Source organism: Chiloscyllium plagiosum, unplaced genomic scaffold (assembly GCF_037043375.1).
Source record: "Chiloscyllium plagiosum isolate Xiang-an unplaced genomic scaffold, Cpla_swu_hap1 HiC_scaffold_6, whole genome shotgun sequence".
NCBI lineage: Eukaryota > Metazoa > Chordata > Chondrichthyes > Orectolobiformes > Hemiscylliidae > Chiloscyllium > Chiloscyllium plagiosum.
In genome coordinates this window covers 85259994-85404172 of record NW_028270144.1, presented here as the reverse complement: position 1 = coordinate 85404172, position 144179 = coordinate 85259994, and the positions used below count along the sequence as shown (strand labels likewise).

Here is a 144179-nt window from a genome sequence, read left to right as displayed (position 1 = left end):
CCAATGTTGCAACTATCCCTTTTATTCTCGAAGATTTAACTTTTCTGGCAAGACGATCATCTGACCCTTTATCAAATGCCTTTTTGAAGTTCTTAAACACTGCTTCAAGTCTTTACTTTCATTTAAAAAAAAACTCCATCAAGTTGGTTAAACATGATTTACCATTAAGTTTGTGCTGGATTTCCTTAATGATTGCACACTAAGTTAACTGCATACAATTATTGACCTTTCAAAACTTTTCTTCTATCAAGGTTTAACTGGCCTATAGCTACTGGTTTACCCTTGCTCAGTTGTCTGAGCCAAAGGGTAACATTTGAAATCCTCAAGTACGCTGGTACCCCAGTATTCAATAAATATCACCACTACTACTCCTCACTCACTTATTGAATGCAGTCAACCTGTCTAATATCTCTTTATCAATGTTTACCTCAAAACAGTAGCTCAATTATCTGCTTGTTCACTATGAATATGACAGCAATTTCCAAAGTTCTGACCTCTGCAAACTTGTGGCATGGGCAGCATATGTATGGAAGCACCACAACTGCAGGTTTCCCTCCAAACAGCACATGAACCTGACTTGGAGCAATTGCTATTCTTTTGCTCGGTCAAAATACCGAGAGCTCCTTCCGAACAACAATGTGGTTGTACCTACACTAGATGGACTGCACTGGTTCAAAAAGGCAGCTCACCAGCACTTTCTGAAACGGGCTGGAAATGTGTTGCTGGAAAAGCGCAGCAGGTCAGGCAGCATCCAGGGAACAGGAGAATCGACGTTTCGGGCATTCCTGAAGAAGGGCTTATGCCCGAAACGTCGATTCTCCTGTTCCCTGGATGCTGCCTGACCTGCTGCGCTTTTCCAGCAACACATTTCCAGCTCTGATCTCCAGCATTTGCAGACCTCACTTTCTCCTCAGCACTTTCTGAAAGGCAAATAAGGATGGATTCGACAAGGTCCCAAATGCCAGTCTAAACAGGAAAAAAAAAAGCTGGCCTAGTCAGTCGTGTACATATCCCAAGAGCCAATAAATGAATCAAAGTACCTTATTCTTTGGTAAAGACAGATGCAAAGTCCTCACTACTTCAGCCAAGCTCACTTCGTCCCTGCATATATCTCCTTTTTAGAAGCATAACTTCATTTTTAAAAAAGTTGCATCATAGAAAGAAGCCATTTGTGTCTCGCTGGCTGGATAAACTTTATCCTACTTTTCAACTCCTAGTCCAAACCCTTGCAGATTGTGCTTCAGGTGCAGATTCAGGTTCCTTTTATATTAGTTGAAGATTTTCAATTCAACCACCAAATTGGGTAGTGAATTCCAGTCACCCAACACACTGAGTGAAATTGTTTTTCTCATGACCCCTCTAATCCATCTACCAGTCATCTGAAATCTGTGACTCAAATCATCTCCACTAGAGGAAATGAGTCTTCTCAGTCCATTCTATCTAAGCTCCTCATTATTCTGTCGACTTCTTGCAAATCTCTGTATCTCTCTCTAGCGCAGTTATCTTCTTTCTATAATGTTGTGAGCTAAAGTGTTTTAAAACACCAACTCTGGCTTAATATGTGTCTGATATAGTCCCAGCATTACATACCTTTTTTTGTATTCAGTATTTCATTTAGTGAAGGGAAGCATTCCGTATAGCCTCTTTTCCACTTAATCTACCTGTACTGCCACCTTCAGGGACCTTTAGACATGCAGTCCAAGGTCTCCCGCCAGCTCGAGCCTTACTAATGCCCTCACATTTATTATTGATTTGTCACTGGGGAGGATTTGTTTCCTCTCCCAAAATGCATGACTTCTCACTTCTTCAGACCAAATTTGTCACCACTTGCCTGCCCAATTATCCAAACCATTGATGTCATCCTGTAGTTGGCAACCATTCTCTTTAATCTCAATTACCTGGCCAACTTTTATATCATCTGTAAATTTTCAAATCTCTCACACAACAGTTAAGTCCACACCATACCACATTGATATATACTATAAACAACAAGGAGCCCAACACTCTGCCTTCTAGAATACCACTGGCAACCACTTTCAAATACAGAAACATTACCTTTATTTTCTGTAACTGAGCCAATTTTGGGTTTAACTTACCACATTACCATGGGCTACTTTTGCTGACTAGATTGGCAATTAGACCTTGTCAAATGCCCTGCTAAAATCCATGTAGATGACGTTCGTTGCTTTATCTTCATTATCACAAGTACCAAATATTTCTTTTTGTTTGTTATGTCTTACATTGTGATTACTTTTAGGATGCCTGTAGATCACCCATTCTAGTGATTTTGTTCCTTTACTACTCCTCATCTCCATTCAAACTAATTCTACATCTTGATCTCCTGACCCAGGGTTATTCATAACTATTGCACCAATGCCAACCTTGGTCAACAGTGTTTCCCTTCCATCTTTACCTAGCTTCCTATTCTCCTTGTCATGACACAGTCATATTTCAATTATTTACTTCAGTATGTGATATCACTTTGTTTACTTTATGAATACTACACACTTTCAGATACAGAGCCTTTCGTCTTTTTGTTACCTTTGTAACACCCAGATGTCATAGAATCCCTACTGTGTGGAAACAGGCTATTTGGCCCAACAAGTCCATACCGACCCTCCGAAGAGTAACCCACCCAGACCCATTCCCACTATCCTATATTTACCTATGCACCTAACCCACACATACCTGAACACTATGGTCAATTTAACATGGCCAGTTCACCTAACCTGCACATCTTTGGACTGTGGGTGCAAACCAGAGCACCTGGAGGAAACCCACACAGACACAGGGAGAATGTGCACACTCCACACAGACAGTTGCTCAAGCTTGGAATCAAACCCAGGTCCCTGGCACTGTGAGGCAGCAGTGCTGACCACTGAGCCATTGTGTCGCCCGCTGTGACTGTTGGATAGGACAGGGATAATAAACCTACCGTCTTATCACTTTGTATTTGGGAAATTGTGTCTCACTAACTTGGAGTTTTTTGAAGAGATGACAAATAAGATTGAAGGTAGAGAGGTAGGCATTGCCTATATGGATTTCAGCAAAGCGTTCAACAAGGTATTGTTAGACTGGTTAGTAAGGTTAGAGCACATGGGATCTAGAGGGAGCTAGCAAATTGGATACAAAAGTACCTTGAAGGTAGGAGACAGAGCATGGTGGTAGAGAATTGCTTTTTGGACTGGAGGCCTGCGACAAACTGTGTGCCCCAAGGATCGGTGCTGGGTCCACTGCTTTTCGTCATTTTGTATTGATGATTTGGGTGTGAATATAGGAGATATGGTTAGTAAGTTTGCTGATGACACTAAAATAGTTGGTGTAGTAGACAGTGAAGATGATTATCACAGTACAACGGGACCCTGATCAGAAGGCCAGTGGGTTGAGGAGTGGCAGACAAGAGTTTAATTTAGATAAATGTGAGGTGTTGCATTTTGAAAAGGCAAACAAGGGCAGAACTTACACAGTTAATGGTAAGACCCCAAAGAGTGTTGCCAAATAAAGATACTGAGGGATACAGGTGCATAGTCCCTTGAAAGTGAAGTTGCAGTTTGACAGGGTATTGAAGGACACGTTTGGCATTCTTGCCTTCATTGATCAGAACATTGAGTATAGATATTGGGATGTCATGTTGTGCTTGTACAGGACAATGGTGAGGTATCTTCTAGAGTACTGCGTACAATTCTGGTGTCTCTGTTATAGGAAGGATGTTGTTAAACTTGAGCGGGTGCAGAAAAGATTTATAAGGATGCTGCCGGCACTGGAGGATTTGAGTTATTGGGAGAGGCTGAATAGACTGGGGCTTGTTTCCCTGGACATCTGATGCTAAGGAATGACCTTTTCGAGGTTAGCAAATTGACAGTGGCACAGATAGGGTGAATAGATTTAGATTAGATTAGATTAAATTCCCTACAGTGTGGAAACAGGCCCTGAGGTCCAATAAGTCCACACTGACCCTCCGAAGAGCAACCCACCCAGACACATTCCCCTACGTTCACCCCTGACTAATGCACCTAACATTAAGGGCAATTTAGCATGGCCAATTCACCTAACCTGCACATCTTTGGACTGTGGGAGGAAACCGGAGCACCTGGAGGAAACCCACGCAGACCCAGGGAGAATGTGCAAACTCACCACAGACAGTTGCCGGAGGTGGGAATTGAACCCGGGTCCCTGGCGCTGCGAGGCAGCAGTGCTAACCACTGAACCACCGTGCTGTCCTTACCAAGGTCTTTTTCCTGAGTAGGAGGAGTTTAAAGTGAGAGGGTGAGGGGTAATGCTTTCACAAACAGGATGAAATGTGTATGGATCAAGCTGCCAAAGGAAGTGGTGGAGATGGGTACAGTTACAACATTGAAAAGCCATCTGGCTAGATAGAAGAATAAGAAGGAATATGGCCTAAATACTGGCAAATGGGACGAGATCAGATTGGGATGTCTGGTCAGCATGCATGAGTTGGACCAAAGGTTATGTTTCTGTGCTGTGCTGTATGTCTGTGTGACTCTGTGATCTTCATTTCCACATTATTATTTGACTCCTGTCTTGACTGTACCCTTTGATTTCCTATATTGACCCAAGCATGATCTCTCTCCACTACTCTTTAGATTAAAGTCTTCTCCTCTTCCTGAGCTATAGTGATTTGGGCCAAATACTGGCAAATGAGACTAGTTCAGAATGGGATGTCTGGTTGTTGAGGAAGAGTTAGACCGAAAGGTTTGTTTCCATGCAGTATGACTGTACATGGTTTGCTAGAACACTGGTTACAAACCATTTCAATGGTACAACCCATTAAATTAATGCCAGTATTCCATGAACTGGAACTCATTTCTCCCACACCAGTCTTTAATCTGGTAAAGTAATTTTGCTAATCTAATTAGTCCTTTGTAAATTGACACATGGCTCTGGTTATTATCTTTTAGGTTTTGCTGTTTAATTTGATGCCTCGCTCTTCAAACTATTGAAGTAGAAACTCTTTCCTTGCCCTGCCTATGTTATTCGTACACACCTAAATGAACCACAAAACTGAATTCTCTCCATCCAGCTTATTGTCCAGCCCCGGCCAGATACCCCAAATGCTTGCACCAGGTAGACAACATACTTGTGCTTTTGCCTACACAGAACCATGCATATGCTCCCCGATATACTATCCTCTAGTATCATTACATTTACTTTGCAGCCTTCTCTCTCATTCAAATGAGGCAGAAAGAACCTCAAATATGTTGGACAATTGCAAAGACTGAGGCTTCTACACTCCTGTCCTCTAGGTCCCATTATCCTTCTCACTCAGTTATGCCTCCCCTTCCCCTGACCAAATCAGAAGACTTTATCTAAAGAGGTGTGATTTCCTTCTGGAACAAAATATCCAGGCAACTTCCCCCTCCCCCCGGTACATTGGTGTTTACAACTTGAACTCAGTTGCAGCTGCTTGAGCTTTTAAATATTTTACTATAGAAATATTTGCGCTGTATCAAACTGATATCCACAAGCCCCCATGTGGCAGCTGTGACACATCATCTGTTCTGCCATCCATTAATTTTTTTTAAAATTAACAATTTGAATGATTTTTACAACTATGTTTAATTTTTAAATATTTTTTAACCTTACTACCATTTGCTGTATTAATTTAATCCTTAGAAATAAAATACACCTTGACGACTTAATCACCAAAAAACTAGTTTCTTCCCGACAGTAGAGTAGGCTTCGATTTCGAACTGCCAGCCCTCTGCACCCGGATGTTCCTTTCACTCACTCTTCAAACTGATGCTGACCACCTCTGGTCTTTTTGCTTTAAAAAAATGTGGAGTAAAATGGGAAAACAAATTAAAATGAAATACCTCTTTTAGAAAAAATGTGTTTGTAAAAATGGTCTCATTGCCATTCCTATACATTTCATTAATACTTAATCGTCTGGCCTATTCCGGTTCCATATTCCTGGCAATCAGCCCCTTGAGCCTGTTCCACCATTTCAGAACATGACTGATCAATGACCTCACTGCCACATTCCTGTAATATTTCCATATTTCTTGACTGCATTAATAACTACACTATTAATTTCTGTCTTGAACTATTTAGTGACTGAACCTCCACAGCCTCCTTGTGTCACGAATTCCAAAGGTACACCAACCCTTTCACCTTGGGCCTAATTGGCTTGCCTTTAATACTATTTCATACTTTCATTTCTGTCTGCTGGTTCTGGATCCATAGTGTCATAGAGTTATACAGCATGGACACAGACCCTTCTGTCCAACTCATCCATGCTGACCTAGAAATCCTAAATTAATCTAGTTCCATTTGTGAGCACTTGTCTCATATCCCTCTAAACCTTTCCATACTCTCACACCCATCCAGCAGACTTTTAAATGTTGTAATTGTGCCAGCTTCCACCAGTTACTCTGCTTGCTCCATACACGCACCACCCTTTGCGTGAAAAAGTTGCCCCTTAGGCCCCTTTTAAATCTTTCTCTTCTCATCCTAAACCTATGCCCACTAGTTCTGGACTCCCACAACCCAGAGAAAAAAGACTTTGTCTATTTTACCTATCCATGCTGCGCATGATTTTATAAACCTCTGTAAGGACAGCCCTCAGCCTCTTGACGCTCCCAGAGAAAACAGTCCCAGGTTATTTAGCCTCTCCCTGTAGCTCAAACCCTCCAATCCTGGCAACATCCTTGTAAATCTTTTCTGAACCCTTTCAAGCTGCACAACATCCTTCCTATAGGAGGAAGACGAGAAATGTACACAATATTCCAAAAGTGGCCTGACAGATGTCCTGTACAGCTGCAACATGACCTCCCAACTCCTATGCTCAGTGCTCTGACCAGTAAAGGAATGCATACTAAAAGCCGCCTTCACTATCATATCGACCTGAGACTCCACTTTCAAGGAACTATGAAACTGCACTCCAAGGTCTCAGCAACATTCCCCAGGACCTTACCATTAAGTGTATAAGTCCTGTTTTGATTTGCCTTTTCAAAATACAGCACCTCACATTTGTCTAAATTAACCTCCATCTGCCACTCTTTGACCCATTGGCCCATCTGATCAAGATCCCGTTTTAATCTGAGGTAACTTTCTTCACTGTCCACTACACCTCCAATTTTTGTCATCTGTAAACTTACAAATTATACCTCCTATGTTCACATCCAAATCATGTATATAAGTGATGAAAAACAGTGGACCCAGCACCAATCCTTGTGGCACACCACTGGTCACAGGCTTCCAGTCTGAAAAGGGCAATCCTCCTCCACCACCCTCTGTCTTCTACCTTTGAGCCAGTTCTGTATCCAAATGGCTAGTTCTCCCTGTAGTCCATGTGATCTAACCTTGCTAACCAGTCTTCCATGAGGAACCTTGTTGAACGCCTTACTGAAGTCCATGTAGATCACATCCACTGTTCTGCCCTCATCAATCCTCTTCGTTACTACTTCAAAAAAAACTCAATCAAGTTTGTGAGACATGATTTCCCTTGGATAAAACCAGGTTGACTATTCCTAATCAATCCTTGCCTATCCAAATACATATACATCCTGTTCCTCAGGATTCCTTCCAACAACTTGCCCAGCACCAATGTCACACTCACCGGTCTCTAGTTCCCTGGCTTTTCCTTAACATCTTTATTAAATAGTGGCACCACAATAGCCAATCTCCTGTCGTCCGGCACTTCATTTGTGACTATTGATGATCCACATATCTCAGCAAAGGTCCCAGCATTCACTTCCCTAGCTTCCCACAGAGTTTGAAGGTACATCTAATCGGGTCCTGAGGATTTATCCTCCTTTGTGTTTTAAGACATCCAGCACCACATTTTTCAAGAAGTCACCATCTATTTCCTCACATTCTGTTATCTTCCATGTCCTTCTCCACAGTAAACACTGATGCAAAATACTTGTTTAGTATCTCTCCCATCTCCTGTAGCTTCACACAAAGGCTACCTTGCTGATTTTTGAGAGGTCCTGTTCTCTCCATAGTTACCATTTTGTCCTTAATATATTTATAAAATCCCTTTGGATTCTTCTTAATCCTATTTGCCAAAGCTATCTCATGAACCCTTTTTGCCCTCCCAATTTCCCTCCTAAGTTTACTCCTACTGCCTTTATCCTCATCTAAGGATTCACTCAATTTCTGCTATTTATATGTGACATATCCTGCTTTCTTTTTCTTGACCAGAACTTCAATTTCTCTAGCCATCCAGCATTCCCTACACCTACTAGCCTTGCCTTTCATCCTAACAGGAACATACTGTCTCTGTATTCTCATTATCTCATTCGTGAACATAGAACAATACAGTGCAGAACAGGCCCTTCAGCCCTTGATTTTGTGCCCACCTGTAAATTAATCTAAGCCCATCCCCCTATGCTAGCCCATCATCATCCATATGTTTATCCAAAGACTGTTTAAATGCCCCTAATGTGGCTGAGTTAACTACATTGACAGACAGGGCATTCCACACCCTTACCACTCTCCGAATAACGAACCTGCCTCTGACATGTGTCTTAAATGTATCACCCCTCAATTTGCAGCTATGCCCCCTCATATAAGCTGACGTCACCATCCTAGGAAAAAGACTCTCAATATCCATCCTATCTAGTCCTCTGATCATCTTCTATGCCGCTATTAAATCCCCTCTTAGCTGCCTTCTCTCCAATGAGAACAGACCCAAGTCCCTAAGCCTTGCCTCATAAGACCTTTGCTCCAGACCAGGCAACATCCTGGTAAATCTCCTCTGCACCTTTTCCAATGCTTCCACATCCTTCCTGTAATGGGGGCAGCCAGAATTGCACACAATATTCCAAGTGAGGCCACACTAGTGTTATGTACAGGTGCAGCATGGCATCACGGCTCCGGAACTCAATCCCTCTACCAATAAAACCTAACACACCGTATGCCGCCTTAACAGCATTATCAACCTGGGTGGCAACTTTCAGGGATCTATGAACATGGACTCCAAGATCCCTCTGCACATCCACACTGCCAAGAATCTTTCCATTGACCCAGTATTCTGCTTTCCTGTTATTCTTCCCAAAGTGAATCACCTCACATTTATCAGCATTGAACTTCATTTTCCACCTCTCGGCGTAATTCTGCCATTTATCCAAATCTCCCTGCAACCTTCAATGTTCTTCCAAACTGTCCACCACTCCACCGACTTTAGTGTCATCTACAAAGTTGCTAACCCATCCACCTATATCTGCGTCCAAGTCATTTATAAAAATGACAAACAGCAGTGGTCCCAAAACAGATCCTTGTGGCATACCACTAGTAACCAGACTTAAGGCTGAATATTTTGTATCAACCCACCACTCGTTGCCTTCTTACAGAAAGCCAGTTTCTAATCCAAACTGCTAAAATCGTTTTCAATCCCTTGCCTCCACATTTTCTCCAATAGCCTACCATGTGGCACCTTACCAAAGGCTTTACTGAAGTCCATGTACACCACGTCAACTGTCATACCCTCATCCACATGCTTGGTCGCCATCTCAAAAAACTCACATGAGACACGACCTGCCCTTGATGAAACCATGTTGACTAAGTCCAATCAGATAGTTGCTTGCTAGATGATTATAAATCCTATCTCTTATAATCCTTTCCAAAACTTTTCCTACAACAGACATAAGACTCACTGGTCTATAATTACCTGGGTCATCTCTGCTGCCTTTCTTAAACAAGGGCACAACATTTGCAATCCTCCAGTCCTGTGGTACTGAACCTGTAGACAATGACGACGCAAAGATCAAGGACAAAGACGCTGCTATCTCCTCCCTAGCTTTCCAGAGAATCCTTGGATAAATCCCATCCCGCCGAGGGGACTTATAAATTCTCGAATGTGTGAAAGCAGATAACTCCTCCTTACTAACTTCAATCCTTTCTAGTGTAATAGCCCGTATCTCAGTCTTCTCGTGTACAATATTCTGCTTCCCAGCATCCCAATTTTGCAGCTGTCCCTTTACCTATGAACATCTACACCCAATCAATAGCACTATCAACCTGGGTGGCAACCATCAAAATTGGCCTTCCTCCAATTTAGAACTTGAACTTTTCGATTCTGTCTATCCTTTTCCATCACTATTTTAAAACTAACAGAATTATGGTCACTGGCAGCAAAGTACTTCCCTACTTGCCCTGCCTTATTTGCCTAAAGTAGGTCAAGGTTTGCGCCTTTTGTAGTCAGTACAACCACATACTGAATCAGAAGATTTTCTTGTACAGACAATAAATTCCTCTCCATCTAAATCCTTAACACTATGGTTATGTTTGGAAAGTTAAAATCCCCTACCATTACCACTGCTCAGCGAATGTCTTTTCGGCACTGTTCTGTCATTAAGAATTTTGAAAATTTCTATAGATTGTCTCTCGTTCATATAAACTCCAGAGAATACCATCACAGTATCATTAATCTCTGCTCATAGAAATTAGAATCCCCACAATGTGGAAACAGACCATTTGGCCCAACAAGTCCACACTGAATCCCACCACCCCCCCAAAGAGTAACACACCCAGACTCATTGCCCTATCCTATAACTCTGCATTCCCATGACTAATGCACCTAACCTACACATCCCAAAACACTATGGGGAATTTGGCATGGCTAATTCACCTGACCTGCACATTTTTGAACTGTGGGAGCATACCAGAACACTCAGAGGAAACCCACACAGACTGTGGGAGAACGTGCAAACTGCACACAGGCAGTAGCCCGAGACTGAAATCAAACCCGAGTCCCTGCTGCTATTAGGCAGCAGTGCTAACCACTGGGCCACCGTCCCACTACCCCATGTATCAGACTGGTAAATGTCTGATGCGTTTCTTCTATGATAAGTGTTTCCTTCCTTATGCAAAATGACTAGAACTGCGTAGACCAAGTGCAATCTCATCAATGTTCAATACAACTAAAATGCAACTTCTTTGCTCCTGCATTAAAATCCTATTGCAATAAAGGTTAACATGCCATTCACCTTCTGAATTGCTTGCAGCAACTGCATGCTTGGTTTCAGTGACTTCTAAATGATGATTCCAAGATCCCTTTGGACAACACTTCCAACTTTAAGAAACACTGCACCTTTGCTTCCTCTTCCAAAGTAGATAACCCTACGTGTATCCACATTATATTCCATCAGTCATGCTCCTATCTGCTCACTCAGCGTCTCTAAATCTTGAAGCATCTTTGCATTCTAAGCAATGACTTTTCCAACAAGTTTTGTATAATCTGTAAACTTGGAAATATTACAAATGGTTCCCACTACCAAATTGTTGATAAAGATTGTGAACAGCTGAGGTACACACAATGAATTTTTCAGTATCCCACTGGTCTCAGCCTGCAAACTCAAGCATGACCTATTGTGTTCAGAGATTATAGTATGAATTAATGTAAACTATTTAGACCTGTGGTAATTTATTATTGTAATATTTTGTAGTAAACTGATGAAGGTAAGCACTCTGTATGACCTAATAACAAGCAAATGTTTCCTTTTAGGGTGAATAATTGTGTGGGATTTTCGAACTACAAATATTTTATGCTTTTTTTGGCATATTCTTTGTTATATTGTTTATTCATTGCGGCAACTGTGCTACAGTACTTCATCAAGTTTTGGACAGTAAGTTCATTTTTATTTTGATATTGCATGTTCTGTAGAAGATAGATATTTGAAGGTTGTTTTTTATATCCAAAAAACTTTGAAATCTTGATAAGCTGTAATTGGAACCCCAGTTATCCATAGTAACAGAGAATGCCCTTCCCTAAATTAAGATTAGTAAGTAATCAAAAGTCCTAAATTGTATTATCGATTGTTTTACCTCTTGCATTCTCTCCAGCAATATTTACCTTAGCTCTCTCTAGCAATAGACACTTTGTTTAACTTGCTGACATGTTCATCTTGCCTTGCAAGTTGTCAACGAAGACCCAAGATAGGGGCAAATTATTAAAGATGTTGGAATCTGTACTGAAAACAAAAAATGCTGGAGATCACAGCAGGTCAGACAGCATTTGTGGAGAGAAAACAAGCTAACGTTTCAAGTCTAGATGTCTCATCTGAGCTGTGATCTCCAGCATTTTTCATTTTCAGAAAGTTAGTTTATTAAATTTGATTCTAGTGCCAACTGTTGATTTTTGGACAACAGAAATGTTTGTTGAATGTAGTTTATTGTCACACAATTCAATTTTTTATATTTGTTCATGAAATGTGGGCGTGGTTGGCTAGGCCAGTATTTATTGCCCAGAATGCAGTTAAAACTCAAGCAAGTTGTTGTAGGTCTTATAGTCACTTGTAAACCAAACCAGATAAGGACAGCAGTTTATTTCCTTAAAGGACATTAACGAACCAGATGAGTTTTTCTTGACAATCAATAATGGCTTCATGGTCATCATTATACTCAATTCTAAATTTCTGTTGAATTTAAACTTCTGCCATGGTGGGATTTGAACCCATGACCCCAGAAGATTACCTGGGACTCCGAGTTTAGTGATGGGTCAAATCTACAATCAGCAGCCTATAATGTTCAAAAAGCAACAGTCAAATTTAAAATGTAAACAGCCTTACTGTTTAACCATGCAACTTGCTGGTGTTTAAACAGGCTACATAAAGTCAGCAATTCTGCTGAAATAAGTGCTGTGGAGACTGTTAATGGAATTGTTAGATTGGATGTGAATATGTAGAACCAATACCAGACATGGTTGGGTGGGGGGTATAGAAATTTCATAAACAGCCTGTTCAGGTGTGTTACGATACATGATCTGAAGCAGATGGGACTTGGACCAGGGTCTTCGGGCTCAAAGGCAGGAACACCACCACTGTGTCACCAGAGCCCAGTTTGGTGGGTATACTGTTGCAACATTGATCAGGTCCAGCTGTTTCATTTGGAGATTGGGAGCTTAAAACTGAACACCACCTCTCAGAACAAATGTAGTTGAATGCAGCTGCAAACTTATGTAAGACTTTTCCTGCAGCTAGTGGCAACATGGATATTTAAGGTTCTGTTGTGTTTGCAAAATTGATTGAATCAGCTCAGTTAGTGAGTTTGAGAAGATTTGTAGCTCAGGTTGAGGTTCTGGATGTCGGTTTGCTCACTGAGCTGGAAGGTTCATTTTCAGACGTTTCATCACCATACTAAGTAACATTATCAGTAAGCCTCCGGATGAAGCACTGGTGGCATGGCCCACTTTCTATTTATATGTTTAAGTTTCCTTGGATTGGTGATGCCATTTCCTGTCATGGCAAGATTTCCTGTTCTTTTTCTCAGGAGGTGGTAAATGAGATTCAAGTCAATGTGTTTATTGATAGAGTTCCAGTTGGAATGCCATGCGTCTAGGAATTCTTGTGCATGTCTCTGTTTGGCTTGCAAGGTAATGGATACCTTGCAAGAATGCAAGGTAATGGATACCTTGCAAGAACTGTAACAAACACTACATTGGACAAACGAGTAGAGAACTAGCCACCAGGATACATGAACATCAACTAGCCACAAAAGGACACGACCTAGTCTCACTAGTATCCTTACGTACAGGTGAGGAAGGACGTCACATCAACTGGGACAACACATCCATCCTAGGACAAGCCAAACAGAGACATGCAATGAGAAATGGGCCATGCTATCAGTGCTTCATCCAAAGGCTCACTGATGATGTTACCTAGTATGGTGATGAAACGTCTGAAAATGAACCTTTCAGCTCAGCGAGCAAACAAGCATCCACAATCAGTTCAGTATTTAAAATTTTATTGCCGTTTTCCAAATGCTAATTTGCTTAATTACTTTGTATATTTTAGCATAATTTTAAAACTATAGCTCAAGTATTGATTTCTTTCATGATTGCACAGTTCAACCTGATAAACGCATAACCTATTAACGGATTAACATAGCTAATTGGCAAATATTTCTCATTTAACCCATTTAATTATGTAGAAGTTGTGCAGATACAACATGTGCTAAAAGTATATTTAACATAAATTCTTCTCCTGATGTTTACTGCTGGCCCTGAATTTACTGTATTTAATATAATTAATCAACTGGATAAGTAATAGTTTGCATTGGTTTAGTCATGGATCAATCTGAACCATACTGATCAATTTTAATGTTCACCAAGATGATGTTGATTGTAAAAACACTTCTTTTATACTTTTATATTTTATACTTTTAGGCATTCCAACGTCTTGCATAGAATGTATTTAAATCTCTCCTCTCCAACAATTTATCTTGATCCAAATTAATGAGCACCATAATATGCTAGTATGATCGTTTTGATGTATTAATCATACTTAAAATTGGATATTGCCACTGAATTTTGGATTGTTTTAGTTTCCAGTGGGAATTGAAGTAAACTGTTACTGCATTTTATTTGGAATCAGCAGAAAGATCTTCATCCCATAACATGCATCTGGATACGGACCCAGTCCTAAAGATAAGCAGGTGCTAACTCACTCCTGCATTTAACCTTTTTGAATCAAGCATTTCAAACAATGGAACAAATTGGAACTGCACATGGTTCTAGATTAGTTGATTAGGTATGCGTTTATCTGATGTTGCCTGTATTTAAATGAAAGATTTTGTAAATCTTGGTGTATAAATTGTTTGACTTACATTTGGTCCTCTAAATATAGTGAGTGAGCAAGATTTTAGTACCTAATTGCCATTCATGCACTTTAAAATGTTTTTTAAATTTTGAAATGTCTGAATTGTTAGGAGAATCTCATTTATATCACTTTCTGGGAAGATTTTTACAAGTCACTGTTGTTTACTGAAATATTTGGGACGCTGCTTTATGGGATTCGTATAAAAGTTTGACACAATTCCTAGCAAGTATTGGTTACCTCAGGTTTTTCCAAAATAGAAAATTGCCTGCAAAATTGTGGAGTGTTTCGGGCCATTTTTCCATTATTATTTCTCCTGTTCACATATTTGAATGAAATAGCACTGAGCTGCATGTAGTGCTTAGCCTAGAATCTCTACAGTGTGAAAGCAGGCCATTCAGTCCTGTAGGGGTACTTCTCCGCTCAGGTCTGCCTTCTGTACACCTGTGCTGGATAATTCGATTTATTTTATTATTTTTGGTATTTTCTCTGCTACATCAAATTTTAAATTTGACTGGGTTACTGTGGACATGAGGCAAAAGCCAGGACTGCAAATGCTGGAAATCAGAGTCTAAATTAGAGTGGCGGTGGAAAAGCACAGCAGGTCAGGCAGCATCCGAGGAGCAGGAAAATCAACGTTTCGGGCAAAAGCCCTACTGTGGAGATGATGTGGTGTTGAATTTCACAATCCTGTAATCCAGCTGAATTATTCACTTGTGAGAAGAGGGCCATCCCTGTACATCACAATCTCAGGAATGCCATAATCCCAATGGTTATCATTAAAATCAGTTGATTTACCTCCCAGTAGTCAAAATGATAGTCTACAATGAAAAGGTAATCATTTCTCTTCAAAACCACTCGACATGCTGACTTGGAAATATCTTGCTGTTAGGTCAAAATCCTGGAATTCCTTTCTTAACAGCCTCTGGCTTATAGCAATTCATAGAACATAGAAAAGTACAGCACAGAACAGGCCCTTTGACCCACAATATTGTGCCACACATTAATCCTAATGTAAAATAAAATAACTTAACCTGCGCACCCCTGAATTCACTGCTATCCATGTGCATGTCCAGCATTTGCTTAAATATCCCTAATGACTCTGCTTCCACCACCACCACCACCACTGGCAATGCATTCCATGTATTCACAACTTGCTGCATAAAGAACCTTCCTCTGATGTCCCCTCTATATCTTTCTCTTAAATCTTAAAGCTATGACCCCTCGTGGCAGTCAATCCTGCTCTGGGGAAAAGTCTCTGGCTATTGACTCTATCCATGCCTCTCATTACTTTATTACCTCGATCAGGCCGCCCCTCTTCCTCCTCTCCAGAGAAAAAAAGTCCAAGCTTGGTCAACCTCTCTTCGTAAGACAAGCCCTCCATTCCAGGCAGCATCCTGGTGAACCTTCTTTGCACCCTCTCCAAAGCCTCCGTATCTTTCCTATAATAGGGCGACCAGAACTGGACACAATATTCCAAGTGTGGTCTCGCCAGGGACTTGTAGAGCTGCAACGAAACCTTGCAGCTCTTAAACTCGATCCCCCTGTTAAAGAAAGCCAAAGCACCATACGCTTTCTTAATAACCTTATCCTCCTGGATGGCAACTTTGAGGGATCTATGTACATGAATGCCAAGATCCCTTTGTTCCTCCACACTGGCAAGAATCCTGTCTTTAATCCTATATTCAGCATTCGAGTTCGACCTTCCAACATGCATCACTTCGCATTTATTCAAGTTGAACTCTATCTGCCATTTCTCAGCTCAGCTCTGCCTCCTGTCTATGTTGCGGTCCAGCCTGCAATAGCCCTCGATATTATCAACGGCACCATCAACCTTTGTGTCATCTGCAAATTTACTAACCCACCCCTCAACGTCCTCATCCAAGTCATTTATAAAAGTGACAAAGAGCAGAGGCCCAAGAACAGAGCCCTGCGGGACCCCACTCAACACTGACCTCCAGGCAGAATACTTTCATCGGCACGGTGGCACAGTGGTTAGCACTGCTGCCTCACAGCGCCCGAGATCTGGGTTCAATTCCTGCCTCAGGCGACTGACTGTATGGAGTTTGCACATTCTCCCCGTGTCTGCGTGGGTTTCCTCCAGGTGCTCCGGCTTCCTCCCACAGTCCAAAGATGTGCAGGTCAGGTGAATTGGCCATGCTAAATTGCCCGTAGTGTTAGGTAAGGGGTAAATGTAGGGGTATGGGTGGGTTGCGCTTCGGCGGGTCGGTGTGGACTTGTTGGGCCGAAGGGCCTGTTTCCACGCTGTAATGTAATCTAATCAAAAAAAAAACCTACCCTCTGCCTTCTGTCAGCCAACCAATTCTGAATTCAGACAGCCAAATCTCCCTGTATCCCATACCTCCTGACTTTATGAAGGAGCCTACCATTATCAAATGCCTTGCTGGAGTTAATATACACCACCTCCACTGCTCGACCTTCGTCGACCTGTCTTGTCACCACCTCAAAGAACTCATTAAGATTTGTGAGGCACGACCTGCCCCTCACAAAGCTATGTTGACTGCCTTTAATCACACTGTGCTTTCCAATAGTCATAAACCCTATCCCTCAGAATTCTTTCCAAAACCTTGCTGACCACAAACGTAAGGCTGACTGGTCTGTAATTGCCAGGGGTTTCCCTATTGCTCTTCTTGAAAAGAGGAAGAGCATTTGCCTCCTTCCAATCTTCCGATACGACTCCCGTGGAGAGTGAGGAAGCAAAGATCTTCGCTTAGCAACCTTTTTCCTTGCTTCCCGGAGCAGCCAAGGATAAATCTGGTCTGGCCCTGGGGACTTGTCAATCTTAATGTTTGCCAAAATTTCCAGCTCATCAACTTCATCAGTCTTGATCTGTTCAAGCCTATAACCCATCTCAAGGTTCTCATTCACAACAAGGACCCTTTCCTTCGTGAAAACCAAAACAAAAAACTCATTCAGGCTTCTCCTATCTGCTCAGACTCCACACATAAGTTCCCTACGTTATTCCTGATTGGCCCTACCTTCTCCCTGATCATTCTCTTATTCCTCACATATGAGTAAAATGCTTTTGGGTTCTCCCTAATCCTTCCTGCCAAGCCATTTTTGTGCCCCCTTCTGGCTCTCCTCAGTCCATTTCTGAGCTCCTTTCTAGCAAGCCTGTAATACTCTAATAATGTGCTGGATCCTTGCTTCCTCCATCTTACGTAAGCTGCCTCTTCCTTTTGACAAGAAGCTCCTCTATTCTCGTTATCCAAGGCTCCTTAATCTTACCTCCTCTTACTGGTTTCAGAGGAACAAATTCATGCATCATTCGCAACAACTCTTCTTTAAACAGTCTCCACATATCTGCTGTACCTGTGGAACGATTGCTCCCAGTCTGTGGTTCCCAATTCCTGTCTGATAGCATCATAATTTCCTTTTCCCAATAAAATATCTTCCCTTGGTAACTGTTCCTTTCCCTCTCCAAGGCTATGGTAAATGAGGCAGTTGTGGTCGCTGTCACCAAAGTTTTCTCCCACCGCGAGATCTGACATCTGTCCTGGCTCATTGCCGAGCACCAAATCCAAAATGGCCTCTCCCCTCGTCAGCCTGTCTACATATGCCACCAAAATTGGAGGTGTAGTGGACAGCGAAGAGGGTTACCTCAGATTACAACAGGATCTTGACCAGATGGGCCAATGGGCTGAGAAGTGACAGATGGGGTTTAATTCAGATAAATGTGAGATGCTGCATTTTGGGAAAGCAAATCTTAGCAAGACTTATACACTTAATGATAAGGTCCTAGGGAGTGTTGTTGAACAAAGAGACCTTGGAGTGCAGGTTCATAACTCCTTGAAAGTGGAGTCACAAGGAGATAGGATAGTGAAGAAGGCATTCCTTTATTGGTCAGAGCATTGAGTACAGGAGTTGGGAGGTCATGTTGCGGCTGTACAGGACATTGGTTAGGCCACTGTTGGAATATCATGTGCAATTCTGGTCTCCTTCCTATTGGAAAGATGTTGTGAAACTTGAATGGGTTCAGAAAAGATTTACAAGGATGGTGCCAGGGTTGGAGGATCTGAGCTACAGGGAGAGGCTGAACAGGCTGGGGCTGTTTTCCCTGGAGTGTCGGAGGCTGAGGGTTGACCTTATAGAGGTTTACAAAATTATGAGGGGCATGGATAGGATAAATAGGCAAAGTCTTTTCCCTGGGGTCGGGGCGTCCAGAACTGGAGGGCGTAGGTTTAGGGTGAGAGGGGAAAGATATAAAAGAGACCTAAGGAGCAACGTTTTCATGCAGAGGGTAGTACTTGTATGGAATGAACTGCCAGAGGATGTGGTGGAGGCTGGTACAATTGCAACATTTAAGAGGCATTTGGATGGGTACATGAATAGGAAGGATTTGGAGGAATATGGGCCAGGTGCTGGGAGGTGGGACTAGATTGGGTTGGAATATCTAGTTGGCAAGGACAGGTTGGACCGAAGGGTCTGTTTCCATGCTGTACATTTCTATGATTCTGTGTTCAGCTGCATTCACTGACTGTTACTCATCTCACTATATCATGTCACTGGTAGCAAACCTGAGATCACTACTCTACTCGTCCTGCTCTTCAGCTTCCAAACTAGCTCTCTGTAGTCACTTTTCAGATCCTCAATCTCTGCTGTCTCTCCTTGCCGCTCTGTTCAAAAAAATTTGTTTTTTACTCACCTTCCCAGCAGTCCTCCGCTCATCCCTCGCATCTCTCGATAAATGGAGGCCCCGATGCCTGAGGTAAGTATTTTAAACAGTTTTGCACACCTTCCCAGCAGTCCTCCACTCCTCCCTCGCACTTCTCCACAAAATTTCAAGAAGACACTTCACCACTGTCTTCGCAAGGGCGGCTCAGGATCGGCAATAAATGCTGGTCCAGCCAGCTATATCCACGTTTCATGATTTTTTTTGTAAACAATTCCTGTAAGATTAAAGGGATCAACTCCTCCTCCTGGAATGCCATGTGTCATTGGTTGCTCTGTAGTTTACTTAGCTTTGTACTCCTTACAAACACGGCACTGGCTGACAGTGTTTGATTTAATTGTTTATGTTTGGCCAGTAAAGTAATTCTACTGCCTTCCTCAAACTTAACTAAATGTCTTGGTGGCTTGTATGGTTACACTTTGATATCTCTACACTCAGCTCCTTAGAGATCATGACTAATTTCCTTTGTACAATATACAACCTGAGGATATCAGTTCATCTCTGTATGCCCAGTATGCCCATTTCATCTCTGTATGACTAAGGGAGTGCCATTGGCTTTTAGGCTGTCCTTTCATCACTACTACTTGCACGACCTGGAGAGTTGCATCTTGTTGGGTGGGCTGTTAATTTAGCAAGGCGGTTGTTATATTTGATGCCTGTACTGGGCTGATGACTTCTAGAATATTTCAAGCTGCGGCTCCTTATTCGACCTGGAGGATTGTACACTAAACACCCGGTTTTCTTTTTAGGGAGTGTTGATTTCGACAGTGTGTCTGTAATGTACATCTGTTTCCTTGCTGGTATCTCTGTAACCAGAGTAACATTCTTTGCAGACAAATACTTTGCTGTGGCTTTGTATCACTGTCTCTCCCAAGTAGTATTGATTTGAAAATGGTCATAAGCAAAGACAGTGGCCAGGTACTCTTTCCCAGTCAGATCATAGCGTTGTTCTGTTTGTATTAATGCCGTGAATGCAAATGCAATCAGTTTTCCATGCTGTGTTCCATTGATCCAAGTCCTGTCTCATGCTGCAAACTGACTTCTATCAAGGGATTTCAGCACTTGCTTTGTCACCCTCGTTACTTGATTTTAGTGAATGTTGTTTCAGGTTTCATGTCCAGAGTATATGCTTGACAGTGAGTTGGTGTATTGATTCGCACCCTGAAAACAAATTAGGGGCAACACCTTTGCTAATTACTTTGCTGAATGAATCCAGCAAATTGATGCACTACTTTTACATCTCTTAGCTCTACCAGCAATCTGTGAACCATCACTTTTTCATGATTTGTTTGAAGATCTTTTGGTGTCAGTACAGGACCGATGTACTTAACTTTGGGCATCTTTAATTGAATTTTTTTTATTCAGCCATTTTCACATGCTGAGCTCTGGCTAGCAGTCACACTAGATTTTGATCGTGGTCGGCAATGGCGGCTTCTGCTGAATTTCTGCATTCATGTGCGAGCTGATCATGCATATAGATTCCACTCCAGAAAGATCACTCACTGTCACGTTGTCTTTGTGAATACTCTTTTGGACATGTGGAAGTGCCAAGCAGCATGTGCAACAATCTTTACGTCCCAAATGATGTCCAGCAAGCAGTGAGAAAACTGCTGCTGTCATCCAACTTCACTTGCCAGAAACCAATCTTCACATCTCATGTTGAGTGAAGTTGTGGCATAATTCCTTCAATGGCTGCTATGAAGTAGTGAGTTCTCGTCAGAGATTCATTTCGATCCTTTGGGTCAGTGCATGATCTCAGCTTTCCAGGCTATTTCACTACCACCATGCTGTTAATCAATTCTGTCAAAGTTGTCACTTCTTTGATTACTCCTTTCTTTTCCAGCTGTTATTTTATCTCTAAGGCTGACCTTGACGGCAGCTGGAATTTTCCTTGCCAGATGCTGATTTGGTGTCTCACTCTCATCTACTTCGAAGAGATGATCTTCTTCAGGAAGACTTCCTAAACCTGTAAGCACATCACATTTCTGTAAGATCTGTTCTACAGTCAGTGGTCTAATGTACTGCAACACATTGAAAATCTCTTCTGGCATATTGAAAGTTTCCAATCCATGATTTGGACTTGCTCCAGCTGAGACGAATGGCTTTTGCTTGACATCTATGATATAAAACTCCTTGTCATTGCTTTGGGTACGCAGAGTAATCTGTCATCTGGTGCCATAACATAGGAGCAGGAGTAAGCCATTCAACCCCTTGAGCCTGTTAAACTATCCAATGAGCTGATCTGTTGTTGTAATCCAAAGACAGAGGGTGGTGGTGGAGGGTTGGTTTTCAGACTGGAGACCCGTGACCAGTGGAGTGCCACAAGGACCGGTGCTGGGCCCTCTACTTTTTGTCATTTACATAAATGATTTGGATGCGAGCATAAGAGGTACAGTTAGTAGGTTTGCAAATGACACCAAAATTGAAGGTGTAGTGGACAGCGAAGAGGGTTACCTCAGATTACAACAGGATCTGGACCAGATGGGCCAATGGGCTGAGAAGTGGCAGATGGAGTTTAATTCATCTAAATGCGAGGTGCAGCATTTTGGGAAAGCAAATCTTAGCAGGACTTATACACTTAATGGTAAGGTCCTAGGGAGTGTTGCTGAACAAAGAGACCTTGGAGTGCAGGTTCATAGCTCCTTGAAAGTGGAGTCGCAGGTAGGTAGGATAGTGAAGAAGGCGTTTGATATGCTTTCCTTTATTGGTCAGAGTATTGAGTACAGGAGTTGGGAGGTCATGTTGCAGCTGTACAGGACATTGGTTAGGCCATTGTTGGAATATTGCGTGCAATTCTGGTCTCCTTCCTATCGGAAAGATGTTATGAAACTTGAATGGGTTCAGAAAAGATTTACGAGGATGTTGTCAGGGTTGGAGGATCTGAGCTATAGGGAGAGGCTGAACAGGCTGGGGCTGTTTTCCCTGGAGCATCGGAGGCTGAGGCGTGACCTTATAGAGGTTTACAAAATTATGAGGGGCATGGATAGGATAAATCAACAAAGTATTTTCCCTGGGGCCAGGAAGTCCAGAACTAGAGGGGATAGGTTTAGGGTGAGAGGGGAAAGATGTAAAAGAGACCTAAGGGGCAACCTTTTCACGCAGAGGGTGTTATGTGTATGGAATGAGCTGCCAGAGGAAGTGGTGGAGGCTGGTACAATTGCAGCATTTAAAAGGCATTTGGATGGGTGTATGAATAGGAAGGGTTTGGAGGGATATGGGCTGGGTGCTGGCAGATGGGACTAGATTGGGTTGGGATATCTGGTCGGCATGGACGGGTTGGACCGAAGGGTCTGTTTTCATGCTGTACATCTCTATGACTCTGTGACCTGCCTTTGGCCCCATATCCCTTCATACCTTGAAAAAACTTAGCAAGTCTGGCAGCATCTATAGAGGGAAAGCAGAGTTAATGTCTCTGATCAAGTGACCCTTCTTCAGAACTGATTGTATCTAGGAAAATGTTGATACATAAGCTGAAGTTGGGGACGTGGGTGGTAAGAATAAACAGTCGATGGAGATGGACCACAGAGAAGGAGAACAATGGGTGCGCACACAAAGGAATGAGTAAGGGTCAACCTGGGAGAATAAATAGCTGCTAATGGGGACCGTTAGTGCTCGGCAACGGGTCGGTAGTGGTAGCAGTGCTGGAAAAGTACAGCTGGTCAGGCAGCGCCCAAGGAGCAGGAGAGTCGAAGTTTCGAGCATGAGCTCTTCATCAGGATTTCCTGACTGGCTATGCTTTTCCAGCACCACACTTTTTGACTCTGACCTCCAGCATCTGCAGTCCTCACTTTCTCCTGGTAGTGGTAGCAGTCCATATGATGGCAAAACCTGGTGTATAGGGTAAGGCCATGGAAAGGCTGCTCACTTCCTAATGTTATTTAATTTGATATTGAATCCTGAAGGCTGTAGGGTCGGCCAGCACAAAATGAGATTCAGCTCTTGCAGCTTGTGTTGTATTTTACTGGAGCACTTTAGCAATCCTGAGACAGAGTAGTTGGTCAGGGAACACAGTGCCATATTACCTTTGCCTTTTTGATGTCCTCTCAGTATTTGAATCCTGTCCTTATTGTTCTGCCCTTTATCTATTGGCATAATATAAAGTCTCATCTGTTCTGTTATGGATATACTCTTGCTGCTGATTGACACCCTCAGCATTTCTCCACATCAATTACTTTTCTGAATGTAAGCTTCACCTCTCAGGAGAAATGTTCCGACTGCAAGACCTCTTACGACTAATGTAATCTTGTCTTTCTTTAAATAGTCTTTTAGTTAATCAAATTCAAAGGTTTCTGTGAGTTGTATTAACGCAGTGACATTGATCATTGGCCTCTTTTTCACCTTGGACTGTAATATTGAATGCTACTGGTTGTAAGTTACATTAATTTGGGTTCAGAGGCCTTCAGGATTTCTGCATTTTTTTTTTCTGTGCTTCAGAGAGATTTAAGGATAGGATACATTTTTGTGAGAGCCTCTCCTGAATAGTGATCAGAGTTGTCACTATTCTAGCTGCTCTGTTAAAATTTGGTAATTTTGCCACTGCATGGAAAAACTACCAGTACTGTTTCATATCGGCTTGAAGAGGAACAATTGCAGTCACTGTGCTTCATTTGTTGTCTGCTGCTTTGTTCCTTTTCGATGTCTTTTAGTGGCAGTTTTCACAGCTCTGAACATTCCTGCATTTCTCTGTCTGGAGTGCAGCGCTTCAACATTCAATCTCTGCTTCATCTGAAACACCATGTCGGGAGTTCAGAGCAGTGCCATGTTGTCTGTACTGTCTCTTATTGAATTGACTGCGGGATACCAGCTACCAGTTGAGGTGACATGACTGCAGCATGACGGAAGGCACAGTAATATTATATTGCACTTCTATCCCAAACAGGTACCTCCTTGGTTGCAGTTCGCAACTTTGTTTTTAAAACGCTCCAGTAAAAATATCATTTTGAGAATTATTATTTTTAATTGTTTAAATTACATATTTCAAATTGGTTTCTTAGCCATTCAGCATATCAGCCAGATAAGATGTATAAGATCTGATTTTAGCTGTGTTCCTTTTATTTGCTATGAAATTAACATGACAGTGTTCAGGTGGTCAGTCGATTTGTTTTCTGAAGAGCTTGTTTTTGATTGTAAGTTGACATTTTATTTTGCTCTTTGTTCCAGCTAAATGTTACTCTGCAGAATGTTTCTTTATTTCAGTAGTAATTGCTGTTCCAGCATTTCGTGGCGTTTCATTTCTGTTGGGATTCACTGAAAGAAGTGTTGTAGCGTAGGTCACATGTAGAACATTTCATACATTCTATCATTGTCTGTGACCAAGACATCAATGTTCTGAGGAGTGGTTTTGCTTTTTGTTTAAAAAGGCATGTGTAAAGGTATCCTTCACTTATCCAATCATTCTTAAACTTGTTTTCTGAATTGTTTTAAGAATTTGTATTTTGTTTTCTTGTATCTGAGGAGTTGAAGCTGGTATCAGCAAAATTGGATGCTTTGATTTGGCTGGCATTTATTGTTAGGTTTATCAATGTATTTCTTATTAAAATGCATGAAAAAGTTTATTCATATTACGATATCTCAAGCATATATTTTAACTTAAATAGCAGGTTACCAATACTGATTTCTAGATATTTACTAATTAACCTGTTCAGAGGTATTATTGCACGCTCCTGGGCGAGGTGAACTTGAACACCGGGCTTCTGGCTCAGAACCGCTCCCATTGTGCCACGAGTCCTAACATTGCATCTATCGACTTTTTTTCTGTTTCCAGTATAAAGATCTGTGAATTCTTGTGTTCCTTTCTTTAAAGTGCTTTATTTGAGATTATCCCTACATGTTTAATGACACTATCTATTAAGTGGAAATTTAAATTTAAAATATTATTTAAATATTGATGTATTGCTTTTGGCCATTAGGTACTAGCTAATTCCTTTATTGTATGAAGTCTGTATCAACCTTTCCATTGCCATCTTCATTGTTGTTCTCCTGACCTGTCATTCTAACAGGGTTACTGCAATATTATCCTTGTGCAAATTTGCAATGTTCAAATATATTACAAATACCCTTGCATTTAAGCAAAATCCACATTCCATAGGTGAATTAAAAGAAGAACCACATGACAAATTTTGCATTGAAAGTTAACTAAAGTCCCAGACAGACATAATGATTAAAAAGCAGGAATGAGCAAATGGAAAGATTGATTTAATAATGTGTTCCAAATCTAATGGTGATTTTTTTTTAAAACAGGTAAATAATCACCCTTACCTTTCCTATTTAGAGGAAGTCTTATCAGTACTTGTGAGAAATTCTAAACCTGCGCAAAGAATATATATTAAGCAAATTTATTTAATCATGACTTAGTTGGAGTCCTTTGCACCCATTAACTGTTGGAGAAAAGTAAACTGAGATGGAGGAATTGCTAACTTAAGTACTCTGAATTAAATGTATCAAGTGTAATCAGTAACCAAGAACACAGGATCATTAATTTATCCATTGAACTAAGGATATGCCAGTTCCATGACTAGCAAGATTGAGCATTAATTCCTCCTTCCTAACATTCCCACTATAATAGTTCTTCCATTTAAATTAGACATTTTGACATGAAGTACTGAAATATTGATATATTTACAGGTATGTGCGATTCTCAACGTATCTTTAAAAATGAGACCATAGAATGTGTTCAGAGGAGGTGGTGCGCCTGTTATCTCAAAGGTCAATGGTTTCCTATTTTGTGCAAAAATTGCCATTTTACATTTTTCAATTTGATAATGAAGATTATATTTTTCGGTCAGATATTGGAATCATGCCAGCGAAATATTTGAGGAATACTCTTTTTTTTATAAATGTTTCAGTTTGACAAGAATTGTTGATGGTGGGCAGTTCCTTAATCTTAATCAGTCTGCAGTATTAGGTAGAATTATCCCACTGAAATTCCTTAATAGTCTTTTGAACCAGAATTACAATCAAAGAAAATCATAAAAGCCTTAATATAAAATATTCAAATATGTTAGAACAGCTTCATAGAGAAAATATGTACAGCCTATTTTTAATTTAGCCACTTTATTAAAAGTCTTCTCACCTAGCATTCAGGATACCACTCCTGAGTACTAGTAAGGTGTATGAAGTGAGTTTCAGGCAGATCTTTAACAAACCAGGCATCGCCTCATTCAGAATTAATCAGAAGCCTCAAAAAGTCATTCACTGGAATACCTTAATTTTTTTAGTGTGTAATACAAATATTGTCAACAGGAGAGGACTATAGGCTTACAGAAGTAGACATGGCTAACATTGATTTACGTAAAAACCCAAAGAACTGCGAACGCTGGAAATCAGAAACAAAAGCTCAGCAGTTCTGGCAGCATCTGTGGAGAGAAATGAGAGTTAATGTTTTGGAGCCAGTCACCCTTCCTCAGAACCTTGATTTCTCTATACAGATGCTGCCTGACCTACTGACCTTTTCCCGCAAACTCCAATTTTCTTGTTTATTATTAGTATACATTTTTAATTTACCTAAGTAACACTCAAGTCAATCGTTTTCCATTTCTCACTTGTAAATGCTGTATGTCATTATATTTGTTTAGCTAAGATTATTTTTAAATGATCCCAGATGACTCAGTAAGTAAATACATTGCATAATTTGGTACTAAATCTTAAGGATTAGAAAGGTACCAGCCTATAGTAGTGTTATTTCTTATTTCAAGTGTGACAACAGGGCAATAATAATGTCCTCTGTATCCCTGGGGAAATGATGCTTTTTGATCAAAGATTCCTGCTGGAAGTCTACATATGTGATTATCAAGAAAATAGAGATTAAACATAACTCTAATTTCTCATGTCATTGAATAGCCCTTCTGCTTAGCATTGGTTCAGACAAATGATAAATAACCAGTTGTTTTAGAAATCAGTGTGCTTGTATCCTTGGAATCATATACTGTACTATTATGTCATTATGTTCAGTAGAAGGGAGGGAAAGATGGTAAACATTCACTGAGATGTCATTTTATTTAGTTCTGAAGACTAATTGAAGAAGTCATTTGGAGAAATAGTGAAAACTACATTCTACTTGTGATGGCTCTTCATCTGGTTCCATCAAGAGTTTTCAATCCTTTATTTTATATATCATGTTACTGTACAACTAATGTTTCCTTCATTACTCCCAAAAAGGATGTAAAATTTATTCTGCAATCCTCATTATCACCATTACATGACTTCAGCTTATTTGCCGTGTGTTCCTATAGAATTGTGCATCAGCTATTAGTCCTCAGTCACGTAGCAGCGAAAATTGTGAGTGTCACCTGTTTGATTTATACTTAGTAATCAGAATTACTTAGATATAGTAAGGTTTTGCATTTCAATATATTTTCACAGTGCTAAATGTTGATTTTTTTTAATAGACCAAGATTAGCAATCTTAAATGCAAAATGCTAAATTAAATGCTAAATTCTTGAAAATTGAACTCATTTCAGTTAGTTAATGGAGCACTATTGCATTTCTACTGATGCCCACTGTTTTGTACAGAACACCCCTTCATACAACTGATATTTTTCATTGGTCACAAAATGAAAGCAAAATCACCTATTGGCAATGATGTGAATCTAATTCAAAGTACATGGAACATAACTGAATTTACGTAGATTATTTTTAAAGGAATTAGATGAATTTATGCCGCTAATATCAGCAGTTGTGTCTTGTTTTATTTTCTATGTTGTGGCATGTCTCCAGAAACCTGTTTTATTGCTGTAACCACTAAATCCTATTGGCAGTGAACTGGTAAAGAAAAAATATCAAAAGAAGTGTATAGGTGAGACAAATCTTGGAAATATAGTAAACAGTGTGGAGAATATTAGCATTCTTCTTTTGGATATAGACACTTGGCAGATTAAATCAAAGGCCAAGAAGAATGAAGTGGTGCTTTTTGGTAATTAAAATAATGAGTGAAGGACCAGTTTTATAGAGATACAGAAATAGCAACGAGAGGATGTATTTACGCAAGTCTTTGAAGGTGACACAACAAGCAACCTTTTTAAAGAAAAGTGTAGAAAATGACTGGTTAGACTTTACCCAGAGTATTGTGTTCCATTCTAAGCATCACACGTTAGCAAAGCCTTGGAGAGGATGCAGAGATTTATTAGAATTGTATTAGAAGTGAGGTGTTTCAGACTGGCAAGTCTGGGATTGTGCACCTAACAATAGCTCCTAGAAACTAAAGAGAGATTTAATAGAGGTTTCAGAATTGTGTGGTGTGGGTACCATAGAATGCCATACCTTGCACTTGCAGGAGGTTTGATATTTGGAGTATCTTGGTTTCAAATACTTTGTAAAATAATAGACCAGGATGAAGTATGTTCCTTTTACTCAGTAACATATGATCTGAAATGCATTATTTGAATGGATAATTCGATATTTTCTTCTAAAAGAAATTAGATGACATCTAAGAAAGGAAATAAACATGCAACTATGAGGAAAGAGTAGGAAAGTGAGACTAATTGGTATATGTTTGAGAAGTGACACAGTCATAGTGGGCTGAATGGCCTCTTGCACTGTATAATTGTGAAGTGTTTATTGATTCAGCAAGTTGCAACATTGTTCGCAAGGTCACTGTCCTATAAGAATGGATTAAGATAGTTTTGTCATGAAAGCTTTACAGAACAATTGTATATTTATTGTTGATTTTAAATTAGAGATTAAGTTATCTTCAAACATTCAGGAAATAACATTAAAAATACTTCATAAAAATGTCAACTTGTGTTTCACCAAATAGTTCCATTAACAGATTTTAATGAAACAACCTGTTTGTAGTATATTCTCTGTAGATTTAAGACAGATCAGAATCCTTGCGGTATTATCAACTTCAAACACTTAAATATCAGTTTTCAAAATAATTTCTCGGTATTCACATTCATTTAATTGCTGTATAAATGAATTATAAGCTTAAATGCATCTCACAATTCAAGCAAAGACAAGGTACTGTTGCTCAATATGAAAACATTACTTCAAAGTTACTCTTTCTAACTATTGAATTTCTAACTTTGATGATACTAGAGACATCCTGAGTGCTAGCTGCTATTTTAGTGGGAGAGATGATCAGTTCAAAAATCATGTTACTGTGACTGTCCTTGTGTTCATTCCAAAGTTGCAGTTAATAAAAAAATTGACAAAAATTTGGAACAATGCTAATTGTTGATGTTGTCAAATATGTACTGATTAGAAGAGAAACAGAAAATTAAAAGTTTGTAGATCACATTCCAAGAGCATCACGAGTAAATATACCATATGATGTGATACTTATCTATATTTTTCAGCTGGAAGAACCTGTTCTTTACTTTCATCCAGTTTCAGTCATGGTGATGGTAGAAGAACAGTATGATTGGTCTCTGTGCTCCTGGGCTAGCAATTAGTAAGTTGTTGTGCTCCATCACTCTGGCAGCACCTGACATTGTCAGCTGAGTGTACAGCCAGTTGAAGTGCATAAAATGTTGCATATTTCAGTGCAATACTAATCAAGTGCCAAAGCTGCTGTTCTTCAGTTGAACTGTTAATGTACTGTCAAAATTATTCTTAAGTTCCAACAGTCATCTCAGCTATTAATGCTGTAAAGAGAAGACCATAGAAAAAAGTTCATTGTACTAATCAACAACAGCATTTAAAACAGATTAAACTGGACATTAATCCAATTTATTACATGTTGGACTTTGTGGCAACAGTTTACTGTTCAGAAAAAAAATTAGGTTTGGTGCTGTTAGGGTTTATCATATGATGGTAGGAATGCAGCATTGCCTGAAGCTGAAGCCTGCAACTCCCTCAGTAATACTGTCACATGATAGTAGATATACAGTTTTAGCTTACAGTCCTTATTGTTGATGATGAAAGTTCCTTCATACATGTAGGCACAAAAAAGTCCTACCTCCAAAAACAGGTGACACGATAGGTTGTACAATTTTCAAATGGCTTTGTATATACAAATATTAGACAAATTCATGATTCTCCTCTTCCCTTCCCATCCCATCCCATCCCATCCATGCCTCTTTGCATGGCAGATGAATCAATTAATTGATCTGGTTTTCATCAAAATGTCTTTATTTGCATATAGCTTTGTCGCAGGAAATCATCAGTGAATTGCCCAAAGGTAAAATGCCATTGCATTCCTTATTTGGTGCACTTTGGTATTGCAAATGATAGAATTGAAGTTGTACATTGCATGTGAATTTTAGTAAATTACTGTCGAAACAATGAACAGTTGTCTGACTTTCAGAATGTTCTCTCTTCTGCAATCTTAGGTTTTATTTTTGCAAAATTTATTCGTTTTCAATGTGTAACTGAATAATCTTAAATAAATGCATGGACCAGGAGTTTCCTCTTTCAGCACAGTCAGATTTTTGACCAAAATATGTCAAATGTATTCTCCATTTTTATAATGTCAAGATGTGTCCAAGAATCTTGCTATTCTCATTTGAGTAAACTTAAGCTTAAACTGGGCATAAAAAAATAAACTTAGTCACACCAATATATATTTTATTTGAGTCTTAATATTTAATTTTTAATTCATTTAGCCATCATTGATGTAAATCATGGAGTTATTTAAGAACCTTCAATCGAGGAAGTATTTAAATGTTTGACCTGATTTGTCTTTTTAATGGCATAAATTTAAGGAAACAAAGTACAGAACCTGTCTTGGCAATATGATGTTTTTCAAAATGGTCAAATTTTTAACCAAAAGACCAGAAAAATAACATTATTTCTTGTCATGCTTAGTACTGCACAGTACCTTAAACAAGAGAATACTCTTGATCAAGAGTGTGGAGTGTGATCGGTTTTGTGTGGAAACAGAGCATTTGATGGGTGGATGCAAAATATCGAGGAAACCCGGATACTCTATAGTTACGCTCAAAACAACTTTTGTACTGATAAATCCTTTAAACCCTGTTCCTTTAGAATCACTTGATCAAATTCCTGAAGCTCCCTTCCTAACGGTATTGCGGATGTACCACACTAAATGGAGTGAAGTGGTTTACGGAGGCAGATTACTGTCACACTCTCAAGGGCAGTGAGGGATGAGTAATAAATGCTGGCCCAGCTGGCCATGACAACTTCCCATGAATTTTTTTAAAATTGTATGCAGTGTGATTACAGATAAATCAGCATAACTATGAAGGAATAGTCATGATCTTTCAAGTCACAACACTGATAGTTGGATTTCTATGCCCCCCTCCTCCCCAATCCCCTTGAATCAATACTGCTGTATATTTCTTCCCAAGACCAGCTTTCATAGAAATGTGTTGCAAACATCAGAGTATTCTTGGAATGGAGTAGTCAGGGAAAAAGCAGACATTCCCCCTTTTACTGACGCTAGATACTATACGGTAAGTTTACAGGTCCAGTCTGAATGTTGGTGAATGGAGGAGCAGATGAATGGGTGGTTGGGAATGTGGGCTGTGTTGAGATCATGATGAGTGGGTGAATGAGGTAAATTTGCATTTTGAGGTATGTGGTCAGGTCACAGGTTAGTTAGGTGATCTAGGGCATTGAGGCAGGTCAGAGATGGCATAGAATGCTGGGTGATTGTGGAATCGAGGCAATGATGGAGGTCAGTTATGTAATTACCCAGATGCAGGACTAGGTTTTAATTTGCCTCATATTTCTTTGCTTACCACCAGGTAAGTACCAGATGTCTACAACTCTGGTTAGAATTAGGAACATTTGAGTGTTTTTTCTGGGAGCAGGTTATATGCCTGTCAGAAGTTTCAAGCCCAGAAAGGTTTAGCCCAATGTTTTTAACCTAAGCAAGCCTTCAGAGTTTTTGTTGAATATGGTTTGAGTAATGGCAAACAATTAATTGTTAAAAATTCTTCAAGGAGATCTACCAAAACTAGAGTCAATGGGAATCAGCAAAAACTTTGTACAAATGGCGTCTTCGGCCTGACATCTTCAATTGCTTCTTGAATGACTTTTGCTCCACCACAATGTCAGCAGCAGTGATGTTCATTGCTGGCACAATGTTCAGTGCCATGCACTGTAGATTCTCAGGCATGTCCATGAACGCCTGTAAGAAAGACCTGAACAACAGGTAGATTTTGCCTGATAAGTGGCCAGCAACATTTGCGCCTGGTGTTGACCATCTCCAACAAGAGAAAAATTAACTATGGTCCCTTGACATTTAATGGCACTAACATTGTTGAATCCCTCACTTTTAAGTCCTCGGGATTACATTGTGCAGAAACTAGACCGATCCATATAAATTCTGCAGTTAGAAGAGCAATTTAGAGGTGAGGAATTCTGCAGCGAGTAAGTCACTACCTGCTCCCAATGCTTGTCCATCATTTACAAGTCAGGGGCATGATTGAATGTTATCAACATCCCTGAATGGGTGTAGAGCCAACAACATTGAAGAAGCTCAACACTATTCAAGACAGAGTACTTGATTGGCACTCCATCCACCACTTTCAACATTCATTCCCTTCACCAGTAATGTGTACTATTGAAGAGGCTCTGCAGTTATTTACTAAGCCTCCTTAAGACAGCATCTTCCAAACCAGCAACCTCTAACAGGTAGAAAGATAAGGGCAACAGATACATCGAAAAACCACCACCTGCAAGTTTCCCTTCTAACAACAGTCCCAGACTTTGAAACAGCAATGATAAAATGATATCACTGTCATTGGGTTAGAATCTTGAAACTCACTTCCTAACATCAATGTAGGCGTCCCTAATTCCAAGGATTGTAGCAGTTCAAGAAGGCAACTCACCATCATCACCTCCAGGCCAATTGGAGATGATCCAGCAAAGCCCACACCCCAGGGATGATTCGAAAATAAATTTGCAAAATAAGAGGAAATATTATTTCTGTAAAATTTCTATTTTTTTTAATGAATGCATGTAGTGACAGCACTTGCCAGCTAGAACACTTATGTATACAATTTGAATTCTCCAACTAAACTCAATCCACTGAATTTTCTGACAGAAATAATGCTGCTTTTATCAAGAGATGTTTCTAATTTCTTTCATGTATTCTGTTTGGCATTGTTCAAAGACTATTTGCTTTAAGTCTTGTCCTCTTCCAGCTCATTGTTTGGAATGGTAGTGACGTTATGCATTTGTTTAAAATTAAAGCTGTTTGTGAGAACAATTTGCATTTCTAGGCAAGTTTTATTTTATGTTCTGTAATTGTTTTATTCTTTCACGGATGAGGGTGCCACTGGCTAGACCAGCAATTACTGCCAGCTTTGATTGTCTTTGAGAAGCTGGTGGTTGGCTATAACCTTGAATCTCTGCAGTCAATGTGGGGCAGATATGCCAAAATGTTGTTAAGAATAGACTCCCAAGACCGAGATCCAGCAATAGTGAAGAAATGGCCATATAGCTCCAAGTTAGGATAGGATGTGACTTGGATGGTGGACCTTGCTCCTATGCATCGACTTCCTTTCTCATTCAGTTCATTGTGGTTTGTAAGTATTAAGCTGAGGAAAGAGGTAGATTGAAGTAAGAGTTTAGAGAGAGAGAATGCTGTTCTTTTTACTTTAATTTCAAAAATGTAACCAGTTGAGGCCAATTAATAAATTTTAGGCTCTATTTCATCAAGTAGTGCGAATTGTGCATGCTTGAGAAACGCTAATTCCAATTTCAAAGGAGAGAGAGGGGAATGGCCATTTTCTTTCCTTGTTCTAATTAGATATTTTTACAAAGTGAGCTTTGAATACAAATAATTTAGAGACTTGTTTTTATTAATTCTTGGGATGTGGGCATTGCTCACTGCCTATCCCTAGTTGCCCATGAGAAAATGATGTGAGCTGTAGTCCATGTCTGTAGATAGACCCACAATGCTGTTAGGAAGGGAGTTCCAGCACTTTGACTTGATACTGAAGGAACATTTGTATCTTTGCACATCAGATGGTGAGAAGTTTGAATGGGAACTTGCTTCTGGTGTTGTACCTATGTATCTGCTGCCCTTTTCTTTCTAGATAGAAGTAGCTGAAGGTTTGGAAAGTGCTAGCAAAGGAGCCTTAGTGAATTTCTGCAATGCATCTTGTAAATGGTACACAATGCTTCTACCGAGCATTGGTGTTAGAGGGAATGGATGTTTGTGGACATGGTGCCAGTCAAGTGGCGTCGTCATCCTGGATGATGTTAAGCTTCTTGAGTGTTATTGGAATAGCACTTATTCAGGCAAGTGGGGAGTATTCCATCACACTCCTGATTTGTCCCTTGTGGATGTTGGGCAGGCATTAGGATTCAGGCTGTCAGTTACTCAGGACAGGATTCTCAGCCTCTGACCTGTTCTTGGAGCCACAATATTTATATGGCTAATACAGTTCAATTCCTGGTCAATGATAACCCCCAGATGTTGAGAGCAGGGGAATTCAGTGATGATAACACCACTGAATGAGAAGAGATGATGGGTTAAATATGTTTACTGACTGACTTAACATTTAGCCAGGAAAATCTAAAGGAATTAAAATCTGCTGCACCATCCCAGAAAGCACAGTGAAACAAATGAAAGTAAATGGTAGGTTAAAGATGATGGGTGAATAAATTAAGAAAGAGGGCTGTAGGAGTTGAGTTGGTAGTATGTTGCAAGAAGTAAAGGAATGAAGGTATCATCGAAGTAAGTATTGGGAAAGTGAAGGAGTAGGAGCTGTGCAGTGATGGAGGAGAGGAAGACACCTTCTTCAAGTCTTTTATTCTGCAAGTTGTTACATGTTAGTTCACTTTACCTCACATAGACAAATCAGCTCTGGTTTCCAACTCTGACATGAAATTAAAAGACAAGCAGCTGAGAACAAAGTAAAGCAACAACAGTCCATGGGAGTCATGTAATAGAGAAGACAGTGTAAGCAGAAGAGGAGAGACAGAAAGAATGAAATAAAGACATCAGAGACTGATAAGTGTTACATAGTCTTGCTGGGGCATGTAATCCTTTGGAACATTTCAGAAGTCCTGATACACTAACTACTTGGTAATTGCCACAAAGGTGAAACTTCTGATGGTGTCCATAGCCCTCCAAAAAAATCCTAAATCTGAATTAGAGTCCGACACTTCAGGTAGTTCAATTTTATTTACTACAGTACTCAGCCAAGAAAATCTAGAGGAATTAAAACTTGCTGTAACCCCTGGCATTACTATAAAATTGAACTCCAATCGCTCCGTGACTTTGCCTCTCCCCACACTGACAACCAACACCAATCGTCAAACTCCCTCCCTCCCAAGAGTTTGCCTGGTGGCCTTGGGAAACTCAAGCCACTTACATGTAATCCCTAAATCATGTTAAGTTTTGGCAGGCTAAGGAATAATTGATGCCAGTTGGTTCATGAATGAGCCTAACTAACAATCTGTTGTGAGCAAGCTGATTTCCTCCTTGGGTTTCTTCCATCAACTTAACGTAAACATTCCTGACGAAGAGCTTATGCTCAAAACATTGATTCTCCTTGGATGCTGCCTGATCAGCTACGCTTTTCCAGCACCCCACTCTTCGACTCCAATTCCAGCATCTGCAGTGCGCACTTTCTCCCAGTAAGTCATTTACAGCCAAGACACAGACGTGGAGCCCTCACACGATCAAGTGGGTCCAGCCACCATGCTTCCAGTCATGACAGACTGCATTAAATCCATTTCCATCATGTTTTTCCTTTGCTGTTCCTTAACCAGTTGGATAAAATTCTGTTTTCTCCTTGTTCGGCTGATCTGTATACTCTATAACTTAACCCACAGTCTTATCACACACCATTACCAGTAACTCGGAAATATGGAAAATAAAGCCATTGTTTTGTTCCCTCCCACGCTCCACTGTTGCTGGATAAACCAAGTGTTTACTTTTCTGTGTAATATTTTTCTACTATATTTTAAGTTACAATGTCTAAAAATTGTGTTTAAATTCTAGATGTTATGATAGATAACTTAGAGTGCAGTTATGATGTAGTTTGGATTGGAAACTACTAAAGTATCTTTTGAGGTGGAGCCAAATGCATGGCAGCAATTTCCCCATGGTTGAGAGAGAAACTGAAAGATCTTCTGAACAAAACTATTCCTGCACCTATAGAGAGGCCAGATCAAGAGTGGTGTAGACTGATAGATGAGTTGCATGCCTTTTGGCTGCAGTGGTACATCACCTGAGGAAAATGAACAAATTGGGAGAAGGTAATTTGAAAAATTAGGTACATGTGCAATGAGTGACCATTTTTTGTTTTTAGATAGTGTCTTAATTATGATACATTGTATAAATATGATGTGATTTGACAAATGTCAGCTTTGGTCCAGGAAAAACCATGAATGGCACAAATCACTGGTATTGTGTTTAATTAATTGGTTTTTATGAATAAATGCAACTTGATACATTACTGAACAACTAAAAGTATCAAAAACGTTTTAGTCAAATGTAGTTCAGTTACAGATTAATTTTCTGTAAACAGTAGTAGAGATCTGAAATAGATATGTTGATATAATACCTGACTGTCAGGTGTCAGGCTCACATCTATGTAGCTGGATCTTTTTTTTTGCTTCTTATAGGGTGATCTTCCTGACACACATGCAAAGTTCCATGTCTTGTTTCTTTTCTTTGTGGCGGCCATGTTCTTCATCAGTCTACTATCGCTCTTCAGTTATCACTGCTGGCTAGTCAGCAAAAATAGGTCAACAATAGGTAAGATGCTCTTTAACTGCTTACAAATTTATTCTGATAATTGGAATAAAGTTAAAGTAGTGGTTTTTGCAACTGCAATGCTTACAGTGATTCTGAAGTAAAAAATGATTTTTCTTCTTAATAGAAAGACTTTTTATATCTATTTTGGTATATTTGTATTACTACTTTGACGAAAACATTGTTATACTGTTAACCGAATACTTTTTCACTCTAGAGGCTTTTCGTGCACCAGTGTTCCGAAATGGACCTGACAAAAATGGATTTAGCTTGGGATTTACCAAAAATTTAAAACAAGTGTATGGAGATGAAGGGAAGTACTGGCTTCTTCCGATTTTTACAAGGTACGTTTTGTTGTGCTAAATTGCTGTCTGTCTGGAATCGTTTGAAGGTCGAGATGCCCTTCCCTGGGACATTAGTGAATCAGATCGGTTATTATGACCATCTTGTAGTTCTGTGATCATTACTGAGGACAGCATTTTATTTGATTTATTTATTCACCCTTCTGTCCCAGATCACTGGTCCAGTAATATTACCATTGTGCTAATATCCCCAAAGTCATTACACTGTTGTGAACATGGTTGTAGGTTAACTGCTTAAAAGTTAAGCATTTGTTAGCAGTCACCTTTTATATAAAAGCATAACCTAATCCATACATGAAAATGTCCTAATGCTGTCTTAACAAATATAAGCAATTAATGTAAACAAAGAATTGTGGATGCTGAAGATTTGAAATGGAAACAAATTGCTGGAGAAATTTGGATAGTCTTTTCTCTTGTATAACACTAAAAGGGTCCCCCGGTCCTCACTTTCCAACCACTAGCATTTGTGCCTAAAGGATTATAAATCATATTTTCTGCTACTTCCAGCAGGTGCCACCACCAGACTCGTGTTCCCCTCCCCTCCATTGTCAACATTTTGCAGAGACCGTTCCCTGAGACACTTTGATCCACTCATCCAAAACTCCCAACACCTCTCTACATCCCACAGCACTTTCCCATGTATTTGCAAAAGGTGCAATACTTGCCCATTTACCTCCTTCCTCCCCACTATCTAATGCTGCACACTTGCCAAGTGAAATAGTGATTTACCTGCACGTCACTCAATCTATTCAAATGTGTTCGCTGCTCATAATGTGGTTGTCTCAACATTGGGGAGACTAAATACAGACTGGGTGACTGCTTTATGACCCTAAGCTTCCAGTTACCTGCCACTTCAACATATCACCGTCCAAGCCTTCTGCAGTTCTCCAGCAAGACCCAGTTCAAGCTGGAAGCACAGCATTTCATTTTTCACTTGGAGATCCTACAGCCTTATGAGTCAATATCACCTCCAACAACACTTTCAATATTCTGACCTCGTCCTCTATGTTCTTATCCCACCCCAACACCTCCAGACCCTGTCATGACCTGCACCGTTTTCAGCACTGCCAACCCATTTTCACTTAGTTATGGTCCCCATTATCAGCTTTTCACCTTCCCTGGCTTGCTATCAACCATCCTTGTGTCTGCCTACCTTTCTTTCTCTCTGGGCTCCATCTCCATCTGTTCACTTACTCTGCCCACCCACTCTCCAATGTCATCAGAATAAATGCCGTATTTCCTTGTTACAATTAGTTCTGAAGCGGATCTGTGGACTTGAAACATTAACTTATAGAACATAGAACAGTACAGCACAGAACAGGCCCTTCAGCCCACGATGTTGTGCCGACCATTGATCCTCATGTGAGGTAAACCTAATGTACGAACTCTCAAATTTCTGTGACCATATGTATGTCCAGCATTCTCCTAAATATCCCCAATGACCTCGCTTCCACAACTGCTGCTGGCAACACATTCCATGCTCTCAAAACTCTCTGCGTAAAGAACCCGCCTCTGACATCTCCTCTATACTTTCCGCCAAACAGCTTAAAACTATGACCCCTCGTGTTAACAATTTCTGCTCTGGGAAAAAGTCTCTGGCTATCAACTCTATCTATGCCTCTCATTATCTTGTACACCTCAATTAGGTCTCCTCTCTTCCTTCTTTTTTCCAATGATAAAAGTCCGAGCTCAGTCAACCCCTCTTCATAAGATAAGCCTTCCATTCCAGGCAGCATCCTGGTAAACCTCCTCTGAACCCTCTCCAAAGCATCCACATCTTTCCTATAATATGGCAACCAGAACTGGACACAGTATTCCAAGTGCGGTCTAACCAAAGTTTTATAGAGCTGCAACAAGATCTCACGGCTCTTAAACTCAATCCCCCTGTTAATGAAAGCTTTCTTAACAACCTTGTCCACTTGGGTGGCAATTTTAAGGGATCTATGTGCCTGCACTCCAAGATCCTGCTGTTCCTCCACACTGCCAAGAATCCTGTCTTTAATCCTGTACTCAACTTTCAAGTTCGACCTTCCAAAATGCATCACTTTGCATTTATCCAGGTTGAACTCCATCTGCCACCTCTCAGCCCATCTCTGCATCCTGTCAATGTCACGCTGCAGCCTACAACAGTCCTCTATACTGTCAACGACACCTCCAACCTTTGTGTCGTCTGCAAACTTGCTAACCCATCCTTCAATCTCCTCATCCAAGTCATTAATAAAAATTACAAAGAGTAGAATCCCAAGAACAGAGCCACTGACCACTCACCACTGACTTCCAGGCAGAATATTTTCCTTCCACTACCACTCGCTGTCTTCTGCCAACCAGCCAATTCTGTATCCAGACAGCTAAATTTCCCTGTATCCCATTCCTCCTGATCTTCTGAACGAGTCTACCATGGGGAACCTTATCAAATGCCTTACTGAACTCCATATACACAACATCCACCGCTCGACCCTCATCAACTTGTCTAGTAACATTCTCAAAAAACTCTATAAGTTTTGAGGCATGACCTGCCCCTCTCAAAGCCGTGCTGACTGCCTTTAATCAAGCCATGCTCTTCCAGATGGGCATAAATCCTATCCCTCAGAATCCTTTCTAACACCTTGCAGACGACAGACGTGAGGTTGACTGGTCTGTAATTGCCAGGGATTTCCCTATTTCCTTTCTTGAAGAGAGGAATTACATTTACCTCCCTCCAGTCCTCAGGTACGACTCCAGTGGAGAGCGAGGCAAAGCACATTTCTCGCTTCCCAAAGCAGCCGAGGACAAATCTGGTCTGGCCCTGGCGATTTGTCAATCTTAATGTTTGTCAAAACTTTCAACACATCAGCTTCCTCAACCTCTATCTGTTCCAGCATGCTTACCTGCTCCTCAATGGTTTCATTCACTATAAGGTCCTTTTCTTTCGTAAAGACAGAAGCAAAAAACTCATTTAGGGCTTCCCTACCTCCTCAGACTCTATACACAAGTTCCCTATGCTATCCCTGATCAGCCCTACTCTTTCTTTGATCATTCTCTTATTCCTCACAAAAGTGTAAAATGCCTTTGGATTCTCCCTAATCCTTCCTGCCAAGCCTTTTTCGTGCCCCCTCCTGGCTCTCCTCAGACCTTTTTGAGCACCTTCCTCACCTGCGTGTAATCCTCTAGAGCTGAGCAAGACCCTTGCTTCCTCCTCCTTATGTAAGCTGCCTTCTTTCTTTTGATGAGAAGCTCCTCCGCTCTCGTCTTCCAAGATTCCTTTATCTTACCCATTCTTGCCTGTTCCTGAAACAGTCTCCACATGTCTATAGTGCCCTTTCCATGGAACAACTGCTCCCAGTCCATGCTTCCCAACTCACGTCTGATAGTATCATAGTTTCCTTTTCCCCAATTAGATATCCTCCCATTGTGCCTGCTTCTCTCCTTCTCCATAGCTATGTAGAATGTGAGGCAGTTGTGGTCACTATCACCAAAATGCACTCCCACCGCAAGATCTGACACCTGCCCCGGCTCATTGCCGAGCACCAAATCCAAAATGGCCTCTCCCCTCGTCGGCCTGTCAACGTACTGAGTTAGGAAACCCTCCTGAACACACCTTACAAAAACAGCTCCTTCCAAACCATCTGCTCGAAGGAGGTTCCAATCAATATTGGGAAAGTTAAAGTCACCCATTACAACAACCCTACTACATTCACACTTTTCCAAAATCTGCCGACCTATACTTTCTTCAATCTCCCTGCAGCTATTGGGGGGCCCTGTAGTCAACCCCTAATGAGGTGACTGCTCCCTTACTGTTCCTAATTTCCACCCATACTGACTCAGTAGGCAGACCCTCCTTGACAATGGTAACTTCTGTAGCTGTGATACCCTCTCTGATTAGCAGTGTTACACCCCCTCCTCTTTTTCCCCCCTCCCTATTCTTTATAAATGTTCTAAACCCTGGAACATCCAGCAACCATTCCTGCCCCTGAGAAACCCACGTCTCTGTTATGGCCACAACATCATAGCACCAGGTACTGATCCATGCTCTAAGCTCATCACTTTTATTCCTGATACTCCTTGCATTAAAACAAACACACTTTAACCGATCCCTTGGTTCTTTCCCAGGAAATTCCTTCCCACTGGCTGTGCTACCTCTTGCTATTGCCTCATCTCCATCAACTTTCACCACTGGTATATCGCTCAGGTTCCCACCCCCTGCCATACTAGTTTAAACCCTCCTGAACAACTCGAGCAAACCTTCCACCCAGGACTTTGGTCCCTTTCCAGTTCAGGTGCAACCTGTCCTTCATATACAGGTCCCACCTTCCCCAGAAGGCATCCCAATTATCTACATATCTGAAGCCCTCCCTCCCACACCAACTGTGCAGCCATGTATTAAGCTGCGTCTGCTCCCTGTTCCTCGCCTCGCTATCTCGTGGCACTGGTAGTAAACCCGAGAACACTACTCTGTTCGTCCTGCTCTGCAGCTTCCACCCTAACTCCCTGAAATCACTTTTTATATCCTCGATCCTTTTCCTGGCTATATCATTGGTGCCAATATGTAACACGATTTCTGGCTGTTCACCCTCCCCTTTTAGAATCTTATACACCCGATCGGAGACGTCCTGGACCCTGGCACCAGGGAGGCAACAAACCTTCTGGGAATCCCGATCCTGACCACAAAATCTCCTGTCAATTTTCCTAACGATCGAGTCTCCTACCACTTGCGCTTTTCTGTTCTGCCCCCTTCCCTTCTGGGCCACAGTGTCAGGCTCAGTGCCAGAGAACTATGGCTTTCCTTTGATAGGTCATTCCCCCCAGCAGTATCCAAAACGATATACTTATTGCTGAGGGGAATGTCCACAGGGGATCCCTGCACTGTCTGTCTTTCCTCCCCCTGACTGTAACCCATCTATCCTTATCCTGAGCCTCAGGAGTGACCAACTGCCGGTAGCTCCTCTCAGTTACCCCCTCTGCCTCCTGAATGATCCGCAGTTCATCCAGCTCCAGCTCCAATTCCCTAACATGGTTTTCAAGGAGCTGGAGTTGGGTGCACTTCCCTCAGATGTAGCCAGCGGAGACTATACAGATACTGGCAGACCTGAGTTTCTCCAGTAGTTTTTATACAATATTAATATGCATTGTATCCATAAGAATATCCATTGCTGGTGGTGATATGTATGGTGTTCTTGTATTTTGTTTTTCAGCCTTGGTGATGGGTGTTCTTATCCAACCCGTCTGGTCAGTCAAGATCCAGAGCAGCCCAACTCAATCAACCACACTGAACCTGCCAAAAAGTATATTTATTATCTTTGTTTCTAAATATCTTTTAATTTAATATGTCCTTTAATTAACTCTGCTGCCTATTGAATAGCTTTTCCATTAGTAAATTATTCAAACATCGCTCCAAGGAAAACAATCCCAAGGTGTCTTTCCTCACAGCTCAAACCCTCCAGCCCAGGCAGCATTCTAGTAAATCTCTTGTGCACCCCATCTTGTGCAACTGCAGATTCCCATAATTTAGCAACCAGAACTACATGCAGTACTGCAGATGTGATGTGACCAGCATTTAATATGTTCTTGCATAACCTCCTATATTCTATGCCTTAGCTAATAAAGGATCCCATATGCTTCTTGACCATCTTATCTAACTACTACCTTCAGATTCATTTTTGTTTTTAAACTGTTATTTCCCCTCTGGCAAATCTATGCCCCTCTGGCAATTAGAAGAAGGCAAAGATAGCTTGGGGAGATGTGTTTTTACAGATCTGTTTGTGGACAGGAGGAACGAGAGTGCAGTCCCCTGATTATCCTCCCCTTCCCATCCAGTACTCAACCTAAAGCTCCCCAGGCTTAAGGATTGGATATAACTGACCCTCTGAGCTACAACAGAGTTCTCCCTCAATCAAGTTGACTTCTTGATGGAGGACCTGTCACAGAGAACAGGTGCACGATATGCAATTAAAACACCACAGCATTCAGGAAAATCCAGTTTTCTGTCCCCAGCTGCTATTAACTTCCAAACCATTGTGACTAAGCGGTGGACATAAAAAAGTCCAAATGTTATAAGCAGCAGTCACCGGCAGATAAAAACACTGCACGTAATTTCACTCATCATGGCCGAGCTTCATGTTTTTCTCCAGGACCTCTGATCCTAGCTTCTCCATATCTGCAGAGCATGTTGTAAAATAACCAGCTTTTTCTAATACTATATTGTCAGTGGATGACAACGCCCACCTCCTTTACAAAACACCAGCTGCTATATTCTGGTGAAGGTTACTAACAGACTGAAAAACTTTGGCTCATTAAAACAGCTTTTCATTATGTTCATAAATTCATGAGGTGTTGGGTTGTCTAATATGGTTTTTCACGTCATAAAATTGTGTATGAATTATATGGCAATGCTATATGACAGTTACTATAGTAATGCTGAGTTTACATTAGATATTTACTTTTAAAGCTATGACACTTTTAAATTCAATTTATATTACACTATTCAACATAAGATGTCAGTGCTGAGAGTGGCAGATTTCAGTCTTGGTCAACTTGTATCATCATCAAATACTGTGGTCAGGTCTTCGTCAAATATTGTGCAGGTTAAAGCCTATTCTGAACTTTATGAATTGGCTGCTATATTTCTTAGTTTACATCAATGCCTACACTTAAAATATTCATTGGACTTCTCAAAGAATTCTATAGCCAGTCATTATGAATAAACACAAGCCTTTCTCTGTTTTCTTGAAATGTTTTACTATGCTGACCCCTCTGTATTGATAAAAGTTGTTGTTTTAATTGATACTCTTCCTTTCCCCCGCAGTAGTGCAGATGGACAGTCACTTCCTCCGAGACCATTAAGCGAATCTCAAAACCGATTGTTAGGAGGCACTGATCAGCACTGGATATCTGAAGAATCAGATGAAGAAAGTTCCAAAGGTAGTAATATTTTCCACAGTGCTTTGATTGTTAGCTATTTAGATTGATGAATAATTAAATTCTTCAATTAAGACATTTTTACTTAACCAGGGACAGAATCGTTATAAACAAACCACTTAAAGATGCACATTCACCATTATTTTATAAATGTTTAATTTTGGAATTAATTTTGTTTTCAATCCCTGCTTGGTTTGCCCCCCCTCCATCCTTCATAACCTGACCCCTTCATAGCTCTAATCTTCTCCAAATCTCCAAGAACACTGCACTTATCTAGTTCCAAACTGTAGCTGAAGGAATTAGAATACTATTGTAATAAAAGCTGACTTTTGATGAGGAACCTGTGGATGGCTACTCCTTTGATGTTGTAAGGAAATATTGTGTGTGGCATATGACATTCCTATGGCAGGATATGTGGAAATATGAAAAATACAACCATCAATAAACAGATAGCTATGATAACCATACCAGTTTTTCAAGAACCATTTCGTCAAGTGTTAGTATATTGTAGGGATTATCAAAGACAAAAGGAGGACAGTAGTACGATATGACAAACTGATTTCTAGAGCTATTCATTTAAGGACCGTTACACCTAAGGTATTAATGAAAAAAATCAACATTGTTTTTAACTCATTGTAGGCTACCAATTGAGAGACAATCTGATCAAAAGTGTTCCAGAACATCATCAATTTGGGTATAAAATAGTTGAAGTATTTGCACAGAATATGCAGTTGACTGGTAGCTTTGGAGAGATAGCATTACACTCTTAAACCCATTATGTAGCGTACTGTCATGAATTCTCAGGATTGTTACAAACAATTACATTTCTTACCATCTGCAACCACAGATTCCCAAAATGCATCTACCGAGTTTATTCCATTTGAATTAACTTATGGTCATACGTGTGCATTAAAATTGATTAGGGAAATCTCTGAAGATGTAAAGGTGAATTATTAGTGTTGGATTATATGTCCACCTTTCTAGAAAGATTCACAGGAACACGTAAGTGTAGAGACTCACTCTATTTATTTTATTTTTCTCAATTTTTTGGTAGAACTGTTAGGGTTAGGCTGTGTGATTTTAAAGAAACCAAATGCAGATGTTTGCTATCGGTCACTGGCCTTGAGGATAATGCAGCTTAATTATTAATCCAAGGCATCTTGTGGATGATTCAACGGGGAGAGTATTGGTATGCTCAAGGCTGGCAGCTGGTTGGATGTTGAGTTGGTCAGTCAAGGGGAAGGATCGGTGTTAACCAGCCAACTACAGAGAATTCCTTTTTTGTTTAAGAAGGAAGGAAGTAATAAAAGCACATTTGGAAAACTGAAATCTAATCAAGCAGAGTCAACTAGCTTCAGGCAAAGGAAATCATGTCTGACTAATTTATTATATATGAGCAAGTCTTGCCCTAGAGTGGATAGAGGGACACCAATAAATCTGTTGTGTTAGACTTGCGAAGATCATTTGACAAGGTACCTGACAAAACATTATGTCATAGACGCTCATAGTGTTGGAGGCACGGACAGAGATTTAGCTAATGGACAGTAAACAGCAAATGGGATAAGAGATTCGTTCTTGTTTTAGGTCCCACCTGTAATCTGTGGGTTTCACAAATAATAGTGCTGCGATCGCAACTCTTTATAATATATAAATGAAGCAAATGTGTTATAGCCAAATTTGCAGATGATGCAAATATATATTGGAAAAGTAAGTTGCAAGAAGGATGCAAACAGTTTACAGAGAGACAAAACAGAAATAGCTGAAGAAACCCAGCCACACCTGCTTTTTCCAACACCTGCAGTTATTTGTTTTTAGTTTACAGAGGGATATTGATAGATTAAGTGAGTGGGCAAAATGTTGGTAAGTGTGAGAAAGTGTGAAGGTCTTCATTTTGGAAGGAAGAACAAAAGAACAGGATTATTTAAGTGGAGAAAAACTGCAAAATCTGCAACACAACAGGATTTGGATATTTGTACATGAAACACAAAGCGAGCACACAGATGAGGCAAGTAATCAGGAAGGTTAACAAAATATTATTTCTTATATGGAATGTTTATTTCAAGGATGTTGGAATGTAAAACTACGGAAGTATTACTGAAATTGTGCAAGGTGCTGATGGGACCATATTTGGAATACTCTGAGTGGTTTTGGTCCCCTTATTTAAGGTTAATGAGGTTGACACTACTCATTTGAATTTAAAAGAATAATAGGTGATCTCATTGAAACATATAGGATTCTTAAAGGTATTGACAGGATAAATGCTGAGAGGATGTATCCCCTCATGAGACAGTATAGGACCAGCGAGCTTGGTCTCAGATTAAAGGGGCACCAATTGAAGACTGAAATGAGGAATTTCTTCTGAGGATCTTTGGATCTCTTTCCCACAGAGAACTCGGGGGAAGAATCCTTCTGCATATTTATAGCTGAGATAGCTCGATTCATGCGCAGTAGAGTAATCAAGGTTTATGGGGAAAGGGCAAGAAAGTGGATATGCGGAATATCGGATCAGTCATGATCCTCTTTAATGACGGAGCAGACTCAACATCCAAACGGCCTACTCAGTTCGTATTTCTTATGGTTTTAAAACTAGTTCTGATTGGTTTTGGCAGATGCTGAGTGATTTTTGGAAACTTTGGGACTGGCTGCTGTGATTTTACTCTCTCTGGTTTTCTATCCTGTTAAAGAATTATTGAATGTTCTGAGAAAAGAAACCTAGTCTGTAAGAAATAAGTAAATAATTCTGGAAGTCTACCAAAATAGTTTGCATTCACCGATGACTTTGAAATTAGGTATACAATTACATGCCTGAGAACAAACTCCTTTTCCAAGGTTTACATGAAGCCTTGTTATCCAACGTTTGAAGCTATTTAATTGAGCTACCAAATTACAATCTTTGTATTGTCTTTCTAATTTATCCCTGAACTCTGTCTGTCTGTGAGGGGATTATGCTCAAAGAAGATTGGGTTAAATCATTGATATTAATTAGATTAAGGTACAGTATTAAATTATTTTTTAAATCATAAACTTGGTGACTAAGATCTGTTATTTGTAAAGTCTAATTTGAAACAATTAAACAATTTTGATGGTCATTGAATATTTTAATTTCACAGTGTTGCACATTAGTGATAGTAAGGCTGATTTTGTTTTCCCTATAGCATGCATAATGTAGCACAAGAACATTTAAAAGTTTCACAAGTGAAAGTGAAATTGACAGAAATATTCTATAATTAGAAGATTTCAAACTGGAGCACGAAATATTGATCTTGTTTTTACAAGGTGAATGTTTGAATATGAAGTTTAGAGATCTGTACGAGGTGGCTGTGGTTAGTCAAAAAACTTGGTTTCGATATACTCCTGGTCATAGGAAAAACCATTGGTTATGTCATGTTAGCATATTGAAACAGTATTTTGCGGGCATGATGAGAAGGATCAAGTGTGTCAGGTGGTAAGGATTGTAGGGGTTAGCAGACAGTAGTTGAGGTACACAATTCTCAAAACAAACCACCTACAAATCAATTCACCAACACACATGGTGAGGCAATTTGACAATTCTCCAATATGGGGTAAGGACAATGGGAGAGTCTTGTAAAAACTATTGAGGAAGTATCGGGTAATCTGGAGAGATACAACTGGACATACTGGGTATTAGACGTAATGTGGACATGGTAGAATCGGAACTGATGAAACAATAACCTTATTGGTTGAGCCAAGTGCACGCACTCAGTAGAAGCAGCGATTAAATATATGCTGGATAATTACTGGATTGAACTCAGCTGAAGCTGTTGGAGTTCACTGGTGGTGTCAATTTCTAGACTGGATGGATCAACTAGTACTAATCCAGTACACTGTATAGATTCTGTATAGACTATAGGAAATTAAATGCAGTCACCAAAACAGACTTGTACCTAATTCCACAATTAGGACTGTATTTGTAGGGTTGGTAGTAACTCATTCCTTTCTAAGATTGATGAACTGAAGAGATACTGGCAAGTTCCATTAACATCAAAAGCTAAAAAGGTGTTCACTTTTGTCCTGCTAATTAGGTTACACCAATGTTGAGTAATGCCATATGGTTAACACCTTAGCTACATTCCAAAGACTTATGAATCAAGTCATAGCTGCATTATGTAACTGTGTAGTTTATTTAGATGACATCACAATATTTAGTAACTCATCGGAAGTACGAGGTGCTGAATTTTGGAAAAGCAAGTCAGAGCAGGACTGAAACACTTAATGGTAAGGTCCTGGGAAGTATTGCAGGTTCATAGTTCCTTGAAAGTAGAGTTTCAGGTGGATAGGATAGTGAAAAAGGCGTTTGGTATGCTTTCTTTACTAGTCAGAGCATTGAGTATAGGAGTTGGGAGGTAATATTGAAGCTGTACAGGATATTGGTTAGGCCACTTTTGGAATATTTCATGCAGTTTTGGTCTCCTTCCTATCAGAAGGATGTTGTGAAACTTGAAAGGGTTCAGAAAAGATTTACAAGAATGTTGCCAGGGTTGGAGCATTTGAGCTGTAGGGAGAAGCTGAATAGGCCTGGGGCTGTTTTCCCTGGAATGTCAGAGGCTGAAGGTTGACCTTTATAGAGGTTTATAAAATCATGAGGGGCATGAATAGGCTAAATAGATAAGGTTTTTTTCCCCTGGGTTAGTGGAGTCCAGAACTAGTGGGCATAGGTTTAGGGTTAGAGGAGAAAGATATAAAAGCGACGTAAGGGGCAACTTTTTCATGCAGAAGGTGGTATGTGTATGGAATGAGCTGCCAGAGGAAGTGGTGGAGACTGGTACAATTACAGCATTTTAAAAGGCATCTGGATAGGTATATGAATCGGAAGGCTTTCGAGGGATATGGGCCAAGTGCTGGCAAATGGGACTAGATTAGGTTAGGATTTCTCGTCAGTATGGACGAGTTGGACCAAAGGGTCTATTTCCGTGCTGTACGTCATAGACCTGTTTAAGCAATTACAGTTGGCTAATCTAATAATAAATTTAACATAGAGCGAATTCACCAAAGCGGGAATGACTTACCTCACACTCATTGTAGGACAAGGATGGGTGTTGCCAAATACAGTGAGCGTGAAGACTGGGCGCCACAATGGCTCAGTGGTTAGCACTGCTGCCCCACAGCAACTGGGTCCCAGGTTCGATTCCAGCCTCGGGCGACTGTGTGTGTGGAGTTTGCACATTCTCCCCGTGTCTGCGTGGGTTTCCTCCAGGTGCTCCAGTTTCCTCCCACAGTCCAAAGAAGTGCCGGTTAGGTGAATTAGCAATGCTAGGTTGCCCATAGTGTTAGGTGCATTAGTCAGAGGGAAATGGATTTGGATGGGTTACTGTTCGGAAGGTCGGTATGGACTGGTTGGGCCGAAGGGCCTGTTTCTGCACTGTAGGGAATCTAATCTAATCTCAAATAATTTCCTGTCCTAAAATTAAACAAGAAATCATAAGATTTATTAAATGTCTGGCTTTCACCAGAAGTTTGTATATGATTTCAGCACAATAGCTATTCCATTAATGAATTTAAGGAAATGAACAAAAGTAGGTATGTACAGCAGAATGCCAGTCAGCCTTTGAGAAGCTGAAGGCAATACTAATAATGACACTAATGTTTGTCACCCCAGAATTCTCCAGACCTTTCAAAGTGGCTATTTACACTAGTGACTTGAGATAGTTGCAGTCTTGTTACAGGATGATGAGTCATGAATAGAGAAGCCAGTGAGGTACTTCTGTGAGGAACTAAAACAATAACAGAGGAAGTACATTACCATATTAAAGGAGACTTTAGGATTATCATTGGCGCTTCAGTGTCTTCATGTCTATGCCTGACACTATTACAAAGAAAATTAATTGTCAACATCTATCTGTTATAATGAACAATGATCCATTGGTATTCATTGAAAAGTTTAAACTCAATGCAAGTCTGTGCAGCGAGAGCCTGTCATTTCAAATATATCATATAAAGGTTATTCACATTGCTGGAAAAGATAACATGATTGCAGGAAGATTGGTTCAAGTATAAAATGACGGAATAATTGAAAGATTGTATAAAGAGGGAGAGAGGAAGAATGAATGCATGTGAGGCTCTTGTTAGCTGTTCATCTCTCTCTAGTTCTAAAGTCTTGAGGCCTGTGATTTTTCCTCTTCCTGATCATCTTTGGCCGCTTCTGAGGCCATTGATCCAAAATTCTTCCACCTAATTGTGACATTTCCCTTCACACTACTTCATCCTATCTCTTGAAGCTTTCCATTATTCTTTGTGCTATTATAGTGCTTGCTTTCTTCCCAGAGAACGCCTTCCCACAATGGCAGTTGCTTGATAAGGTCAGAGGCGCTCAATACTTAGGGTTCTTGAGGCCTCTTTCTTTGTAGATGGGACAATTTCTGGACACTGTCAATTTAAGTTTAAGTGTTTAATTTACAAGATTCCAACTAAGAAAAGTTGTCTGAAGCTCAATGTTCATTTTATTGTTATTTTCCTTCCCCAACACTTAGTTTCAAATCAAAATGCTGCCATTTCAATAGACCAGGAATCTACCAAACCCTCAACATAAGGTAAAATAGTAAAAGCTTTACTCATCCTAACTGTAATAACATTGAATATATCACAGCTTGTATTGCATGCAGCATTGTTGGATGACATTGTGTTTTGTTAAGTACAAAATTTACTTTGCTTTTGTGTCAAATGTATCTTCCGACAGAGATGTTTTTGTTTCATTTATTACGGTTGGGTCAATACATCAAAAAGGCAAATGACTGGAAATTCTTTTTTGAGACATGGCCACTTGTTCCCTTTCTGCCCTAGTATTGAAATTCCTCACTTTAGTGAACACAATAAAGAATCAAACACAAACTGTATGTACCTTATGTGAAAGGGAAAAGCAATATCTAATTTTGTGCAAAGTACCTTAACTGCTGAAATATCCAGTTCTAAGTGGTAGATACATTCCTGGAAAGCATTACAGTACATGAATCAAAGCTACCAATATGAGAGGATGCATCTTCAAGCCAATATTTTTGACCCCAACAAAATTAAGGAAAACAAAACATTTATGAATCTTCTACATTCCCACTGGTGTGGAAAATAATCAATGAATTGATTTTGTTTTTCCGATTACTCTCTAACAAGGTACACCTTGCTCCCTGTCCATTTCCTGGTCTCGGATGCTTGTCCTGTTATTGAAAAGGTACTCAGCTATAGACCTCTTTGTCCCAAAAGACCACTAGAAATAGGAGTGGAAGTAAGGCCATTTGGCCCATCTAATCATGGCTGATGGGCATTTCAACGTCACTTACCTGCACTCTCTCCGTATCCCTTAATTCTTTGGGAGATTAAGAATTTATCAATCTCTGCCTTGAAGACATTTAACATTCCAGCCTCCACTGTGCTCCGTGGCAATGAATTCCACAGGCCCACCACTCTCTGGCTGAAGAAATATCTCCTCATTTCCGTTCTAAATTGACCCTCTCTAATTCTAAGGCTGTGCCCACAAGCCCTATTATCCCCGCCTGACGGAACCAATTTCCCTGCATCCACCTTTTCTAAGCCATGCATTATCTTTTAAGTTTCTATTAGATCTCCCTTCAATCTTCTAAACTCTAATGAATCCCAGGGTCCTCGGCCGTTCATCGTGTGTCGGGCCTACCATTCCGGGGATCGTCTGTGTGAATCTCCGCTGGACATGCTCCAGTGCTAGTATGTCCTTCCTGAGGTGTGGGGCCCAAAACTGACGGTATTCTAAATGAGGCCGAACCAGAGCTTTATAAAGTCTCAGTAGCACATCGATGCTTTTACATTCCAACTGTCTTGAGATAAATGACAACATTACATTTGATTTCTTAACCACGGACTGACCTGCAAGTCAATCTTTAGAGAATCCTGTACTAGCATTCCGAGATCCCTTTGTATTTTGGCTTTATGAATTTTCTCACCACATAGAAAATAGTCCACGCCTGTTCTTTTTTCCAAAGTACAAGACCTCGCATTTGCTGACATTGAATTTCATCAGCCATTTGTTGGACCACTCTCCTAAACTGTCTAAATCTTTATGTAGCCTCCCCACCACCTCAGTACTACCTGCCTGTCCACCTAACTTCGTATCATCGGTGAACTTCGCCAGAATGCCCCCAGACCCTTCATCCAGATCATTAATATACAAAGTGAACAGCTGTGGCCCCAACACTGAACCCTGTGGACACCGCTTGTCGCTAGCTGCCATTCTGAGAAAGAACCTTTTATTCTAACTATCTGCCTTCTGTCAGACAGCCAATCCTCAATCCATGTCCCACAACCATTGTCCTGTTGCTCTAAGTATTGGAAGCCGTTGAGTGTTCCAGAAAGTCTGGAGATTCAAAGCACGTTGGTGGTTAGCTGGAGTGGAGCAGCTAGGCTCTTGCTTAATCATTACAGAGCTCCATTTTCCAGCTCAGAGATGAATGATTGAGACAGTCATGGACTGCTGCTACCCTGATATTGTTACTGCTATAGAATATGCAGAGTTCCTGAAGGAAGTAGTTGAATTCAGCCCCAACATGTCCTTCAATGTGACTGCAAGTTAGCAGCCACTGGGAAAACCAAGGGTTCAATTCTAAGGTGGGGAATGGAGTGGGAAAGATACCAAAATTGATGCTAAAGATTGCAGAGAATGTGGAAGATGGCCTATCATTGTTTTAAGAGCTGATACTATAAATAAAAATTACCAAATCTGCACCCAATTCACAACTGCTAAATAATGAGAGTAGGGTACATAGTATATGCAACAAATAGCTAGTGTTTTGCTAACTATTTAATAACCAAGCTATATTATAAAATCTACTTCAAATGAAAAGTATGGATGAAAATAAATTTCCTTCAAATTTCTTAACAAATCTTTTTTTTTCATTTAGATGTTTCTGGTACAGTGTTGAAACTGGAATGCTGCTCACTTCTGCGGAAGAGGAAGCTGTTAGAAGCTTGATTCTGATGATCAGTTTTTGTATTTATGGAAAGTCATTAGGAGTAATTGTTGTGAAAGGCAATAACTTATAATAAATATTGCTTGTTGCCTTAAATAACTTTATACAAAGGACCCACAGATACTGTGGCAACGATCCAAATGTAATCAGGGTCCAAGATTACCAAGCCACTAGTCTTCTCTAAATCTGTATGTACAGATCACATTAATAATCTGTATCCTACAACACAATAGCCTTACAGTACATAACCTGCAGTTGTGATTTGAAATATCCAGTCTAAAAGTTATATTTTTCTTGTTTAATTGGATGTATAGATACAAACCTACAGTCAGATAACTTGATTTTAACCTATACTTAACTGCCAGGTTATGGTGTTATAGGATATAAAAGGCACCAAAAGGAATTCCTATAATTGGGTTAACATTTATAATAAGCAATATATATATCAGGTGTACTACATATGTGAGGGATGCAAGGGACTAAACTGTATAATAATTATATTGTACTTACAAGGATTTTAAAATAACTGTTAAAGACTGCAAGTTGTAACATAAAATCAATTGCTGCTGCAGGTCTGTATTTTAATCAAGCAAAAGCCAATAATCTTGAGGGGAAGTGTGCTGTTACTTCTCTAAATTTATGCAAGAAATTTTGAAAAAGAGTTTCTGCACTAATGTTTGGTGTCCTTGTATGTATGTTGCTAATCAGAGCTGCTGTGCACCAAAGAGCAGTTACTGGTTCTGAAACACTATTTATTGCAGGTTCCGAATGAACTGTGGTTTACAAGTGCCATAATCTTTTAGTTTTTCCTTTTTTAAAACTTGTGGTCAATATTCTAGCTATCTTGTTTGCTGTTGTCTTTTTTTATATATTCCCAAAAGAATTTTTTTAATTTTGCAGAGTAGTAGTCACTATTAGTAAACATCATAGACCGATAGCCATCAGTAAAGTGAGACATTAATCAAAAACGATTTAGGAAGGGATGTTTGTAATGTATTATATGTTTGGAGATTCGACTTCTCAGTGTCTCAAACGGTTGATGTAAGCAATGTACAAATAGTACTGAATGAATAGGTTGTTATTTTTTATTTGAAAAATTTGCAAATGATATGCATCCAGACACAACTAAATGTATTAGAAATAAATGCATCCTATGAGATTAAAGACCAGGGAAATTCTGATTCAGAACAGATGCTGAATCCCTAAATTGAAAATTGCTTCACACTGAATTATTGTTTATGATATGTGAATTGGAAAGTTGATAAAGATGTATGAACTTATCATGTAGTACATCCTCACTCCACTTGTTACGCTCCATGTTGTCCAACTTGTTTTCCATTACTAAAGTAAGTTCAGTGTATTTTGTAACCATAGTAATGTATGTTCTCAATTTCAGCACTGGATTTTTCACCTTCAGCTTCATGTCTCAGGACTCTTGATGCATTCTTCAGACAAAAAAAAGTAACCTATTACTAAAGTGACATTTTTGCTGTGGTAATTCTTACCATTGTATATATCCAGGACATAAGAATTAAGCTGAAAAATGCTATACAATCATGAAAGTTGTGACAGTATTACACAAACAGATTTATCCCAGACAAAATCCATATAAGAATGCAAATTTGATCTCAAATCAATAATAGATTTTGTATTGATAATGATTACCAACAGATTATCCAAATAAGATTGATACTGTTTGATAGATTATATTTAAATTTATATTAAACTATAAGTGGTGCACTTTTTCCTATCATTCAGTTTTTTTATCCCCATCTTTCATGCATGTACACAAATTTCATAAACAAATTTTAATTATCATGAAGACAGCCATGTTCCTCTAACATTTTTATTAATAATTAAAGCAAATGTAAACAAATTAGTGCCAGCGGACAGGGATGAATGACATTTTCACTTGGCATGTTGTGCAATTATTTTAATTGTACGTTTTATTTTTCCTAATAGCCAAATTAAATATATTGCATGCAGTATATGCATGTGTTGCTCCGTTTTCTGTCATTTCTTGACTATTCCTAAGTTAAACTGGCTACTATTTTTGATTTTGTTCAGTCAACTTTGTTAATAAATACAGAGGATGAATAAAAGCAAAAATGATTTTAAAAACTTCTTAGAACTTGGTATTTACTATGAATGATATACAATAACTTTTTGTCTAGTTATTATAGTAAATGTGTAATTTGAGTCAACAGTAAATATAAATTATAGACATACAGCACAAAAATAGACCCTTTCAGTCCAACGCATTTGCACCAACCGATATCCCCATCTGACGTAATCCCATTTGTCAGCATTTGGCCCAAACCCTTCTAAACCCTTCCTATTCATACACCCATCCAGATGCCTTGTAATTGTACCTGCCTCCACCACTTACTCTGGCAGTTCACTCCATACATGCACTACCCTCTCCATGAAAAAGCTGCCCCTTAGGTCCCTTTTAATTCTTTCTCCTCTCACCTTAAACCGCTTTAGCTTTGGACTCCCCTACCCTAGGTAAAAGATCTTCGCTGTTCACCCCATCCAAGCCCCCCATGATGTAATAAACCTCCATAAGCTCACTCCTCAGCCTCTGACATTGCAGAGGAAAAAAGCCCCAACTTATTCAGTCTCTCCCTGTAGCTCAAACCCAACAATCCCAGCAACATCCTTGAAATTTCTGTTCAAACCCTTTCAAGTTTAACAATATCTTTCCTGTATCAGGAGACCAAGAATTGAATGCATAATTCCAAAAGTGACCCTCATCAATGTCCTGTACAATTGCAATATTACACCTTAACTCCTATACTCGCTGCACTGACCAAGTGTGCCAAATGCTGCCTTCATCACTCTGTCTACCTGCGACTCCACTTTCAGGGAATTATGCACTTGCACTACTAGATCTCTTTGTTCGGCAACACACCCGAGGCCCCAATTAATTGTATAAGTCCAGCCCTGGTTTTCCTTACCCACTCTACCATATGGAACCTTGTCAAACACCTTGCTGAAGTCCAGATAATCAACATCTGCTACTCTGCCTTCATCAATCTTCTTTGTCACCTCTTCAAAAAATTTAATCAGGTTAGTGAGACATGATTTCCCTCACACAGTTGGGGGGAGGAGGGGAAGTCAAATCAAACTCCCTTTCATTTCAGTGTGCTGTATCCTGTGATTTGAATGTGCAGCAGAACCAGCCACCTAAGAGTTCCTGTGAAACAGCAATTATGTAGATGAGATATTCCAATGACCAAAGACTCACTAGAGCAGCACAAATGGATTTGTACATTGAAGTACATTGTACATCTGAACGAGTCATATCTGATTTGAAATGTTAACTGTTTCTCTCTCCACAGATGCTGGCAAGCCTCCTGAGTTCCTGCAGCACACTTATTTCATATTTCCAGCATATAATTATTTTAGTGTTAAATTCATGAAGTTCCATTCTTCTCTCCAGGATTTCAGTTTTAATTTTTTCAGCTTGTTCTGTCTCCTTCCTAGAGTTTGATCATGTTTGCCAGAACTCCCTTTCACAGCCACATTTCCTTCCTCATTGTGTCCAGTCCTGCCTTACCCCATGCAGATTCCAACTGAAGTCCCATCCTTCATGTTTCAAACCAAACACAGTTATAGATATCTCCAAGACATGCAGCTTTCCTCAGTGCCATGCATTGCCATATGCATACTCTCAACCTATCTCCATTGGCACAGCCTCATGCTATTCCAAAGCTGTGCTGGTCCCCAGTTCCATTTCATTCCTCGTCTCAATGTTTGAACAAGAAACGTTTTCACTTTTTCATTCGTTCCAAATGCTGTCAGGTGCTGACATTCTTCTGTATTCATCATCTCCCCTCTAACTCAATCCCACTTCTTGTTTACTGACCTTCTGCTCACTGATGTTGAACAAAGGATTTTATACTTTATGCCCCATCCCTCCCTGTGAATTTTGACTTCACCTCCATGTCTTCTTCTTTGAACAGGAGTCCACTTTCAAACCTGCAGATCCTTTCATTCACCTCCAGTACTCCTGAACCTCTTCCTCTTGCCATTTACCTGCACTTGATCTTTTCACCAAGAACTGTTGGTGTGACATCAGCTGCCTTAATGTCTTTCCTGCCTTTGTCCACTTTAACCTGTTTCCTTCTGATTTTGCTGTACTCTGTTCTCTCAAGTCTAACCTTGATTTTATCTAGCTATCCTGGTAAAGGTGATGCTGTTGTTATCTAGCATGCTGATCCCACTTCACAGAGGCTGAGTGCCAGCTCTCAGACACTTTCTTCTACTCTCCCCTGGATTATGGCTCTCCCATTGAACATCAAGTTGTTATGTTCAAGACTCTCACTGACACCTCTTCTAGTGATCGCCTCTCCCATCTCATAGCCCACTTCTAGAGATCAGAAAAAGTCTTACTGGACTTGAAACAATAACTCTTTCTCACTCCCCATAGAAGCTACCAGATCTGCTGAATTTATTACTTTGTTTTTATGACAAAGGAATTGTTTGATTTCTGGTATGCTGAGGGAATTAGAATTGCCGTTGAGAGTGTGTTGCTGGAAAATCACAGCAGGTCAGGCAGCATCCGAGGAGCAGGAAAATCGACTTGTCAGGCCGGAGCCCTTCACCAGGAATGTATCACAATTGCCAACTAAAAATGTGGAGTTTGGTCCTACGAAAAATGTCAATAGTAATTCCAATCTGACTGCCACTCTTCACAAATCTGAGCCATTCTCAATTAGGGGTAGGCTATTTACACTGATTTGAAGAGGAGTTTCTTCACTGAGAGGGTGATGCATTGTTGGAATTTTCTACCCAGAGGGCTGTAGATGCTCAAATACTGTGCACGTTCAAGATAGAAATCAATAGATTGCTGGAGACTGATGATATCAAGTGCTACGGAGATGGTCCAAGAAAGATGCTGAAGCAGATTATTATCCATGAGCTATCCAAGTAGCAGAGCAGGCTCAACTGGTTGAATGGTGAGGTGAGAGTGACTACTCTTGAAATCAAGGCTGCATTTGAGTGAAATTGGTATTAAGGAACCCTAGCAAAATCAGAGTAATGGGAATCTGGGCAGAAAACTCACTGTGTCCATACCTGGCACAAACAAAGGTGGTTATAGTTGCCAGAGGTTGGTCATCTCTGCAGAAATTCCTCAGGGTTGTGGTGTTGGCTCAACTATCTTCAGATATTTCATCAATGACTTTCCCACCATTTGTACAGTCAAAAGTAGGGATATCCACTGATTGTGCATGGTTTAGTTTCACTTGTGAATATTCATAGTGAAGTAGTCCATATCCAAACGCATCAAGACCTGGGACAATATCCAGGTTTGGGATGCATTGTCTTAAGTAGCATTCATGCCAAAAAAATGCCAAACAATGGACTATGTCCAACAAATTAAAATCTAACCATTACCATAGCATAGCCATCACTGAATTTCTGGGATACCATTGAATGGAAATTGAACAGGATTAACAATATAAATGCTATGGCTATAGGAGCAGGTCATAGACTACAAATACTGCAATGAGTAACACCTCTCCTGATTCCCCAAAGCCTGCCCACCAACCACGAAGCACAAGTTAGGAGTATGATGGAGTACTCCCTACTTACCTGGGCATCTACAGCTCCAACAATACTGAAGAAGCTTGACATCATCCAGAACAAAGTGGCCCACTTGATGACACCACATCTACAAACATTCGGCCCTGTCCTCCACCTAGGCTCAGCAGCTGCCGTGTGTACTGTTGACAACATTCTTGTAAATCTTTTCCAGTTTAATGACATCCTTCCTGTAGTAGAGCGACCAAAATTGTCTAAATATGGCCTTAAAATGTATTGCTATAAAGTGACATCCCAATCCCTGTACTCCATGTTCTGATCAATGAAAGCAAGTGTTCCAAATGCTTTCTTCCCACCCTATGTACCTATCTGTCTATGACAATGATATGACCTAGAAATGTGACTTGGACTTTTGTGTAGTCACTCTTAGCTAGGTTTATCATTAAGCCTGCCTCTTGAAATTGATCAAACATTTCCACGAGATGCTCCAAATATTCCTTCCACGTGATTAAAAATCATCAGATCATCTAGGTACACCACACAATTGGGTAATTCTGAAATGACATTATTGGTTAATCTTTCAAATGTGGCTGGTGCATTTCTTCATACCAGATGGCATTACTTTGAACAAATAAAGTCCATTTGGTATCACAAAAGCCAAAATTTTCTTCGTTCTGTCAAATAAAGTTAATATCCTTTGAGTAAATCAAGCTTAGATATTACATGGGATGCAGGGAACATCAGCCAATTGGATACAAATTTGACTTGACAGTAGGAGACAGAGGGTGGTTGTAGAGGATTGTTTTTGGACTGGAAACCTGTAACCAGCAGTGTTCCGCAGGGATCGGTACTGGGTCCACTATTGTTTGTCATTTATATGAACAATTTGGATGAGAATATAGGAAGCATGGTTAATACGTTCGCTGATGACACCAAAATTGGTGGTATAGTGGACAGTGAAGGTGGTTATCTAAGAGTACATCAGGATCTTGATCAGCTGGGTCAATGAGTCAAGGAGTGGCAAATGGAGTTTAATGCCAATAAATGTTAGGTGTTGCATTTTGGTAAAAAACAGTTAATGATAGTGTTATGGTACTGTAAATTTAAGAGGTGTGTTCTGTCCTGGTAGAGGGGTGGGGTCACAGTGGTGTCAAAATGTCTCGTTCAGACAGGCGGCTGATAAACAATTTTGAGTTTGCCCTGGATGTAATGTTGTGCTGAACGTAGGGCTACTTGTTTTAAAACCACATTGGCATTAAGAGTAGACGGCAACACCTTGGAGAATGCCTATCAGCATACACTCATTGCTCATCCAACAATGTCTCCGCTGGCTCAACCAGTTTTTTTTATTCATTCAAGTGATGTGGGTGTCACTGGCCTGGCCCAACCCTAATTGTCCAGGGGTCAGTTAAGCATAAATGACATGACTGTGGGTCAGGAGTCACATGAAGGCCAGACCACATGAGGACTAGTTTCCTTTCATAAAGTGAACGCTGTGTATTTTTCCTGACAATTGACAGGTTATCTGTAGAATCTTAATTTCAGAGTTTTTTTATTTCAAATTTCACCATCTATCAGCGACTCAGTGATTAGCACTGCTGCCGCAGAGCACCAGGGACCCAGATTCAATTCCAACCTTGCGCGACTGTCTGTGTGGAGTTTGTACATTCTCCCCGTGTGTGCGTGGGTTTCCTCCCACAGTCCAAAGATGTGCAGGTCAGGTGAATTGGTCATGCTAAATTGCCTATATTGTTAGGTGCATTAGTTAGAGGGAAATTGGTCTGGGTGGGTTACTCTTTGGAAGGTTCGGTGTAGACTTATTGGGCCAACTTATTAGTGCCTCCCCAGTTCACCAGATGAATGATAGTTGAATATCCAAAGTCCTTCTGGCCACTGGTTCACAGCCTCCTGGCTGGTGCTACAAAGGCACCCGTAAGTGAGATAGGAAAATGGAGGATCCTACCAACACTGGGAGACAATAACCATCAAGCTCTGATGTCTGAAAGCTGACTCTATGAAAGAGTATTGGAAAAGTTCAGCTGGCTGAGAAAAAGGTCTCAAGAAAACAGAGGTCAGTGAATCCAAAACCTCTCAGCCCACTATATTCCTCTGCAGCAAATGCAGTAGAAACTGCCATGCCAGAGTGGGGCCCCTGGTAATGCTTACCAGAGTTGGGCATCGTAGCACATACAATTATCTTATAAAATGGAAGGCTGCTGATGTTAATGCTAGCCCATTGCCAATAGATATGTTGCATATCCATCATGTCACCTAGACGGACGAGTGCCAAAGATGACAAGGTCCAATTTGTATATTGTATGTTCCTTTCTAGCTACACAAAAATATTGAATCCAGCTTTCAAATTTATTTTTTTCTCCTTGCAAGTTCTAAAAACTTATTTCCTTTCTTCATACTGCCAGTTAAGATTTCTGTCTTGAAAGAGCTTTGACAACAATTCCAGAGAAAAGTGTCTTAACTGTTATATTAAAGGAGCACAGCTATGTTAGTTCTTTAGGAACTGGCACCCACTGCTCATTGGAAAAATTGTGACCATGTACAAGAATGAGATGATGTGAAGCGAGAGGCAGCAGGAATTGCAACTTTGCAACTGCTATTGAAGCATTTCTACATTGGGTCAAGTATTCATTTGTGTTAGCCTGGCTGAATACATCTATTCCAAATCACTGTGTGGTTTCAGAACGAGAAGAAATACAACTGATATGATGTATTCAGTCTGGCAAATGCAAGAGAAAAGCCATAAGAGGCCATTGTATATTGTCTTCATCAATTGCATTAAGGCAATCAACCCATTCAACTCTGCAAGCTTTGACAGCATCTTCCAAACCCATTTCCTGTACCACCTAGAAGATGTATTGGACTGTTACCAGCCGTCAGTTATATTCCAAAACACACAACATCCTAAATCACTGTTCTTCTGGGCTAAAATTCCGGAATTACCCTCCTCCTGCATTATGGGCATGGCTACACAATTGGATCCGATTTCTATACACCACCATCAGTGTACAGTCATAGTGATAGAGATGTACAGCACAGAGACAGACCCTTCTATGCAACTCATCCATGCAGACCAAATATCCTAAATTAACCTAGGATAATCTTCCAAGTCACACAACATTCTTGCTACAGCAGGGAGACCAGAATTGCACACAGTATTCCAATAGTGGCCTAACCAATGTCCTGCACAGCCAGAACACGAACTCATAACTCCTATATTCAATGCCCTGACTAATAAAGGCAAGCATACCAAACGCCTTCTTCATTATCCTATCTCCCCGTGATTCCACTTTCAAGGAATTGTGAACCTGCACTCCAAGGTCTGTTTATTCAGCAACACTGCCTAGGACCTTACCATTAAATGTATAAGTCCTGCCCTGATTTGCCTTTCCAAAAAGCAGCACCTCACGTTTGTCTAAATTAAACACCATCTGCCACTCCTCGGACCATTTGCACACCTGATCACTATTCCATGGTAACCTCCTTTGCTGTCCACCACACCTCCAATTTTGATGTCATCTGCAAATTTACAAACCATACCTCCTACGTTACATCCAAATCATTTATATTAATGATGAAAAGCGGTGGATCCAGCAGTGATCCTTGTGGTGCACTGCTGTTCAGGCTAGATGTGCTTTAAAATTTAGTTCTGGAAGAAAATTTGCATTTACCTGAAAAATGAACAAAACCTGTACACCAATGTAATAGAGTTGTGGAGATGTACATCACAGAAACAGACCCTTCGGTCCAACCCATCCATGCTGACCAGATATCCCAACCCAATCTAGTCCCATCTGCCAGCACTTGGCCCATATCCTTCTAAACACTTCCTACTTATATATCCATCCGAATGCCTTTTAAAGTTGCCCCTTAGGTCTCTTTGATATCTTTCTCCTCTCACCCCAAACCTATGCCCTCTAGTTCTGGACTCCCCGACCTCAGGGAAAAGACTTTCTGTATTTATTCTATTTATGCCCCTCATCATTTTGTAAACCTCTATAAGGTCACCCCTCAACCTCTGACGTTCCAGGGAAAACAGCCCCAGCCTGTTCAGTGACTCCCTATAGCTCAAAACCTCCAACCCTGGCCACATCCTTGTAAATCTTTTCTGAACATTTTCTGGTTTCACAACATCTTTCCAATAGGAAGGAGACCAGAATTCCACACAATATTCCAACAGTGGCCTAACCAATGTCCTGTACAGCCGCAACATGACCTCCTGACTCCTGTCCTCAATACTCTGACCAATAAAGGAAAGCATACCAAATGCCTTCTTCACTATCCTATCTACCTGCGACTCCACTTTCAAGGAGCTATGAACTTGCACTCCAAGGACTTCCTAGGACCTTACCATTAAGTGTATAAGTCCTGCTAAGATTTGCTTTCCCAAAATGCAGCAACTCTATCTGCCACTTCTCAGCCCATTGGCTCATCTGATCAAGATCCTGTTGTAATGTGAGGTAACCTTCTTCACTATCCACTACACCTCTAATTTTGGTGTCATCTGTAAGCACCAGAGACCCAGGTTCAATTCCCGCCTCAGGCGACTGACTGTGTGGAGTTTGCACAATCTCCCCGAGTCTGCATGGGTTTCCTCCAGGTGCTCCGGTTTCCTCCCACAGTCCAAAAATGTGCAGGTTAGGTGTATTGGCCATGCCAAAATGCCGTAGTGTTAGGTGAAGGGATAAATGTAGGGGAATGGGTCTGGGTGGGTTGCGTTTCGGCGGGTCGGTGTGGACTTGTTGGGTCAAAGGGCCTGTTTCCACGCTGTAAGTAATCTAATCTAATCTTACTAACTATACCTCTTATGCTCATATCCAAATCATTTATAAAAATGACTAAAAGTAGTGGACCCAGCACCAATCCTTGTGGCACTCCACTGGCCACAGGCCTACAGTCTTAAAAACAACCCACGACCCTCTGTCTTCTACTTTTGAGCCAGTTCTGTATCCAAATGGCTAGTTCTCCCTGTGTTCCATGAGATCTAACCTTGCTAACCAGTTTTCCATGGGGAACCTTGTCGAACGTCTTACTGAAGTCCATGTAGATCATATCTACCGCTCTGCCCTCATCAATCCTCTGTTACTTCTTCAAAAAACTCAATCCAGTTTGTGAGACATGATTTCCGACGCACAAAGCTGACTATCCCTAATCAGTCCTTGCCTTTCCAAATACATGTACATCCTGTCCCTCAGGATTCCCTCCAACAACTTGCCCACCACAGATGTCAGGCTCACTGATCTATAGTTCCTTGGTTTGTCCTTACCACCCTTCTTGAACAGTGGCACCACATTAGCCAACCTCCAGTCTTCCGTCACCTCACCTGTGACTATCGATGATACAAATATCTCAGCAAGAGGCCCTGGAATCACTTCCCTAGCTTCCCAAAGAGTACTAGGGCACATCTGATCAGGTCCTGGGGATTTATCCACTTTTATACATTTCAAGACATCCAGCACTTCCTCCTCTGTAAATACATTTTTCAAGATTTCACCATCTATTTCCCTACATTCTATATCTTCCATGTCCTTTTCCACTGTAAATACTGATGCAAAATACTTGTTCAGTATCTCCCCATTTTCTGCGGCTCCACACAAAGGCCGTCTTGCTGATCTTTGAGGGGCCCTATTTAGGGGCAGCATGGTGGCTCAGTGGTTAGTACTGCTGCCTCACAGCACCAAGGTCCCAGGTTCAATTCCAGCCTTGGGCGACTGTGTGGAGTTTGCATATTCTCCCCGTATCTGCGTGGGTCCCCTCAGGGTGCTCCGGTTTCCTCCCACATTCTAAAGATGTGCAGGTCAGGTGAACTGGCCATGGTAAACTGTCCATAGTTGTTAGATGCATTAGTCAGAGGGGGGAGTGGGTTACTCTTTGGAGGGTCGGTGTGGACTTGATGGGCCAAAGGGCCTGTTTCCACACTGTAGGGAATCTATTCTCTTCCTAGTTACCCTTTTGTCCTTAATGTATTTGTAAAAATCTTTTGGATTCTCCTTAATTCTATTTGCCAAAGCTATCTCATGTCCCCTTTTTGCCCTCCTGATTTCCCTCTTAAGTATACTCCTACTCCCTTTATATTCTCCCAAGGATTCACTTGATCTATCCTGTCTGTACCTGACATATGCTTCCTTCTTTCTCTTAACCAAAACCTCAATTTCTGTAGTCATCCAGCATTCCCTATACCTACCAGCGCTTCCTTTCACCCTAACAGGAATATATTTTCTCTGGGTTCTCATTATCTCATTTCTGAAGGTTTCCCATTTTCCAGCTGTCCCTTTACCCGCGAACATCTGCCTCCAATCAGCTTTTGAAAGTTCTTGCCTAGTACCGTCAAAATTGGCCTTTCTCCAATTTAGATCTTCAACTTTTACATCTGGTCTATCCTTTTCCATCACTATTTTAAATCTCATAGAATTATGGTCGCTGGCCCCAAAATGCTCCCCCACTGACACCTCAGTCACCTGCCCTGCCCTGCCCTATTTCCCAAGAGCAGGAAAGGTTTTGCACCTTCTCTAGTAGGCACATCTGCATACTGAATCAGAAAACTTTATTGTACACACTTAACAAATTCCTCTCCATCTGAACCCTTAACACCATGGCAGTCTCAGTTGGAAAGTTTGGAAAGTTAAAATCCCCGACCATAACCCTTTATTATTCATACAGATAGCTGAGATCTCCTGACAAATTTGTTTCTCAATTTCCCTCTGACTATTAGAGGGTCTACAATACAATCCCAATAAGGTGATCATCCCTTTCTTATTTCTCAGTTCCACCCAAATAACTTCCTTGGATGTATTTCCGGGAATATCCTCCCTCAGTACAGCTATAATGCTATCCCTTATCAAAAACACCACTCCCCCTCCTCTCTTGCCTCCCTTTCTTTCCTGGAACATTAAGCTGCCAGTCCTGTCCATCCCTGAGCCATGTTTCTGTAATTGCTATGATATCCCAGTCCCATGTTCTTAACCATGCCCTGAGTTCATCTGTCTTCCCTGTTAGGCTCCTTGCATTGAAATAAATGCAGTTTAATTTATTAGTTCTACCTTGTTCCTGCCTGCCCTGACTGTTTGACTCGCTTCTATTCGCAACTGTACCACCTTGCTAGTTTAAATCCTCCCGAGCAGCTCTAGCAAATCTCTCTGCCAGTATATTAGTCCCCTTATACGGATGGATTGTAATGTTGCGAGGTCTTTAAAAGGAATTCTGCAATTGTAGCCAACTAAACACACTTGAATCAGAAATTCTACGAAATGAACTACACACTAACTTTCTGGATTTAGACAAAAATAATGTGAATTAATGTCCATATCTTTGAATTTTTTAAAAGTATATTAATTGTAAACATCTCTTTTTCTCCCCTTCCTCATAACCTTGAGTCCGTGCATATTGCAACAATTACCTCCATCCAAAGCCTGAATGTTCCAGAACATTAGAACTAGGAGCAAGAGTAGGCCATCTGGCCCTTCGAGTCTGCTCCACCATGCAATAAGATCATGGCTGATCTTTTGTAGCCTCAGCTCCACAGACCTGTGTGCTCACCATATCCCTTCATTCCTTTATTGTTAAAAAAAATTATCTTAGTTTTAAAAATGTTTACTGAAGTAGCATCAACTACTTCACTGGCAGGGAATTCCACAGATTTACAACCCTCTGGGTGAAGAAGTTCCTTCTCAATTCAGTCCTAAATCTGATCCTTCTAATCTTGAGACAATGCCCATTTGTCCTAGTTTCACCTGCCGGTGGAAATATCCTCTCTACTTCTATCTTATGTATTCCCTTCATAATTTTATATGTTCCGATAAGATCCCCCCTCATTCTTCTGAATTCCAATTAATATAATCCCAGTCTACTCAGTCTTTCCTCAACTCCCTCAACTCCAGAACCAACCCTCCTCTGCACCACCTCCAATGCCAGTATATCCTTTCTCACATAATAAGACCAAAACTCCACGCAGTACTTCAAGTGTGGCCTCACTAGTATCCTGTACAGCTGCAACATAACCGCCCTGCTTTTAAACTCAATCCCTTTCGCAATGAAGGACAAAATTCCATTTGGCTTCCTAATTACTTGTTGTACCTGCAGACCAACCCCCTGTAATTCATACACAATGACACCCTAGTCCCTCTGCATAGCAGCATGCTGCAACTTTTTACCATTCAAGTAATAATCCTTTTTACTGTTACTCCTACCAAAATGGATGACGTCACATTTATTAACATTGTATTCCATCTGCGAGATCTTTGCCCACCACTTAAAGTATCTATATTCCTCTACGAAGTTTCATAGTCCTTTGCACACTTTGCTCTGCCACTCATCTTAATGTCATCTGCAAACGTTAACACATTGCACGTGGTCCCCAACTCCAAATCATCTAGGTAAATTGTGAATAATTGCAGTCCCAAAACTGATCCCTGAGGCACACCACTAGTTACTGATTGCCAGTCAGAATAGCACTCATTTATCCCCACTCTTTGCTTCCTATTAGTAAATCAATCCTCTATCCAGGCTAATACTTTATCTGTAACGCCATGCATCTTTATCTGATGCAGCAGCCTCTTGTGAAGCAACTTGTCGAAGGCCTTTTGGAAATCTAGGTACACCACATCCGCTGGGTCCCCGTTGTCCACCTTGTTATTAATGTTTTCACAGAATTCCAAAAGATTTGTTAAGCATGGTCTGCCCGTCATGACCCCATGCTTCGTCTGCCCAATGGGACAATTGAAAGGAAAAATAACTCTTCTTACAGAGAGAAGGGAAGAAACATAATTCAAATTATCGCTCCTCCATCCATAACAAAATGCTTAAGGGGTTTGACATGGTGGATGCAGAGAAAATGTTTTCCACATCTAGGGAGTCAAGAAAACAAAGTCAGAATCAGCTTTTTAGGACTGAGATAAGGACACATTTCTTCACTCAAAATGTTGTGAATCTTTGGAGTTCCTTATCTCTGCAAGCTTAGTGTACATCATGGTAATTAAAGGAAAACTGAAAGAATTGCGGATGCTGCAAATCAGAAACAAAACCAGAGGTTGCTGGAAAAGCTCAGCAGGTCTGGCAGCATCTGTGAAGAGAAATCAAAGTTAATGTTTCAGGTCCGGTAACCCTTCCTCAGAACTGATGATAGTTAGGAAAATGTTAGTTTATATGCAGAAGATAGGATGGGGGTGGGAGTTAAGAGTAAACGATAGGCATGGATAGAGCCCAAAGAGAGAGAAGAACAGTTGGACAGACAAAAGAGTGGATAATGATCTGGCTAGGAGGGTGAATAGCTATTAATGGAGACTGTTAGCAGCTAACATTGGTAGTTTGTAGAGGCAGAATATGTGATAACAAGGTAGACAAGCAGGAGGTTGGAAGGACACAGGAAGCCAGGCAACATCAGGAGATGAAGAATTCAACATTTTGGGTGTTACCCTACTTCTGGACTGGAGGTAAGTAGAAGGGGAGCTGCAGGCTCCCAGAAATGATGTAACGTGACCCGGCAGCAGCTGGAGCCCAGGAGTTCAACAACCACCTGGATCTGAAAGAAGGTCCAAGCTCCAAGAAGTCGGGAGCCTGGCTGGAAGCTGAGTTGGCAGCTTGCTCCAGTTTGGGCTTGGGCTCAGCAGCCGTAGGCGGTGGAATAGCGGCAGCGACGGGGAGCAAGAGCCAGTGAGGAGCACAAGCTGGAGGAGAGGCTGCACTTAGTGTTGTGCTGTACCATGCGCATGGAGCAGCCCAAAGTTTCAGCCTACCAGGTACCAGTCTGGGCTAGATAGGGCTGAGGGGAAACCCGGGGCCAAGACTGTTCGCCATTAGCCTGCATCCACAATCACTGCCATTCCTTAAACAAACCTGCTTAACATCTGATTTGGGGCGTTGAAATTTAAGAGCATGGTCACACATCAGTTAGAACAGATGACGTAGGATATAGTCTGGGGTCGCTTCTTGGAGATGTAGTAAATTTATATATTTGGTTTCTTAAATTTGGTCGTTACACACCCTCTATACTCAGTTTGGCTATTTTTGTTAAAAATACAACTTGTGTTTACCTGTCAAATAGCGACTTCTCGAACAAAATTCGAGTCATTCAAGTCCAGTTGTGCTAAGTTGTGCCATTTGCCTGAGCCCAAGTCTCCAGAGAAGCTTAAAACTAATGAAACCATGCTACGTATTATTAAGGACATGATGGACGATATGTGGGCTGAAATCATCATCAAGTTTGAATCTATAATTTCAGAAACAGTTAAAAAGGAGGTAACAACTGCTCTGAAGCTGTTGGAGGAAAAGGTTTCTTCACAATGCGGGACTATTTTGGACTTAATGTTCGGCCAACGAACATGATAACCATATAGCTAGCCTCCAAGCTAATGTTAGTGTATTATCTGCTATGGTTGAGTCTCTGACTAAGAAATGTGAAGACTTGGAGGCCCGCTCCAGGTGGAATAATATTCGACTTATGGGTTTACCCAACAGATTGGAAGGTCCTCACCACAGAATCTACGGCCCAAATTTTACAGGACCTGCTCAGTCTTGAGGCTAAGCCCATGTTGCATAGGGCCCATCGCACACTGTGCTAAACTGAAAGATGGTGAGTTACCTCGCCTGATGGTCGTCAGGGTGAACTAGTTTCAAGTGAGAAATCACATTCTATGCCATGCTGGAGATACCTCCACCCTTGTATATAATGGAAAGAGAGTATTCATTTTCCCGGATTTCACCCCATATCCTAACGTTAAATTTGGCCTTCATTATCCAGTGATACTACATATTAGCTTGCCGAGCAGCCTAACTCATAGGCTTGATGACCCAGGTCAGACTACGGACTTTGTGAATAAAAACCTTAAAAAGATTGCGGTTCCAGGGCCAGATTGATGGTTGGGCCTAACTAAGCCGATTAGCTATTAGCTTTATGCTACCACGGACAAAGGCTACATTTCCCATTGTGCAAATGAAGATGGACAGTATGTGTGTTTACGGACTTGAATCTGGTGTTCTTCTTATATTTGACTTTATTCGCTAAAAACATATTTTCTTACTCAAGACTTTATTTTGTTGAAAGTTTGCACTATTGGTACCAAAGAATTGTTTAACTATATATAGTCTATATTTTTATTATACTTATATTTTTACTCATTTCTGTATCACAGTTTTAGTATAGTTAATTTTTACATTCCCAAGGTCTATGTGTAGCTTGCTTGAGCTACAAAAGACAACAGGTTTTTTTTGGCTATGGGGGAAGAAAGCATGCACCCATCTAGAGGCTGCTTCTGCTGGGAGGGGTTGGTGGGCAGGTATTCCATTTGGGGAGACACTGCTATGGGGGGTGGAGTTTGTTTTGTTCTGATAGGGATGGGGCGGGGGGGGCGGCACATACCTCACTTTCACAAGGTTTACATTTGTTTATCTATTATTGCACATTTGGGACTTTATGTATGATCATTACATATGACACAGTTTAATGCTTCAACATCCTTGGTAGGTGGGGACATTAAATTTACCAGTCTGAATTGCAAAGGCCTGAACATACCAATTAAACGCAGTAAAGTTCTACATTATTTACACCATTTAATGCCCATATAATTTATTTACAAGATGTCTACTTGAAAAATTTAGACAGTCCTAAGTTGAAACGAGATTGAATTAGACAAGTGTATACTTCCTCCTTTTCTAGCAGATCTAGAGGAATTGCTATTCTTTAACATAAATCTATTCCTTTCATCCATGCTAAAAGTATTTCTGACTGTACTGGACAGATTTTTGATATTGATGTAATCTTGGCTAATGTTTATGCTCCCAACTGGGATGATGAGGCTTTTATCAAACTGTTCCTTTCAATGTTACCGGATTTATCTACACACCAGTTAATCTTGGAGGAGATTTTAACTGTTGGTTGAATCCTCACTTAGACTGTTCTTCCTCTATTCCGAGTACCCAATCCAAATCTGCTAAAATAATTTAGACTTTTATGGAGGAGTTTAATGCTGTTGATCCCTGGCGGTTTCTTAACCCCTCTAAAAAGGAATATTTTTTTTTTTCACATGTCCACCATACTTTTACATGTATTCTTTTCTTCTTGGCAAATGACAGACTGCTCACATCCATTTCTGGTTGTAAATATGATACAATTGTGTTTTCAGACCATGCATCTGTCTCTATGAATGCCCGGTTTCAGAAGTTTCTGAAGACACACCCACCTTGGCGTCTCAAGACACGCTTACTCTTAGAGGAAGATTTTGTTAATTTTGTCTCAGTGGATAGATTTTTCAAAAATTAACAAAACCCCAAACGTTACAGCTTCCTTGATGTGGGAAACTCTGGAGGCGTTCATCAGGGGTGAAATAATTTCTTATGCAGCACATAAGAATAAACATAGGAAAGAGAAATTGGCAGGGTTAACACAACGTCTGTGTTAATTAGACTCTCTTTATGCAATCTCTAAGTATCCAGAAGGATATAAAGAACGTATATCTCCACAGGCTGAATATGATGTTGTAATGTCACAATATACCACCAAGCTTTTACTTCACTCTAGGTTTAAATTTTATAAATAAAGAGACAGAACTAGTAAACTGTTGGCACATCAGTTGCACCAAATGTTCTCATTCCAATTAATCCCACAAATTAAGGCTAATTCAGGTGTCATGTCTGACCCATTAGAAATCAACAAGACTTTTAAGGAATTTTACATTTCACTTTATTCATCTGAACGTTCTTCTGCTGATTTTGAGACCTTTTTTTGATAAGATTAATGTTCCTACTGTTGATCAAAATGAGGCAAAAAAATTGGAACAACCAATCACAGCAATAGAACGTGAGGCTGCGGCTCGATCACTACAAAGTGGTAAAAGCCCTGGAACCAGTGGTTTTCTGGCCGAATTTTATAAGACATTTTGGAAAAAGCTAGTGATGTTTATGGTCAATGTGTTTGTTGAAGCATTTAATTCTGGCTCTCTTCCTCAAACTGTAACTCAGACATCAATTTCTTTGTTTTTAAAGAAAGGCAAAGATCCCTTACTATGTGGTGTATATTGTCCTCGAAGTCTGCTAAATGTTAACTTTAAATTATTGTTCAAAGCTATTACCCCGACATTCAGAAACCATCCTTCCATCTATCATATCCTTGGATCAAACTGGAATCGTTTGCAGCAGGTACTTTATTTTAGCCTTAGGTGGGCATTTAATATTGTCTCCAATTCTTCCCCATCCACTCTCCCTGAGACTTTGATATCTTTAGATGCTGAAGAAGCCTTTGATAGAGTGGAATGGAATTTTTTTTTAACTTTGGAGAAATTTGGATTTGGGGCAAAATTTATTTCCTGGATCAACTACTCTATGCATCACTGCAGGCCTCTGTTAGGAATATGAATTCTGACTACAGAAGAACCTCAATTATCCAAACGACACAGGCGGGGAGTATTTTGTTTGGATAATTGAATGTTCGGATAATCGAATGTTAGATAACACAGTTCAGCAAAGCATTGGGACCTTGCGATCTTGTCTGAATAATCTGAAATATGGATAATCGAATGCCAGATAATCGAGGTTCCTCAGTATTTCTATCTTTATTGTTCGACTAGACAATAAAGACACTGCTGTTTGCCTTTGTAAATGAACTTTTGTCTATTGCTCTACAGATTCACCCTGATTTCTCTGGCATTACTAGAAATGGTATGGAGTTGAAGGTTACCCTCTATGCAGGTGATCTTTTGCTATTTGTCTCAAACTTACCTCTCTCCATTCGTCCTGCACTTTTAATTTTAGAATCTTACTGAAAGATTCCTGGGTAAAAATTGAACCTTAACAAAAGTGAGATATTTGCTATCAATAAGCCTGTCAGGGAATACCCACTAGATAATTTACCATTTAAATTTGTCCTTCTTTAAGTAGATATTAGACTGATATTTTTGACAACTTATCTAATGTACCTGGTGAAAATCGTACTCCTAATGCTATTACTGCTTTGTTTGGGGTGTCACCCTCTTTACCTAATCTTTCTTCATCTAAAACGAACATGATAGCATTCATTCCACATTGGCCAAAAGATTGATAGTGTTAAAATGTAAATCCCTAATTCCGCCTATTCATACACACTGGGTTAGAGATGTGTCATACTTTCTTAGAGAAGATTAGATTATCCTTATCTGGCTCCTCTAACAAATTTACAAAAATTTGGAACCTCTTCTTTCATATGCTTTTTAACTGTTCCAGACTGAGGTATGTTCTGTTGTGGCGATTTATTTCTCTTTTTTTCATTTTTCTTTTGTTAACGCAGTTATCTTACTGCTGGTTTAATTTATTATGTTGAGGGCTTTGTATTTGTTTATATTTATTATGTTTGCTTGTCATTTTTTTCTTTATATTTCTGGGGGAGGTATGTGCTGTGCAGACGGTAGTCAGGGTTTTGTTTACTGTTGTTTATTGCTTGTTTTGCTGTCATTTTTGCAGAAACAATTTTTAAAAAGTGGAGTTGCAGATAAATGGGGGAGTACTGGGGGAAGATTCTGGGTGGGGAGATGAGGTAGGCTGAGGTGAACACAGGGCAAAAGTGAGGACTGCAGATGCTGGAAACCAGAGTTTAGATCAGAGTGGTGCTGGAAAAGCACAGCAGGTCAGGCAGCATCCGAGGAGCAGGAAAATCGACGTTTTGGGCAAAAGCCCTTCATCAGGAAAGATGAAGTTCCTGATGAAGGGCTTTTACCCGAAACATCGATTTTCCTGCTCCTTGGGTGCTGCCTGACCTGCGTGGGCCGAAGGGGGCATAGCTTTAAATTAAGGGGGGGTAGGTATAGGACAGATGTTAGGGGTAGGTTCTTTACTCAGCGAGTCGTGAGTTCATGGAATGCCCTGCCAGTAGCAGTGATGGACTCTCCCTCATTATGGGCATTTAAGCGGGCATTGGATAGGCATATGGAGGATAGTGGGCTAGTGTAGGTTAGGTGGGCTTGGATCGGCGCAACATCGAGGGCCGAAGGGCCTGTACTGCGCTGTATTCTTCTATGTTCTATGTTCTAACGAGGGATTTGCAGAGGGAATGGTCTCTGCAGGATGCTGATAGTGGTGAGGAGGGAAATATATCTGTGGTGGTGGGGTCTGACTGTAGGTGGCAGAGGATGATGTGCTGTATCCAAAGATTGGTGAGGTGGAGAGTGAGAACCAGGGGGTCTCCACTACACTGGGGAGACGGGACGCCAACTTGTGGAACATTTCAAAGAACATCTCTGGGACAAACGCACCAAACAACCCCACCCACTCCACCAAGGACATGCAAGTCCTGGGCCTCCTCCACTGCCAAATGCTAGCCACCCGGCACCTAGAGGAAGAATGCATCATCTTCTGCCTTGGGATCCTCGAACCACACGGCATCAACGTCGATTTCACCAATTTCTTCATCTCCCGTTCCCCCAATCTCATCCCAGATCCAACCCGCCAACTAAACACTGGAGGGCTGCAGGTACCCAAGCGGAAAATGAGGTGGTGTTCTTACAGCGTGTGCCGAGCTTCGCTGTAGCACTGCAGCAAGCCTGAGACAGAAATGTGTTAAAAATAGGAGAAAGTGAGGACTGCAGATGCTGGAGATCAGAGCTGAAAATGTGTTGCTGGAAAAGCGCAGCAGGTCAGGCAGCATCCAAGGAGCAGGAGAATCGACGTTTCGGGCATGAGCCCTCATGTGTTAAAAGTAGCTTGCAACTGGAAGCTCAGGGTCTTTCTTATGGGCAGAACGTAGATATTCTGCAAAGCGGTCACCAAAGGTAGGTTGGGAATAGTGCAAACTGGTGGAGTTGAAGAGAAATAAAATTTATATGTAATAGGTCTGTTTCTACAGATGCTATCAGACCCGCTTTTCCATTTTTTTTTACTTCAGTACAAGTCTCACAATTATTTCGGGGCTTACCGTGATTCTGAAAATTCTCCATTTGTTGGAATTGAACGTTCCCAGACTAAATATAACGGAAACTATTGAAATTAAACAGATCAACCAGGTCATAATTTTGTAGCAGGCCCGTTTTCACACATTCTGGGTTTGTGATTGTGGTGGACCTTTTAGGAGAAGACAATAAACGTACTATCATCGTAAACATCCGGGGCTGGGACAAAGTAAGATGGTGATTGCGCATGTGCTGTTAACAGACCGTTGCGATGTATGGTGTATGCGCATGCGCAGTTAATGGGACCCGTTCTTGAAGCCGATTTTAAATTGAGTGGCGCGAGGTCTCAGTAGGAACCAATTGTTTCGGTGGCGACTTTAAACGTTAGTGAGTTTTATTGCTGGGGTATTAAAAGGTAAAAGCGATAAGATATCGTCATTTGATTTCTGTGGGTACAATAGTTGTTTATGGCAGTGTGCTAACTTTTTACAACATTTGGTAATGGAAGATGTTTCAAGAAGGAACGGTTGGTGGATGGGCTCAGGTAATATTGATTCTGGATTAGTGGTGCTGGAAGAGCACAGCAGTTCAGGCAGCATCCAACGAGCAGCGAAATCGACGTTTCGGGCAAAAGCCCTTCATCAGGAATAAAGGCAGTGAGCCTGAAGCGTGGAGAGATAAGCTAGAGGAGGGTGGGGGTGGGGAGAAAGTAGCATAGAGTACAATGGGTGAGTGGGGGAGGGGATTAAGGTGATAGGTCAGGGAGGAGAGGGTGGAGTGGATAGGTGGAAAAGGAGTGAGGCAGGTCGGACAAGTCATGGGGACAGTGCTGAGCTGGAAGTTTGAAACTAGGATGCGGTGGGGGAAGGGGAAATGAGGAAGCTGTTGAAGTCCATATTGATGCCCTGGGGTTGAAGTGTTCTGAGGCGGAAGATGAGGTGTTCTTCCTCCAGGCGTCTGGTGGTGAGGGAGCGGCGGTGAAGGAGGCCCAGGATCTCCATGTCCTCGGCAGAGTGGGAGGGGGAGTTGAAATGTTGGGCCACGGGGCGGTGTGGTTGATTGGTGTGGGTGTCTCGGAGATGTTCCCTAAAGCGCTCTGCTAGGAGGCCCCCAGTCTCCCCAATGTAGAGGAGACCGCATCGGGAGCAATGGATACAATAAATTATATTAGTGGATGTGCATGTAAAACTTTGATGGATGTGGAAGGCTCCTTTAGGGCCTTGTATAGAGGTGTGGGAGGAGGTGTGGGTCCAGGTTTTACAGTTCCTGCAGTGGCAGGGAAAAGTGCCAGGATGGGAGGGTGGGTCGTGGGGGAGGGGGGTCGTGGGGGAGGGGGGCGTGGACCTGACCAGGTAGTCACGGAGGGAACAGTCTTTGCGGAAGGTGGAAAGGGGTGGGGAGGTAAATATATCCCTGGTGGTGGGGTCTTTTTGGAGGTGGCAGAAATGTCGGCGGATGACCAAAGGTGTAGCCATGGGCACATGTATGGGCTCCAACTATGCCTGTCTCTTTGTTGGCTACGTAGAACAGTTGATCTTCCGTAATTACACCGGCACCACTCCCCACCTCTTCCTTCGCTACATTGATGACTGCATTGGCGCCACCTCGTGCTCCTGCGAGGAGGTTGAGCAATTCATCAACTTCACCAACACATTCCACCCTGACCTTAAATTTACCTGGACCATCTCTGACACCTCCCTCCCCTTACTGGACCTCTCCATCTCCATTAGTGACGACCGACTTGACACTGACATTTTTTACAAACCCACCGACTCCCACAGCTACCTGGATTACACCTCTTCCCACCCCATCTCTTGCAAAAATGCCATCCAGTATTCCCAATTCCTCCCCCTCCGCCTTATCTGCTCCCAGGAGGACCAGTTCCACCATAGAACACACCAGATGGCCTCCTTCTTTAGAGACCGCAATTTCCCTTCCCACGTGGTTAAAGATGCCCTCCAACGCATCTCGTCCACATCCTGCATCTCCGCCCTCAGACCTCACCCCTCCAACCGTAACAAGGATAGAACGCCCCTGGTGCTCACCTTTTACCCTACAAACCTTCGCATAAACCAAATCATCCACCGACATTTCCGCCACCTCCAAAAAGACCCCACCACCAGGGATATGCCCACCCCTTTCCGCCTTCCGCAAAGACCGTTCCCTCCGTGACTACCTGGTCAGGTCCACGCCCCCCTACGACCCACCCTCCCATCCTGGCACTTTCCCCTGCCAGTGCAGGAACTGTAAAACCTGTGCACACACCTCCTCCCTCACCTCTATACAAGGCCCTAAAGGAGCCTTCTACATCCATCAAAGTTTTACCTGCACATCCACTAATATCATTTATTGTATCCGTTGCTCCCGATGCGGTCTCCTCTACATTGGGGAGACTGGGTGCCTCCTAGCAGAGCGCTTTAGGGAACATCTCCGAGACACCCGCACCAAACAACCACACCACCCCGTGGCCCACCATTTCAACTCCACCTCCCACTCTGCCGAGGACATGGAGGTCCTGGGCCTTCTTCACCGCCGCTCCCTCACCACCAGACGCCTGGAGGAAGAACGCCTCATCTTCCGCCTCTGAACACTTCAACACCAGGGCATCAATGTGGACTTCAGCTTCCTCATTTCCCCTTCTCCCACCTCATCCTAGTTTCAAACTTCCAGCTCAGCACTGTCCCCATGACTTGTCCGGACTTGTCCGTCCTGTCTAGCTCCTTTTCCACCTATCCACTCCACCCTCTCGTCCCTGACCTACCACCTTCATCTCCTCCCCCACTCACCCATTGTACTCTATGCTACTCTCTCTCTTTTCCCCCCCCCCCAGCTTATCTCTCCACGCTTCAGGCTTACTGCCTTTATTCCTGATGAAGGGCTTTTGCCCGAAACGTCGATTTCGCTGCTCGTTGGATGCTGCCCGAACTGCTGTGCTCTTCCAGCACCACTGATCCAGAATCTGGTTTCCAGCATCTGCAGTCATTGTTTTTACCTCTTAGGTAATATTGAGCTGTTCTTAAATGGTTCCCGTCCTGGAGTCAGGTCTCTAGAATGTAAATGAAGATTCGTGGTTATCATGCTCCTGTGTTTTAACTTGCCCTAAAGTATAATGGTCACCAAACCCAGGAATGGAAGCTACGGTTAAGATGGGCGGAGGTTGTTTATCCTTTTTCATTGGAGCCTTCCCACTGCTGAAACTAAAACAGAAACTGCTATAAATGAACACCCCTTAGTCGGAGCTTGTGTTGTTAGTTACTATGCGCCGATTATTTAATGTTGAGTGCATAGGTGGTAATTTTGTGATCTGGGTCTAAATGTAGAAATATACCTCAATCAACAGATTACATTAAGTTAGGAGGTATAATAGGAGAAATACTTGCAATTGTAGAATAGCTTTCAGCCCTTCGGAAATGCTAAAAAGGTATACAGCAAAATAAATTACTTTTAAACAGTTGTCGCTATTGTTAATATAGGAAATATGATAGTCAATTCGTGCACACCAAGGTCCACAAACAGGGCTGTGATACTAACAAGATATCTCATGATGATGGTTGGCTGACAAATATTGGCCAGGGCACCCGTTGAATACAAAGAAATAGTGCTAAGGGATTTCAATAGAGGCTGGTTGAGATGGCTGATTAGAAGGAGTCCCTCAGTATTACACAAGATTCTAAACAGACTTTGTTTTCAAGTTTCTGGAGTGTGCCTTGAATTCAGTCTTCTGATTCTGAGGAAAAAATGACAATTACTGACTGAGCCAGAATTGACACTTTCACAAGTTTTGTGTGTGTGTGGTTGGAAGATGATGGGAAATGACCAAAACAAATTCAGTGAGTGAATGGAATTGGTAGCTGGAGTTCAATCTAAGAAGATTACAATGTCATTCATTTTAAATCATAAAGAGAAAATGAAATATTTTCTTAGTGGAGAGAAAGGGAATTTTGGGTATCCATTTTCACAATCAATAACATCTTGTGCACAAGTACAAAATGTAGTCAAAATTGGCATGTGAAATATTAGAAGAATGTGAGGACTGTAGATGCTGGAGATCAGAGTCACAAAGAGTGGTACTGGAAAAGCTCAGTAGGTCAGACAGCAGCTGAGGAGCAGAAGAGTCCATGTTTTGGACATAAGCCCTTAGCCTTTTGAGTTGTTAGGATTCAAAACAGATTAAAGATGATTTTTATGGGGCCTTGGTCAGATTCCATGTGGTGTGCTTGTTTAGCTTTACACACACAACTTCAGAAAAAAATGACTTTGGAAGGCAGTGCAGAATCACCATAATAATACCAGAGCTTGAAGGGTTCTTATTTTTTCATGAGATATGGGTGCCACTGTTAAAGCTGACATATTTATTGGCACTATCTAATTGCTGAGCTACTGCCTTGAACACCAGTCAATCTGAGAAGGTACTCCACCATGCAGTAGGAAAGAAAATTTCAGGTTAATGACCCAGTGACTGGAGGAGAAGTGATATACAAGGTAGTTCTGTTATAATGTGATTGATGAATTGGGGACACTGTTTCTAAAGCGCAAACTTCTAAAATGTGTGTTGGTTGTAACGCAATTACAGGGCCAATGCTTTAAGCGCTGTTTCTAAAGTGTGATTTTTCTAAAATGTTGGGTTGCACAAGAATGCAGTCATCACATTATAAAGGAACTGACTGTACTTCTAATTCAGGGTAATACGTAACTTGAGGGGGAAGCCAGTAGGTGATAGTTCCCATTCATTTCTTATGCCTGTTGTCTAAAGGTTGTGATTTTGGGAAAGCACTCTCAAAGTAGGCATGGTGAGGTGCTGCAGTACATAGCTCATAGATACCATTTGGCATTGGTGGTAAAAGCCCCCATAACATTTTTTTTTTTCTGGTTTTCTGTACTAATGTGCCACTTCCTGATCTCTGGAAAAATTAGTCAAGTTTTTTTGCATTCACTTCCACCTTCTGTAGTTCCATCTCTAATTTGACCCACCCTCATCCCTTCCTTGGTTTCTTGTCCCCATTTATGGGCATAGGATGTCCATTAAAAGTTATCACAAACCTAATGACTTCCTAACTACTTCATTTACATATATTCACATGTATTCTCAATGGTATTTTCCCAGTTTCTGCATCTGTTTCACCTGTTCTGTGATACCCTTTCCATGATGGTGCTGATGACATGTTTTCCTTTTTCCTCAATAATGAATTGCCCACTGTGGTTGACAGAGCCCTCAACCAAGTCTGTCCCACTTCGCATACCTGTCAGGACCATGATGGGGTTCTTTTCACTCACCTTCCATCCCATAGACTACTCTAGTCAAAGGATCATTGTTTGCCTTTTCTGCCATCTCCAGCATAACACTGCCACAAATAACATTTCTTCCCCTTGTCTCCATCAGTATTTTGACTATTCCCTCTGAACCCTTTGTTCACTTCTGTGTTATCCTCAACACACGTAGACCCACACCCCTTTCATGCAATTGAAAGAAATGTAATACTTGCCTTTTTATCTCCCACCATCACACCAATTCTGTTTTCTGCTGTGCGGACTTCTGAGATCTGTATGCGACAGCAGCTTGATGTTTTGGCCCATCTATCATGGAACCTTTGAGCATGGCCACACGGCTTAGAGGGAACATTGGTTGTAGGTCTGAAGGAGAGTACAGCAAAGGAGTAAGGCTTGGAAAAATTTGTAAACCAAAATGCAAATCTTAAAATTAAGATCTCACCTGACTCTGTGAATATGGGTGAAAGGGACACGGTGAGAATTGAAACACAAAAAAAAAGCCTATTTTAAAAACACAATGAACAGAATGCTCTATCACATAAGTTTTGATGGGAAAATGAATTTCACTGTTGCAAATTGGAATGCTTTGACTGTTATTTTATTAATCAACCAATATATCTGGCTGTCATGCTAACTGTTCCTGTCTTCTGAAAGATTGGAGAACTGTAAGTGCAGAAACCTTCAATAGTCTTATGGGAGTGACCAATATTGACACACCTAACAGGAAATCTTTTATTACATTTGCAGTTTGGAACTAACTGATATTCAGTCTTGTTGATTGTTGTTTTTGTGCCAAATTGGTTGGTGTTGACAGCCAATTCTGACTGTGTCCCTTTGCCCCTTGGTGCCAGTTTTACTTAAGGCAGCCAAATATTTAAAATATTGTAATATAAACAAGAATTACTTTATTAACAACAATACTTGTGTATAAATGGTGTTAAAGATACTGGGGAATGGATGGCAAGAAGGGTGGAATAAAGGCAGGAGTGTAAAATGGTTCGGAGGAAAGATATTTATAATTGGAAGAAAAAAGTGGAATTGGAAGTATGGTGCAGTCTGTGGACAGTAAAGGAATTGCTAGCAAAAACCTAGATTTGGTGGAACATGAGTGTCAGTGAAATGAATAAAGTGTCTGTTAAAGGATGGTGAATCGCATGGATAACGGTCTGTGGATCTCTAGGTGGGTGGTGTACTTCTGTAAACTAAGGCAAGGTGGGGTTATAAATTATTTAAATGTTGAAGTAGCTTTCAGGAAAGCAATTAACAACATAAGTCTGTTTAAATGTCCTAATCTTTTGTTTTATGAATCTGCGAAGCGTAAAAATGTATGATGTGACTGCAGATTTCATTGGTGAGAAATTTGTAGGTGTTAACTCTAGGTTTCATTATTTTTCAAAAGCTGAAATTCTGATGCTATGTCAACTTGTTTCTATCAAGATTGTTTTCACTTTTTTTAAATAGTTTTAATGGATCCTATACATAATTTCTTCACCAAGTTGAGGACACTTGCAATAAATTTGGAGAACGAAACCAAATATCTTGATCATGCTTTGAATAATGAGTCTGGTAAGTTGGTAAATTAACAGTTAATGCACTATTGTAATGGGAAGGTAATCAATTCTACTAAAATGATGCAATCCTAAAAGTTGTATCTGTGTGCCATGTGCACCTTGGTTGTGTTTTCTAAAATGTTTTGAAACTGTTAGTTATAGGAAATATTTTGCATAAAGCTTCCTCTCTGGCTAAAATTTCAGTTGCTACCGAACAGTACTCTGCATATACACGTCTTCTGGTGCTGATTTTAATATATTATTTAACTTTAGCTTTGAATTTTTCTGATCAATCTGAAGAAACCTAAATGTATGTTTTATTTCCATCTCATGAAGATCATGAAGAAGAAGCTCCAAAAAAGATCCTTCATGAGTTACATTCTGAAGTCAGGCATATAAAGGTAGAGTTTAAATTATGAATGTATTCATGATCATAGATTAGTTGTGTGTTGCAAGTGCTAAATCTAGCTATTTTCCTCAAAGCTTGTCTGTTGCAAACAAGATTATTTCCCACTGTATTTTCCCTCTTCTTTTTGAGTTAGCCATCTAGGTTTTAGAATAACTTTTTTTTTAATTTCAGTGTATTGATTGCTTGAGGTTAGATTTTTTTTTTTGGCTGCAGTTGTGATTCCTGTAAGTCACAGTTTGTGGTTTGAGTTTGAGATACAGATGTTTCAGAAACCTTTTTAAGCCAACCAATAAGAAACTACTACATATCTTCATTTTGAGGACAAATATACATGCCCAATGTAAAAGAGGACTTGGCTAAAGTAGACTGGAAACAGATTTTATGGTAGGACAGTTGACGAGCAGTGGAGGATTTCCAAAGAAATTTTTCAAAGTGCTCAGCAAAAGTATGTTCTAGTGAAAAGGAAGGGCTGTAAGAAAAGGGGTAATCTGCCATGGGTGTCTCAGGAAATAAGGGAGGCTATCAAATTGAAAGAGAAGGCATATAAAGTGGCCAAGAATAGCAGGAAATTAGATTGGGAAAACTTTTAAAGGTCAACAGAAAGCCATGAAAAGAGCTATAAAGAAAAGTAAGAAAGAACAGGAGAAAACAAAAACTAACAGAATATAAAGACAGATAGCAAAAGTTTCTATAAATATATAAAACGAAAGAGTGGCTAAAGTAAATATTGGTCTTTTCAAGGATGAGAGGGGGCATTTAGTTATGGGATATGATGAAATGGCCAAGGCATTGAACAGGTATTGTATATCGGTCTTCACAGTGGAGGACACTAATAACATGCCAGTAATTGACAGACACGAAGGTAGTTGAGGACCTGGAAACAATCATTATTAAGCAAGAGGTAGCATTGGACAAGCTAATGGAGTTAAGGATAGACCAATCTCCTGGCCCTGATGGAATGCATCCCAGGGTACTAAGAGAGATGGTAGGAGAAATAGCAAGTGCACTTGTAGTAATTTTCCAAAATTCACTGGACACCGGGGCAGTCCCAGCAGATTGGAAAACAGCAAATGTGACACCACTGTCTAAAAAGGAACGTAGACAAAAGATGAGGAATTATAGACCGGTTAGCTTAACCTCTAAGTGGGGAAGATGCTTGAGTCTGTTATCAATGAAGGACTAGCAAGGCATCTAGATAGAAATTGTCCCATTGGGCAGACGCAGCATGGGTTCATGAAGAGCAGGTCATGCTTAACAAATCTTTTGGAAGTCTACAAAGACATCACAAGCAAGGTGGACAACGGTGACCCAGTGGATGTGATGTACCTAGATTTCCAAAAGGACTTTGCCAAGGTGCTGCACAAGAGGCCGCTGCATCAGATAAGGATGCATGGCGTTACAGGTAAAGTATTAGCATGGATAGAGGATTGGTTGACCAACAGGAAGCAAAGAGTGGGGATAAATGAGTGCTATTCTGGTTGGCAATCAATAACTAATGGTGTGCCTCGGATCGGTGTTGGGACTGAAATTATTCACAATTTACCAAGATGATTTGGAGTTGGGGACCATGTGTGTCAAAGTTTGCAGATGACATTAAGATGAGTGGCAGGGCAATGTGTGCAAAGGACTGTGAAACTTTGCAGAGGAACATAGATACTTTAAGTGATGGGCAAAGATCTGGCAAATGGAATACAATGTTAATAAATATGAAGTCATCCATTTTGGTAGGTGTAACAGTAAAAAGTTGCAGTATGCTGCTATGCAGAGGGACCTGGGTGTCATTGTGTATGAATTATAGAGGGTTGGTCTGCAGAAACAACCAATAATTAGGAAGGTAAATGGAATTTTGTCCTTCATTGCAAAAGGGATTGAGTTTAAAAGCAGGGAGGTTATGTTGTAGTTGCAAAAGGTGCTGATGAGGCTGCACCTGGAGTACTGCGTGGAGATTTGGTCTCCTTAAGTGAGAAATGATGTACAGGCACTAGAAAGGGTGCAGAGGAGGTTCACTGGGTTAATTTTGCAGTTGAGAGCGTTGGCTTATGAGGAGAGACTGAGTAGACTGGGATTATGTTCATTAGAACTCAGAAGAATGAGGGGAGATCTTATAGAAACCATATAAAGTTATGAAGGAAATAGATAAGGTAGAAGTAGAGATGATGTTTCCACTGGCAGGTGAAACTAGGACAAGAGGGCATAGCCTCAAGTTTAGAAAGAACAGATTTAGGACTGAATTGAGAAGGAACTTCTTCACCCAGAGGGCTGTAAATCTATAGAATTCCTTGCCCAGTGAAGTAGTTCAGTAAATGTTTTTAAAGCTAAGTTGGATTTTTTTTTTGAACAATAAAGGAATTAAGGAATACTGTGAGAGCACAGGTAAGTGGAGCTGAGTCCATAAAAAGTTCAGCTATGATCTTACTGAATGGCAGTAGAAGGGTCAGATGGCCTATTCCTACATCATAGTGATGTAGTACTATTTCAATAATATGCGCTACTTTCATACTTCAAGTAATAACATTAATCTCAAAGTGAGTCCACTCACAGAAATCATTTGATTGCCCCTAATTTAAAAGGAATTTAATTGTTCCAAAAACAGGAAAGTATCTCCACACTCAAACTATTCTATTTGCATTGATCTCAATTCCATGTATGTATTCTTATCCTGCAATTGCTTTATACTTCCAAAAAGTGCCTTTGTTATTTTTTGAAGTAATTTGACACTTTGTTTCAATGACTTGAATATATCTAAATTCTTTTTTTAATTAAAAGTTCCTCTAAATATTCTTGTTTGTTACATCATTTTTAAATGGCATTTATAACATGTGAACTTTTAGCTGCAGTGAAAAATAGGACCAGAATTAAATCATTTAATAACTGCCCAAAACAATTATTTAGAACCGGATTCTACTACCTGTCTCAGTAAGTATTGTTTTGGGAGGGAGAAGAGATGAGTACTCGATGTTTCGTGTGCTCTGTCCTGCAGATTCTACTTGCATCTCACTTTGAGAAATTAAGGACACACAGCACTATTTATGTAACTCCTGGAGAACTGCTATGCTACAAAATTACACAAAACAGAACAATTTTACTTAAATTTTAGAAAACACAACAAATGTTGATCCTCTGTGCAAAACTAATACAAGTGAGTTGCTATTAACCAATGATTCCAGATGTTTAGTTTAACAGGCATTTCCTCTAGGGAGAAAGAAAGTTAACGTTCTAGATCTAAAATGCATCCGAAGTTACTTAACTTGGGGGTACATTCTTCAGTTGACAGGTAAGATAGCCATTCTATCTAATGACCATGTATGTTTCAGTTGTGGTGAGAATAACTATCCTTGATGTCAAGACAGCATTTGACTAAGGGTGGTATCAAGGACCCTTGGTAAGTTATTGGAGTTTGAGTGGGAGGGATGGGGACAGCCTCCACTTTGTCTTTTGTTTTCAGCCATAACTAGCCCAAAGGAAGATGGTGATGGTTGTGGTTGTTAAAGGCCAGTCATCTCAGCCCCAGTACAGCACTAGAGGAGTTCCTCAGATTAGTGTCATAGATCCAAACACTAGTAGTCACTTCAATGACATTCCCAACATCATAAAGTCAGACATCAGTAAGTTTCACTGCGCAAAGTTCAGCACTATTTGCAACTCCTCAGATACTGAAACAGTCTGTGTCCACATGCATCCATAGATAACATGGCAATTTTGATAAGTGGGAAGTAAATCCAAGCTTCATCAGTCCATCTCCAATAAAAGGACAAGCCAACAATCACCCCTTAATGCTCAGCACCATTGCTATTACTGAATGCCCCATATCAAATTTCTGGGGATTACTATTGACTCATTACTGAACTGGGTGAGCTATATAAAATGCTGTGGCTTACAAGAGCAGATCAGAGGCTGAAATTCAGTGGAAACAACTTGTCCACCTATTTTTCCAAAGCTTGTGTGATGTTTATAAAGCACAAGTGAATGAACACACTTACTTAAACTCAACAACACTCTAAACTCAAGACCATCCAGGAGAAAGCAGCCCATGGATTGGCAGCATCTACAATCAAGGAATATAAAGCAGTGGAGAGGAGAGTAACAAATCCATTATGAAGCATCATGGGGGAGGGATCACCGTCTTTGGGCCAACAGCTTTAGGAGAATGAAATCGAATAATAAATTAACACAAAGATAATAGGGAAGGTGATGCTTTATGATTCTGGATACATGTAATCTGGCAGTAAATCTGTTTGCTATACATGTCTGTATTTTGAATTTCAACTCATCAGTATTTGCAGTTCAGCCTCCAGATCACAGTAACACCTCAAGGAAGCAGTAAGTTACCTGGAGTTTTCTGGGTTCGGGGTGGGTGTGATGGTTCTAGTGCTGTTGGAAAACTTTAAACTCAAATGACAGGGGTTTAGGAACCAAAGTGGGGAGAAACAAAACATAGAAAGGTAAGAAATAAAAGTGGAAGGCAGAAGAAACATTGGAAAGCTATGATGGCTAACAAGATTAAAAAGACAAATTCTAAATGCTTTGTGGCTTAATGTGTGGAGTAATCACAAAGTAAATGAATTAACTCAAATAGATATAAATGGTTAAGATATTGTTTCAATTACAGATATAGCTGCAGGATGATTGAGGTTAGGAACTGTAGTTCCAGGAGTTTTCATTATTTAGGAAAGAGAGATGAAAAAGCGACTGGAGGTAGTTTATCATTGTTAGTAACCAAGGAAATCAAAGTATAGTGAGGAAGGCTATTGGCTCAAAATCAGGATGTGAAATTTGCATGGAAAGAAATTAGGAGCCCCATAAAAGTTAGGGATTGTCCATGGGTCTCTAAATAATGTTGGAGACGTAAGTGAGGACATGAGGCAAGAAATCAGATGCATGCAATGTGGGTGCAACTGTAATCATGGCTGACTAATTTGCATATAATTTTCACAAGACAAAGAACAATGGTATTGTGGAGGAGGGTTTCCTAGGTGTGCATATGACTTTTTTAAAGACCAATATGTTGAGGGAACAACCAGAAAACAAACCAATTACTGTGCAATGAGAAAGGAATCCTGCTAGGGAAATGTAAGGGGGTTAAGGTTGACAAATTACCATGACCTGATAACCTACATACTACAATACTAAAGGAGGTGATCCTGATAATATTAGACACGTTAGTGTTATCTTCCAAAATTCTGTACACTTGAGCAGTTCCTATAGGTTGCGTGGTAGTTAATGTAAGCCCACTATTTAAAAAGGATGGGAGAGAAAAACAGGGAATTATAGACCAGTTAATCTAACATCAATAATGGGAGGAAAATGCAAGAGTGTATTAAAAAGGACTGAAAAACAGAACACTTGGAAAGTGTTGAGACTAGACAAACCCAGAAGAATTTATATAAAGTAACTCAAGATTAACTGATTACTTAGTCTTTTGAGGATGTAATTGGTACAATAGACAAGGGACAACCAATGGATGTGGCATTTTTGGATTTGTTCAGAAGGTTTTTAAAAATAAAACACATGGGATAGGGAATACTATATTAGCATGATTGCGAATAGCTTGGCTGGCAGGAACACAGTGGGAATAAATGTTGTTTTGTCCAGGTGGCAGGCATTGACTAGTAGTGCACCACAAGAGTCAATGTTTGGACCCGAGCTACATAAATGACCTGGATGAGGGAACCAAATGCAATATTTCCAAGTTTGCTGAAGACTGAGAAGGGTACAAGAAGGCTTCAAATGATTTAGATAAGTTGTGTGAGTGGACCAAGCGTGGCTAAATGTGAAGTCATGCACTTCAATGTGAAAACAGAATATTACTTTGTGATTATTGAGGAAATTTGGATGTATAAAGGGATCTGGGTGTTCTTGTACAGCAGTAAATGAAAGTAAAGAGTCAAGAGCAGCAAGCATTTAGGAAAGCATATGTTATATGAGGCTTCATTGCAAGAGAGATCGAATTCAGAAGCAGGGATAGTTATACAGGGTCTTGGTGAGACTGCACCTGGAGTATTGCATGCAGTTTTGGTCTGCCTACCTAAGAGGATATACTTCCTATAAAGGAAGTACAGCAGAGGTACACTGTGCTGATCCTGGGGTGACAGGACTGTTCAACCAGGCCTGTATTCAGGATAGAGGGTATGTGACTTTAATTAATTTTAGTTACATAAAATTCCAACTGGACAGACGAGATGCAGGAAGGATGTTTTCCCTGGTTAGGAAGTCTAGAACTGGGGTCACCATCTTAAGGACTGAAATGAAAACTTCCTTCACTCAAAGGTCAGTGAACCTGCAGAAGGCTGTGGAGGCCAAGGTGAGGGTGAGTATCTTCAAGAAAGAGATGTTTTTAGTTACAAGTCATCGAGGTATGGGGAGAAATCATGAATATGGAGTGATTATATTAAATGACAGATCAGTCTCTGCTCAAACTCCCGAAAGGCTGACTGCGACTCTGTGTCTCTGTTTCTGTGAGCAGATTGGGACTAATTTAAAACAGAGCTACAAAAGTGATAATCTCTGGATTACTACCTGTGTTATAAGCAAATTGCAGGCTAAATAAAATAAGACGTTAGTTCCATTGAGCAAATTCCATTGATGTAGGATATGTGGGCCCTGATTCATGGGGAATTGGTATCACCGCCAGGGAATTCAGAGCTGCATTGTTTGGATGGTCTTCAGTTGAATTATATTGGGTCAACTGTTCTGGCTAGTCATATAACTAGGGCTTGCTTTCTGTTTGGAAGAATCAGGAATATTTATTTTGCTTGAGGAGGAAGTCAATAGCTTTGAAAGCTTTTGTTGACAGCTGGCAGAAATCTAGTTGAAATTAAATGTGTAGAGCAGTTTCTCCTAGAGAAAGTAGTTAATTTTAGAACAGTTAGGTTAGTGTAAGGATTCTAGTTTGAAAGTTCTAAACCAGAAGTATTTAGTTGAAAGTTTGGGAGAAGATTTGTAGCTCGGGTGCTCGTTGTTATGGTTCTGTTCGCCGAGCTGGGAATTTGTGTTGCAGACGTTTCATCCCCTGTCTAGGTAACATCCTCAGTGCTTGGGACCCTCCTGTGAAGTGCTTCTGTGATGTTTCCTCCGGCATTTATAGTGATTTGTACCTGCCACTTCCGGTTGTCAGTTCCAGCTGTCCGCTGCAGTGGCTGGTATATTGGGTCCAGGTCGATGTGCTTATTGATTGAATCTGTGGATGAGTGCCATGCCTCTAGGAATTCCCTGGCTGTTCTCTATTTGGCTTGTCCTATAATAGTAGTGTTGTCCCAGTCGCACTCATGTTGCTTGTCATCTGAGTGTGTGGCTACTAAGGATAGCTGCTAATGTCGTTTTGTGGCTAGTTGGTGTTCATGGATGCGGATCGTTAGCTGTCTTCCTGTTTGTCCTATGTAGTGTTTTGTGCAGTCCTGTGGTGAAACGGTTAAAAATTATGTCCCAATACATGTGTGAATCTAACCGGAATGGAGGTGTTGCTTAGTCCCGTGTGAATCTTATTACACACCTCCCCGTGTGAATCTTCTTATCTGTATGTAACCAGAATGGAATGTGTTTTTTAGCCTTGCTCTGCTGTTCACATGAATGTTTATATCTGGAAAAGAGTATATCAGCTGGAAAAGTCTCCAGTTCGGTGAGTCTGCTCCGGGGTTACGTTTAACCGCCGAGCGTGGGTTGTTGGCAACCGCTCTACGAGAACTGACGGCTCCCAGTTCCGGTAACATGTAGAGTGAGTATAAGCCAGACCCGTTGTAAGCATGAGACCTGGTTGTGGCGACGCTGCGGGGAATAAAATGCTCATATTCTAGCAGACTCGCCTCTTGGTCGTTTGTTCTGTGTCAGACTACTCTCCTACGAACCTGACCTTGAGAATTTTTTAAAACAAGTCCTTGCATGGGATTTTGTACTCTACATTGGTTTTGCTCCTGCTGGGTATCGGGTCCTTCGTCCTGGTGAGTTGTTGTCTGAGAATGGCTGTTGGTTTGTGTGCTGTTATGAGTCCTAGTGGTCGCAGTAGTCTGGCTGTCAGTTCAAAAATGTTTTTGATGTATGGTAGTGTGGCTAGTCCTTTGGGTTGTGGTATGTCCTCATTCTGTTGTCTTTCCCTTAGGCATCTGTTGATTAAATTGTGGGGGCATCCGTTTTTGGCGAAAACATTGTATAGGTGTTCTTCTTCCTCTTTTTGCAGTTCTGGTGTACTGCAGTGTGTTGTGGTCCTTTTTGAACAGTGTCTTGATGCAACTTCTTTTGTGTGTGTTGGGGTGGTTGCTTTCGTAGTTTAGGACTTGGTCTGTGTGTGTGGCTTTCCTGTATACCTTTGTGGTGAAATCTCCATTCGGTGTTCTCTGTACCATCACGTCTAGGAATGGGAGTTGGTTGTCCTTTTCTTCCTCTCTAGTGAATCGGATTCCTGAGAGTGTGGTATTGATGATCCGGTGTGTGTTCTCTATTTCTGTGTTTTTAATGATTACAAAGGTATCATCTACATATCTGACCCAGAGTTTGGGTTGAATTTGCGGTAAGACTATTCTAACCTTTGCATTACCACTTCTGCTATGAGTCCAGAGATGGGTGAGCCCATGAGTATGCTGTTGATTTGTTCATTATATTTGGTTATTGAATGTGAAGTGTGTTGTGAGGCACAGGTCCAGTAGTTTGAGTATGCAGTCTTTGTTGATAGGTTCCCCATCTTGTTGTCTGTTCTGTATGTTCAGCAGGTTGGCTATTGTTTCTCTGGATAGGGTTTTGTCGATAGAGGTGAACAGTGCCGTTACATCGAATGAGACCATAGTTTCTTCCTTGTCTATGTGTATATTTCTGATGATGTCCAAGAATTCCTGTGTTGATTGTATAGAGTGTCTGGATCTGCTGATCAGGTGTTTCAGTTTCTGCTGTAGTTCTTCAGCCACTTTGTGTGATGGTGTCCCTGGTAGTGATACTATGGGTCTGAGTGGGATGTTTGGTTTGTGCACTTTAGGTAGTCCATAGAATCTGGAGGTGTTGTTGCTTTCAGGTTTCATTTTCTGTAGGTCAAACCTGGTTATCTGTCTGTTTTTTTTTTTTGGAGGTTCCTCAGTGTGTTGTTTATCCTATTGGTGAGCTGTGGGGTGGGGTCAAACTCCCGTTTTTGGTAGGTGTTGGTATCTGCAAGTAGTTGTTGTGCTTTTTGGATGTACTCTGCTTTGTCCAGGACGACCGTCATTCTGCCTTTGTCTACTGGTAGTATAATTATATTCTTATCGTTTTTTAGTGCTTCCCTCTCCTTGGTGTTGAGGTTATGTGTTTGTCTTTTCCTTGTTATCGGGGGTACGATACTTTGTCTCGCTGTTTGTTGTGTCTCTTCTGTCAGTCCATTGTTTGAGTGTGCATTGTAGTGCTGCTAGGAAGTCTGCTGTCTTGGCGTCCCTGTGGTTGTAGTTGAGTCCCTTGGCCAGTATTGTTCTTTCCGTGTCCATGAGCTGTCTGTGAGAAAGGTTTCTAATCCAGGAGTGTGTTGTGGTGTCCTCTGGTGTGTGTTAGTTTGGCCATTTTTTCTTTTAGTGCCGTTTTTTTTTGCGGTGTGTGGTCCTGTTCTGTCCTATGGTGATGGCCTGTTCTATGGTCCGGCTTCCCATTTTTAGTTGCGAACATCTGCCTCCAATCAGCTTTCAAAAGTTCTTGCCTAATACCATCCAAATTGGCCTTTCTCCAACTTAGAACTTCAACTTTTAGATCTGATCTATCCTTTTCCATCACTATTTTAAAACAAATAGAATTATGGTCGCTGGCCTCAAAGTGCTCTCCCACTGACACCTCAGTCACCTGCCCTGCGTTATTTCCCAAGAGTAGGTCAAGGTTTACACCTTCTCTCGTAGGTACATCCACATACTGAATCGGAAAATTGTCTTGTACGCACTGAAGAAATTCCTCTCCATTTCAACCCTTAACACTATGGCAGTCCCAGTCGATGTTTGGAATCCCCTACCATAACTACCTTATTATTCTTACAGATAACTGAGATCTCCTTACAAGTTTGTTTCTCAATTTCCCCCTGACTATCAGGGGGTCTATAATACAATCCCAATAAGGTGATCATCCCTTTCTTATTTCTCAGTTCCACCCAAATAACTTCCCTGGATGTATTTCCAGGAATATCCTCCTCAGCACAGCTGTAAAGCTATCCCTTATCAAAAATGCCACCCCCCTCCTCTCTTGCCTCCCTTTCTATCCTTCCTGTAGCATTTGTATCCTGGAACATTAAGCTGCCAGTCCTGCCCCTTCCTGAGCCATGTTTCCGTAATTGCTACGATATCCCAGTCCCATGTTCCTAACCATGCCCTGAGTTCATCTGCCTTCCCTGTTAGGCCCCTTGCATTGAAATAAGTGCAGTTTAATTTATTAGTCCTACCTTGTCCTGACTGTATGATTCACTTCTGTTCTCAACTGTACCAGTCTCAGATCAATCTCTTTCCTCACTATCTCCCTGGGTCCCACACTCCCCCACCTTACTAGTTTAAATCCTCCCAAGCAGTTCTAGCAAATTTCCCTGCCAGTATATTAGTCTCCTTCCAATTTAGGTGCAATCTGTCCTCCTTGTACAGGTCACTTTTACCCCAGAAGAGATTCCAATGATCCAAAAATGTGAATCCTTCTCCCATACACCAGCTCCTCAGCCATGCACCTGCTCTATCCTCCAATTCCTGCCCTCACTAGCTCGTAGCACTGGGAGTAATCCAGATATTGCTACCCTTGAGGGCCTCCTTTTTAAATTTCTGCCTAACTCTCTGTAATCTCCCTTCAGAATCTCAACCTTTTCCCTTTGTATATCGTTGGTTCCAATGTGGACAATGACCCCTCTCCCCTGTGAGAACATTCTGCACCCTCTGAGACATCCTTGATCCTGGCACCATTTATGGCAGATATAATCCGCAGTAACCCTTAAACTCTCTTTAAACTGCCACATCTGACAAGAAGTACATATCACTCTATTAAAGGCCATTTTTGCTCCTTCACAACCTACAGACCCAGAAAATAACTGTCTTATTCCTCTACAAACACTGCCCCAGGTTAAATTAATAGTTATGGCTTGTGTTTTGGCTTACGTATCTCCAAAAACCTATAATCAAGAAAGAACCTACTCTACTCACTACTGCAGATTTTCTGTAGGCCACAGTTAAAACAACAGTTAACTTCTCTGATTCTGTGCTGTTAACTTCGTCCAACAGTTCCTCCAAGATCAGTTGTCAATTTCACTGTTTTGATAATTGTCCCAGATGCACTCTGATGTCCAGCGATACACTAATTCAAACAGCAAAGGCAGTAACTGTGCAGGTTCTCTCTCTCTTGCAATGACCTCACCATGTGCTTCCTTTGTCCGTTCTTCTCTCTTTTTTTAAACTGCTGTTGTTTTGACACTTTTTTTCCCAAAGTTCCAAAACAATGCAACAGCATATGAAACAGTAATTGCTGCTCCTGCAATTCGAGGAAATCACCTCCAGCACCTAAAATACTTCAAAAAAAGGAGCAGCTGTTACAGCCAGAAATTTTTCCCGTCCTCCATCTTGGATTACCCAGAATCCTTTTCCAGTCTGGGTTAACCAATAATCACACCAACAGGAATCATAACATACTGAATGTATGGGGAGACTAGAACTTGGATACATCACTTAAAAATAAAGGGTCTTCCATTTAAGATAAATCTGAACATTTTTTTCTGAGGGCCACAAGTTTTTGGAACACTTCAGAATCACCAAATGTTTTTTAAGGGAGATGTAGATAACTAACAAGGTAGTTGAAAGCTAAGTATCTATCAGCAGTATGTGGAAGATGTGGCTCAATTGAATCAGCCATGATTTTATTGAATGGCAGGGCAGACTAGAGAGACCAAATAGCCCATTCTTCTTAATTCACGTGATTGTTTGTAAATATTTGCTGTAGTCACATGTACTATATACAAGAACTGGAGGTGCCGGTGTTGCCTGGGGTGGACAAAGTTAAAGATCCCAACACCAGAGTATAGTCCAACAGATTTATTTGAAAATACGAGGTTTCAGAGCACTGCTGCTTCATCAGGTGACTAGTGGAGCAGGATCATAGGACCCAGAATTTATTCATAGTTTGGGAGAAGATTTGTAGCTTGGGTGCTCGTTGTTGTGGTTCTGTTCGCCGAGCTGGGAATTTGTGTTGCAGACGTTTCGTCCCCTGTCTAGGTGACATCCTCAGTGCTTGGGAGCCTCCTGTGAAGCGCTTCTGTGATGTTTCCTCCGGCATTTATAGTGATTTGTATCTGCCGCTTCCGGTTGTCAGTTCCAGCTGTCCACTGCAGTGGCCGGTATATTGGGTCCAGGTCGATGTGCTTATTGGTTGAATCTGTGGATGAGTGCCCTGCCTCTAGGAATTCCCTGCCTGTTCTGTTTGGCTTGTCCTATAATAGTAGTGTTGTCCCAGTCGAACTCATGTTGCTTGTCATCGGAGTGTGTGGCTACCAAGGATAGCTGGTCATGCCACAACCCAAAGGACTAGCCACACTACCATACATCAAAAACATTTTTGAACTGACAGCCAGACTACTGCGACCACTAGGACTCATAACAGCACACAAACCAACAGCCACTCTCAGACAACAACTCACCAGGACGAAGGACCTGATACCCAGCATGAGCAAAACCAATGTAGTGTACAAAATTCCATGCCAGGACTGCACAAAACACTACATAGGACAAACAGGAAGACAGCTAACGATCCGCATCCATGAACACCAACTAGCCACGAAATGACATGACCAGCTATCCTTAGTAGCCACACACTCCGATGACAAGCAACATGAGTTCGACTGGGACAACACTACTATTGTAGGTCAAGCCAAACAGAGAACAGCCAGGGAATTCCTAGAGGCATGGCACTCATCCACAGATACAATCAATAAGCACATCGACCTGGACCCAATATACCGGCCACTGCGGTGGACAGCCGGAACTGACAACGGAAGCGGCAGATACAAATCACTATAAATGCCGGAAGAAACATCACAGAAGCGCTTCACAGAAGGCTTCCAAGCACAGGGGATGAAACGTCTGCAACATAAATTCCCAGCTCGGTGAACAGAACCACAACACCCAGAATTTATAGTCCAAGATCAACCCGTCATACAATTGGTGTGATATATTGAACAAATCCAGATTGCTGTTCAGTCTTAATCACTTAGAATGGGTTGAGCAACCTAGGTTTGTTCAATACATCCCATCAGTTGTATGACACTTTGATCTTTTACAATAAATTCTGTGTACTATGATCCAGCCCCACTAGCTACCTGATGAAGGAGCAGCACTCTGAAACCTTTTACTTCCGAATAAACCTGGTGGACTATGATCAAATGCTGTGAGATTTTTAACTTTGTCCACACTAGTCCAACATTAGCATCCCCACATCATGTACGTTTATCGTCTTCTCTTAAAAGTTCCACCTCAATCACAAATCCAGACTGTGTGAAAACAGACCTGCTATAAAATTATGATCTGGCTGTTCTGTTTAACTTATTTTAGTTTCTGTTATATTTAGTCTGGGAACGTCCAGTTCCAACAAATGGAGAATTTTCAGAATCATGCCAAAATAATTGTGAGACTTGCATTGGTGTAAAAAGTGAAAAGCAGGTCTGATAGTATCTGTAGAAAGAGGCCTAATACACACACTTTGATTCTTTTCAATACCACCTGTTTGCACTATTCCGAAATCCTTTACCTACCTTTTGGTGACCACTTTGCAGAATATCTATGTTCTGCCTGCAAAAAAGACCCTGAGCTTCCAGTTGCCTGCTACTTTAACGCATCTCTGTCTCAGGCTTGCTGCAGTGCTCCAGCGAAACTCAGCACAAGCTGGAAGGACAACATTTATTTTCTGCTTGGGTACCCTGCAGCCCACCATACTCCATATCTAGTTCAATAATTTTGGAGTCTGAACTCCCCCCATGTCCCAACCCCCTACCACACATATCAGGCCTTGTTGTCACATAGTCTGCCATTACACACCAGCTATTGTTAGCTGCTAACAGTCTCTGTTAATAGCTATTCAGCCCTCCAGCCAGATCATTATTGACTCCTTTGTCTGTTCAACTGTTCTTCTCTCTCTTTGGGCTCTATCCTTGCCTATCATTTACTCCTTACTCCTGCCCCCACCCTATCTTCTACATATAAACTGACATTTTCCTAACTACCATCAGTTCTGAGGAAGGGTCACCGGACCTGAAAAGTTAACTTTGATTTCTCTTCTCAGATGTTGCCAGACCTGCTGAGCTTTTCTAGCAACCTCTGTTTGTTTCTGATTTACAGCATCCGCAATTCTTTTTGTTTGCCTTTTAATTACCAGATGTACACTAAGCTTGAATTGATAGGGATTTCCAAAGATTCACAACATTTTGAGTAAAGAAATGTCTCCTTATCTCAATCCTAATTAGCTGATTCTGTCTGTTTTCTTGACTTCCTAGCTGTGGAAAACATTTTTCTGCATCTACCATGTCAAACGCCTTAAGCATTTTGTTATGGATGGAGTAGCGATAATTTGAATTATGTTTCTCCCCTTCTCTCTGTAGGGAAGAGTTATTTTTCCTTTTTTAAAAATTATTTTGCAAAAGGCTGAGAGTTGGTTCCTCCAGAATTATCTCTGTGAATCCGATTGAAAATTTACTCACAACAAAGTATTTAGAATTAGAACATTCAGGCTTTGGGTGGAGGTAATTATTACAAAATGCACACGTAAATCCACATTCACCCCATGGACCGTTTGCAGATTTGTGTTTGCAGATACATTCTATTTTTGTCTAAAAAGCACACACTCTGTAGGCAGTCAGTCCATGAGACGTTTCATCAGTTGCTACTTTGGAAATAGAACCAGTCTGACTCAAGGTTGGAATGCAGACAGATTCTAACCCCATACCTTTAATGCATTGTCTGAGCTGAGATGTCACCATTCCAGTTATTTCAGGAATGTGACTTGAAAGAAGTTCTGCGATTGATATATTAATGAATCAAAACCTGCAACCCTAGTCTAAGACTTAACAGCAATCTAGGTTTGTTCAATATATTGCATCAGTTGTATGTCACTTTGTTCTTTTACTATAAATTCTGTGTCCTTTGATCCTGCTCTACTAATCACCTGACAAAGGAGCAGTGTTCCAAAAGCTTGCATTCCAAATAAACCTGTTGGACTAAACACGGTGTTGTGATTTTTAACTATATACAGAAATGCACTGCAGTGAGTCACCAAGCCTTCCTCAACAGCCCTTCCAAATCAGCAATCTCTATAACCTAGCATGACAGGAGCAGATGGAGAGACACATGCAAGTTCCCCACCATGCTATCCTGACTAGAAACCAAATTACTGTTTCTTTTTCTATCACTGCATCAAAATCCTCAACCACCCTTACTAACAACTCTACAGGTGTACTTGCTGCAGATGGATTGCAAAAAAGGCAGATTGCCATTACCACTTTGAGGAAAATTAAGGATGGATTGACAATGGTTGGTATTTTCAGTGGTATCTACATCCCATCATTTTTTTTTTAAACAGAAACTGGAATTCTTTTTCTTTGAAGAAATCCCAAGTGATATGAACAGAAAGACAGATTTATTTTTTGTTTTCTGCTTTTGTGCTGTTTCAACAAAGTTCAAAATGTATAGGGATGGCAGACAAATTTACTCTGAAAAGCCCAAAATCAATGGCAATTTTCTTTCATGTCATTATTGTTGTACATAGAACTGACACAATCAGTTTGGAGCTGCTTCTCCAAACATAGACAGCTTCTCTCCTGCTGTTTGTAGGGAGTGAACACATTAGTGAGACTTCAGGAGAAATAACCTGTGTAGCAATGGTTGGTAAGTGTGTGGCAGTATGTGAACCTGAGCATCCAAGTGGCAGTGGAAGGATAGAGCGAAGAATTCAGGAAGTTGGGCTGCTGAGTGATTGGTATGGGGTGGAAAGGCATTTTGGAAGTAGGATAGCTTGTGCCTTCACTCTGTTCCTATCTTTTTTTTTTAGATTTTGCCTCTTTTTTAAAAAAAAAACTGTTCTTGTTTATATGGTTCAGCAAATGAACATCCTCTTGACTTTTGAAGAAGATTCTAAACCAATTTTTTTTTGGGACTTTGTCCAATATGTTGTAATTAATGACAGAATACTGATCATGGTGTTAATCTGTTTTGCAACTATGGTTTGACTATCCTATCAAAAAAAATTAAGCTTAATATATCTAAGGTGTCTTTTTTTGAGTACCCTCTCTCTCTCAATACAGTAAAAAGAGTAGTCACTACCTATTTAAAATCTTTGAGCTTTTCCATAAGTAATAATGACACATTAACTGCGACCATGTCCACTTAAAGTGTAGATGTGACACTAATTTTTTGTTTCCCAGTTTATGCCTCCTGTTTTATTGGTTTTAAGTTTAATGGAAGGATTGTGATTATTGAGGATATTGACTAATTCTATTAGATTTTATTCACTCATGGGATGTGGGCATCGCTGACTGACCAACATTTATTTATTGCCTGTCCCTGGTTGTTCCTAACAAGATGGTGATGAACTGCCTTCTTGATCTGCAGTCCTTGTGTTCTAATTCTGCTTGAGTGTTCAAATAACACCATATGTTATCTAAGTATCTGTAGTAACACATGATAAGCCTGGGACATGTTTTTCTTTTAAAAATCTGACCTCTTCCTACACTTCTATGTATACTTTACACTGGTTGCACAAAATGTCTTATCCATTATTGTGCTTTGAGTTTGAAGGCCTAGTTCATTTGATTCAGTCACTGTTTATGCCGAAATCTCATCTTGTCACCAGATTGTAGCTTCATCTGATCTTTCAGATTTTGAGAAAATGGTTTGAAGATAATTGAGATAGCCGCATACCTCTGCTTGTTTCCATATTAAAGTACAGACTTTCAGTGATGTTTATCAAAATTTTATAGTATTGGGTCCCGTTAGTGAATGCACCATTTCTACAGTGATATCTGTCTTTAATTTAACTAGGGTGCTTTTGTGCTAAGGGGTTCCAATCTAAATCTTGTTAAAGCATTGTTGATCAGACAGGAAGATGCAACCGCTTTAGAATATAAATTACTTTGATTCCAGCTTTGAACCATTTCATGGTTCCCATTACTTCTCTCTGTGCTGATGACTTTTCTATTTCTTGTGAGCCAAAAGGTTTGGGCCATCTCAATTGTAAACATTTTCTATCTACACTTTGCTTCTGTCTTTACTGAATTAGTAGATGGTGACAATGACCCAGCTGAAAATGTGGATGATGAGCAACTGAGTAATATAACAATAGATAAAGATTAGGTGCTAAAAAGGCTGGCAGTTGATAGAAATGTTTCAGGCCTCTCTGAACTTTAGTTCCAGGGGACTGGAGTATGGAAAATGTGACATCGTTGGTTAAGAAAGGAGCAAAGGATAACCCTGGAAACTACAGACCTAGTAGCTTGACACTAATGGTGGGAAAACCTGAAGGCCATAATACAGGATAAGATGTGAGATAAAGTAAATTAATACTAGAAAATCAACATGGCTTTTTCAAGGGCAAGTATTGTCTGACAAATTCAATTAAATTCTTTTGAGATGATAGACAGGTGGATGAGGATAGTGCTGTGGAAGTTGTATATTTGGACTCCCATAAATCATTTGATACAGTGTCATATGATGAGTTGGTTAGCAAATTAGCAATGTTTGGCATTGATAGTCTCTTGGCAGCATGAATTAGAAGTTGGCTAAACAATAGGAGACAGAGAGTAGGTACAGATGGGCATTTTCTAGACTGGGTATGTGTTGAAAGTGTCCCCCAGGGATCCTTGCTTTTTCTGATTTTATATAAACTAGTTGGAGATGCCTTTTTGAAGACAAAACTTCTAAATTTGCAGGTGATAATAAGCTAGGAAGAATAGTCAATTGTAAGGGTGACCCTGCTTGATATCAGAGTCACAAGTTGGTCAAATGAGCAGGCACTTGGCAGATGAACTTCAATGCAGGGAAATATGAGGTAATGCATTTTGATAGAAACCATGGAGAGACCATACAGGCTCAATGTACAACTTTGAAGGAAGTACATGAGTAGAGAAACCTCTGGGTTCTCTGAAGGTGACAAGTTGAAACAGTTGTTAAGAAATCTTATAGGATCCTTTAGGTTTATTAACAGAAGCATAGAATATAAAAGCAAGGAATTGATGCTGTTTATCTACAAATCATTGACTGGAACACATTTGGAATATTGTGTTCAGTTCTGGGCACCTTTTTTTATTTAAGGAAGAACATTAAAACCTTGGAGGGAGTGCACAGAAGATTTAACTATGATGATACCAGGCATAAGGGATTTTGCACACAAGGGAAAAATTAGAGAAATTGAGCTTATTCTTCTTGGAGCAGAGAAAATTAGGAGGTGATGTGATTGAGTTGTCAAAATTGTTCATAATTTTGAACAAGGTAAAGAAGGATATTCCATTTCCACTGACTGGTATGTCAAGAACTGGTGGTCACAATTTCAAGATAGTCAGCAAATTAGCTAAGTGTGAGATGAGGAGAGACTTCTTTATTCAGAGTTGTTAGGATTTGGAATGCTCTGCCTAGGAGAGTGGCGGAGATAGATTCCTTAGGTTTCAAAAGAAAGCTGGATGTATATTTGAAAGTGATGAATTTAGAGGGCTACAACAATAGGACAGGAGAACGGGACTAGCACGTTAGCTCTTCAGGAGTTGGTACAGCTATGATCGGCTGAATGCCCTCTTGCACTATACATTTCCGTCATTTGCAACTCTAACTAACTCACTACTATTTAATTCATTCCTGGCCCCAATTTTGCAGAAAGGTGTTGAAGACTCCGTAGTTTGAAAACACAATGATCCTGTAATTATTAATCCTCAAAAGATTTTACAGGCAAGAAATGATTAAATACTATAGTTGGATTATTTTGAGATTCTGCAAATGAAACTAACATTTGAGAGACTAGTTGGGGACATGTTGTGCGTTGACTGTGTAAAATAAATGTTTAAGAGCCATATGACTTTTTCGTATTGTGTTTTTAATAGATGTGTTGCATCTTCAATGTATATTCACATTTCACAAAGTTTCACTTATTCTGGTGAAATCAGGAAATAAGCAAATTTGTCATGAACACTTTCACCAAACTGATGAATTTTTTTTTTTGTAAAATAAATCTTTTTCAGTGAGAAATCCAATAATGTCAATCTTCAATACGTTATTTGTTCCAGAGTGTGATCAGGCTCTCAACCCCCATTACGTTAGATAACATGGGTTTAGGGAAATTGTGGAGAGTGCTGCAGAAACTGCAGTTGGCGGCACATCTACTTTAAGGTCAACTGGATGAATTCAACAAAACGTTTTCTGTACGTCATTTATTGGAGAAAGAGTGAAGAAATAGAGTTAAGGCAATGTCACCTTGCTTCATTTGTGCCCAGTTGTTCAATGTCCGGTATTTTGCTTCCTTCCTTCCCTTGCTCACAAAGACAAAATTCGCACAAAGGCTGTCAATGGATGTGTATTCTGTACACTGATTACTACCTTTTAAATGGCAATAGTTCACCATTGATTGATTGTATTAATCCCTGATGCAGGTTACAGTTCCTGAAACATAGTTGTTTGTTGCAAATCTGACCTAAATTTTGCCAACACATTTTCTAAATCCCTTCTTTTACCTTTTATGGTCTCTAATATTACTACACATCTAATTACTAATACAGTTCTGTGTTGCAATGTTGTACATCAAAAGGCAAGTTCAACAAATTCTTTGCCAGAACAGAGTATTAAACATTTCAACAGTGCGTGATAATACTTGGATGGATTTAAAATTTGAGTGGCTAAATATTTTAATTGCCCTGTATCTCCTTTTTAAAGTTCAAATAGAGGAGCTTTTGCATAAAATAGTTCAATGTGTCATTGTAATTTCTTTTTAAAGGCTGATGTTCAAAAAAAAGTGGAAACCCTTAATGATGAATACAGAGAAAATAGTGAATTAATTAGAGCCTTCCGAATACTGCAACAAAAAAATTGTGCAGAACTTGAAGAAATTGAAGAACACTTTCAGAATTATGGCTATGAATCCTTGAGTAGAAAAAATGAAGGTACGTTCAGGGGAGTGAGCAGATTACTTTAGTGATAATTTTAAAAGTGTCTTTAAAACAAAGCAGAATGTGATTTGCTATAGTGCTATATTGTACTGTACTTTGTATGCCTCAAAATGCTACAACATGCTGATAATTTTATATAAGGAGCAGAATTCCATAAGATTGCTGTGCAATTTCAATGTTCACATGTTCACATATGTACTATGTCTGTAATTTCATTTGGATCAGAAATAGCTGCTTTAAGCTCTTCCTCTTTCTATATCCCCAATGAGTTATATTCAAAGAATGGCTGCTTGCAAAACCTAAAACACATTTTCTGCTCTTGGGTTGGGATTATGTAATGGGCAACATTTGCTGAACAACCCTGAATGTATTAATAGCTACAATTACAACTAATTTTAAGATGATTAGCAAAGCTTGTAAAGTGGCTCATTGTTGCTTGCTAGAAGCAACATGTGTTCATTCCCAAGGGCCTAAACTCTGCAAACAAAGAATATTTTTAAGCCTTGTGAATTTTTAAATTACCCAGGAGTTATACTTTCTTGTCTCTTTGATTATTCATGATGACAAGTCAATTAATTTGAATCAACTTGCCAATCAAATAGCACCCTTTTGCAGAAATGGTATAAATATTTTGTGATCATCTATAATTTGGCATTCTTGTATTTGTGCAAGATATAAATTGGTAGCGTCTCTTTTTGTGTTCAGCAAAAGAATTAACAGATGCTTGAGTTAATTGGAGGAAGCGAATAGATTTTGTAAAAGGCAGATCATATATAATTAACAAAATTGGTTTCTTTAAAATGAACTAATCGAGAACGTTGAAGGTAATGCAACAAATGTTTTCCATGGAAAGCATTTGACAAAGTACTACAGTAATATTTCAAGATTTGCCAATTATTCTAAATTCTGGCCAACAATATGGATGATACCAAACAATTACAACAGGACATAAGCTAACCAAATAGGCAAGTAAATGGTAGATGAAAATTCATCAGAAACGTGTAAAGGGAGGCATTTTGATGGAAGGGATATGAATGGTAATATAGATTTGATGGCTCAGTTCTAAAGAAATTTCCAGGGACACTTGAGAGGTCATGTGCATGGATAGTTGGAATGTGACAGGACATGGAGATAGTAATTATGTGACTTTGGATTTCAAAATTGAGGTTTTGAGTACAAAAGATTAGATTAGATTAGATTAGATTACTTACAGTGTGGAAACAGGCCCTTCGGCCCAACAAGTCCACACCGACCCGCCGAAGCGTAACCCACCCATACCCCTACATTTACCCCTTTACCTAACACTACGGGCAATTTAGCATGGCCAATTCACCTAACCTGCACATCTTTGGACTGTGGGAGGAAACCGGAGCCCCCGGAGGAAACCCACGCAGACACGGGGAGAACGTGCAAACTCCACACAGTCAGTCGCCTGAGTCGGGAATTGAACCCGGGTCTCTGGCGCTGCGAGGCAGCAGTGCTAACCACTGTGCCACCGTGTCGCCCACGGGAAATTAAGCAGGGAAATTAAGCTGAACCTGTAAATAGCTCTGATCTTATCGCAACGAGAATGTTGTGTTTAGTTCTGGTCACCAACTTTAGAAAGAAACTGAGGCTCCTGAAGGGAGTTTGTGGGTGATTTGCCAGAGTAGTTCCAGCCACAAAGGATTTTAGCTACAAGGTTAGTTAGGTGAAACTCTAGCTTTTGGAGCAAAGGTGGCTGAGGTGAAATATAATGATGGATCCTTTCATATTGCTAACAGGTAACTAGCAGCACAAAAATGCCATTATTTTCAACTCTAAAATGCAGAGGTGGTTTATGGAAGGGTGATGCAGAGTTAGGATTTCTCGCTGTTTTAGCAAGGAAAAGCAGGGGATGCTAAGTTCCACTAAAATTTCATGATACAACCACTCAAACCCAACCTCTACTACCTGGAATGAGACATGAGAAATATTGCCACTTCAAGTTCACCATCCTTAATTGGCACTTCCTACCTAACAGCACTGTGTGGTGCAAGTTCTCCTACAAACTTCAGTTCAGGAAGTTGGCTACCAACCATCTTTTTTGATGGCCATAAATGCTGACCCTCTAAGTAGTAATTCCTGCGAGTGAATAAATACCAAAGGGTCACTTGTGCCTATGTGACAAGTTCCAGGAAATTATGGAAAAGTAATACCTGTGTTGTTGCTTTCATCCAGACCAATGATGATGGGTCATGAATATTCATTTTTGGGCTGCTCAATTGGGTGGTGGAAAATCAAGACAGTATTTCTAATAATTAATTATATATGTGACCATCAAAATAAAACTGGGATAGGCTCTACTGTGATATCCGTTACATTCGAATAGTCTGTCAACATTCACTGTTCAGACATTACATAAAATGTGACCATTTTGGCCAGTAGTATGGGTAGGTGTCTTACATCCTGTAGAGATGGAAGGTTTCCAGGAGACAATGGCCTTGACTTCAAGGAAAACAAAAATTTAAGGAAATGTGAAATGGAAAATCTCTAAATAAACTGTAATGTATTTTCTTCCAAGAACCACAGGTTAAATTAACGAGTACCGAAAAAGTTGGAACTGAAAATTCTGAACCTGAACTTGAAAAGCAAAATAATGAAGTTGCCACTCCACCACATGAGAAACCTTTGAATGACTCCTTGCGTACCCCTCAACTTGAAGATTTTGGACTTGGTCACTTAATGTTTCAAAGTGCATGGGGAGAGCCAGAATGTAATCAGGCCTCAGATCCCAAAATCAGTCTGGAATTCTCTGGAAAGAAGTGTTCTTCAATTTTACCAGGTCCTGTTATACCAAAGACACCAAAATGCACATTACGGCTGGATGATGAGATGCTTCTCACTCCCAAGCTGGAACATTTTGGTATTACAGAACATACTGGTTATGTAAATGACTTTACTTTGGCACTGTATAATAAATCTGCTCAACCAGAGATGAACAGGTAACTTTCTCTTGTTTCCAATAACTTGCTTACTCCCCACTCCTACCCCCAAGGTTTAAAATGGGATTTATCTAAACACGAAACAAATTATTTGTGCTATTATTTGTCCCGGTTCTGAAATTTCAAACTTGCAATGACAATAAGTATGTTGACCAAACTTGATCCAGTAATGACAGGCTGAGTTCAATTTACTAAATATAATGCACTTTCACCTATAATATACCCACACTTTCTTTTTGGTACTGCAGTTGAGTTGTCATATTCAAGGCGTCATGCATGATAACTCAGTTGGAAGTATTGGCTATCAGCTGCAACAAACTTAGGGATCAATTGAGAGTGCTATGTTCCTGCAGAATTCCTGCATTTGCACAATTTTAAACATTTTATTAAAGAGACAATATACCAACTAACATACCTAGACCATAAGTATCAAAATAGTTATCCCAGGGAAAGGTTTAGGAGGACATTCTATTACATGTAATGCTAAATAAATACTTCTATTGAATTTAATGTCGTGCAATCCCCAGGTGGTTTGCCTTTTAGGACTTCATCTGTTGCACTTCTTTTAACCCTCCTTGGAGATATCAGGTTTTTTTTTTTGTGGCCTCCCCGTTTCCTTTGAGTGTTTCCATCATTCTGTCCTTAAACTGTATTAGGCAAGGAAACAGAGACTTGGCTTGAGTTCCCCCTGTGGGCATAATAAAAAAAGATTCAAATCTTCATTTTATTTATGAAATGGCAAACTAGATATATTGTAACTTTAAAAGTACTGTATAAATTCTAGTTAAAATGTTTCCAACAACTTCTAGATAAATTTTGAGAAATGCATATAATGTTGAGAAAATTCAGTGACTTGTTGTGCCACAATATACTTCGTTGATTCTGTCATAACTGAAGTTTCTTTCTGTAGGAAACACTAACAGTGCTAATTGTGTCACCTGGTATTTTCTTTAGGATAGCTTCTGTGTATTCGTATTATGAGTATACACTTCTTTACATTTGTGACCTAGGATTGGGGGGGAAATAAATAAGTATTTGCATTCTGGCTCAAAAGTTCCCATTTTAGGCTTTTTATGGCAAATATATCTACTGCATTTGTCACAGTTTTACCAATCTGAATATATTTCTATTTCTTCTTTCTTCCCTCCTACCCCCAAAAAACGCATCTGTTTCCAGTTGTACACCTATACCAACAACTGAAGAAGATCAGTGTGTTAATTCTGTGTCAAAGCAGATTGAAAATGCTTCTGTGTCTTCTATGACACAACAGGCAGATCCCAACAGTGAGTATTGGGTTTGATTCTTCAAAATGTTTCAATATATAACTTTAATATTGATTTGTATTAGACTTGAATGTGTAGAATCCATTTGTAGGTCTATAAATTGCATTTATACTGGGAGATCAATCCAAACATTTCAATTAAATGGCAATTAAAATACAGAAATGTGCTTGTGCTTATGACCTAAGGTTTTAGAATTAGGATGAGTTCCCACAGTTCAAAATCTTTAAACTTTAATCTTAATGTAATAGTTAGCTGTTGTTATCTCATTGAAATTTGCATAAACCACTTTCAAAAACCTCTGCAAATTGATCAAATGTTTTGATGGCGTGTAAATAGGACAGGCTGAATCATGGAAGCTGCTTAGGAGCTATGAAGTGAATTGGGCTAAATACCTGAAAAATAAACAATTAAGTTTAATATAGACTAGTGTGAAGTATTGCAAGTAAGAAAAGATTTTTTTAAAATTAAGAATCCAACTACTCTTGAACATCCATTCAGCATATCTGACCACCTTGCAGCAAATACTACACTTATCCAAGCATTCAATGCAGTGTTGTTCAGATAAGAGAAAATCACATTGAAAAGCTGGGACTGCTGAGGTCAAGCATCTGTAGAGATTGACCTAAAATATTCTATCACTTCACTAGAACAAACAAATGTGATGTGTGGGTAAGGTAATTCAAAAGCAATTGTAATTACTATATTCTCCATAACCATTCACTTGGCTTCTGTTTTGAACGTTATTGACAAATGCAAATGTGGAAAGAACATGGGCGTTTGTTTGGATGTTAATGTGGAAGCATCCAATGTAGGAATGTTCAGTGTTATTGCATTAAGACTCAAACATGGTCCGTTCACCAGCAATGGAGAATATAGCTTGGCATTAGGTTAGGGGCTGGGACAATTAGTTTGTGCCCTAAATTAAACTTGCCTGATTAAGTAATGCTTACTCTGTCAACCACCAAGCTCCATAGTTAAGCATGCATCCTGAATCTCTTTCTAGTTTCTGTTCTCGATATTTTGCTTCCCCTTAAGTGACTGAATATATAGCCCAGTCCCAGATTTCTTTTCCTCCTTTTAAAATTATGAATGCTGCAAGGTTGTAGAGACAAATGGGAGAGAAAATTAAAATTGAATGCTAAAATAGGTATGAAAGAACTGATGCTTAGAATCTTGATAGAGGGGTCCCCAGATATTTGAATACAATCTCATACAGCCTCAACATGAAAGCATGACCCTTTAGAACTAAGATAATGAGGAATTTCTTCAGCCAGAGAATGGTTAATCTGTGGAATTCATTGCCACAGCAGTCAGTAGAGGCCAAGTCATTGTGTGTCTTTAAAATAGAGATAGGTTCTTGTTTGGTATGGGTATGAAGGGTTGCTGAGGCAAGGCAGGAAAATGGGGTTGAGGAACACATCAGTTATGATTGAATGGTGGAGCAGACTTGATGAGCCAAATAGCCAAATTCTGCTCCTATGTCTTATGATCAAGGCCTTTGGTACAATAACCAAGACGACCTGTAAAAGATTCTGTACAAGTGTGGTTTACTGAAAGTTGAAAGAGCATGTATGGTATCTCCTGTGCTTGTTTGAGAAAGTTCAGTTGGGTGGAGAGGGGATGGCAGAGGAGTGAGCTGGGATGTTTCAGCGGGAACAATCTTAGAATGGTGAAAGGAAATGAAGATGTATTTGATGGCATCATGCAGAATGTGGTAGAAATGGTCGAAGATCGTGTTGAATGTGAAGCTTAATTGAAGTGGAAGATAAAATAAAATGTTACATTTTTAACATTTAACCTGTTCTGATTTTTAAAATTTACCAATTTGAAATGTAACCTTTTCTCTAAACATAGATGCCAAACCTGCGATGTGTTTCCAGTATTTGTTTCTTTTTTTTTAAACTTTCATTTTACAGTCTTCTGGGTATTTTGCTTGTGTATTAAGGTTAAGGGAAAATTTAATAAGGATATGGTGAATGAAGGAAAACAACTAAGTTTATGGAAGGATTAGTCATCAGAGAGCAAAGTGTTGAACTGGTAAAAGAACCAGAAGTCCTATGAGGATGATATTTTAAAAAGCGTAAGTTATTTATGATCTGGAGTGGATTGCATGAAACTGGTGGCAACAGATTCAGTCATAACTTTCAAAATGGAATTGAATAAATTCTGTATGCCTCTCATTTGAAGTATTAGAGGAAAAGAGTAGATAAGTGGGATTAATAGCTTTTTCAAATTGCCTGCAGAAGGATGATAAGTTGAATTACCTCCTGTTGTACATAGTTCATCGTAGATAGGCCCCTCATACTTGGGTGAACATATTGTCTTCAGTTTTATTTCTGGTGTGAAAGAACAGAAGTAAGGTTTTGAGTACTAGAGATTCTTTTGGAATTTAGGTTTTTGTTCTACTTATTCTCTGTCAACTTCAGAAAAAGAAATCTGGTCATTCTCTTGTATATTTATGGGAATTTGTTGCATGCAAACTAAATGCTATGTTTTCTATATTTCATGAATAACTGCACTTCAAAGTATTTAATTTACTGCCAAGTCCTTGGAATATTAGGTGATCATGAAAGACTATAAATACCCAAAATATGTTTCCTCCTCCTCTTTCAATATGTAGAAAATAATGTCCAAGTTTGAGTTTCAAATACCATGTATTAGTTGGTGGTGTTCAGTAAAATATTACCCTTTAGAAAAAGCTGTATTTTTTTTTTCTTTTTAGCTGGAGATTTTCTGAATTCTCCTTTGTCTCCGGTGTTTTGCACTCCTGGTCTGAAAATTCATAAAGATTCCTCCCTAACTCCAGCAAATGAAGAAAGGAAATCAAATGGCTCTTTACCATCTCCAGTATTGCCATGTTTTGAAACACCATGGCTGAAAAAGCAATCTTCTGTGAGTATGATATTCAATAATATTGTACCAGTGCAACTATCCTCCATGTTTATATTTTCTCATAGACCTGCAAATAGTGATTGTTTTCAAACATGCCAACTGCGTTTTTTAATTTGGTATGGTTTTGTAGAAAACTTGGTCAATGTTGTCAGCATTTTCAAGTCACTTGAAAAATCAGGATTGACATTTTTCTTTCCTACTTGTTTATCTATTTAGTGTCATGTTGGAAGTGCAGGTCCTTAAGACATTTTCCAGCACACTTACCAAACAGACTAACCTTGTTCCAAGAATATATTCTTAGCAGATACATTACCTTGTCCCTTTAATCGCCCAACCAGACATATCTGTAAGTTTAATTGATGTGCATCTCTAAATTGGTTTATCATTTCATTGTTCATAACACTCTGGTTTAGACTGAGCTGCACCCAAACATACCTGTCTTAATTTTCTTTCCTCAAATGCAACTCATAGGATTAGAAAAGTTTCTGAACATAAAACGATCATGGCAAAGAAGGAAATCATTTTAGTCCATCATGCTTACACTAGCTCTTTGCAAGAGTAGCTCAACAATTGAGGGAAGAAATCATAAAATATCAAAATGTGAGTTGAAAATTAGAGTAAATGATAGAGAAGAGGCTCAGTATTGTCGGGGGTAAGTAAATAAAGATGGAGAGTGTGGGAAGCATAGTATTTTTTGTGAAAATACTAAGAGAGAGACAAATCAGTATAACTTATTTAAAAACTGTGAACATAAATGGTGCATTTAATTGGAGTAGAGTTGATGAGCTGACAGCACAAATAGGTGCAACCTGGTGGGGATTGCTGAAATGTAATTACAGGAGAATCAGGACTGGGAGTTAAATGTCCAAGGGTACTCTGTATTCTGAAAGGGTATGCAAGAAGGAGTAAGGTGTGGGTTTGCTTTATTAGTTGTTATCAAGGTTGTATTAAGAAATGATATTAGCACTACAGACCAAAATGTTGAATCAGTCTTGGGTGGAAATAAAAAGCAAGGGAAGAAATCGCTTGGTCAGAGTAATTTACAGGCTCCTGAACAGTACTTTCGAAGTAGGGCATTAGTATAAACCAAGAAAGAGGGCTTGTGAAAACGGTACAGCAGTAATTGTGGGTGATTTTAACATGCCTATTGACTGGATTAAGCAACTTGGCAAGAGTAGCCACAAGAAAAGTTCAGAATGTATGAGAGATTGTTTCTTAGAGCATAATGTCATGGAGCCAACCAATGAATTGGCTGCTTTACTTAATGAGGAAGGATTGATAAATGGTCTTGCAGTTGAGGAGGGATCCCAACATGCTAAGAGTTTCAAATTCAGATTGAAAGAGTGAAGACAATCGCATACTCTAGTTTGTGTTGGATAAAGGTAATTACATAGGTTTGGGGAAGCAGTTGCCCTAGTGGACTGGGCAAAAATATTAAGAGGCAAAAGGGTTGAAGAACAGTGGCAAATACTTAGAGGTCCTAAATAACTCTCATTTAAAGTATTTCCTCAAAAGAAGAGGCATTGTAACAACACTGGTGAAAAATCATCCACAGCTTGTCAAGGATAACAAAGGCAAAACTTAGGGCATACCATATTGCAGAAGTTAGTGGCATTCTGGAGGATTGGCAGCACTTTAAATGGCAGAGGCTCTAAACCAATATTGTTTGTTTTCACAAACAGAGGAACTTGATGAAATTAGTATAACTAGGCAGAAAGTATTAAGTAAAATGAGGGATTAAAAGCCAATAAATCCCCAAGGCCCGATGGTTTGCACCCTACGGTGTTAAAGGAGATGGCATTAGATAGTGGATGCGTCAGATATGATATTCCAAACTTCCCTGTATTATAGAAAAGTGGATTGGAAATATGCTAATGTGACACATTTGTTCAGAAAAGGGGATAGGCAAGACGTGGGAAACTATAGACTGGTTCGATTGACTTCTGTGTAATGGGGGAAGTTGCTGGAATCAGTCATAAGGGAGGAGATAATTGGAAAACCAAAGCACAATTCACCAGTGTCAGCACAGTTTCATGGAGGGCAAGTCATGCTGACAAACTTGCTGGAGTTATAGAACATAGAACAGTACAGCACAGAACAGGTCCTTCAGCCCACTATGTTGTGCCGACCATTGGTCCTCATGTATGCACCCTCAAATTTCTGTGACCATATGCATGTCCAGCAGTCTCTTAAATGTCCCCAATGACCTTGCTTCCACAAGTGCTGCTGGCAACACATTCCATGCTCTCTCAACTCTGTGTAAAGAACCTGCCTCTGACATCCCCTCTATACTTCCCTCCAACCAGCTTAAAACTATGACCCCTCGTGTTAGCCATTTCTGCCTTGGGAAATAGTCTCTGGCTATCAACTCTATCTATGCCGCTCATTATCTTGTATACCTCAATTAGGTCCCCTCTCCTCCTCCTTTTCTCCAATGAAAAAAGTCCGAGCTCAGTCAACCTCTCTTCATAAGATAAGCCCTCCATTCCAGGCAGCACCCTGGTAAACCTCCTCTGAACCCTCTCCAAAGCATCCACATCTTTCCTATAATAGAGCGACCAGAACAGGACACAGTATTCCAAGTGCGTTCTAACCAAAGTTTTATAGAGCTGCAACAAGATCTCATGACTCTTTAACTCAATCCCCATGAATTGAAAGCCAAAACACCATATGCTTTCTTAACAACCCTGTCCACTTGGGTGGCCATTTGAAGGGATCTATGTACTTGCACACCAAGATCCCTCTGTTCCTCCACACTGCCAAGAATCCTATCCTTAATCCTGTACTCACCTTTCAAATTCGACCTTCCAAAATGTATCACCTCACATTTATCCAGGTTGATCTCCATCTGCCACCTCTCAGCCCATCTCTGCATCCTGTCAATGTCCCGCTGCAGCCTACAACAGCCCTCTATACTGTCAAGGACACCTCCAACCTTTGTGTCGTCTGCAAACTTTCTGACCCATCCTTCAATCCCCTCATCCAAGTCATTAATAAAAATTACAAACAGTAGATGCCCAAGGACAGAGCCCTGTGGAACACCACTCACCACTGACTTCCAGGCAGAATATTTTCTTTCTACTACCACTCGCTGTCTTCTGTTAGCCAGCCAATTCTGTATCCAGACAGCTAAGTTCCCCTGTATCCCATTCCTCCTGACCTTCTGAATGAGCCTACCAGAGGGAACCTTATCAAATGCCTTGCTGAAGTCCATATACACCACATCCACAGCTCGACCTTCATCAACTTTTCTAGTCATATCCTCAAAGAACTCTAAGGTTTGTGAGGCATGACCTGCCCCTCACAAAGCCGTGTTGACTGCATTTAATCAAGCCATACTCTTCCAGATGGTCATAAATCCTATCCCTCAGAATCCTTTCTAACACCATTCAGATGACAGACGTGAGACTTACTGGTCTGTAAAAAATGTAGCGCCTGGAGGAAACCCACGCAGACACATGTACAAATCATGTACTGTACAGGGGAGAACATGCAAACTCTGCACACATGTTGCTCAAGACTGGAATCGAACCTGGGTCCCTGGCACTGTGAGGCAGCAGTGCTAACCACTGAGCCATTGTGCCACCCCATAAGTGTTTGGAGTTCTTTGCAGGTGTATGCGGCAAGGTGGATAGTGGTCTTCCAGTGGATGTGGTATATCTAGACTTCTAGAAGGCATTTGACAAGGTGCCACATAAAAGGTTAGATCACAGGGGTTTAGGGATACAGGCCTTCTGCTATAATGTATGTTTCATTAACAATTCACTATAATGTGATTGACAATTGGATGCTGTTTCTGAAGCGCAAACTTTTAAAACCTGTATTGGTGTAACGTGAATATGCCACCAATACTAGAAGTGCTATTTCTAAAGTGCAATTTTTCTACAACATGGGGTTGCACAAGAATGCAACTATGTTTTAGAAGAACTAACTGTAAAGTATTGGCTTGGATAGAGGATTGACTGACTGACTGACAGAGAGGTGGCTGGTATAAATTGGTCCTTCACTGGATGGCAAACTGTAAGTAGTGGGGTGTTACAGGGTTAAGTTCTCAGACTGCAATGATTTACAATCTATATAAATGATCTGCAAGTAGAGGCCAAGTATAATGTAACAAAATTTGTGGATGGTACTAAAATGGGTGGGAAAGCAGGCTGTGATGAGATAGAGTTTACAGATGGATATCGATTGGCTGGCAGATGGAGTTTAATTTGGATAAATGTAAGGTCATCCATTTTGGCCAGGAAAACAAAGGGCAAATTATTATTTAAATGGGAAGCAGTTCCAAAGTGCATCAGTGCAGAGGGACCTGGTATTCTTGTGCATGAATCACAGAAGATGGGTATCTTATAATAAGAAAGGCAAATTGAATCTTTTTGGCATTTATTACAAAAGGGCTAGATTATAAAAGTAAAGAAGTGTTGTTACAATTATTTAAGGTGTTCGTGAGACCACACCTGGAGTATTGTGTCCAGTATTGGCATCTTTACTTGAGGAAGAATGTGGTGGCATTGGAGGCCGTTCAGAGGAGGTTCACCATATTGATTCTATGGGTGAAAGGGTTACAAGACAAGGAGCAGTTGAATAGCTTTGATTTGTACATGCTGTCGTTCAGGAGAATGAGAGGGCTGATCTGATTGAGGTATATAAAATGCTAAAGGGGAATAATAAGGTTGACATTGAATGGATGTTCCCTTTTTCTGGGACAGTCTAAAACAAGAGATTGTAGATAGTGAGAAGAGGTAGGTTCAAAACCGATGAGAAATTGCTGAAGGTTGTGAATCTGTGGAACTCAATGCCCAAGAGTACTGTGGAGGCAGAATCAATCCACCGATTCGAGAAGGAAATAGATACTTTTCTGATGAAAAGTAGGATAAAAGACTAATGGGAGCAGGCAAAAAAGTGGAATTGAAACCAGTACATGATAAGCCATGATAATGTTAAATGGTGAAATATGCTTGAAAGGGCTGATTTGCCCACTTCTAATTCCTATCTCCCTCTTCAGCTGCTTATTCTTTGTGCTTTGAAAGCTCTGAATTTATATATCTCCTCCACACTGTAATTCCAAATCATAACCTCCCACTAGATACAATTTAACAATTTTTTTTGTTTTCTTTTGTAGACTTTGATATTTGATAATTGCCTTCAATTGGTGCTCAGTGACTCCCTACCCTTCAGTCGATGTGAATAATTTCTATCTAGGTCCTCCATGATAGTAATTGTGACCTAAGTTATCAAAGACCCTTCCACAGGGGAGATGATTTGACTGATATTGATGTGATTTTGTTGGAAGAGCATCAAGAGATGTGGACCAAAAGCAAGTGTAAGGTTGCATGTTCAATCCCATTAGGCTCACAAAGAATTACTGCAAGTCAAGATCCTGGTAGTGATAGTGTAAGTTAGGGTGTTGTTTGAGGTTATACAAGGTGTTAGTGAGGCCTCTTCTGGAGTCCTGGGTCCAGTTCAGGCCACCCTGTTCTAGGAAGGATACTACTAAACTGGAGAGGGTACATAAAAGAGGAGTTGCTGAGAATGGAGAATTTGAGTTATGGGGAGAAGCTGAGTAGACTGGGACTTTTTTCACTGGAGCATAAGAGGTTGTTGGTGACCTTTTAGAGGTCTTCAAAACCACAAGGAATGTAAATAAGGTGAATAACAGGTGTTGTTTCCCTTGGATGGGGTATTTCAAGATTCGGGCATATTTTTAAGGTGAGAGGAGAGAGATTTTTAAAAAGACATGAGGGGCAATTTCTTTTACACAGTGGTTAGTGTGTGAAATGAACTTCCAGAGGACGTGGTGGATGTGAATACAATTACAATGTTTAAATGACATTTAGATAAGTACATAAATAAGAAGTGTTTGGAAGCAATGGTGATCTTTGAGAATCATGGGCCCAAAGTTACATTTACCTCCCAAGCTTGCAAAAATCTAGTCAATCGTCAGATTACTTGTGTTCTATACCAATATGTGTTTTTATATTGAATTGGTGTTTAAATCTAAAAACATGTATATTGGAGTGCATCTGTGAAAATTAACAAACAGTGAAATGCACAACTAATCTTGGAGGAACCTGCTTGGGAGAAGTCACAGCACAGAAACAAATGTGAATTGTTTTAAGTGTGGCCTTACAGTAGGTCTACAGTAGTGAATAGAGTGGGTTCTTTCTTGTTTTGTTTTATTGAGGTATGTCTCTTGATTAAACTTTTAAAAAATATAGCCAAAAGTATTAAGTCAGCCTGGAGCAATGTTTTGTATTTTCTGGGTCTCTAGATTGGAAGAAGCAAAATGACCTTTAGTAAAGTGATATGCTCTCCTTGTCGGATGTGGGAGTTTAGGGAGAGTTTACGTGTTACTGAGGATTATATCTGTAATAAATGCTGTTCATTACAAATCCTATCCAATCAAATGGATCGGTTGGAGACTGTTAGAGGCAATGAAGAATTTACAAGAGCAAGGGGATGTGATGGATGGCAATTATACGAAGGGAGAAAAGTTGCAGATACAGTCACATAAATGTGTTAACTCGAGGAAAGGTAAGAGAGGTAGGCAGGTAGTGCAGGAGTCTTCTGTGGCTATCCCATTTCAAACAAGTATGCTGTTTTGGAAAATATAGGGGATGATGGATTCTCAGGGGAATGCAGCCTGAACAGCCAGGTTTCTGGTATCAAGACTGGCTCTAATGCAATGAGGGGTACGTCAGGTTCCAAGAGATCAAATGTGTTGGGGCACTCTAGTCCGAGGCACAGACAGACGTTTCTATGACCAGCAGCAAAAAAATCAAATGGTGTGTTGCCTCCTAGGTGCCAGGATCAAGGATGTCTCAGAGAGGGTGCAGAATGCTGTCAAGGGGGAAAGGGGCCAGCAGGAGGTCATTGTGCACATTGGAACCAATGACATTGGAAGGGAAAAGTATGAGATTCTGAAGGGAGAATAGAGGGTTAGCCAGGAATTTAAAAAGTAGATCCTCGAGAGTAGTAATATCTGATTACTCCCAATGCCGCAAGCTAATGAGGGTAAGAATAGTAGGGTATAGCAGACTAATGCATGGCTGAGGAACTGATGTATAGGGGAATAATTCACATTTTTGGATCATTGGAATCTCTTCTGGAGTAGAAGTAATCTGTACATGAAGGACAGATTGCACCTGAATTGGAAGGGGACTAATATACTGGCAAGGAGATTTGCTCGAGCTGCATGGGAGGATTTAAACTTACGGTGGGGGATGGGACCCAGGGAGATAGTGAGGAAAGAGATCAATCTGAGACTGTTTCACTCGCTTCTTTTTTTCAACTGTACCAATCAGGGCAGGCAGGGACAAAGTAGAACAATGTAGGACTGATAAATTAAACTGCATTTATTTCAATGCAAGAGATCTAACAGGGAAGGCAGATGAACTCCGGGCATGGTTAGGAACATGGGACTGGGATCTCATATCAATTACAGAAACGTGGCTTGAGGATGGGCAGGACTAGCAGCTTAATATTCCAGGATACAAATGCTACAGGAAGGACAGACAGGGAGGCAAGAGAGGAGGGGGAATGATGTTTTTGATAAGGGATAGCATTACAGCTGTACTGAGGGAGGATATTCCCAGAAATACATCCAGGGAGGTTATTTGGGTGGAACTGAGAAATAAGAAAGGGATGATCACCTTATTGGGATTGTATTATAGATCCCCTAACAGTCAGAGAGAAGTTGAGAAATAGATTTGACAGGAGATTTCAGTTATCTGTAAGAATAATAGGGTGGTTATGGTAGGAGATTTTAACTTTCCAAACACAGACTGGGACTGACATAGTGTTAAGGGTTTAGGTAAAGGGAATTTGGTAAATATGTACAAGAAGATTTTCTGATTTCAATATGTGGATGTACCTACTAGAGAAGATACTTGACCTATTCTTTGGAAATGAGGCAGGGCAGGTGACTAAGAAGTCAGTGGGGGAGCACTTTGGGTCCAGTGGCCATAGTTCTATTAGTTTTAAAATATGGTGGAAAAGGATAGACCAGATGTAAAAGTTGAAATTCTAAATTGGAGGAAGGCTAATGTTGACGGTATTAGGCAAGAATTTTCAAAAGCTGATTGGAGGCAGATGTTCGCAGGTAAAGGGACGGCTGGAAAATGGGAAGCCTTCAGAAATGAGATAATGAGAACCCAGAGACAGTATATTCCTGTTTAGGGTGAAAGGGAAGGCCGAATGGCTAAAGAAATTGAGGGTTTGGTTAAGAAAAAGGAAGGAAGCATATGTCCAGTATAGACAGGAAACAATTGAGTGAATCCTTAGATGAATATAAAGGCAGTAGGAGTATACTTCAGAGGGAAATCAGGAGGGCAAAAAGGGGACATGAGATAGCTTTGGCAAAAAGGGTTTTTACAAATACATTAAGGACAAAAGGGTAACTAGGGAGAGAATAGGGCCCTTGTGGAGCTGCAGGAGATGGGGCAGATACTAAATGAGTGTTTTGCATCAGCCTTTACTGCGGAAAAGGACATATAAGATACAGAATGTTGGGAATTAAATGGTGACATCTTGAAAAATTTCCATATTACAGAGTAGGAAGTGCTGGATGTCTTGAAACTCATAAAAGTGGATAGATCCCCAGGACCTGATCAGGTGTACCTGAGGACTCTGTGGGAAGCTAGAGAAGTGATTGCTGGTCCTCTTGCTGAGATATTTGTATCATCGATAGTCACAGGTGAAATGCCGGAAGACTACAGGTTGACTAACTTGGTGCCACTGTTTAAGAAAGTTGGTAAGGACGCAGCAAGATGTAGAACAGCCAAGGCATACTGGTGTTTTTTCCCATCCCTGGCCAACTTATGTGGTGGAATTATTAGTTTAAAACCTTACAGAACATATTTGTTAATATTTGGGAGTGGGAAGGATGCCAAGGGGAAAAGGAACAAGCAAACAGCAGCAGGGAGGACACTCCCCTGCAGCACTAGGCATACCAGAGTCTGCAGCAGCAGCAGCCTCTCCTGAACCTCTCAGGGACCTGACAGACACTCCTGAATTAGCTGCAGCGATGGAGAGACTTACCTTGAAAGTTGGGACTGCAATTGAGGAGATCCATGGGGAGATTCGTGCCCAGGTCCAACCTATCGCATCCATGCTGCAGAAGCATGAGCAGGAGATCCAGGGCCTCTGGAGAAGCTGGAGGAGGTGGAGGGTCGAACTAAGGTCTCGGAAGCTGCAATGGAGTCCTCATTCAGTCGGATCCAGGTGCTGGAGCGAGAGCTGCGGGCCTTGCAAGACCATATCGACGACCTCAAAAATAGAGGTCGGAGGATAAATCTCCGAATTGTTGGGCTCCCTGAAGGTGAGAAAGGTGAGCAGCCAGTGAGCTTCTTTGAAAGCTGGCTACCGTAGTTTTTGGGCCTTCACATAGAGTCCAGCAGGCTACAGGTCGAAAGGGCTTATCGGGTTACAGTGCACAGGTCAGGGCTGGTGCAGCGCCCCCGCTCGGTCCTAGTGCACTTCCATTCATATAAGGACAAGCCAAAAGTCATAGAAGCTTCCAGATCCCTGGGAAAAGATCTGCAGGCACTGCTGTACAAGGGGCCAAAAATCATGTTTTTCCAGGATTTCTCTGCAGCTGTAATTCGAAAGAGGAAGTCCTTCAATGAAGTTAAAAAGAGGCTGAGGAACCTGGGCATCCAGTACTCCATGAGATACCCCGTAGTGCTCCATTTCAGCCACGAGGACTCGATGTATAAATTTGACTCAGCGGATAAAGCTAAAAACTTTGTAGACACTTTAAAATAGATAGATTGGCCTGAAGAATACAGTTAATGTTAGTTCTCTTTTCTATCTTTCCCCATATTTTCCCTTCCTTTTTTTTAAAATTCCTTTCTTTCTCCCTAATAATTTCCTTTTTGGAAAGGGGGGAAAAGACCTAAGAATAAGTTGTTTTTTTTTTTAAATAACTGGATTTTCTAATGGGAAATTTTGTGGATGTTCTTTGTTGTGTCTACCCTTTTTTTTTTGTTTGTTCTGTTTCTCTTTTAGTCACAAGTAGGGGTGACATGAAGCCAGGAATGGGTGGAGTGCTCATCCTCGAGGAGAAAGTGAGGACTGCAGATGCTGGAGATCAGAGTTGAAAATGTGTTGCTGGAAAAGCGCAGCAGGTCAGGCAGAATCCAAGGAGCAGGAGAATCGACGTTTCGGGCAAGTGCCCTTCTTCAGGAATGAGGAAAGTGTGTCCAGCAGGCCAAGATAAAAGATAGGGAGGAGGGACTTGGGGGAGGGGCGTTGGAAATGCGATAGGTGGAAGGAGGTCAAGGTGAGGGTGATAGGCCGGGGTGGGGGCGGATATGTCAGGAAGAAGATTGCAGGTTAGGAAGGCGGTGCTGAGTTCGAGGGATTTGACTGAGACAAGGTGGGGGGAGGGGAAATGAGGAAACTGGAAAAATCCGAGTTCATCCCTTGTGGTTGGAGGGTTCCTAGGCGGAAGATGAGGCGCTCTTCCTCCAACCGTCCTGTTGCTATGGTCTGGCGATGGAGGAGTCCAAGGACCTGCATGTCCTTGGTGGAGTGGGAGGGGGAGTTGAAGTGTTGAGCCACGGAGTAGTTGGGTTGGTTGGTCCGGGTGTCCCAGAGGTGTTCTCTGAAACATTCCACCCCCACTCCGGCCTATCACCCTCACCTTGACCCCCTTCCACCTATCGCATTTCCAATGCCCCTCCCCCAAGTCCCTCCTCCCTACCTTTTATCTTAGCCTGCTGGACACACTTTCCTCATTCCTGAAGAAAGGCTCATGCCCAAAACATTGATTCTCCTGCTTCTTGGATGCTGCCTGACCTGCTGCGCTTTTCCAGCAGCACATTTTCAGCTCAGGAGTGCTCATCCTGACTTGGTCTTTTTTTTTGTTGATTTGAGGATCATCTTGTTTTTGTTTCTGGCCGAAGGCTGGGGCACAGTCTGGGTTTGAAGGAGCTGTGAAGGAGGGGATGGTTAGGGTGAGTGCCCCCTATGGGCAGGGGGAAGAGTCTTCCATTCAAGGTTTTATAGTTGGGTTTTTTTGTAGTTTTTTGGTAGTAATAGTTGTTTATAGTTTATGATTAGAGTAGTTTTTGTGTGTGTATATATAGTTCTTCGACTCTGAGTCTTTATTTACTTACGCTCGGCGCTTTATAAGCAGGGTTCTCCCTCCCAGGGGTTCAAGGGTCTCTGAAAGGGGATATGGCTAAGTGTCTTATTAAATGATGCACCTGGAACATTAAGGAAAGTCATTCGCCTGTTAAAAGGAAAAAAGTGCTTTCTAGCCTTAAGAGGGAAAGGGTTGATATCGCTTTGTTACAGGGGGGTTATGACCGGGCATTCTTTTCATCCTTTACTACTGAAAGTAGGCGAGTGGCGGTACTTATTCAGAAAAATCTTCCGTTCACGTTATTAGAGCAGGTGAAAGATGAGCAGGGACGGTTTGTGATACTTCAAGCCCTGATACATGGGGAGGAATATGGCATTTTAAATGTCTACTGTCCTCCGGCGCATCCCCTCAAATGTTTGATTAGTGCTTTCTCTAAGTTGAGTGCTTTTGGAACATGGCACATTATTAGGGGGGGGGATTTTAATTGTCTTTTGGATCTGACAGTTGTCAGGATACCTCATGGGCCCCCAACTATTTCTTCGCAGGCCAAGCAGGTAGTTGACTTATGCGAGGAGTTGGGGCTGGTGGATATATCCCAGCAGGGACTTCACCTTTTTTTCAAACCCACATAAATGTCACACAAGGATTGACCTCTTTCTGGCTCCCTCGACCCCTTCTGAATTCGATTATGGGTTGTAAAATTGGGAATATAGCTATCTCTGATCATGCAGCAGTGTATTTGAAGGTTATGGCCAAAAGTGAAGGGCTAGGTTTGCGGCACTGGCGTTTGGACCTTTTTCTCCTTTAAGGATTCCAAATTTGTGGAATACTTTTTGAAGGAGTTTCAGGAATTCTTGACTATCGACTCGGGCACGGCTAGTAGTCTGTCTATGCTATGGGAGACTGCTAAGGCCTTTGCCGGGGGATTAGCTATTTCCTATTCGGCAAGCCAGAAACTACAGAAGGAGGAACAGCAGCATCTACTTGAGATGCGGTTGAAAGCCGCTGAGGTGGCACATTTTGCGCGGCCTTTGGTGACTAAGCTACAGCGGATCACGGCCCTCCGGGCTCTCTTGAATTCAATACTGACACAAAATGCAAAGAAGGAACTTGCTTTTGCTAGACAAAGGTTGTTCGAAACTGGGGATAGGCCAGGGAAGTATTTCGCTTTCCTGGCTTGGAAAAAGCATGCTCCCCAATCCATTACTGCAATCAGACAGCGCTGGGGTCCTTACATACGATGCTAAAAAGATTAAATGAGGTTTTTCAGAGCTTTTACTCTGAATTGTATTGTTCTGAAGGTTGCGAGGACAGGACGGCTAAAATGGCAACCTTTTTTAAGAACCTGGACCTCCCAGGGGTAACCTTGGACAGGCCTCTCTTCTTCATGCCCCTTTGACAATTCAGGAAATACAGGAAGCAGCTAGGCAACTTCAGAGTGTGAAAGCGCCTGGCCCTGATGGTCGTCTCGGTGAGTTTTATAAGGAGTTTATAGGGATTCTGTCAGGGCCGATGTCTGAGATGTACAATCACTCCAATATGCATGAATGCTTACCACCATCTTTTGAGAGAAGCTAATATTTCCCTAATTCTTAAGAAGGGGAAGGTTCCTGAGGATTGTGCCTCCTACAGGCCCATCTCTATTAAATTCAGATTTCAAGATTCTGTCCAAGATCCTGGCACTGAGATTGGAAAGGGTGGTGCCCCATATTATTAAAGAGGACCAGACAGGCTTTATAAGGGGCCATAGATCCTCTAATAATATTAGAAGATTGCTGAATATGGTCCAAATTTGTCAGCAACGATCGATTTGGGGGTTGGTGATTTCCTTAGATTCAGAGAAAGCATTTGACAGGGTGGAAAGACCATATCTTTTTTATGTCTTAGAACCGTTTGGGTTGGGTGGAGTGTTTGCTAGGTGGGTAGAGGTTTTATATTACCACCCTCTGGCTGTGGTTATCACTAACTGGGTGAAGTCTGGGAATTTTAGGATTGGTTGGGGTAGTCGACAAGGCTGCCCCCTCTCGCTGCTGTTGTTTACGTTGGTGATTGAGCCACTGGCAGAAGCCATTCGTCAGAACGTCCACATAACCGCTCCGGAAGTGGGATCAAGGGCACACAAGATTACACTGTATGCGGATGATGTCCTTCTGTTTTTATCGAACCCGATGATGTCTGTACCCCATTTGATACAATGTATCAATTCATTTGGGGCTATTTCAGGATATAAGATTAACTTTGCAAAATTGGAGGCTATGCCTTTGGGGAACCTTAAGGATGTACCAGAAGTTGGGCGGCACGGTGGCACAGTGGTTAGTACTGCTGCCTCACAGCGCTAGAGACCCGGGTTCAATTCCCGACTCAGGCGACTGACTGTGTGGAGTTTGCACGTTCTCCCCGTGTCTGCGTGGGTTTCCTCCGGGTGCTCCGGTTTCCTCCCACAGTCCAAAGATGTGCAGGTCAGGTGAATTGGCCATGCTAAATTGTCCGTAGTGCTAGGTAAGGGGTAAATGTAGGGGTATGGGTGGGTTGCGCTTCGGCGGGTCGGTGTGGACTTGTTGGGCCGAAGGGCCTGTTTCCACACTAAGTAATCTAATCTAATCTAAAAAAATTGAAGGTGGCCCTAAGTTCCCTTTTAAGTGATCACGGGCAAGGTTCCGATACCTAGGCATTTTTACTACCCCCAAGTTTGATCTGTTATTTCAGACTAACTTTGCTCACTTGCTCAATATTATGAGGAGAGATCTCCAGAGATGGGAGGCTCTTCCAATTTCATGGCTGGGCCGAATATCTCTCATTTAAGATGAATGTTCTTCTTTGTTCGCTTTATCCCATGCATATGCTCCCTATAATGTTTCCCAGGTCAACGCTGTGGAAGCTTATGGGATGGTTTGGTTCCTTTGTCTGGCATCGTGGGTGGCCCCTCATCAAACTTACTAAATTGCAGTTGCCTCATGGATGGGGAGGAGTTGATTTCCCAGATATCGGGAGGCATCAATTAAGTTCCCTGCTGTCCTTTGTCTGTGATTGGGTAAGTAACGATCCAAACTCAATATCGAGGTCTCCCAGGCAAAGTGCCCTGTTATTAACCTGTTGTTCATGGACAAGATGAGGACAGTTGTGGACCATTGCTGGAATCCCATTGTCATTAGTACAGTTAAGGCATGGAGGGCGATGCATCAGAGTGAGAGTTGTTTGTCCAAGACTACACCACTTACACCTATAGTTGGCGTGCCAGGGTTCCGACCAGGGATGATGGACTCTGGCTTCAAACTATGGGCAGCAAGAGGAGTTGTTTGATGGGGAGGTTATGATGTCTTTTGAGCAACTGAGCCGCAAATACGGGTTGCCCAGTAGAGATCTTTTCCGTTTTTTTCAGGTTAGGGATTTTATCCAGAAGAAGACTACGCTTCTCACTAAGCCTTATAACCCGATACAGAGAGGTTGTTGCTACCTTACACAAGCACCCTTTTGGTTAGTGCCTATATCGCCTGTTGGGTGGCAGGTCCTGGCAGGATATTAACCAGTTATGTGAGGTCTGGGAGCAAGAGCTGGGAGTGGAGATCTCTTCTGAAACATGGGAGAATACTCAAAAGATCTCAATCTGTAATTAGACATGTGCTATGCAGTTAAAAGTTCTGCACAGGGCTCATCTGGCACAAGACTGTCTGGCGAAGTTTTAAAAAGGGGCATCTTTGTGCCCCAAATGTAAAATAAGTGTAGGTACTCTTACCCATTGCTTCTGGATCTGCCACAGGCTCCGTGTTTTTGGAGCGCTGTGGCTGGAGAGATAGGGAGGGTATTGAGGACTGAAGTCAAAATAGACCCATTTTTTCTCCTCTTAGGTCTACCAAATTCACCATCTTTAAATGGGCATGGGAAGAAACTATTTAATATTCTTGCATACTGTGCACGGAAGAATATTCTGATGAATTGTGTGTCTGAGAACCCACTGGGCTTGCTGGGATGGCAGAAATTAATTATGGAGCACATTCCCTTGGACTTTTTTACAAACATGGTGCACCCCACAACAGACAATTTTTATAAGACATGGCAGCCCTACTGGAGTTATTTGGATATAGATATATCAGTTATTTTAACTCTGGCGTTTGTTTAACCAGGATGGTTAGATTTGTCAAGTGCTTTTCATTCTTTCTTTTTGTGTTGCCTTGCACAGTGTTAGGGTAGGTTAGTAGTTGTACTGTAATTTGTGGGGTTTTTTCTTTTTATTATACTGATTTTTCTTTTTCAATAATTTTATATTTGTAAAGTTTTTAAAAATTGCTAATAAATATATTTACAAAAGAAAAGAAAGTTGGTAAGGACAAGGAGAAGTGAGGACTGCAGATGCTGGAGATCAGAGCTGAAAATGTGTTGCTGGAAAAGCGCAGCAGGTCAGGCAGCATCCAAGGGGGGCTTATGCCCAAAACGTCGATTCTCCTGTTCCTTGGATGCTGCCTGACCTGCTGCACTTTTCCAGCAACACATTTTCAGCTCTGGTAAGGACAAGCCCAGGATGTAAATGTATTTGGAAAGGCAAGGACTAATTAGGGATAGTCAACATGGCTTTGTGCGTAGGAAATCATTTCTCACAAACTTGATCACATTTTTTGAAGTAACGGAGAGGATTGATGAGAGCAGAGTGGTCTCTATGGACTTCAGTAAGGCGTTCAACAAGGTTCCCCATGGGAGACTGATTAGCAAGGTTGGATCTCATGGAATACAGGGAGAACTAGCCATTTGGATACAGAACTGGCTCAAAGGTAGAAGACAAAGGGTGGAAGTGGGGGGTTGTTTTTCAGACTGGAGGCCTGTGACCAGTGGAGTGCCACAAGGATTGGTACTGTATCTGCTACTTTTCATCATTTATTTGGATGTTAGCAAAAGAAATACAGTTAATAAGTTTGCAGATGACACCAAAATTGGAGATGTAGTGGACAGCGAAGAAGGTTCCCTCAGATTACAATGGGGTCTTGATCAGATTGGCCATTGGGCTGAGAAGTGGCAAATGGAGTTTAATTCTAATAAATGAGAGATGCTGCATTTTGGGAAAGCAAATCTTAGCAGGACGTGTACATTTAATGGTAAGGTTCTCAGGAGTGTTGCTGAACAAAGAAACCTTGGAGTGCAGGTTCATAGCTCTTTGAAAGTGGAATCGCAGGATAGTGAAGAAGGCGTTTGGTATGCTTTCCTTTATTGGTCAGAGTATTGAGTACAGGAGTTGGGAGGTCATGTTGCGGCTGTACAGGACATTGGTTAGGCCACTTTTGGAATATTGCGTGCAATTCTGGTCTCCTTCCTATCGGAAAGATGTTGTGAAACTTGCAAGGGTTCAGAAAAGATTTACAGGAATGTTGCCAGGGTTGGAGGATTTGAGCTATAGAGAGAGGTTGAATAGGCTGGGGCTGTTTTCCCTGGAGCGTTGGAGGCTGAGGTGTGACCTTATAGAGGTTTTATAAAATCATGAGGAGCATGGATAGGATAAATAGACAAAGTCTCTTCTTTGGGGTCAGAGAATCCAGAACGAGAGGGCATAGATTTAAGGTGAGAGGGATAAGATATAAAAGAGACCTAAGGGACAACGTTTTCATGCAGACATTGGTATGTTATGGAATGAGATGCGAGAGGAAATGGTGGAGGCTAGTACAATTGCAGCATTTAAAAGGCATCTGGATGGGTATATGAATAGGAAGGGTTTGGCGGGATATGGGCCAGATGCTGGCAGGTGGGACTAGATTGGGTTTGGCTATCTGGTTGGCATGGACAAGTTGGATCGAAGGGTCTGTTTCCGTAGTGAACATCTCTATGACTTGTTACTTCTATGGTCTCGTTAAAGTCTGTCAAACTACTCTAATTGAAGTAATATTTCCACGCCACCTGTCAAAATCATCATCTTCTCCCATTCCATTTCCCAGAGTTTCTGTACTCTGGTTCTGCATTGTATTATATGAAATAGCTTATCAATGCCTCATCCAGTTTAGAATTTTAAGCATGCAGTTATGTCACCACCAACCTACTCACTTCCAGTGAGAATCTGGCTAAATGATATAATTACTATTTATAACCCAATTCTTGCATCCCCTAATCCATCCAGTTTCTCTTAGGTTATACAGGAAAAAGGATTGTTGCAACTATTATCGTAACAATTAGAATTTTTGGTATTTAGAATTTTAATATTGCTATTTAGTATTTCGAATTTATAATTTTGATATTTTTGATACATTTGCCTCCATAATTTAGAACTGACTGGATTGCCTTAGTATTTTGTTACTTGGTTTGCTTTTGCTGTAACCCAACATCCGATTTGCTTTACAGAACATTTTTGTGGTATCTTTAAATTTGTCTCAGATGCCAGATTTCTCTTGTTGTGTATTATCTTCAATTTAACTAATAGTTGCTTTCTGGGCTCTGATCCCTGTATGCATTTCCTAACAATAAATTGCTTCTGCCAATGCCTGTCTATTTACTTTGAAGTATGTTCAATCCTTCTAAAGTTATCGTGATCATCTTTTGAAGTCTACCACCTCCATTAAGATTCAATAAGGTCTGCAGCTTGAACTAGTGTACTTGTGGCTCTTGGTTCCAAACGACTTGTGCAGATGTTGCTACCTGTGGAGCGCCAGGAGAGTGCTCAGTGTGCTAAGTTGATGTCAATCTTTGGAAATATGTCACTGTTCCTTCAGTGTCCGGTCAAAAATTTTGGAATTCGCTCCCTAACAGCATTGCGGGGCTACCTACAACACATGGACTATAGTTATTTAAGAATGCTTTTAGCCATCTTCTTGAGGGTAGAGAGGGACAGGCAATAAATTCTGGCCTAACTAGCAACATCCACTTTTGAGTGCATTAAAAAAAACATGCTGTAGAAAGTTCACTGGACCTGAAATGTTAACTCTGATTTCTCTCCATAGATGCTGCCAGACATGCTGAGCTTTTCCAGCAATTTCTGTCTTTGTTTCTGATTTCCAGCATCCGCAGTTTGTTTGTTATTTTAAAAAAAAGACTTGCCTGGAGGAGTGCAGCTCCAACAACAATGTGTGGGCTTTGCAACATTGACAACCTCTGAATGAATAAAAGAAAATCAATATCAGGTATTGATTTGTAGTATCCTGGACAATGGCCTGATTGAGTCTATTCAACTGCACAAGTGACTGAATAGCTTACACCCTGCTCCTATGTAATTGAAATTTTCCATGACTGTGGCCTGGCCATAGATAATAGAAAACACCTGAGACTTGTATGAAATGAAACTTGAAACTTGATTCTTTATTCACTGTAACCAGGTCGAGCATTCTCCTGCTATGTTGAGCACATTACTAAAAAATGCAAGGAAACATCATCATACCATTACCATCAAGTCAGGGGATCATAGAACATAGAAAAATACAGCGCATACAGGCCCTTTGGCCCGCGATGTTGCGCCGATCCAAGCCCACCTAACCTACACTAGCCCACTATCCTCCATATGCCTTTCCAATGCCCGTTTAAATGCCCATAAAGAGGGAGAATCCACCACTGCTACTGGAAGGGCATTCCATGAACTCACGACTCGCTGAGTAAAGAATCTACCCACCTACCACCCCTTAATTTAAAGCTATGCCCCCTCGTAATAGCTGACTCCATACGTGGAAAAAGGTTCTCAATGTCAACCCTAATCATCTTGTACACCTCTATCAAGTCACCCCTAAACCTTCTTTTCTCCAATAAAAACAGCCCCAAGTGCCCCAGCCTTTCCTCATACGATCTTCCTACCATACCAGGCAACATCCTGGTAAACCTCCTCTGCACCTGTTCCAGTACCTCCACATCCTTCCTATAGTATGGCGACCAAAACTGCACACAATACTCCAGATGCGGCCGCACCAGAGTCTTAAACAACTGCAACATGACTTCAGTAATCCGGAACTCAATGCCTCTACCAATAAAAGCCAGTACGCCATATGCCTTCATTACCGCACTATTTACCTGGGTGGCAACTTTCAGAGATCTGTGTACATGGACACCAAGATCCCTCTGCTTATCCACACTACCAAGTATCCGACCATTAGCCCAGTACCCCATCTTTTTGTTACTCTTACCAAAGTGAATCACCTCACACTTACCGACATTGAACTCCATTTGCCACCTTTCTGCCCAGCTCTGCAGCTTATCTATATCCCGATGTAACCTGACACATCCTTCCTCACTGTCAACAACTCCATCGACTTTCGTATCATCCGCAAACTTGCTCACCCAACCTTCTAGCCCCTCCTCCAGGTCATTTATAAAAATGACAAACAGCAATGGTCCCAAAACAGATCCTTGCGGAACACCGCTAGTAACTGCATTCCAAGATGAACCTTTACCATCAACTACTACCCTCTGTCTTCTTCCAGGCAGCCAATTCCTAATCCAAACCTCCAACTCACCCTCAATGCCATACCTCCGTATTTTTTGCAGTAGCCTACCATGAGGAACCTTATCAAACGCCTTACTAAAATCCATATACACCACATCTACCGCTTTACCCTCGTCTACCTCCTTAGTCACCTTCTCAAAGAATTCAATAAGGTTTGTGAGGCACGACCTGCCCTTCACCAAACCTTGCTGACTATCCTTGATCACATTATTCCTATCCAGATGTTCATAAATGCTATCTCTTCGAATTCTCTAAGACTTTGCCCACAACAGAAGTGAAACTCACCGGCCTATAGTTATTAGGGTTATCCCTACTCCCCTTCTTGGACAAGGGAACCACATTTGCTATCCTCCAGTCTTCTGGCACTATTCCTGTAGACAACGAGGACATAACAATCAAGGCCAATGGCTCTGCAATCTCCTCCCTTGCTTCCCAGAGAATCCTAGGATAAATGCCATCAGACCCAGGGGACTTTTCTATTTTCACCCTTTCCAGAATTTCCAACACCTCTTCCCTACATACCTCAAAGCCGTCCATTCTAATTAATTGTGACTCAGTGTTCATATCAGCAACAATGTCCTGTTCCTGAGTGAATACTGACGAAAAGTATTCATTCAGTGTCTCCCCAATCTCTTCAGCCTCCACACGCAACTTCCCACTACTATCCTTGACTGGACCTATTCCTACCCTAGTCATTCTTTTATTCCTGACATACCTATAGAAAGCCTTAGGGTTTTCCCTAATCCTACCAACTCAGGACTTTTCATGTCCCCTCCTTGCTGCTCTTCGCTCTCTCTTCAGATCCTTCCTGGCTACCTTATAACTCTCAATCGCCCCCATTGAACCTTCACGCCTCATCCTTCCATAGGTCGCCCTCTTCCATTTAACAAGGGATTCCAATTCCTTATTAAACCACGGCTCCCTCACACGACCCTTTCCTCCCTGCCTGACAGGTACATACTTATCAAGGACACTCATTCCTCCCTGCCTGACAGGTACATACTTATCAAGGACACTCAATAGTTGATCCTTGAACAAGCTCCACATATCAATTGCGCCCTTCCCTTGAAGCCTACTTTTCCAAGCCACGCATCCTAAAGTCGTGCCTCACCGCATCATAATTTCCCTCCCCCCAGCTATAACTCTTGCCCAGCAGAACACACTTATCCCTCTCCATCACTCGAGTAAAAGTCACCGAATTGTGGTCAATGTCCCCAAAGTGCTCACTTACCTCCAATTCTAACAACTGGCCTGGTTCGTTACCCAGAACCAAATCCAGTATGGCCTCACCTTCTGTTGGCCTGTCGACATATTGTGTCAGGAAACCCTCCTGCACACATTGGACAAACACCGACCCATCTAACGAACTTGAGCTATAGCTTTCCCAGTCAATATCTGGAAAGTTAAAGTCCTCCATAACAACCACCCTATTACTTTCACTCTTCTCCTGAATCATCCTCGCAATCCTTTCTTCTACGTCTCTAGGACTATTAGGAGGCCTGTAGAAAACTCCTAATAGGGTGACCTCACCTTTCCTATTCCTAACCTCAGCCCAAACTACCTCAGATGGCGAGTCTTCATCCATCGTCCTTTCCACCGCTGAAATACCATCTTTGACAAGCAATGCCACACCTCCCCCTCTTTTACCCCCACCTCTGACCCTACTAAAACATTTAAACCCTGGAACCTGCAACAGCCAATCCTGTCCCTGTTCTAGCCATGTCTCCGTAATAGCCACAACATCGAAATCCCAGGTACCAACCCACGCTGCAAGTTCACCTACCTTATTTCGTATACTTCTTGCATTAAAGTATACACACTTCAAGCCACTTTCCTGTTTACAGGCACCCTCCTTTGAGATTGATGCCATGTTCCTAACCTCCCTACACTCCAGGTCCTGCACCCTAAAGTTACAGTCTAGGTTCCCATGCCCCTGCAGTTAGTTTAACCCCTCCCCCCTCCCCCCTCCCCCTCCCCCTCCCCTCCTCCCCCCCCCCCCCCCCAAGAGCACTAGCAAACCTCCTCCCCCCCCCCCCCAAGAGCACTAGCAAACCTCCCCCCCCCCCACCCCCCCCAAGAGCACTAGCAAACCTCCCCACCCCCCCCAAGAGCACTAGCAAACCTCCCCCCCCACCCCAAGAGCACTAGCAAACCTCCCCCCCCCCCCCCCCCGCCCCAAGAGCACTAGCAAACCTCCCCCCCCCGCCCCAAGAGCACTAGCAAACCTCCCCCCCCCCCCAAGAGCACTAGCAAACCTCCCCCCCCCCCCCCAAGAGCACTAGCAAACCTCCCCCCCCCCCCCCCCCAAGAGCACTAGCAAACCTCCCCCCCCTCCCCCCCAAGAGCACTAGCAAACCTCCCCCACCCCAAGAGCACTAGCAAACCTCCCCCCCCCCCCCCAAGACCACTAGCAAACCTTCCCCCCCCCCCCCAAGAGCACTAGCAAACCTCCCCCCAAGAGCACTAGCAAACCTCCCCCCCCCCCCCAAGAGCACTAGCAAACCTCCCCCCCCCCCCCCCCAAGAGCACTAGCAAACCCCCCCCCCCAAGAGCACTAGCAAACCTCCCCCCCCCCCGCCCCAAGAGCACTAGCAAACCTCCCCCCCCTCGCCCCAAGAGCACTAGCAAACCCCCCCCCCCAAGAGCACTAGCAAACCTCCCCCCCCCCCCCCCCAAGAGCACTAGCAAACCTCCCCCCCGCCCCCCAAGAGCACTAGCAACCCCCCCCCAAGAGCACTAGCAAACCTCCTCCTCCCCCCCCCCAAGAGCACTAGCAAACCACCCCCCCCCCAAGAGCACTAGCAAACCTCCCCACCCCCCCCAAGAGCACGAGCAAACCTCCCCCCCTCCGCCCCAAGAGCACTAGCAAACCTCCCCTCCCGCCCCAAGAGCACTAGCAAACCTCCCCCCCCCCCCCCCCAAGAGCACTAGCAAACCTCCCCCCCCCCCCCCAAGAGCACTAGCAAACCTCCCCCCCCCCCCCAAGAGCACTAGCAAACCCCCCCCCAAGAGCACTAGCAAACCCCCCCCCAAGAGCACTAGCAAACCTCCCCCCCCTCCCCCCAAGAGCACTAGCAAACCTCCCCCCCCCCCCCCAAGAGCACTAGCAAACCTCCCCCCCCCCCCCCCAAGAGCACTAGCAAACCTCCCCCCAAGAGCACTAGCAAACCTCCCCCCCCCCCCCCCAAGAGCACTAGCAAACCTCCCCCCCCCCCCAGAGCACTAGCAAACCTCCCCCCCCGCCAAGAGCACTAGCAAACCTCCCCCCCCCCCCAAGAGCACTAGCAAACCTCCCCCCCCCCCCCCCAAGAGCACTAGCAAACCTCCCCCCCCCCCCCCCAAGAGCACTAGCAAACCTCCCCCCCCCAGAGCACTAGCAAACCTCCCCCCCCCCCCCCAAGAGCACTAGCAAACCTCCCCCCCCAAGAGCACTAGCAAACCCCCCCCCCCAAGAGCACTAGCAAACCTCCCACCCCCCCCCAAGAGCACTAGCAAACCTCCCCCCCCCCCCCCGAGAGCACTAGCAAACCTCCCCCCCCCCCCCCCCCCGAGAGCACTAGCAAACCTCCCCCCCCCCCCCCCCCCCGAGAGCACTAGCAAACCTCCCACCCCCCCCCAAGAGCACTAGCAAACCCCCCCCCCAAGGGCACTAGCAAACCCCCCCCCCAAGAGCACTAGCAAACCTCCCCCCCCCCCCCCAGAGCACTAGCAAACCTCCCCCCAAGAGCACTAGCAAACCTCCCCCCCCCCCCCCAAGAGCACTAGCAAACCTCCCCCCAAGAGCACTAGCAAACCTCCCCCCCCCCCCCCCCAAGAGCACTAGCTAACCTCCCCCCCCCCCCCAAGAGCACTAGCAAACCTCCCCCCCCCCCAAGAGCACTAGCAAATCTGCCCCCCCCCCAAGAGCACTAGCAAACCTCCCCCCCCCAGAGCACTAGCAAACCTCCCCCCCCCCCCCTCCAAGAGCACTAGCAAACCTCCCCCCCCCCCCCAAGAGCACTAGCAAACCTCCCCCCCCAAGAGCACTAGCAAACCCCCCCCAAGAGCACTAGCAAACCCCCCCCCAAGAGCACTAGCAAACCTCCCCCCCCCCCCCCCAAGAGCACTAGCAAACCTCCCCCCCCTCCAAGAGCACTAGCAACCCTCCCCCCCCCCCCCCCCTCCAAGAGCACTAGCAAACCTCCCCCCCCCCCCCCCCCAAGAGCACTAGCAAACCTCCCCCCCCCCCCCCCCAAGAGCACTAGCAAACCTCCCCCCCCCCCCCCAAGAGCACTAGCAAACCTCCCCCCCCCCCCCAAGAGCACTAGCAAACCCCCCCCCCCCAAGAGCACTAGCAAACCTCCCCCCCCCCAAGAGCACTAGCAAACCTCTCCCCCCCCCAAGAGCACTAGCAAACCTCCCCCCCCCCCCAAGAGCACTAGCAAACCTTCCCCCCCCAAGAGTACTAGCAAACCTCCCCCCCCCCCCCCCCAAGAGCACTAGCTAACCTCCCCCCCCCCCCCCCCAAGAGCACTAGCTAACCTCCCCCCCCCCCCCCCCAAGAGCACTAGCTAACCTCCCCCCCCCCCCCCCCCCAAGAGCACTAGCTAACCTCCCCCCCCCCCCCCAAGAGCACTAGCTAACCTCCCCCCCCCCCCCCCAAGAGCACTAGCTAACCTCCCCCCCCCCCCCCAAGAGCACTAGCTAACCTCCCCCCCCCCCCCCCCCCAAGAGCACTAGCTAACCTCCCCCCCCCCCAAGAGCACTAGCTAACCTCCCCCCCCCCCCCCCCAAGAGCACTAGCTAACCTCCCCCCCCCCCCCCCCCAAGAGCACTAGCAAACCTCCCCCCCCCCCCAAGAGCACTAGCAAACCCCCCCCCCCCAAGAGCACTAGCAAACCTCCCCCCCCCCAAGAGCACTAGCAAACCTCTCCCCCCCCCAAGAGCACTAGCAAACCTCCCCCCCCCCCCAAGAGCACTAGCAAACCTTCCCCCCCCAAGAGTACTAGCAAACCTCCCCCCCCCCCCCCCCCAAGAGCACTAGCTAACCTCCCCCCCCCCCCCCCCAAGAGCACTAGCTAACCTCCCCCCCCCCCCCCCCAAGAGCACTAGCTAACCTCCCCCCCCCCCCCCCCCAAGAGCACTAGCTAACCTCCCCCCCCCCCCCCAAGAGCACTAGCTAACCTCCCCCCCCCCCCCCAAGAGCACTAGCTAACCTCCCCCCCCCCCCCCCCCAAGAGCACTAGCTAACCTCCCCCCCCCCCAAGAGCACTAGCTAACCTCCCCCCCCCCCCCCCCAAGAGCACTAGCTAACCTCCCCCCCCCCCCCCCCCAAGAGCACTAGCTAACCTCCCCCCCCCCCCCCCCCAAGAGCACTAGCTAACCTCCCCCCCCCCCCCCCCCAAGAGCACTAGCTAACCTCCCCCCCCCCCCCCCCCCCAAGAGCACTAGCTAACCTCCCCCCCCCCCCCCCAAGAGCACTAGCTAACCTCCCCCCCCCCCCCCCAAGAGCACTAGCTAACCTCCCCCCCCCCCCCCCCAAGAGCACTAGCTAACCTCCCCCCCCCCCCCCCAAGAGCACTAGCTAACCTCCCCCCCCCCCCCCCCAAGAGCACTAGCTAACCTCCCCCCCCCCCCCCAAGAGCACTAGCTAACCTCCCCCCCCCCCCCCAAGAGCACTAGCTAACCTCCCTCCCCCCCCCCCCCAAGAGCACTAGCTAACCTCCCTCCCCCCCCCCCCCAAGAGCACTAGCTAACCTCCCTCCCCCCCCCCCCCCCCCAAGAGCACTAGCTAACCTCCCTCCCCCCCCCCCCCCCCCAAGAGCACTAGCTAACCTCCCTCCCCCCCCCCCCCAAGAGCACTAGCTAACCTCCCTCCCCCCCCCCCCCAAGAGCACTAGCTAACCTCCCTCCCCCCCCCCCCCCCCCAAGAGCACTAGCTAACCTCCCTCCCCCCCCCCCCCCCCCAAGAGCACTAGCTAACCTCCCCCCCCCCCCCCCCAAGAGCACTAGCTAACCTCCCCCCCCCCCCCCCCAAGAGCACTAGCTAACCTCCCCCCCCCCCCCCAAGAGCACTAGCTAACCTCCCCCCCCCCCCCCCCCCAAGAGCACTAGCTAACCTCTCCCCCCCCCCCCCCCCCCCCCCCCCCCCCCAAGAGCACTAGCTAACCTCCCCCCCCCCCCCCCCAAGAGCACTAGCTAACCTCCCCCCCCCCCCCCCCCCCCAAGAGCACTAGCTAACCTCCCCCCCCCCCCCCCCCCCCCAAGAGCACTAGCTAACCTCCCCCCCCCCCCCCCCCCAAGAGCACTAGCTAACCTCCCCCCCCCCCCCCCCCCCCCCCTGAATCAATGGAGAGTGCAGGAGGGCAAGCCAGGAACAGCACCGGGCATACCTGAGGATGTGGTGTCAAACAGGTGAAGCCACCAAACAGGCCTACTTGCATGCCAAACCACATAAGCAGCAAGTGTTGGACAGAGCTAAGCAATTTCCCATCCAATGGATCAGATCTGAGCTCTGCAGTCCTGCCACACCCATTGCTGAATGGTGGTGGACAATTAAACCACTCACTGGAGGGGGGGGCTCCACAAATACCCCCATCTTCAATGATGGAAAATCCCAACATGTAAGTGCAAAGGATGAGGCTTGAAACTTTCCCAGCAATTTCCAGCCAGAAGTGCCGATTGAGTGATCCATCTTAGTCTTCTGCAGTGGTCCCCAGCATAACAGATACCAGTCTTTGGCCAAATCTATTTACTCCATGTGATATCAAGAAAGAATTGGAGGTACTGGATACTGCAAAGGCTACTGGCTCTGACAACATTCAGGCAATATACTGAAGACTTGTGCTCCAGAACTTGGTGCTCTCCTAACCAAGCTGTTCCAGTACAGTTACAACACTGGCAGCTACCCAGCAATGTGGAAAATTTCCCAAGTATGTACTGTACGTAACAAGCAGGACAAATCTAACCCAGCCAATTACCAGCCCATCAGTCTACTCTCGATCATCAGTAAAGTGATGGAAGGGGTCATTAGAGTGCTATCAAACAGTACCTGCTCAGTGATGCCATTCAGCTCCTGACCTCATTACAGTCTTGGTTCAAACATTGACAAAAGAGCTGAATTCCAGAGGTGAGGTGAGAGTGATAGCTCTTGACATCAAGGCTGCATTTGACCAAGTGTGGTATTAAGGAGCCCTAGCCAACTGGAATTGATAGGTATCAGGGGCAAGCTCTCTGGTGGTTAGAGTCATACAGGAGACAGAGCAAGATAGTCATTGTTGCTGGGGTTAATCATCTCTTCTCCAGGACATCTCTGCAGGAGTTCCTCAGGGTAATGTCCTAAGCCCAACCATCTTCAGTTGCTTCATTAATGATCTTTCCTCCACCATAACAGAAGTGGGGATGTTCAGCACCATTCATGACTAGCAAGTTTTGAGAAGATTTGTAGCTCAGGTTGAGGTTCTGGATGTAAGTTTGTTTGCTGAGCTGGAAAGTTTATTTTAAGACATTTTGTCATCATACGAGGTAACATCTTCAGTGAGCCTCTGGACAAAGCACTGCTGTTGTTTCCTGCTTCCTATTTATATGTTGGGGTTTCCTTGGGTTGGTGATGTCATTTCCTATGGTGATGCAATTTCCTGTTTTTTTTTTTCCTCCTCAGGAGGTGGGAAATGGGGTCCAAGTCAATGTTTATTGATGACATTCCAACCAGAATTCTATGCTTCTAGGAATTCTCGTGCGTGTCTCTGTTTGGCTTGTCCTAGGATGGATGTGTTATCCCAGTCGAAGTGGTGTCCATCCTTATCTATATGCAAGAATACTCGTGAGAGAGGGTCATGTCGTTTTGGAGCTAGTTGATGTTCATGTATCTTGTGGGCTAGTTTTCTGCTTGTTTGTCCAATGTAGTGTTTGTTACAGTCCTTGCACAATATTTTGTAAATGACATTAGTTTTGCTCGTTGTCTATAGGATTTCACGTTCATTAGCTGCTGTTTTAGTGGGTTTGTGGGCTACCATGATGCCAAGGGGTCTGAGTAGTCTTTGATGTAGGGGAGAATGGCTAGGGTTTCTGGACGTGTTTTGTTTGCTTGTTTGGGTTTGTTGCTGAGAAATCGGCAGACTGTGTTCATTGGGTACCCATTCTTTATGAATACACGGTACAGGTGATTTTCCTCTGCTCTGCGTAGTTCCTCTGTGCTGCAGTGTGTGTTTACTCGTTAAAATAATGTTCAGATGCAGCTTCATTTGTGGAGGTTGGGATGATTGCTTTTGTAGTTCAATACTTCGTCCGTCTGTGTTGTTTTCCTGTAGACGCTAGTTTGAAGTACCCCATTGGCTGTTTACTCTCTTGTGACATCTAGGAACGGCAGTTTGTTGTTGTTTTTCTCCTCTTTAGTGAATTTTATGCCAGTAAGGGTATTATTGATGGTCTTGAAGGTTTCCTCTAATTTGTTTCGTTTAGTGATGATCTCCCCTTAACACCCCACTAGCAAAAGAATAGCAGAGCAAAATGGCCACAGAATGCTTAGAGAAATGATCAATGATGCCCACAACAGAATCCGTAAATACAACTGGGAAATTTTGCATCAAAAATCTTTACTCGCTCATGGAACAGACCATGAATGGGCATCTCCCCTCCTGACTCATGAAAACCTGTCCACCATGTACAAGGCACAGGTCAGGAGTGTGATTGAATACTCCCTACTTGTCTGGATTAGTGCAGCCTCAACAACACCACCCAGGACAAAGCAGATTGCTTGATTGGCACCACATGCATAATCATCCACTCTCTCCACCACTGACCCTCAGTAGCAGCAGTGTGCTATCTATGAGATGTACTGCAGGAGTTCACCAAAGATCCTCTCTCAGCACCTTCCAAACCCACGACCACTTCCATTTAGAAGAACAAGGGCAGTAGATAGATAGGAAAGCCACCAGCTTCAAGTTACTCATCATTCTGACTTGGAAATACATCACCGTTCCTTCACTGGGTCAAAATCCTGGAATTCTCTTCCTAATGGCATTGTAGGTCAACCTACAGCAGGTGGACTGCAGCAGTTCAAGAAGGCAGCTTACCACCACCTTCTCAAGGGCAAGTCGGGACTGGCAATAAATGCTGGCCAGCCAGTGATGCTCACATCTCACAAAATGAATAAATTTTTAAAAAAAATTAATTCTCTGGTCACCTCATAGTAAAAATATGCTACTCATGAGGCATAAAATTGCATGAATTCCTATGTGTACTCTTTGGAATTGCCATTATCTTGCTGCTGTAGAAATGTAGAAAAGTGGAATTGAAGAGCACTTTTTCACCATAGTGGGAAGGAATGACAGTTACCACTAAACTCTTGCATTAAACTCTCAACACAGTCTAGCCAGTAATGTACAAGCAAGATGCCTTTTTGATTGCCAGAGAGAAGAAAAATAACTTGGAGAGACATAACCTTAAAAATGAAAGTAGTTCCTAATAAATAGAATTGGGCATAATGACACTGAATACCTCTCTGCAAATACAGTTATATTTTCTTTTTCTGTTTCTCATCAGTGTCAAAATTCTAAGAATGAAAAAACAACTACACCTATAGAGAAAACTTCTTCAGATTTAGAACAGCCTCCACCAGCAGCTATTCATTCTATGAATTACCTTCTGAATGGATGCAACAAATCACCATCGCCACCACTGATGATAACTGAACATGAAATCCCACAGACACCAAAAGCCCCAGAAATGGCTACACACATTACTGCAGATGTTCTTAAGGTTAGTATTGTTTCTTGTTTAATTTCTACCACCTCAGAATTAAAATTAAATCGGTAAAATACAGTATTGTAATCATAAAAAATAAGTGGGAAGGCAAACAGTGAGAAAGATACTATCTCCAGTGAGATGTAGGTAGGTTGTGAGTGGCAAGGTTCAGCAAATGGAATATAATGTGAAGTTGTGCACTTTCTCAGGAAGAATAGGTGAGCTGAATATTATTTAAATTGGGAAGGACTGCAGAAGTTGCAGCACAGAGGGTTTGAGGTTTTTCAATGAGTGTATCACAAAAGGCCAGCATCCAAATTTAGCAGTTAATGGGAAAAGCAAATAGAATTTTGGTCATTATTTCAAAAGGAATGAAGTATAAAAATAGGTTTTACTGAAATTAAAGAAGGTACTATTCTGGTCACACCTAGAATACTGTGAACAATTTTCATCCCCTTTACCTAAAGAAAGGTGTACTGACACTGGAGGCAGTCCAGAGAAGGTTCACCAGGCTGATTCCAAGTATGGAAAGGTTTTCTTTGAGTTTGGGTAAGTTGGGCCTGTACTCGTTAGAGTTGAGAAGCACGAGAGAAAACCTACTTTAACGTGTCAATTTTGTGATTAACATACAAAGAAACCCCCAGGTCTGAATACCAATATTTCCCAAGTCCTTAAACTTAAAACCATCGACTTTGCTGTCTTTCCCAAATGGGTAACTTCACATTGATCAGCACTATATTCCACCTTCTGCATAGTTGTCTACTCGATTTATCTACATCTCTTTTTGTAGTCTCTTGGTCTCTTCAGAGCTTTCTTTTTTTATCTGACTTTGTGTACTGCATACACAGTGCTTAGTTCAGTCATCCAAGTCATTACTATAAATTTTAAGTGATCGTGGTTCAAGCAGTGATCCTTTTGGTACCTTGCTCACTACAGCCTGTCATCTTTGTCATTATCCAACTCCCCATACCCTTTGATACCAAACGGATCCCATTTACTCAATGTTTGCTTTCAATTGTTTAATCCTCTGTCTAAGCTACTATATCACTGGCATTCCTATGAGCCATAATTTTGGTAATCCTTGTTGTGGCATATTAATGAATGCTTTTGAAAATTCAAATGTACTAGGAGCATGAAAATGCACACAGTAGTTCATATGTTGAATAAACTGCCAGAGAAAATGGTAGATGTAGGTACAGTTACAACATTTAAAAGACATTTGGATAGGTACATGAATAGGAAAGGTTTGGAAGGATATGGGCCAAACACAGGCAAGTGGAAGTGGTTTAGTTTGGGAAATTTTGTCAGTATGGACTAGTTGGACCGAAGGGTCTTTTCTATGCTGTACAACTCTGTGACATGAAAGCACTTTTGTCTGTAGTGAGCAATAATGGCCTGGACCTTGTTGCCTTCAAGGGTAATACATGCCGAAGCAATGAATGACTTCAAAGGAAAAGCACACTTGATAGAAGTAAGCTTCCAGGGCTCTAGGGATAATGGTGGGACTGATTTGGATTGACCATGCGGAGTTGGTATGAACTTGATAAACAAAATGATCTTTTCCTGTGCTGTACTCTGATTTTATGACTTCAGAACATTTTACTAAATTAACATTGTATTAAAAACAGGTTATTTATGCCTATTAGATAAACCATGATTATTGACCCCTATATTAGAAACCTAGAATAGATGCACATGGCTACTTCCTTTGCTTTAAAATTGTTTGTCATTGATCCATTTGGAGGTTTTTTTCTGACTTGTCTATGCATTCCAATAATTATAATTTCATTTTTTTAATATAAATTGCAAGTTTCTGATTTATTTTGTCATAATATTCTAATTTTAATCTGTATGCCAGATTTTGTTGTCTTATGATGCAAATTTAAGGACTCTGCATGATACAAGGCACAAATATAATAAACACAACTTGACTTCTGTTAACCTAATGGCCCCTGAACCCAGGATCAACTCTGAAAAAGAAAATGGGTAAGATGTGATCTTTGGTACTTCAACATTTGATATTTAAAATTTCTTTCTAATCTGTAGTGAATAAGGTAAAATTCCTCACCGTTATTGCAGCTGAGGAATTTGTGCATTGTAACTTTTCCACTACAAACAGTTCCACTTCAAAGATGAATCAGTGGAGCACAGGTTACCTTTTTAGTTGCAATGCACCCTACCTTTTGACACTATTTCTAGGTTACCCAAGAATGAGAAAACATAGAAAAATATGCTTCCATGGTTCCTGGTTTTGAAAGATTTTGCACCAGAATCAGGACCACTTAGATTTCCAGAATATCTGAAGTGAGTGGATCGACCCGCTTGTCTCTGCATTAACATAGATGTCTTAATTGCAAAAGTGCATGTATTTTGCACTCTTAAACATCAATGCACGTGAACATAAAAAGTAGGAACAAGAGTAGGCCACTCAGCCCTTTAAGCATGCTTCACCATTCAATGTGATACAGTTGATTTTATTTTGACCTCATTCCACATTCTTTTATACCCCCAATTACACACACTCATCTTTTGGTTCTATTCATTTAGAATATAACTGGAGAAAGGTTATGTAACCATCAGTTGAAATGGCCTCTTCAGAACTAATGCTGTGGATTTCCCCATTCAAGTATTTCAATACCTAATATTTTGTGGTTATTTTTTCATTTGGTGTATGGTGTTTTTGCTCATTCACGTATGTGCATGTTTGCCCTCTCTGATTTTTCATATGCTCTCATACTCTTTCTTGTTTACTTTGTCTACCATTTGCCCTACTCACTCTTTAAGAATAGGCACCAGAGTGGTAGTCCAATGTATGCAGCATCAAGCATGTTAAAATCTAATCTTCATCATTCTAAATACCAGATTTTCCAGTCGAGAACCTTAAATGCTTTTTCAACTAAGTTCTATTTTATAGCAAATACCAGGAGAAAATTCTAGATAAAATTAATTTCTATCCTGCACACTAAATAATTGGAATAATCTTCCAAGGAAGCTTTAATAGAGCAAAACTCATTTGAGGTTTATTTGTACAGTATAATCGTGTGCAATAGTGGAAAAAAGGATCTTCAAAAGATCTCTTCTTGAGTTGCCTTTTGAACTGAATTACTATCTTTATTGATTTCTTTTTCACAGTTGCGATCAGAGTATTTCTGTAGGATGATCATGCTGTTGTATAAATGTAAATATATTGTGGTGCCTAATCGTTGTATAAAGCAAACAAGTTTTGTGGAACAGTTAACACTAGAATAGCTCATTTATGCAGTACTTCTAGCAATCGCAAATCATTTGGGTTGATGTTTACTCATGTTTTTCCTTTCCAGTTTTTTTGGAGAGTAATATTTCCATCTTTTGTCCAGTCTTGATGAAAAGAATTTTAAAAGATAAGCTTGGTATTGAAAAAGAAGTGTACGACATTAAACAGCAAATCAGACTGAGATGTGAGCAAAATATTTGAAGTGTTATACAAATGGAGAGTTCTGTACAATTGAAGTAGTAAGTACTAAGCAACCAAAAATCTCACTGGAGTAAAGTATGCCATGTAAACTGTACAATGGAGGAAAAAAGTGTTGCTGATAGTGTTTCCATTCTTGCATATTAAGGTCAGATTAAAGCTGTAACTGACAATGATTCTTAAAATAAATTGCATTTATATTTGTTTGCTACCGGAGTAGTGAAATTATTTGGGTGTTTGAAGCTATGCATTCGTCGTATTAAGGTGGAATAAGATGTCGCGTGATGTTGAAAATGTGATTCTGCATTTTAATCAGATTTCTTATGAAATTAGTATTTTCATTATTCGCAAAATCTAAAGATGTAGAAGATTTTAATTTAGCTAAGTAACTAGTTTCAGAAGAAGTAGTCAAGGGCAGGAAATTGGAAGGAAACGTGCTGGAGAAACTCAGCAGGTGTGGCAGCGTTTGTGGAGGGAGAAGCAGAGTTAACATTTTGAGGCCAATCTGACTTTTCAGAACTACTGAACAGTTCCAATGAAGTCTTACCAGATTCAGTTAACTTTTCACCACAGGTGTCGCCAGACTTATTGGGTTTTTTCCAGCACCTTGGTTTTAGTTCCAATCTATTGTACTTTAACTTGAATCCATATATTTTGGACCTTTCTTCTAATCTCAACTTGCATGTTTTAATCTTTTCCTTGATGTATTCATAAATAAAGTCCTATCAATTAACAAGAGAAGATGTACCATTTAATTTCAAGTTTTTAAACGGCCATTTTATGATGTAAATCTTTACACACAGATTTTGCATTTTGTGGTGTGGATACCATTTTGTTCATGAATGTCATGTAAACATTTTGTGTTGCAATCAAGACAAATGAATTATGGTTAATTATATTTTTAATGCATGAAATTCTGGGATGTTTAACAATGATTTATGAATACTTTTTGTGAAAAACCAGTAAAACTATGCCTGATTTTGATATTTGTACATTTGACGGAAGAAATCTTTAATGCTACCAGCAGCTCCTGCTTTAAAGATCACATTGTTGTTCCCTTGCACATTATTAATACACGTGATGCTTCTTGATAAGAAGAGCAAAATTGATTTGAGCATGATCATTGACCTTTGCAAACAGTTTCCTAACTTGAACTGAGACACAGCTTCAGAGTTTGAGATTTTTGTACGAATATGTGCATTCATGGAAAAATACTATTATGTTGCGTGTAGCCTATGTCATACAATGTTACAAATGATGATCAAATCCTATGACACAATAGGTAACATATTAGAGTTGCCTGTGACTAGTATTTTACTTTGTGACAGATTGGCTAGTGTTACCCCCCTCATTACATAATTTGACCATATGTTTGCCTGTGTTATAGAGTAACATGCCTGTGAAATAGTCTTTTCGATTCAACCCATCCATGCCTGACCAAGTTTCTAATCTAAGTTAGTCCCACGTGCTTGCATTTGGCCCATATCCCTCTAAACCTATCCTATTCGTGTACCTGTCTAAATGTCTTTTAAATGTTGTACCTGCATCTTAGACACAACCTTCCCTCTTAACAAAAATATGCTAACTATCCCCGGTTCAATCTGTGCTTTTCCAGTTGTAATCTCAATACTGATGATAGTAATTCACCCACCACAGAGGTCAGATTGACTGGCCTTTAATTATTTGGCCTATCCCTCACAATCATTTTAAATAAGTATACATTTGTAACTGCCTCGGAAACAATTCATCTGGCTCTGATTATCTACCTTCGAGGAGGTCAGTGCCCTTCTAGTACCTCCCGTCTCACTTGAATTTAATACTTCGTGCTGTTCCTCTTCAAATAGAATGTCTGCATCATGGCTTTTTTTTTGAGATGACACAGATGAAGTACACATAAAAAAACCCAAAAGTCCAACCATTTCCCTCATACTTTGTTGCTCCTAATGTACTGATTAAACAGTACATTAGTTTTACTGGTCAATTTCCTTAATTTTACTGATCAATTATTTTTTTCATTGCCCTCCCTGTGATTTCCAAACTACATTTTTCATGTCTCTCCTGCATTTTCTATACTCCAAGCTTCCTAAAGGATTTTTTTTTTGGGATTATCATAAGCACTTTTTTTTGCACTTTGTCTTACCCTTTATTCTTCTGGATAATCAGTGAGCTGTACATTTGGCAGTGACCAAATTTTTTGCTTGTGAATACATACCTACAATGTGCCCAGAATTGTATTTCTGAATGCCTCCCACTGACTTTACTCAGTTCACTTTTTTGCCAGATCTCTGCTTTGTAATGCTGTTTTCTCAGAATTTAGAGCTGTTACTCATGTTCTGTCTTTTCCTCATTCTATAATGATGCTAAATCTAACCATATTATGATCACGATGTCCAAAATAGTCACCAGTGCTACTTCATTCACCTGCACATCTTCATTTCCTAAGACAAAATTTATAATGTGCCCTCTCTTAATGAACTTGTTACATGCTGGGTGAAAAGGTTCTCTTGTATGTGTTTTCAGAATTTTGTGCCTTCCTTGTCAATCATGCAGTTTGTATCCCAGTTGATATTTGGATACCAACC

General features: G+C 41.5%; 2 protein-coding genes across 5 annotated transcripts in view; both read left to right on the top strand.

The window, feature by feature from the left end:
- LOC122550742 (palmitoyltransferase ZDHHC20-B) overlaps nucleotides 1–55200 on the top strand; it is a 141716-nt gene extending 86516 nt beyond the window's left edge. For 2 of the 3 annotated variants that reach the window (XM_087988169.1, XM_043691931.2), the window contains 8 exons: nucleotides 11471–11591; nucleotides 30335–30370; nucleotides 36742–36874; nucleotides 37089–37215; nucleotides 42405–42494; nucleotides 44015–44130; nucleotides 50616–50675; nucleotides 53007–55200. In XM_087988169.1, coding sequence (XP_087844295.1) covers nucleotides 11471–11591; nucleotides 30335–30370; nucleotides 36742–36874; nucleotides 37089–37215; nucleotides 42405–42494; nucleotides 44015–44130; nucleotides 50616–50674 — 682 coding nt within the window. In that variant the 3' untranslated portion in view covers nucleotide 50675; nucleotides 53007–55200. The remainder of the gene's footprint in view (nucleotides 1–11470; nucleotides 11592–30334; nucleotides 30371–36741; nucleotides 36875–37088; nucleotides 37216–42404; nucleotides 42495–44014; nucleotides 44131–50615; nucleotides 50676–53006) is intronic. The other variant, XM_043691932.2, reaches the window with a different exon arrangement.
- Nucleotides 55201–74794: 19594 nt separating this feature from the next.
- ska3 (spindle and kinetochore associated complex subunit 3) lies at nucleotides 74795–141808 on the top strand. Of its 2 annotated transcripts, none has more exons than XM_043691928.2 (10): nucleotides 74795–74900; nucleotides 81215–81319; nucleotides 81640–81704; nucleotides 101627–101792; nucleotides 104341–104761; nucleotides 105938–106044; nucleotides 108767–108936; nucleotides 137946–138161; nucleotides 140005–140132; nucleotides 141467–141808. In XM_043691928.2, the coding sequence occupies exons 2-10, from the start codon at nucleotides 81220–81222 to the stop codon at nucleotides 141480–141482; spliced, it is 1389 nt and encodes a 462-aa protein (XP_043547863.2). In that variant the 5' UTR covers nucleotides 74795–74900; nucleotides 81215–81219; the 3' UTR covers nucleotides 141483–141808. The 2 variants fall into 2 exon arrangements, with proteins under 2 accessions (XP_043547863.2, XP_043547864.2); XM_043691929.2 differs by having other exon boundaries at nucleotides 74821–74868.
- Nucleotides 141809–144179: the final 2371 nt, after the last annotated feature.

Excerpts from the sequence above, each read along its gene's own strand:
- ska3 (XM_043691928.2), top strand. The coding sequence starts at position 81,220 with ATGGATCCTATACATAATTTCTTCACCAAGTTGAGGACACTTGCAATA. Across the intron at positions 104,762-105,937 it reads GCTCAACCAGAGATGAACAG|TTGTACACCTATACCAACAA; the intron begins GTAACTTTCTCT and ends ATCTGTTTCCAG. Across the intron at positions 138,162-140,004 it reads TTACTGCAGATGTTCTTAAG|ATTTTGTTGTCTTATGATGC; the intron begins GTTAGTATTGTT and ends TCTGTATGCCAG.